General features: G+C 32.3%; 12 protein-coding genes, 3 long non-coding RNA genes and 1 pseudogene across 20 annotated transcripts; 5 read left to right on the top strand and 11 right to left on the bottom strand.

The window, feature by feature from the left end:
* Positions 1-5,914: 5,914 nt before the first annotated feature.
* LOC100779844 (exocyst complex component SEC3A) lies at positions 5,915-20,622 on the bottom strand. The gene is made up of 25 exons (XM_006601244.3): positions 20,248-20,622; positions 19,841-19,941; positions 19,633-19,713; positions 19,391-19,458; positions 19,179-19,281; positions 18,473-18,630; positions 17,955-18,072; positions 16,968-17,072; positions 13,671-13,772; positions 13,457-13,594; positions 12,998-13,126; positions 12,825-12,905; positions 12,421-12,495; positions 11,317-11,490; positions 11,089-11,230; positions 10,901-10,965; positions 10,396-10,566; positions 10,225-10,304; positions 9,144-9,225; positions 8,352-8,449; positions 8,142-8,250; positions 7,980-8,048; positions 6,943-7,008; positions 6,769-6,858; positions 5,915-6,208 (listed from the first exon to the last, which is right to left on the bottom strand). Exons 1-25 carry the CDS (start codon positions 20,420-20,422, stop codon positions 6,098-6,100), a joined length of 2,691 nt encoding a protein of 896 aa, XP_006601307.1. The 5' UTR covers positions 20,423-20,622; the 3' UTR covers positions 5,915-6,097.
* Positions 20,623-21,530: 908 nt separating this feature from the next.
* Positions 21,531-30,994, bottom strand: LOC106796720 (uncharacterized). Of its 2 annotated transcripts, XR_005889439.1 has the most exons (3): positions 23,078-30,708; positions 22,281-22,594; positions 21,531-22,026 (listed from the first exon to the last, which is right to left on the bottom strand). It is a non-coding gene; the product is annotated as an uncharacterized lncRNA (long non-coding RNA). The 2 variants fall into 2 exon arrangements; XR_003265236.2 differs by lacking the exon at positions 21,531-22,026 and having other exon boundaries at positions 22,146-22,594; positions 23,078-30,994.
* Positions 30,995-32,205: 1,211 nt separating this feature from the next.
* On the bottom strand, positions 32,206-35,848 carry LOC100780738 (probable hexosyltransferase MUCI70). Its single transcript, XM_003550310.5, has 6 exons — positions 35,218-35,848; positions 34,004-34,224; positions 33,715-33,891; positions 33,474-33,629; positions 32,724-33,000; positions 32,206-32,462 (listed from the first exon to the last, which is right to left on the bottom strand). The coding sequence occupies exons 1-6, from the start codon at positions 35,579-35,581 to the stop codon at positions 32,230-32,232; spliced, it is 1,428 nt and encodes a 475-aa protein (XP_003550358.1). The 5' UTR covers positions 35,582-35,848; the 3' UTR covers positions 32,206-32,229.
* A 2,029-nt stretch (positions 35,849-37,877) lies between these two features.
* Positions 37,878-40,916, bottom strand: LOC100305975 (uncharacterized). Of its 3 annotated transcripts, none has more exons than XM_006600058.4 (3): positions 40,488-40,916; positions 38,191-38,494; positions 37,878-38,111 (listed from the first exon to the last, which is right to left on the bottom strand). In XM_006600058.4, exons 1-2 carry the CDS (start codon positions 40,821-40,823, stop codon positions 38,207-38,209), a joined length of 624 nt encoding a protein of 207 aa, XP_006600121.1. In that variant the 5' UTR covers positions 40,824-40,916; the 3' UTR covers positions 37,878-38,111; positions 38,191-38,206.
* LOC121173892 (uncharacterized) lies at positions 38,850-40,479 on the bottom strand. The gene is made up of 2 exons (XR_005889441.1): positions 39,610-40,479; positions 38,850-39,502 (listed from the first exon to the last, which is right to left on the bottom strand). It is a non-coding gene; the product is annotated as an uncharacterized lncRNA (long non-coding RNA).
* Positions 40,917-44,208: 3,292 nt separating the features above from the next.
* LOC100781278 (protein DETOXIFICATION 33) lies at positions 44,209-51,208 on the bottom strand. The gene is made up of 9 exons (XM_003550311.5): positions 50,815-51,208; positions 49,825-50,020; positions 47,260-47,605; positions 47,071-47,157; positions 46,439-46,495; positions 45,785-46,023; positions 45,037-45,155; positions 44,717-44,803; positions 44,209-44,532 (listed from the first exon to the last, which is right to left on the bottom strand). The coding sequence occupies exons 1-9, from the start codon at positions 51,073-51,075 to the stop codon at positions 44,473-44,475; spliced, it is 1,452 nt and encodes a 483-aa protein (XP_003550359.1). The 5' UTR covers positions 51,076-51,208; the 3' UTR covers positions 44,209-44,472.
* Positions 51,209-54,032: 2,824 nt separating this feature from the next.
* LOC100782183 (F-box/FBD/LRR-repeat protein At1g13570) lies at positions 54,033-57,091 on the bottom strand. Its single transcript, XM_003550313.5, has 5 exons — positions 56,713-57,091; positions 56,533-56,589; positions 55,082-55,924; positions 54,700-54,855; positions 54,033-54,520 (listed from the first exon to the last, which is right to left on the bottom strand). Exons 2-5 carry the CDS (start codon positions 56,533-56,535, stop codon positions 54,239-54,241), a joined length of 1,284 nt encoding a protein of 427 aa, XP_003550361.1. The 5' UTR covers positions 56,536-56,589; positions 56,713-57,091; the 3' UTR covers positions 54,033-54,238.
* A 4,548-nt stretch (positions 57,092-61,639) lies between these two features.
* Positions 61,640-65,552, top strand: LOC100805690 (uncharacterized). The gene is made up of 7 exons (XR_005889440.1): positions 61,640-61,736; positions 61,845-61,993; positions 62,128-62,257; positions 63,408-63,450; positions 63,563-63,666; positions 64,372-64,559; positions 64,682-65,552. It is a non-coding gene; the product is annotated as an uncharacterized lncRNA (long non-coding RNA).
* Positions 65,553-68,436: 2,884 nt separating this feature from the next.
* On the top strand, positions 68,437-75,071 carry LOC100783253 (protein DA1). Of its 2 annotated transcripts, XM_003550315.5 has the most exons (12): positions 68,437-68,895; positions 69,053-69,189; positions 69,281-69,386; positions 70,112-70,247; positions 71,035-71,155; positions 71,253-71,336; positions 72,219-72,338; positions 72,460-72,672; positions 73,107-73,163; positions 73,290-73,399; positions 74,384-74,442; positions 74,568-75,071. In XM_003550315.5, exons 2-12 carry the CDS (start codon positions 69,076-69,078, stop codon positions 74,882-74,884), a joined length of 1,437 nt encoding a protein of 478 aa, XP_003550363.1. In that variant the 5' UTR covers positions 68,437-68,895; positions 69,053-69,075; the 3' UTR covers positions 74,885-75,071. The 2 variants fall into 2 exon arrangements, with proteins under 2 accessions (XP_003550363.1, XP_006601308.1); XM_006601245.4 differs by lacking the exon at positions 68,437-68,895 and having other exon boundaries at positions 69,003-69,189.
* A 126-nt stretch (positions 75,072-75,197) lies between these two features.
* LOC100806221 (lysM domain receptor-like kinase 4) lies at positions 75,198-77,439 on the bottom strand. The gene has a single exon (XM_003549371.5). The coding sequence runs from the start codon at positions 77,389-77,391 to the stop codon at positions 75,439-75,441; it is 1,953 nt and encodes a 650-aa protein (XP_003549419.4). The 5' UTR covers positions 77,392-77,439; the 3' UTR covers positions 75,198-75,438.
* Positions 77,440-92,505: 15,066 nt separating this feature from the next.
* On the bottom strand, positions 92,506-94,630 carry LOC100806754 (probable galacturonosyltransferase-like 1). The gene has a single exon (XM_003549372.5). The coding sequence runs from the start codon at positions 94,028-94,030 to the stop codon at positions 92,972-92,974; it is 1,059 nt and encodes a 352-aa protein (XP_003549420.1). The 5' UTR covers positions 94,031-94,630; the 3' UTR covers positions 92,506-92,971.
* A 10,383-nt stretch (positions 94,631-105,013) lies between these two features.
* On the bottom strand, positions 105,014-105,940 carry LOC102664569 (uncharacterized; annotated as a pseudogene).
* Positions 105,941-107,238: 1,298 nt separating this feature from the next.
* Positions 107,239-108,043, top strand: LOC100807281 (universal stress protein PHOS32). Its single transcript, XM_006601246.4, has one exon. The coding sequence runs from the start codon at positions 107,379-107,381 to the stop codon at positions 107,799-107,801; it is 423 nt and encodes a 140-aa protein (XP_006601309.1). The 5' UTR covers positions 107,239-107,378; the 3' UTR covers positions 107,802-108,043.
* A 1,754-nt stretch (positions 108,044-109,797) lies between these two features.
* LOC100784146 (probable 1-acyl-sn-glycerol-3-phosphate acyltransferase 4) lies at positions 109,798-113,961 on the top strand. Of its 2 annotated transcripts, none has more exons than XM_006601247.4 (4): positions 109,798-110,173; positions 112,159-112,762; positions 113,015-113,145; positions 113,497-113,961. In XM_006601247.4, exons 2-4 carry the CDS (start codon positions 112,191-112,193, stop codon positions 113,943-113,945), a joined length of 1,152 nt encoding a protein of 383 aa, XP_006601310.1. In that variant the 5' UTR covers positions 109,798-110,173; positions 112,159-112,190; the 3' UTR covers positions 113,946-113,961. The 2 variants fall into 2 exon arrangements, with proteins under 2 accessions (XP_006601310.1, XP_040867459.1); XM_041011525.1 differs by having other exon boundaries at positions 109,812-110,173; positions 112,482-112,762.
* Positions 113,962-117,193: 3,232 nt separating this feature from the next.
* LOC100807814 (pathogenesis-related thaumatin-like protein 3.5) lies at positions 117,194-118,931 on the top strand. The gene is made up of 2 exons (XM_003549374.5): positions 117,194-117,333; positions 118,124-118,931. Exons 1-2 carry the CDS (start codon positions 117,273-117,275, stop codon positions 118,807-118,809), a joined length of 747 nt encoding a protein of 248 aa, XP_003549422.2. The 5' UTR covers positions 117,194-117,272; the 3' UTR covers positions 118,810-118,931.
* Positions 118,932-123,945: 5,014 nt separating this feature from the next.
* On the bottom strand, positions 123,946-131,989 carry LOC100808350 (uncharacterized). The gene is made up of 17 exons (XM_003549375.5): positions 131,461-131,989; positions 130,327-130,680; positions 130,079-130,219; positions 129,526-129,658; positions 129,303-129,416; positions 129,134-129,207; positions 128,968-129,042; positions 128,430-128,522; positions 128,253-128,313; positions 127,344-127,676; positions 126,561-126,687; positions 126,365-126,464; positions 126,087-126,156; positions 125,843-125,995; positions 125,600-125,695; positions 124,954-125,273; positions 123,946-124,530 (listed from the first exon to the last, which is right to left on the bottom strand). Exons 1-17 carry the CDS (start codon positions 131,542-131,544, stop codon positions 124,273-124,275), a joined length of 2,586 nt encoding a protein of 861 aa, XP_003549423.1. The 5' UTR covers positions 131,545-131,989; the 3' UTR covers positions 123,946-124,272.
* Positions 131,990-141,038: the final 9,049 nt, after the last annotated feature.

Here is a 141,038-nt window from a genome sequence, read left to right on the forward strand (position 1 = left end):
TTTTTTTTTTGAAACTGAATACTTGTATTACTCAATCAAAAGAGAGTTGAGATACATCAACAACAACAAGAGTTAATTTGGTGGGGAGATTCCTCCAACCCGTATTTCTCATCAAAAACTACATCACAATCTCTAGTAGCACGAATAAGATCAAAATAAGAAAACTTGTAGCTAGAAGTTTACAGTGCTTTACCAAGCCCACAAAATAGCTCAAATCCAAACCATCTTGTTGATCCCAAGAAATCTTAATCCTCATGCAGTCAGTCTCGAAGATCACCCTTCTAAATAATATAATAGAGACATGTTCAATAGCCCATCTAAAGCATAATGCTTTCACTTCTACCATGTTATGATTTCCTGGTATAGACTTCTCACCCGCCTCCAACACAGTGCTAGAACAGTCTCTTACAACAAACCCTTACCCATTCCTTTGTCAATGAGGAAGAAGGCATCAAAATTGTACTTTATGGTGTGAGGGGAGGGAGCTGACTATACACGCCTTGTGGGGGCTTCCCTATACGAAGCGGTTGGAGGGGGACCATAAGGGAGACAACCCTAGATACAACCTGCAACACTTGCGACCTTTTACCTTCAAACAACATCAAGTTCCTTACTTGCCAGATTGACCACAACAGGTTAAAGATAAAACCTATTGCTTCCTTATCACCACACGACAACTAGGTTTCAAGTCAATCTGGTAAGGAGAAATCTTCGTGGGAGATCCTGATGCACAAATGGGAAGCAAACCAAATAGACTGAGCAAAAAAGAGCATCATAGAAAGGCATGACTTGTAGATTTAGGTTGGAGTTCACACAAGGGACACAATGGGCGCACGTCCATCCCCCTCATTTGAAGCAAAGATCTAACAGGGAGAGCCTCACTACACGCTCTCCAAACCATATTCTTGGCTTTTGGGGTAGGCATTGTCTTCCAGAGACGTTTCCAAAAACAATTTGCATCACCACTTGAGGATGGTTGTTGCAAACCCTTTTGCAGAAGAGCCACGTGGTACCCCAATTTGATTAAATAGACATTGTCCCTAGAGTGTTTCCATGAGATAACATAACCAAAAATCAAAATAGTGAAATTCGATATTCGTGATGTGTGTTGCAATCTCTATCGAGAACATGCAATTGATTCTCTATAAATTCCATCTATTTGGGGATTCCTCAATCAGCTGATTCCCCCAAAGGCTAATGTTGGGTTGGTGGACCCAATAGTTTGAATAAATTGGTCTTCCAAGTCAGGCAACCATTTGTCACCAAAAGCTTTGATCCTTCTCCCATTTCCAATCCGCCACAAGGAGCCCCTTTCTACTAGAGATTGAGTTGCCATAATGTTGGACCGAGTAAAACTTTGGTTATGTTTTGGTTTAGCAAGTTAGGGTGGTTCCCGAGGAAAATATTTGGCTTTTAGAATTTTTGCCAGCAAATAGTTCTTATCCTTCAAAATCCTCCACCATTGCCTCAAAATAAAGGTTATATTGAAAGCCCTTAAACTGAAGCACAAACCCCTTATCACCTTGTGCTTAGTTAGATTTCCCCAATGCATCCAATGCATCCTTTTCTTCTCAACATCCCCTCCCAGAAAAGTGAGCCAACATAGCTTCCAGCTCCTTGCAAAGTGATACAGGGAGAAGGAAGCATCCCATCACATATGATGGTATTGCTTAAACAATAGCCTTAATGAGGACTTCCCGACCAGCTCTAGAAAGTGCTTTCTCCTTCCATCCTTTAACCTTCTTCCACACTTGGGTCTTGATATATTGGAAAATCTCCTACTTTGATCTACCCACAAACGTGGGGAGACCTAGATAGGATTGGTGTCTCTCGGCTGCCTTCACACCAAGTATCCCTTTGAGGGCATCAATTTTGGTAGTAGGAACATTGCGTTGCATGAGAATTCGGTCTTGTCAAGGTTGATAACCTACCCAGATGCCATCTCATAGGTTTTGAGGATGTGAGAAAGTTTGGATGCTTCTTCCAACATAGCCCCTGGAGAAAATAATGTTGTCATCATCAAACAAGTGGGAGACTTGTGGATCTCGAGGGCAAATTTTGATCCCATGGATCGCTTGGTCGCACTCTGCCTTCAAAATAAAGGTTGATAACGCCTCTGCACACATAATAAACAGATAGGGGGATAAGGGATCTCCCTATCTGAGACCACTTTGGAGAACAAGAGTCTTCAATGGTTCACCATTCAACATTATTGCGATAGAAGCCATGGTGACACCCTTTATAATCAACAACACCGATTTCACCGGGAATAGGCATGGCAACGGGGACTGAACCCGTGGGGCCCGCCCCGGACCCGCTCCGATTTTGACGAGGAAAATCCGAGTTGACCGGGGTCGGGATCGGGGTCGGGTTTTCCCCGATAGCCAAATTCGGGTTCGGGGTCGGGGATGAGATTCTCAATACCCGCCCCGAACCCGTACCTGAACCCGTACCCGAACCCGCCCCACTAATTATTAATATATATAACACATTGAAATATGAAATTATTAGATTAAATTTTATGTTAATGTTGAATTGAATTTTATGTTTTATTTAAAATTATATTTTTTAATAAAATTTTATAAAAATGTCGGAGGCGGGGCAGGACGGGATAAACCCGACCCCGGTCGAGGACGGGGATGGGGTGTAAATACACACCCCCGTCGGTTTCGGGGGCGGGGGTGGGGTAAACAAAACCCGATCCCGACCCGCCCCGTTGCCATGCCTAACCGGGAAGTCTATCACTCGCAGTACCCCTTCTAAAAAAGTCCAATCCACTTTGTCGTATGCTTTTGACTTGTCTAGCTTGAGCACCATGAACCCTTTCATTCTCAACCTTATGTTTTTCATTCTCAAGGATGTTAAGTGAAGTGTCATCGTATGAAGTGTGATCGTATAAAGTGCCACCGTGTGAAGTATCATAAGAGCCGCCGAGAAGTAAAAAATTAAGAATGTTACAACTATCACCCAAGGCAAGCCAATCAACTCTTGATCTCTGAGCCTAAGAGGTCTCTTCGAAAAAGAGCAAAGAGTCCAACTTTTGTTCCTTTTGTCCCAATTACTTGATGTTTTTTTTTTCTTGTTAAATTTTTGAGTGGGTCATATCTAAGACTACGTGAGAATGAGTTAGTGACTTTTTTGCACAAATAATTCATTAACTCCTTAATTTTGTAATTCTTGTCTAATCAATTTTTCATCATCAATGAGATTTGATCGACTTTAGGATAATATATATTTATGTATATTCTAAATACCTTTAGGTATCATAGTACCTTTGCATGTATCCTTACCTTTTTTGCTAGCACCTTTTCAAAACCCTTTAAGCTTTGTATAACCTAGGTCATCTTAGAAGCATCAACTCATTAATTAGGACAATCCACAAAATGAAGATTGCTCGAAACTTATGCATATTTTGAACCAAACATAGTTATACATTTTGCCTTGAATTTTAGAGATTTTAAGTATATTTTTATATAAATAGAACCATTTTTTAGCCTTATCGTTTATGGGGTGCATTTTTTTTTATTTTTTTTATAGAATTTCTTCTTCTTTTTACAGATTTTTTTATATAGTATTTTTATATATAAGCTTTAGGCCTTAAATATTGGAGTCATGTGAAAGATGATTAAAGAGTTTATTTTTTTATCTACAAAAAAGAAGTGTATATTAATAATAAGGTACTAGAAGTACCAAGGTAACAGAACATATTAAAGAAGATTGAAGAGTGAGTTAACAAACTTTTAATTTGAGTAGTTTATCAGTGCAAAAATGTCTCAAGTCTTTAAATTCACAACTCTCTTTCTTACATATCCTTTTATTTATTTATAATCTTGCAACCTAAGACTTGTTCTCCAACATATTATAAATTGTGTTTTTTATTCTCTTTTCAAATTAATTTAAGATCTTCATGCAACTTAATTTGATAATATCTTCTAGCAACCAGTAAAAATTTTCTTCTAACAGAGCCATATGTTGTTGTTGGTCAATTTTTGGTTGTACGTATTTTGTTACTCTATAGGTCACTTCTATGGATATGTTTGGATTCTAGAAGAAGAAAATAAGAAGAAAAAAAAAATAAGTTTCTCCATAAGCTAAAATTAGTTCTTAATTTGTAGATGCTCTCTCATATTTTAGAAAAATTATATGAGAAAATTTTTACAAATTAGTTAATGATTAGTTAATGAAAAACTAATTTTGACTTATAATGCACCAAAGTGCTTAAATCCATCACCCATTGATGATGAGAGTTTTGGGTCCATTATTGAAAAACGTAAATGCAAAAAAGACAAAAGCCAACCCTAGCGATCAAGTTGAAGGTTTACCCATGGTGGTTAGGACTATCGTTTCCTACCTGGAAAAGTGTTATTGCATATCACTACCATCTCTAAAAGATCTTGACAACCTTCTAAATAAGAGCCTTGTGATTATTATCATGAATGGAGTTCCTCTTCTAAGAAATACAAAAGGCTTCACAATGAAGCAAACACTTTTACCAGCATCGCTGGGTCCATAATTCATGCAAGGTTTTAAATTGTAATTGTAGTTACATCACAAAATGTTGTAATTTGTTTTAAAAAATGCGGTTAATGTGTTTGCATTTGTGATCTTCTAAAAAAACATTTTGCAAAATAAGACAGATGGGTGAGGAGTAACAAGTGGATTCCTAAACTATTGTGGTTCCTAAGTAGGTGCAATCTTGCAACAACTAGGTTAATTAAAAAAGAAGACCTAACACAATTCTATTTCTCTCTGTCTGAATCATTTAAAAGTCAGACAATTTTGAATTCTCCTAAAAATTTAGGAATGAAAAATTAATGTATATATCTTTTAATTTTTCAAACAAAAACTTAACACCATTACAATGGAGAGTGCTAATGTAATGATTTTAAAAGAAAAAAATGTGTAAATAAAACAAACCTCAAGAGAGGTATATGTAATTTGCTCAATGATTTACAGTGACAAATTTCAAACAAATTCTATTCAATACTCATTGACATATTTAGGAGATTAAGAACAAAGAGTTTCCTACGCCATTAGTCACTTATCCTCACCATACTCATAGGGACACATAACGTGCATGAAAATAAGAAAATCTTTTTTTTTTATTGTTTTCACTAAAAAACAATGTTTTTATCTTTTAAACCAAAACATAGGCCTAATACATACATATCATGTACATTAGTAACCAATTTTTTAAAACAGAAATGTACTCACAAGTATCCAACGTAGAACAGATACGAGTATATACTTTGATGTGTTCAACATGACTTTAGATGTACCATGTTCGACATTGAAGCAAATCAACGAGTTCTGATTGACTACTCATACTCCCTTCTCTTCAAGTTCAAAAATTGAGATGACTATATATGAAATTATCATACAACTTGTTAGGAACTTAGAAACAGAGGCAACACCAGCAGAACCAGAGGTCAGAATAGCAAATCAGGGGTGCGAGTAAAAGCAAAACCCAAAAAAAAGATTGTTAAACCATCTTATCTCAGTGACTACATCTGAGGAAGATTGGTGAATCAGCAAAGACACCACGAATTAAGAATATCCTTGTTTGGTGTTGTCTGCCTTACGGAGACAACACTAACAAACTCTATTATTTCAAAACATTCTAGAATCATTTGCAGTTACAGGAAGCCTATATATATGTAAATAACAAGCAAGGAAATCAATGAGAAATATACCATTACTCCTCTTGTGTCTTCCCTTCTCTGTGCCTTTCCCCTCTTTATCTGGAGGTTCTGGTTCCTCTAAAACCAGTAGCTCAGGTGCTAACACAACTCATGTGGAATAATTTTCTGATAAATTAATAAAACGATTTATTTTTTCAAAATAAGCTAAAATGAATATACAGTGTTAAGCTGATACGTTATTGCCACTCGTAAATCTAGAAAATGCTTACAAATAAGCAAGATACTCGTTCATCCCATTCATTCGAAGACACGTTAAAATGCTCGTTTCAAACAAATAAAACAACAAAGAAGATACACTTCATTGAATAAATAAAATTAAATAGAGCAGAAGAAAGATTATACCTTACATGAGATGGGAAAAAAAGAAAAAGAAAAATATATACATACATAAACCTCTACATGGAAGCTAAAAGGTCTCTCATCTCTGCTACAGACGGGATCGTCTCAGTAGGGTAAATCTTAGACACGAGTTGGGCAAAACTTTCGTACTTATCAAGAAATTCCTTCTGCAAAAGTTTTAAAAAACCATTAATTTGCATGCATTTTCTACTTAGTTTAAACCCGCATTCTAATAGATGGTATGTGAATGAAAGATTGTGGAGGTACCATTATTTTATTTTCTGATAAAATAAATTTTCCTTTTAAACTAAGACCACTTAGCATTGAGATTTATGCTGCTTCTATTTTCCCCCATACAAATAGATCTCTTTCAAGTTTCAATGACTTTAATTTTTATATACATTAGTACAAAACTTCTATAAACTGTCATCCAATGTGTTGTCATTTTATTAAGAGTTTGACCTCAAACAGTTATGGCAAATACTTCATTGCATGACAGTGGAGAAAATGGTAACACACAACATATCAAAATTAAATCCAATTTAATTTCCGTTCACATGTATCTTAAATTTTGCAAAATTGCACTAGCTATCAACCAAACTGGCGAAACACTTGTGAGACACTTTCACTGACTTGGCCTTGGAAATATTTAGTGCAAAAGCCTCGATTCTTTCTTTCTTACTTAGGAGGTATCTTTGTTGGCCAATAGAGATTAAGTACAGCTTACCTTGCATTTGTCCCATAAGGAGGGTAACAATTCCTCCGAAGTCAAATTCTTTTGCAGTTTCTTATACATCGCAGCAATGGACTTGTCAACCTAAGTAGAAGAGCAAAGACATAAGTTCAAAGGCAGGCATACAACAGTGAGAAGGATCTTTAAAGAAGATCAGAATCACCATACCCCAGATAAACTGGATTTTAACATCTTCCGAAGATCCATTTTTGACAGTCCAAGCTGAAAAGGAATCTGAAATGGATGCAAAACATGGAATTTTGTGAATGTTCAAAGTCAAATTCAATGTGAAATTTGTCAAACTATTTAATTCACAGTTTCATGCATCCAGGAAAATATGGAGAAGAAAAGACAATTTAAGAGATGAATCAGCAAACATAATTCTTTAAGCCCATATAATGGCAGGCACTCAATCTGATACTACTTTTGGAAAAGAATAATAAGAGCTTAGCTCTTACGCAAAGTTATATCAGATTGTTAAAAAGATCAACCAGACAATAAAGACCACAGAAACAAAATAATTCTTTATTGAAGAGGCACACATTGAAGTATAATGCCTATACAGTGATATACACAATAATGCCTATATAGTGGGTACATTCTCCACAAGCAAACTGTATATTGAAGTAATATACACAAACCAAATAATTCTCCCAAGAGTAATATCCAATCTCCTTTGGTATTCATCTGCTGGTGTCATCTTATTGAAGAGGCATTGTATTACACCTCTTTAGTTGAACCTAGAGTTATCTATGAGGTTTTACCTATTACCTATTTTTGCCATCTTTACCCCCTTGTGGGGACATTCTCCCGTTCCAATAGCCTCATTTGAGGTTACGTCACCCAAATCCACATTACTGACCCCTAATCAGCAATCAGCATTAACCACAAGCTATCATTCCTAAGCTTGAGTTGAGGTAGAGGAGAATTCTAATGAATTGTGTCCTACTTGATCAACCGACTTGACCTTCTATGGACCTGTCCAAGTCCGTTCATGAACCTCGTAATACATCTCAATTAATATCAATTCACTGTTTCATTCCCTTTTATCTCTCTTCCCCCATCTATATCTAAAACCTCGTGATTTCAACCAGAGAAACTAATAAACATTGCAACCAGATTGTTTCATAAATAGAATTCTAGACATGACTAGATGCTGCATAGCAGGAAACTATGGAGGATTAAAAAGCATTATACACACAAACCTCTTCAGGTGCAACAGTGAACATCAAGTCTTCAATCCTTCGAGCAAACTGGAAAAGGCGTTCAAATTGCTTTCCAAGTCAAAAAAAAAAAGGATTAGTGGGGTCCTAAGGATATCAATTCATGAGTGTTGACAAATGGAAAATAGAAAATAAATTACTCACATAGTAGATAATCATGCTAATATGGCGTGTACAAGCTTGTTCATAGGCTTCACTGGCCTGATGATAAAACTTGGCCAAAGTAGGCACAATGTTGGCGAGGTCATACAAACTGAGTAAAACGATCAAAATAATTGAAAAATGGGAAATATCTTTCTTGAAAATCCAACTTAATAAATGAGAATTGAAACACCTTTTTGGCAGAGAAATTACCTATTCTGAAAAGCAGCATAGTTCTCAAAAAGGAAAATATCTGCATACTTTGGATCTGTTTGTGCAATTTTTTCTAAAGTTGCAAACATTATGCTAACCTGTAAAGCGACATTCCCGCCAGTAATATTACGGTAAAAACTACGTAGTAAATTGAAAGAAACAATTAAGGACTTATTTCCTCTTATGTGGGTTACAGACAAAAAGGGTAATCAGTAAACCATTGAAATTGCTCAAAGTAACTATCAACACAGTGCATAAGATTTATAAGTATTCTTCACCAAGGATTCAACATCATTTATAGAAAATGAAGAACAAAGACATTGTTTGTTGTTGACCCAGGGAGTATAAGTAAATATAAACATGCAGGCAAAAATAATAAATAAGCTTAAAACATTTGACTGAAAGATGAACAGCATTTATCAATCAAATGAATAATTCATTCTACAGAAAACTTAGGAAGAACTCATTATTGAATATCTCCTTCCTACAAGATGGCATCGAGGCATGCTGCATCATATCTTCAAAAAAAAAAAAATTGTTGCTTGTATGATTCCACTGAATTTCATCTATAGTATATTCATTGAACTTATTTCTAATTTCTGATATTCCTTTCAAACTGTAATTAGAAATGGAGATATGGTCTATTTGATCCAAGCACCAGACAATTAAAATCTATAAAGCCTAATCCTTCCTCTTATTTTAATCTCATTATATTTTGGAAAGCATGTGCTTGAGTTGTCAGCAAAATCATGACACCCTAAAACTAGATAGAGTTCTTAAAGAATCACTCACAAATTTTGTATATGCTTGGTCAACCAAATCCCTAGACTGACCCTGGATGTACTGCTCCATCCGAGTTGCAAGGGTTGCAAATCTATGCAAAACAATTAACAAAGTATTTAACATCGATCAGAAAGAGACTTGAAAGTTGAAATAAATACATGCTAGCAAGAAACAGTTGCAGCTGTAACTTCTAATTGCTTGCTAAACAAAAAACCATTATTTCATATATATCAGGATCCATTGAAAAGATGATTTTAACCAATCTGACTAAAGAACTGTAACTAATTTTTATGTTATATTACACTAACTTTCATAAAATTTAAACAACTATAAATATGTGATCAAGCAGCAGTTATTTTTATTTACTTGAAAATCATATTGCATACATTTATTTTAATTGAAGTTGAAAATCCATGGTAATCCAAGATTGTTTTCTACTCCATCCATTTATATTAGTTGATTACATACTTGTAGTTGTTTAAACATCATGAAATTTGGTGTAAAAAGAACATCACGATTAGGTATAATTCACTCCACGGATTTGTTAAAATAACTTTATATATAGATATAAGTATCAATCTTTACTATTGGAAAAAAATTATTCCCACATTGACTAGAGATAGTGTTTGATAAGAGCTTATAAAACCTAGGCATCCCTCAACTTACATGCCGATTTTGTAGGATTGAATTAGACCCAAAATCCCACATAATATCAAAGCTTGTCCTTAAATCCATTACTGAACCACCTACCATACTATTCATGCGCCAAGCCCATTCACTATAGATAGTGCCTGATGAGCTTATAAAGCAAAGGCACATCTCACCCAAAATGAACTTGGTGTAGTTTGCAAAAAGCTGGGTATCAGAATAGAACAATTTTTACTGTAACGTCGTTAATAGAGATAAAAATATGGTGTTTGGAGCCTTTCATGCAATAAGAGATACTATTCTACTTCTCTCTGTCTCTCTCTATGTTCCAAACTTTGAATAACTGGTTGAAAAGGTAGCAGACAACTGTACTATCATTATCAAAAAGAACTTCATATTTCTTTGGAGAAGGGGACAAGTAGAAAACAAGGATTCATTTCACCTGGGAATGTAGGATAGGACACCCATTTGGCGAACATTGCGTTCATTTCTTTCAATTTGATGGCAAGCTTCGTCAACAAACTGCAAAAAGATTTCCAATTATATGAATCAGGTTAGCAATTCAATTTTCCAAACGCATTAAGGAGTCTTCTTCATGGTGCTAGTCACCTACTCGGTTGAACTGCATAGATATCCGAGACTCCAGGTCACGAAGCAAATCACGTACAAATCCTGCTGCATCAGCTTTCTGACCAGAGAGATAGCGTTCTGTTATTCCGTGCATTGATATACAGCGTAAAGGGTCAATCTTGTAAGCCCAATCCACAACAGCATAGAAGTCTTCCTGAAATCATATAAAGCAGATTTGTAGATGTAAATGCTGAAAAATCTTATGGATTTTTATGCAGGGAGATTACCATGCCTTTCTACATGACTCAATCTATGAGTTTCTAATTTTTTTCTTCTTTAAGTTTCTTGTTAGGATGCCTTATCCTCTACTTTTGTTCTCTCCATTTCTTAAATAGATTTCTTTTTCAATCACAAAAAACCAATAAGCCTAAATCTTATCTTGTCTCTTGCCACTATGCTTATGATGAGAAGATCCAGATCCCTTCATCTCACAAATATCAGAAGCAAACAAGTAGATTAAAAGTGATAAAGAGCATTGTTATGCATACTTGTATTCCATCAAGTAAATCCTTAAGTGATTTATTCAAAGCTTCAAGCTCCACAGAATTTTTACCTACAGAATGGAAGAAATGGTAAAATTCCTGAAAAAATTATACAAAGGGAACTAAACTATAATAGATTAAATATAAACCTGACAGTACAGAAAAACTATTTGCTGAAAGTCAGGTATGAGTACCAGATTTGCTGTCATTCTCATCAATGTCCATAATTCCCAAATCATCATCATCATCATATCCAGCTTTGTTGCCATTAACAACACCTCCAGGAGGAACAAGTGTAGGAACTTCAAAGCACATGAAGTGTGCAAAAAAAGAACTCTGCAACGTTTGCCATGATGAATTATATACATTTGAAATATTAAAGACAAATTTGTGTAGAAAATGAATGAATATCAAACGATCACCTCATCCACTAGAAGCGGGATGAAAATCGTAAGCATCTTTGCATAAGCATCAGAGACTGTGGAAGTGTCAGTAGCATTTACATTCTGACCAGAACCTGTGGAACCTTCAAGCCAAACAGTTGGATTTCTAGATGCTTTAGTACTAGCACGAAGTTCATTTGCAAACTCACGGGCCTGTAAAAGGATGTATGATTTAAATTCCATATGCATAATGTCTTGATATTGACTTGATATGACATGATGTCTTGCAACATGATGAAAAAACAAAAATCATCCACCCTCATTTATAATAATACTAGATTATAATTCTAATTAAATAAGGAAATAAATCGTGAGATAATACGGAAATATGAAAACATAGGAAATAAGGAAACTAATAATAAGAGATAATTAAACTCTAAAATATCCTGATATAATATAGATATTATGAGATTCTCATATATTCTAACAAAAAACATTTGATAATTTTCTTTGTAATGCATTAGACGATTATTTTCTGACAGGGAACAAAAAAAATTACAAGAAGTTCCTTTTGCCCACTCCTGGTTATGTCAGCATAAGAGCAAACAGTCCAGGTAACCCAGTTTCTTCAAATACCAACAAGGTAAGAACAAAATCTTGAAGTTTAACAGGGCCTGGGTTGAAGAAGGCTTGGGTGCTGAGTCTGAGAGGGTCAAAAAGTTACATGCACATGAAGGCTTAATAAGCACTCTAGCTGAATCCAGAAATAGCCCACCTAAACTTATGCCAGGTTAGACAGATCTTAAAAATAAATGGGCTACAAAATTAAACATGCCAGCGGGCACAAAAACATAATCTGGAATGAGTTACACTTCAATGTTCTATCACTCAGAAAATACTCAGTGAGGAAAAAGATTTAAAATTTGGGAATTTATTCACTCTAGGAAATTTGTAATCCTCCCTGCCAATAATTGACTTTTTTTTCAATATTTTTTATATTTTGATTAGGTAAGTATCACATTAATTAAAAAAATTCACATGTATAATGATTACTGCTCAGTTCATACAAAGACAAAGGAGTGCATCATAATAAGAAAACCAGACAATTAAGAAACAAATAAAACCAACATGAAGTGAACACACCTCTCTGCGAAGAAGCAAGTTTAGAGAACTGCAATAAGCTTTCCTCAATGGACCCAAACAATTCTTGTCAAGACTCTACAAGTGCCCAGGAAGATAATTTAGGTAGAAAAACAATGAACAAAGATATGTATCCAAAACAAAATTCATGCAGGAATTGTAAGGACTGTTTGATTTGAGAAAATGTTTTCTAATTTCATTCTTTTTTTACTTTTACAACAATGCCACAATATTTTAATTTGGTTTATACTTTCAAATTTTCAAGTATTTGTATAAGAAACAGGGAAATCAACTTTTCTCAAAGCTTTGAAAATAGGAAAAAAAGTGAAAACAAGGTGACATTTTTGTACTTAAAAGTAACACAACATTTTCTCAAAGTAAACAGGTCCTCAGTCCCAAATTTTAACCTTCAAATGTTGCAGAAGACGTGCATATGTCCTGCACTTGTACCGCAGGTCAGCATGATCAGGCCTCTTTAACTGTCCCCGCTGTTCAGAGCAAGAAGACAAAGTGATACCAATAAATTTGTTCAAAATGCAGAAGACTTCAAAAGTTTCTAAAACAAATTTACAGAAAATACCTGAGAAAAGTAACTTTTATCACTTATCATGAAGTCCACCAAACTAGCAAAATAATTTCTCAAGAATTCAGAGGCTCTCCTGACAAAAGTAGATTTTAATTTTTCAAGTTCTGCACGCTTCTCTTTAACCTGTAACGGGTAGCAGGAACCACCATCGGAACAGATCATTTTAGGTCCAACACATTTTTGACATATCAACCAAAGCCAGAATACTTTCACTTGGCTTTGTGATTCCAAATGCATAGTACTAAAAATTCTCTCCAACCAATCAAAATGTAAGAAACTAATGAATGAAAAATCATATCTATCACCTTAAAATGATTTCCATTAATATTTTTCTAAAACAAATACAACAAGCACTCTATGTCTCATGGATAATTTTGTTTCATAAACAGCTAAATCATGATTGATTTATTTCACCAGATGATTTTTAAGAGAGAAGTAAAGAAGGAAGCATACAGCTCTCATGTTTGCATAACTAGGGTCTAGATTAGGCATTTCAAGACCACGCAAGGCACTGGTCAACCATTCACATGCTTCTACATTTTGAAGCATTCGGGCTTCATCAAATGAACCTCCTGTCAAACTTGTGGCATACTACACCCAACAAAACATCATTCAGATAAATACAAGCTACGAAGTTATCTGGCTTAAATTAGGATATAATGCATACCTCAGAAGGGACACGCAATCGCTCAAGAAGCTTATCAAGCTCTTCAATGAGAGATTTGTTATTTACTGATTGCATTTCCAGGTTGTTATTGCGAGTTTCTATCTGGACATAAGAAAAGTTATTAAGACAAAATAAAGTAAGAGGTCATTGCTTTTCAAGAACTCCTACATCTGAAATAATATCTGTAAAATGAGAGAAAATATAGAGGGATAATAGACTGAAACTGTGTATCAGAGTACACAGCGGATGCTCTATTATATAGTGGTCATTACAATAAATACTGATTATGAGAGGATATTCAGTTTCCTCTAAATCAGATATGTTTCCTATAAATCAAAACTATACATTAAATATTTTTTATTCTCAACACTCCACCTCAAGCTGAAGCTTACTATGCTTAGCTTGTTACAAGGAAATTTGTTCGCAACAAAAAACATAAAACTTGAGCTCCTCTAAAAAGGACAACAGTTTGAATGGCAGGTCAGGGATGTTGGTGAAGACGGGGAATATTGCTAGAAAGAGAGAGCTGGAATATTCATCAGCCTAAGAAAAGCAAGTTCCAACTTTCTTAAAACCATCATTTGGAAGCTTCAAACCAAAATTTTGAAGATGACTCAGAGATCTTGGCGAAATCGGGGAATATTGCTAGGAAGAGAGAGAAGGAATATCCATCAGTCTAAGAAAATCCAAAGCATGTTCCGATCTTAAAACCAAGATTTAGAAGCTTCAAACGAACAGTGGAGACCAAAAATTATTCAAACTTGAAAAAGAGGAAATAGTGGCAGAAACGCACAGCCAGTGAAGCACAAAAGTCACTGAGAAATAAACTGGAAAAGTACAGTGACAGAGAGGCAACCAGAAAGTTTCTCGCCGGAAAACATGCTGAAAAGAGACGGCAGTAGGATAGGCGACTGAAAAGTTCTTCGCAACAACACAAAACACGTAAAAAAAATGGACTGCACAGTGCCCAAAATCGAAAACCAAGCAGTACCTAAAAAGGCACAAAACAATGATGCAAAAAAGGAGTTTTTGCCCAAAACAAGTCCGACTGAGATGAAACTTAAGGGACAGAGTCGCGTTGGGTAGGCAACCTTGTCATTAAAACTGTGGCTGAAAAAGGTGCCAGACATGCCATCACGCCCCGGCGGGCAAAGCTATTTGGCTGGCATAGAAAACGCACATGAGAGCACGTCTAATGTCAGATGGGGACGTTGTTGGGTATATCGGCACCGGGCGCTCCTGATGGTATGTTTGTCGTCCGGAAAGTTTGCCAGAAAGTTTGCCAGAGAGTCGACGGCCGCCAGAATAGTGGCAGTGGCTGGCCGGAAAATGAAGCAGAGTTCGCCGGAAAAGTGAGGCAAGTAGACGGGCTCACCGGAAGAAGGGCAATGAGCAAAACGGCTCACCTGGGGACAGTGGGTTGCCAGAAAAGTGACAGAAAAAGGAGAAAATCGCTGAAAACTGAGAGAAAAGCAGATGCAAGTCGCAGGAAAAGGTGAGGCGACTATAAAGGTCCACCAGGGACAGTGGCTCCCCGTTGGTGGATAATGAGAGTATAAAAGTCCACCAGGCGAGTATAAAGCGGATGCTCTATTATATATTGGTCTTTACAATAAATATTGATAATGAGAGGATCTTCAGTTTCCTCTAAATCAGATATGTTTCCTATAAATCAAAATCTACATTAAATATTTTTTATTCTCAACAATATCACCTAGAAAAGCAAACAAAACTGAAATAGTGAAATCTCATAAAGTGGAAAGCAACTTCCACAGCACCACAAAAATGGTTGCTGTAGAAATAATTGCGACCATAATCCAACTTTACAAAGGTAAAATCCAATTTATATTAATATCATTTTAAACTCAATGAAAATATTTGCCATGAACCAACTGTCCCAAAACCTGTTTTATATGTTTATTTTTAGAGAAAATAAGAAAACTGGAAAGAGAAGATAGTGAGTATATAAAATGAGAGGAGGATAAACTATCCTCCATGATAAATTCACTCGAGAGAAAGGAGGGGAGAAGGAGAAAGAACTTGAAGTTTAGTAGTACATAACCACTTGTTAGTGTATTTAAGAAGGAAAGAAGGAAATGGAGAGGATGAAACCATTTTCTCTATGGTTTGGATGGGTGGAAATTAAAGGGGAGAATTAAATTTGTGGAAGCCACTACAACAATAATTCCCCATCATAAGCCATGAAATGGAGGGGAACAAACAGTCTCTCTTTTTTCTGAGTTATAAATATTTTAAAAATAAAATTATTTTATATACCATAAAAAATGGAAAAACAATTAAGAAAAACTAATATAATAAAAATTTCATATATTATTAAGTTAAATTTAATTTTTAATTAATATAAAAAATTATAATATTTATTTATTTACGCTCTCTTTTTCACTCATCCAATTAAGCAAGAGACAAATTCCCCTACTTCTTTCCTTCCTATTTATATTCAATCAAACAAAACATAATTTCCACTATATTAGTACATTTCTCTTCTATTTCTATCCTTATTTATTTCCTCTCTGTTTAACTCCTAATTCAAACAAAGCATAAAGCACAAAGCATAAGGAGAGAGGATATAGCTCCATCCCTCTCTATTGAAAAACCCCCTGATGGAAGCTATGCAACAAACACAAAAGAGATTCATATATACACTTCTATGCCCACTGATAGATCAAGAGGTAGCATAATATCTTTAAATCAAAAGGAATTTTACTCTTACAGAACCTTAATAAATAACATAATTTCATTTTACATAAAGTTTTCCCCTTCTTACTCCAGCCTAACCCTTTGAAGCAAACCTCCAAAATAAAATATAAAAACTGCTCCAAATTAAGACCCAAGATTCACCAAAGCTTCAAATTATTCTATTTCTGATCAAACTAAAAAATGAGTATTGCAGGGCAACTATTTCCAAGCTAACACAAATATCAGGATATACATGTTTTATTTTCACTGGTTTACCTTCTATATACCTATGTTATTTACCATTGTTATTAATAATGACTTTGGGAAGTGAATTTTAAGATGCAAATAAATATGGGCTATTATATAACAGAGAAAACAAAAGAAGTAACACAAAAAGTCATGGAGAACTTTGCTTCATAACTAGAGGAAAGAGAATTGAGGTTGCACCACGTAAACTAAATACAACATTACAATGTACTAGACTAATGCATAAATTGCCTTGCCTTAACAAAGGAGCAAAGAAAACCAAGCAAATGTACAACCAGAGTAAATTGTATCTGGAAATTTATATTCTTAAATTGAAGGGTACAGGGTCCTTACTGATGCAATATCCTCCCTCATGTGCCGGAGTTTTACATTGAATATGCTTAACCATTCATCCATATCTTCCACAACACTGGTTGCGGCATCAAGTCCTTGCAACACCTGCAAGGCACAAAGCAGTATGAGCCACTCTATGAAAACAAACTAATTTATTATAAATAACTAAAAAGAAAAATGGAGATTTGTGAAATTGATTTGCATTATAATAGGAACTCTATCACTCTAATGAATGAAATGACAATAATGAGATACTCTTACAACTTAAAGTATCAGCACAACTTATAGTTTCAAAAAGATGTTTAAATAATTAAATTATAGCTTAGACAACACGAAAACCTAATTCAGTCTATCATTTAAAACATATAAAGGTAGAAAATTAAGCTTCCATAAAACATCTGAACCAAGGGGCCTGTTTACAAGAACATATAGCAAGCAAGAAGGCAATACCCAACAAAGAAAGATCTTAGAATTGGGGCTCAAGACCTAACTCAACCTCAGAAAACCAGCTTGTAAAGTGAGAATAGACCAAGCTTTATAAACTCTATTTAAACCACATCTCTTGTCAATTTGGGACTATACACACCACCCTCTCTAGGTTGCAATTCAGGCAACCCAAAGAGGCACCAATTAAGACGGGCAATGGGTGATTGCAACTAAGGCAGCTTTCCAACACACCCCATCATGCCTAGGTCTATGGGCCTGAAGCATGGCAATGCAGGTGGCCCAACAATAGATATAGAGAAAGCTCCAATAACATCTTAAAATTTGGGATCAAGGCCTAACTCAACCTCACAAAACCAACTTCTAAGGTGAGGATTCCACAAGCTTTATAAACTCTATTTAAGTAATATTTCTAGTCAATGTGGGACTAAACACACCTCCTCTAGGTTGCAACTAAGGCAACCCAAATTGGCTGCAATCAAGGCAGAGCAGGGGAAACCAAAACTTCCAATAAAAGGTCATCAACTGAGAGAATGGTAATACCTCATCCATCAAAGGTTCACTTTCTAAAAGAGCATGCACATTTGCAGCTTCCAGAGCCTGGAGCTCTCTCTTCAACCTTTCAGAAAATTCCTCTGCTTCACCAATACCCATGACATAACTGCACAATTAAAAAAAAAAAAAATCTGAAATTGACATAACATACCATTTTTTTGTTCAAATTGATACTGAAATAAGTTATAAGATATGACTTAGCAAACCTGAATTATATATGTATCTAACCAGCATAATATTTTCATTTGAACTTTGACAAATAAGTTACAATAATTATGACATGTACAACACTTTCCAATCATTTATGAATTCCCTATATCAATGTGAATCATAAAATGTGGCCAGAAATTTTGTAAGAGAAGACAGAGGGACTCCATGTAACCCTAGGATTTAAAGAACTCAATTCAGCAATTTACCAAAACAGAGGCCATTACTTCAAAAACATGCTTACTTATCATAAATATCTAACCTCAATACCATTTAAGACAAAGAAGAATAGCACCTACGTTCCCAAAAGAGCCTCCATGTCCTCTTCCTCTGCCTGCGAAACAAGTTCCTTTTCAACATTGACTTTCAATTCTGTGATTTCTGTTTCAGTCACAACAGATGCAACAGGACCACCATCTCGCACTTTATTCTGAGCAGAAACAGGTGGTGTATTTTCCTATTTCACAGTTTGTGAAAACAAATAATTAGAGAAGACAACTTACATACAATAATTAACTGCATTTCATCACTTCAATAAGAAGTTTGGACAGAGACAATCCAACTTGCACAGTCCTACACTATGTTGGGATGGAAACTTAGAAGGGAAATGGATAGAAAAGGAAAAGGAAAATTTGACTTTAATCCTTGTCTAGGAGATTTTTAAGGAGAGGAAGGAGTGAGATGTATTCCCCTTCACCAGGCCCCATCCCCCTCGAATTGGCACGAAAACAGGGAAAATTATTAATTTCAAATTAAATAAGGAGAAGTAACTCGCATCTTCTCTGCTTAACTTTGAAGAGAAAGGAAATTCCCCTCCTTTCTTACTCCTACTCAAAGTCCGAACATAGAGTTTAACATGTCCAGCTTGAAGCCATAGGACTTGATACCCACATGCGTTCCATACAGAGAAATAAATAAGGAAAAAATATTCACTAGAACAGAATGATGGCTACTTGATTGTAAAGAAGCACTACAATTAAGAGACTAGAAGGTTGTCATATGCACCTTAGCCCAAAGAGCCATCTCCACAACATCTATACCAACAACCTTAGGAAGGCGGCCCAAAACATCTTTACAGATGTTCAAGATGCAAAGAAGGAGGCGATTCCTACAAGAAAAGTGATGGACATGATGAGAAAACTTTCATCCCCTCACATAGAACTCAACCACTAACTAACTCTCCATGAACAGATTAATATTTCTCTCAACAATATTACCTGTCATCGATATTGCGCATGGTCCATTGAGGAGGAGCCACACTCTGGCTTCTAAGGTTATCAAATCCCTGCAAGATACACATGCATCAGCCCAACAAGCAAATGATTGGGAAGACATCAAAAAACAAACTCCAAAAAATGGAATGGTAGGGTGCTTCTCATATTGCTTCTATGCCAAAAACTGAGAAAATGTCTTCTAGAACTAGAAGAAAATAAAGATCTCTTCCATCATGGAACTTTACCAGAGTAAATGTACATCCACTGGGATCATTTGCTACAACTTCCACTTTTGACAGGTGCTTTAGCTTGTATAGTTTTGCAGGCTGCAAGCACAAACAAAGTTGGAAATACTAAACAGGACGACAAAGAAATGCCACGCAAAAAAAAAAAAAAAACATACAAACAACAATCCCAAATAATAGAAGGAAAAAAAAAAAAAAAACAAATTACTTCAAGAACTCCTCCCGTAGAATACTTCAAAACTCGAAGAAAAGCCGTTGTCCTCTGCCCCTTGGATTTCGCTGCAGGAAACACCACGTCGTCACCAACAACTGCACAAATGTAGAGTTCAACAAACAATTAAAACAGCAACACACGCTGAAGAAACAACACACAAACACTTCAGCCTTTAGATCAGTTGAAGATAGATCCAACTAATCCTAACACGAAATTCGTGCGGAAGCTTCAAAGTGTAGTTACAAAAGCCAATGTTCACATCAGAGTAGTTAATTTAATTTCTTGAAAGCTAAAACATGGATGGAATCTCGTGCAAGCAAAATCGAAGTAGCAGCGAGTATAGGTAATAGATATAGTTGAATTGCGAATGGAAGAGAGAGATTTAGGAAGAGGAAGGTAACTGGAGAGAGCGAGAACCCTAGGCTTGGCCATGCGACCGAGCTTGGAGGAAGGTTTTCCTAAGATGCCGTGACTCTTGGCGACGCGCAGCGCCATCACGATCTTCTGCTTCGGGTCCTCAATTGCGGCGTCGCAAGCTCGCCGGAGCTCACCGTCGTCGGCGCTCGATTTCGCCATTTCTCGTTCGTCGCCGATCTCGAAGCTCCGAAAGAGAGAGAAAGAAGGAGAAGCAAAGCAAAGCAAAGTGAAAATGGTGTAGTTGTCACATAGTTAAAAAAAATGAAAAAGAAAAAAAAAAACTTTTTCTCTGTGCTGGCCTTGTTTATGTTGAGACTTGACCGCGTCCTTCAATGGCTTACTTTTCTTTTACTTGCGGTGAAAACCTGATTACCTGCAGTCAATTTTGATGCAGTTCACCCTTCCGCCTGCGATCATAATAATCCAAAGGTTATAAGTTCTTTTTAGGAGGGTTGAAAGGAAAATGAAGGGTGGAGATTTGTTTTCCTTCTCTTCAACTGCGAGTAATACGATGTTTACTTACTTTTACTGTTTTACTAGGAACCTACTAGGAACCATTTTTCCTCAGTTCATGTCTGAATTGGATCTATCATTCTAAGGACTAAAAAAAATCCATTGGAATTTGTTAGTTTTCGTTATTATTATAATTATTATAATTTGGGTCGACATGCTAAGAAATTGGTTAAGAACCTAATAAGAGATTTATTGTGGAGAGTGCCAAAATAATGAAAAACGTGATTTTACATTAAAAATCCATTTGGATACACTACTTAGTATTGATTTTATAATTTTCTAGAAATATTAATAGGATATTCTTTTGAACGCACTTTTTCTTAATGATAAAAATTGTTGAAAATAATAGATTTTTGTGGTTTCACATCATATTTAATATTTCTTTCTTATGTAGTTTTCATTTAACTAATTAGAAAAAATATTTAAAAAATATGTATTAAAGAATATGTTAATAAACACATTTTATATATCAAACAAGCTAAAAAATCACTAAAATTAACTTGGTTACTACACATATCACTCATCATGTCTTTTATTAAGATCACTTTTCTTGTAATAATAAATAGACTCTTCTTAGATTCATTGGGATGAATGTGTATGTAGGAGACTATAAATTAAAAATAACTTAAATAAATTAGTTAATATTACTTATATAAAAAAGATGCATCTATCTTTCACCTCAATTTAATGCCTTCATGCTAATGAAATCGTCATGTCAGAGGAACGCATTGAAAAGACACGAGAATGACTGCTTCTCTACTTAGACTCCACTTTCATAATTGCTTTGTTGAGGTGAATTAACATTACATTTGTCATAGCAAGGCCTACACGAAGACAATAATAATAAACAAAATTCTTTACCTAAAACCATTAAGACAATTCTATGGTCTCACAAATGTATCATATGCAGTCCTCAAAAGGATCAATACACATTGCAAAATATAAAAATCCAATCCCTTTTACTTCAAGCATTAAAAAGTTAAGCCTCCGTATCCCTTTGTCTTGAAGGCTAAATCAATTTCAAGCATTACATTTTTTTTCATCTTCATATGACATAAAATTTATCTGCATTCAGGTTTCATCAAGACGTGACTACATTGAAAAAGCATCATGGGACCAACTTCCATGCCAGGCAACTTACTAAGCTCTTTCATGACTGTTCTAAGTGCATAAGGTGAGATTCAACTGCTTCAACGGCCTTTTTGTGAGACTCAATGGCTTTTGTATGAGACTCTGCTGCTTGAATTAGCCTTTCAATGTAATGTTAGTTTGGACTTAAATTATGAAATCAAATTAAGGTGGTTCTAATTTTTCTCACCCAGTTTCTCTGTACCACCTGACTTAGTCAAATTTAGTAACAACATTTTAATTTTAATCACAAAACAGTTGAAAGTATATATAAAAGTATTCTTTACAATTAAAATTAGAGTGTATGGCAAATTCATATGCTGAATTTTCTTCTAGAGTTATGATAGGAGGTTAGTAACTTGTTGTGTTTGTTTACCTCGTGCGTGAGCTTGATTCTTCATAATATTCTTTTCTTCTCACTTAAAGAAGTGTCTCCAGCCATTGAAGTGATGTATGCAAATGTAAGATTACCAATCAGTGCCGCTGCCACTAACTCCACCAATAGTGCCGCCACTTGCTCCCCCAACCGTTCCACTGACACTTCGATCTTCATTCTCCTGGCCCTTCAATTGCGTCCAAACTTGCACCCGAACCTTCAGTTGAGTCCAACTTGATTGTGTCAGGAGAAAATACAAGAGTATGAATAAAGTTAGAACCATTGTCTCTGAAACGCGTTGCATCAGGTACTTCCTGCAGTTTCAAAAAGACACATTAATCAAAGACAACACAAACAAGAAAAATATAATAAACACGCTTTCTTCAATGTTGGTTTTCTTTTTATTCCAAACAATTTCATCAGTTTCCTCTCTAAATATTGTATTCCAACGTTGCCAATTTTGTTTGAGAGAAGTCAACTTATTATGGAGTTGAGCAACACTCCAACCATCTGATTTTCCTAAACTTTGCCTTAGCACTCTTCCACTCGTTTACACTTAAGTCATTATCGGTTATTTTCCCCAATTTTACTTGTTTCTGTTTCTATTCTGGATACCAATTAGTGTTCCAGAATAGGTATTATGTATTAGTGCAATAGACTTATGGATTACCTATTTGGAAATATATTTAAAAAAATTGAAAAAATTAAAAAGGGACTTATAATTTCAGAGACAGATATTCATTCAAACAAAACAACTTAAAAAAAATGACCCACAATACTCATTACAGAAAGTATACAAATGTGTTGTGTTGCAGATTGAGTTTTCCAGATTGCAAGATGTCATGATTCTCAGCCTCATGATCACAATTAGGATGTTGTTGCCTTATTCAATCTCATAGAGGGTTCTGATCCGAAATAAAAATTATTGGTTGGGAGGAAGACCATGGAAGGGACTATTGTGGCAGCACAACAAACAAAGGGCACGATGGCAAAGATGTTGACGTCGTCTTCCACACCTCGCTATTGGAGAGCGGCCACATTAACTTTGGTACATGTCATCCTTGCTTCAAAGAGCACGACTGTTGCTAAAAAGGGACGTACAGGAAGTAAAAACCTTTCTTCTTTTAGCTTGTCAAGTCAGGCCTTAACATTTTTTGAGTCGAATTTGCTTTTTTATGTTTTAAGTCCAATTTACCTTATGTTTTTAAGTAACCATAGCCAAACTAATTATTATTATTATTTTTAAATAATATTCATTTAAATAATGTTAATTTTGTTTGTTGTTCATTCCTCCACGCAACCGATAATGTTATTTTTTAAACTTCATGACTTGTTATGAATCGTTATAAAAGTTATAAAAGCATTTCGTATTCATCAAGAAAGATTCACTTATTGTAAGTTCTTGCTTCCTCTTGAAAATTACAGCATCTTGTTAGCCATTTATGTATAATTTTCATACTAAATGAATAAAAATACAATTGCACAACAAATTTCAAAATAATTTTTAAAAAAATACATAAATGGTAGCTTAGCTTGTTTGTTGTTTAATATTATTTAACATTTTAATACTAACCATATTTGTATGGAAATATTCACTCAAAAGTCTCCAATATAAATATAAGAAGCAATAAAAACAGACATCATAATTACATGATTCGATCATATAGACCTATATCCACGGACATAGTAACGAACAAATTTCACTATAACAAAAATTTGAGTACAATCTACTTGCAATTTAAAAAATATAACCCCAAAAAAAGAAAATAATAAGCTAAATGACAACAAGTAAAGCAAAAAGGGATCTTTGATACATGACAATGTTGTTCCTTTAGGATCGGCATTTGGACACAACATGATGAATGATGATCTTTCGGCGTAAAATTGTCATGCTGCTTATAGAACTCATGTTTGCAATACATTGTACAACAATACATTTCACACTTAAAAAATTGACTAATCTGATCTTTGTCTTAATGACTCACTTACCTGTACATTTAAATTATATAATCTAATAAAATTAACTCTACTTGCAACTAAATTATAATATTATTCCTCAACTCATTAGCCAATAAGAGATTTTTAATAAATAGAAGTCTTTTTTAGCAGTTTGTTAGTTTTTTTAAAATTATTTTCATCTACAAATTACCAAAAAATTAATTATCTTTACGCTCAGGTTTAAATTTCAATACCAATACAAAATTACAAGAAATGCTTAGTTAGATTAAAGACCAATTAATTTCAACACATTACCCAAAAATTTCTAAAAAACCAACGAATAATATCTTACCAGCATGACTTACCAGCATGACTTAAATGAAGTTTCAACGTTATTACCAATTACAAATTACATTATCAGCGTTCTAATAAATGTCACCCAAAAATATAATTTCTACGATAATAATTATAAAAATCAATAACTTATAGACATGACTTGAATCTAAGTATCAACAATTCAGCATTGTTATCAATCATTTTAACATTATCAGCGTTCTGATGAAAAGGTAGTAAACATTTCAATGTCAAACATTTTTAAGAAATTTACTAAAAAGACACTATCATGAAATATCCATTAATATAGTAAAAGATCCTTCAAATAAAAGCTATATTCCTAGGACCAGACTCAAATAGATGTCAATTCACATTTGGTTCAAAGTTCTACATGTCTTTATCCACATAATGAGGAATTTTACTAAAAAGACACATTTGGTTCAAACTTCTATCATGAAATATCTATTATTTTAGTACAAGTAGGAAATATATGATAAACTCAAATAGATGTCAATTCACATTTGGTTCAAACTTCTACATGTCTTTATCCACATAATGAGGTCGTTGGAGCAACACCTAGATCAACAATCTGAAACCTGCTTCTAAATTTTCACTGTTTCTCAATGTACCGAACTGACGAATGACATCCAATTTTAAGGGCATATACTTAAAAGATCATATAAAAGAGCAGCATAGTTCTTCATTCCACCAAAGATGTAGATACCAAAAATTGACCTGACACAAAGCCTGTTCAATATACTCTTTCCAATATACTAGTAGTCCATTGAGAAGACAAAGTGACAAAGATAAATTCTTCAAAAACATGTGAACAGCTCCCAATACCCATGACATAGACACAAGCACACAAACACAATATAAATTCATTGCTCATCTATAAAATTTCTGATTAAACCTCACACACACTTGAAGAACTACCCTTCAAGTTGCACGACAGAAACAGCGAGAAGGAATTTGACATTACCAACTTACCCAATACCGTTGTTAGAAACAACAACCAATCAAGAACCCCATAGAAGTAGATAACTTAGTCAAGAATGAAGTCAACCCCCCACAACATCCACAGCCTCCACATATTCATTATTCATAAAATCACTGAGAAGTATATAACTATCCACTTTGAAATCCCACAATTCAAAATCTAGTGAAAGATCACCAAAACATAAGAGGCCATGCTATAAAAGAACCAGTTAACCTCCCCCTCTTACATTCCCCAAAAGAAAAATCAAGTCTAACACTAACAGAACACCACACTGTCAAAAACAAGTCCAAAACCCACAAAGGTCAGTCCATAATGAACATAAAACAATGATTGTATCAAGGGTAATAAAACCGGAACCTAAATAGTGTGCTCTTCCACCGCTGCAGAAGAAACAGGTTCACAGTTCAATCCATATTTCCTGTGATCAAATCCAGAAAATTAAAAGTATAAACAAAGTCATACAAGACATTTAGGTTTATCTGCGGCCAAATCTAATTCACTATTGCCAGAAAGGCATAATATTTTATTGATTCAATCTTCAATCAGCAACACCATGGAAATAAAACTCATCTGGAATCCAGAAAGGCATAACTATTTATTGATTCAATCTTCAATCAGCAACACCGCGGAAATAAAACTCATATGGAACCTAGCATGTGGCAAATGAATAAATACAAGTAGATGATTAAATCAAGTGGTTATAATAACCAACAATAAGATAGCCCACTTCAACAGCCAACCCACACCATGTGAGACCCAACGCAAAAAAGGGATAAGTAATTTGAGATATGAAGCAAAAGACAAATTCCAAGAATTCTAAATCCAGGGTAGTGATCACCAAATCATGTAATAAGATAGCCACTGCTTTCACAACACCACATTTCCACCACTACTTGACTTCCCTGTGAGACCAAAAGCAGAAATCAAAGAGGAAGTAAGTCGAGAAATACCCATAGTAGACCCAAGAAAATTGCAAAGTTGAAGACAAATTTGAGAGTTTGATCTGGGGTAGACATCACCAAATCATGCGGAGACTGGATGCTATGCAGAATGCAACACAAAACCATACATTGCAAGAGGTTTAAAACTCAATCCATATGCCTCATGATCAAATTCAGAAACTAACAATACTGAAGATCCCATTGAAGAAAAATCAAATTCATCTAGACTTGTTAGCCATTCTAATATGCTGCACGGATGAACATAAATCAGCAAATGCTGCAAACGAAAAGCCAATATCCACGATCAACACAACATAACATTTAAATGATATTCATATAATTGAATAGAAATAGAAAATCATAAAATTCTCCTATGCCTTGAAAATTCTTACTATTATTTTTTAATGGGTGAAATTGTTGAATACTCTTATAGTTCCTGTTAGAACCACACAATAACTCTGACACTGACACTACCAGGTTACCGTACAGCATCAAAACACAGAACAAACACATAAGAAAATAAAGAATGTGAGAGTAGTAAAACCTAAGGCTTCACAGGAAGTCCATCAATAATCTTCAACCCACTGCCTTCCACAGCCAGCAAATATCCATTTGCTTATCTTCCCAGTAATCCCCACGGGAAAGTCACACAGAATATAAAAAACGCTCATGATAAACATCAAAAGATATAAAAATGAAAAGAAAATATAAGGATTCAAAAACCAAGAGAGGCATCGCCAAACCGTGCATGAGCCTCAATGTGACACAAGACCTTACACAAAACCATTCCAAACATTACACTACAAAAAACAAAGGTATTCATTGCTTATGTTTTGCAATCATAGGATTATGAACACTTGTTCCAAGGGGTGAGAATGAAGAGAGAGAGAGAAACAGGGAGAGAGTGGGGGGGGGGGGTGAGAGAGATAGAGAGTGGATGAGAGTAGGATCCCGGCAGAACCATGCCGGAAATGGATATGGCCAGCAGGTGGAAAGGCGAAAAACAAATTGGAGGGATGCATCTGATATTCATTCCTTCTTTTTCACAAGATTTCCTGAGGAGATGAATGAATCAGACTTATGGTATGAGTTTAAAAAATGGGGGGATGTCCGAGAGGTTTTTTATTGCAAGAAACAATAAAAGGTGGGGTAAGAGATACGGCTTCGTGAGATTCAAGGGGGTGAAAGATGTAACAAGGTTGGAGAGAAAACCGGATAGCCTGGTAGTACGGGGATTAAAAATGCATGTCAATACACCAAAGCATGGAAGAGAGAGGGTGACACTGGAAGAAGTCAGTCGGGGAAGACGACAGAAAAAGGGACATGAAGAAGCCAACGGGAAAGACAAGCACAAGATGGAAGGCAACCATGTGGATACGAAGATGAAACAATTCCAACAGAAGAAAGAGGCAACCTCATATGTGAAGATCTTGATGATCGAAGGAAGAAACACGGCACCAAGAAGATTTCTCAAAACCCGAGCCTAACTGGTGTTGTATCTCACTCGTCGGTGCAGCTGAACATAAATGTGGAAGAAAAGACATGGTTAAGAAACACACGGGTAAGAAGACTGAAGAACCTTACGCTGTTTGATAGAATGGAAGACGATTTCATGTGGAATGGAGGTGAAGACATCACGCCAAAATATATTGGCGATGACATGATATTGCTAATGGGACTTAGAGAGACCAGAGCTACACCAATGGCTAAGGAAGCAAATGAGCAAGGCTCATCCTCACTAGAAAAATGGACCCCTCAGCTGAGAATTGGCTATCGCCTAGTCTAGTTGTTGTGTTGGGGTATACCTCTGCATGCCTGGGATTTGGAGCATATTAAACAGATTATGACGGCAGTAGGAGAAGTGGTGGAGGTGGGTGACGAAATGGATGAACTCCATAGGATGGACAAGGCGCGGATATTAGTGAAGACACCATGGTAGCCATTAATTCAGCACAAGGTCTCCCCATGGATTAATGGGGTTGAATACACTGTGCATATAGTTGAAGAAACATGTTACAATCTGGATAGATGCAAATGTCGGGAAAAAAGCTTTATAGGCTCGATGGAGGAAATAAGTTCTGACGATAGTGAGAGTGAAATAGGGACGCAAATGGTGATCGAAGGTATAACGCTAGAAACAGACCCGTCGGAGGAGGACATTCCTTCGAGCACAGACGGTGATGAGCAAAGTTGACGACACACGGAGGAGCGACGGACTGAAGGTCAAAATCGCCACAAAGAACCACAGGTTAATAACAGGGAGTCACCGACATGAGCTCAGGAATGGGTCACATCCGATACCTGCAGCGAACAAAAACAAGTTGACCAAAGCAACCAAAGGCATGATAAAAGTGAACAAACACAGGCACAAAGGACAACAACTGAGCCTAACCACAACCTCATCTACCGAAAAGAAAAGGAGGACAAAAGCAACAAAAAGAGGTCAGAAGAGGAGTCAATAAAGGAGATACACCTAAGAACACCAAAGTGCACAAAAACATAAGTTACCTATCAACAAAGCTTCATCTAAGAAACAAGGAAACAAACTAATTTAAAAAAAAATATACAAATTCTGATCTCTTGCTGATATAATATGTTAGATCAACAGTTCCAGGCAACTCAGTGTCTCTTAAGTTTGAGAGAAATCAACAACTTTGGTGGCATCTCAAGACTTGCTATAGTTTATAACAACAGCTATCAACCTTGCCACATACATATATTGATTGGTGAATACAATATATAGTCATATTAATGGGTCAATACAAGTTATATAATCAGAAACTCGTATGTTAGAAGACTAAAAAGATCAAAAGTTCAATGCATTTGACATGATCAATCAAATAAACAAGACAAAATAAACTCATCTGCTAAAATGATATATCCCCCCATCGAGTAATATAACTTGTATTGACACATCTAAAAAATTAAATTAAATAAACCAAAAAAAAAACTATCTGAATCAAAAGATTAGTTGCGGCAATAAGAAGTTACCTAGAGCCAACAATCGCCCAAACCATGCTTCATTGCTAGAAAAACTTAGTAGATTTAACAACAACATTTTTTAAGAACCATTGAACACCATTCAATATTAGCTAAAGTTTATCACAATAACACTATTGAACCAGTATTTCCATGCCTCAGTAACGGAAAAAATGACTCCTATAGCAAATGGGAGGTTTCGTGTCACTGTGACGAGGAGGATATTCAATTAGAAGATGAGATACTATAGACTACTAAAAAATTATCAAGAAAACAGTAAAAAGGAATAGTAGAATTTCTCCAAACCAAGAACGTCATCAAATCAAGGAGTCAAACACCCAATCACGCTGTCCTAAATTCCTCCTGTGACATTTTAACAATCCCAAATGCATAATACTTTGATTGATCCGATCCTGTTATAAACCCACACAAGAACTCCCACACTACTAGATAGAAAGCAATAGCCAGTCCAAAACGAACAAACAATAAAATGATGAATGTAAGGGACTAAGTGTAGTAAAACCTAAGGCTTCACCATAGAATGTGTGTCGAACTGTCAATAATCTCCCGCCACAGCTTTTCCACAGCCTGCCTACCACACATCCGTTGCTTATCTTCCCTGTAAGATCCAAGCGGAAGTCACGGAGAATTAAATCAAGAAAACTAAGCGAAGCAAAGAAACAAAAAAAAGACAAAGCCAAGAATATTCAAAACCCCAGTAGACACCACCAAATCATGGACGAGGATTGATGCTCTACACAGAACGTTATTACGCGAAACTATTCCGAACACTACGCTGTAGAAAAATAGGTTCACAATTAAATCCGTATGTTTCGTGATCAAGTCCAGGGAAATTAAAATAATAGAGGAAACTCAAAGTAGAAATTAGTTATATCTTATGCAGTTAGCCGTTTAAATCCACCGTTTAATCTTTCAATCGGACACGGAAATCTCATCGTGCTGCAAACCAATGAAACACAATCAATTTCTTCAGATCTTCAATCCAGTAAAACAGCATATCATCAACCGGCAAAACCCTATACAAAGTCGATTAAGATCGGAACCAGCAAGAAGAAGCATAACAATCCACAAAGCAAAACCAACACCACAACTCGATTACGGGAACAGATCGAAATAATCAGAACAAGAGAACATGGAAAAGATGAAGAACAGACAACAAAAGCATGAAAGCTAGAAGAAGAAACCCAAACCTACTTTGGCTCGAGGAAAAGAAGTTGGGCCATGGGGGATTTATACAGAAAGGGAGGGTCAGGATTGACGGCTGAGATTACACAGTAGGTGGAAAATCCAACGGTGATGATGCAATTTAAATAAAGACGTTGGAGCGGCTTTGCTGAATAGGAATCCGTTGGGCGCCCTTATCTTTTGCGGACCTATTGATCTTTTCATTAGGTAATTATATTTATTATTGATATAAGAAAATCACAAGCCTATTGATCTTTTCCTATTTCGGTCACCAGAATTGTGCACAAACAAGTTTAACCAATTTCTAATAATGGAAATTTTTTTCTCTTGTAAAAAGAAAAAACACGTTAATATAATTAATAAATATTTATATATAATAAATAATAATATAGGTTTATATAATTAATTTTAATTACATATAATCGTGTTGATTAATAATAAATAAATATTATACTTTATTTAATAATAACTATATTATTATATATTATATTTTAAAATATTTTTTTCAGAATGGATTTACATTAAGAAAATGTTTTGTGAGTACTCTTTTAAATGTGTTATTGCTTTGCTCTAGAAACTAAAATAGTGAATTTAGGTTAAGAAAATTTTCATTTGTGTTATGCTCATTTCATCATCGATTTTAGCATCTACCACAAACAAGACATGCATTGTCTTTTTTTTTTTCATTTTTTTCCAATATGATACAAAATCTCCTCACCAATAAAATTGATATTTTAGTTATTTATTTGTTTAGTAAATTAATTTTAAGTTTTAGTTTTTAGTTTTTTTCATCTGTGTAAGAAAGATGAGCATGACCCTTTTGTTACAATCTGTCACAACATTTCCTATATGTTATAATCTTACTTCCCTCGTGTTGCGAACTTTATGTTTGAAGTTGTAAACATTGGATTTCTGTGCCCATTGGTGGACTGCGACCATTTTGGTATATGCTGTAATGTTACTTCACTCACCTTACGTACATTAGGTCCAAAGGATTTGCATATTCTATTGAAGATGACATGAAGGAAGGAAACCAAGGATATGGCTATGGTTTAGAAGCAAAAGTTGATTGTAAAGATTACTTGTAACTATTCATTGTGTGTTTCACATGACCATTTTCCTTGCCATCATTTGCTGCCCCTGGAGTAATTGCTACATGTCTGACAGGAGAGATCTATTCCAACAACTACATATGGCAGCATTTATTTATTTTCACTAAATAAAATGGGTAAAGCAATATCACAATTTATGAAAACGTTGTTGTTATTATAGAAATTTGTATAGGGAAACAGGTCCAAAGCAAAATCTCTTTTTTGTTTGATTTGCCTTTCTATATCCTTTCTGAAATAACCTAATCAAAGAACTCACAGTAAACAGTAAATACTAAATACAAATTATAATCATTCACTGGCTATGAGAGAAAAGGGGGTGAGATAGAAAAAAAAAAAACACATATACCTGATTCAGATTGGCTAAAGAAACTAATGAAGTAAGGAATGAGTTAGATGAAAATGCAGGTAGGCATTCATTGCTTTGAACAAATTTTATTAAATCAGCTTTGCAAAGGTTTGGCCTTGCGGACATGGCCCATACTATTGACAAGATCCTTGCGGGTACAGACAGGAAACATATTGATATTTTTGAATGCTTTCAGCCGCCACAGGACATACGGGAAGCTGAGCTGATCCCTGGAAGTGAAGCGAGCCACCTCATTAAACCAGACGCACATCAATAGATTAGTTACTGGTGTATGCTTCCTGACGATAACAGAGGCTTCACATAGAGCTGCACAGCACAAGTATGATCAAACATTTTACAAAATATTGGTGCAAAGGTGAAAGGTGGGAATACAATCTAATGCAAGTCAAAGTTTGGCAACAGACTCAACGAGAGGATTGGAATCGATTGACATGATGAAGTAGAACATGAATTCTTCTTTTACAAAGAAAAGAAGAAAAAGGTTAAAATTACTCTAAGCCAGTGTTGTTAAACAGCGGCCAAGGTGCCACCATGGCAGAATGGCATAAAAATATGATCTCTGCATACCTTTTTTCCCATTAAATCTCTTGTCTTCAGGCAAGCCATCTTTTCTGTATTGATTCAGTTGCACTTCAACTTCCTCTGGCTTGGCTTTGTTCTTCTTGACAACAGCCTTAGCCTCATCATAGACACTACTGCGAGCTCCATGTTCTGATATAGCAAGTAAAGAATTTGAGCGCCAAAGGAGTGCTTCCAACACACCTAGTGGGTCTCTCCGGAATTGGGACTTGGAGTCTACCCAAATTGAGTATTTTGCTTGAGGAAAAAGACGATGGCTTAACATCTGAAAGATATCCAAGTGCACACGTAGTTTAAAAAGGGAACAAAGGAAAATTTTATCAGAGGATAATACACCCCCAAAAAAAGAACAAGTAGAGAATAACAGAGCATTCTAGCCATATACAACAATAACAAAAGCCTCATGTCATTAAGCGAGGTTGGCTACATGCACACAACACCCCTCTGCTTGGTTAAAGACTAATTTTTCAGAGATCTATTAAAGGAATAAATCTTATTTTATCATTGACAAATAAAGCATATGTCAATGTGTATAATTCATGGAGTTAATGTGGATTAAAAAGAGTTAATGAAGGACAACAACAATTTTTTCCATGCATTTCCATGCAGGGTATGGAAAAGAAAAAAAAAAGAATCTTCAGAGAAGGAATGGGTAGGACATGGAACTGTTTTAATACCTATCAAGACATAGTAAATGGCATACAAAAAGAAGACACCAGGCTTCAAAAGATTTAATACCTTGGGAATTTTACCATTCAACCTTTGGTCCGCAAAAGGAAGATCCCGAACAACAACAACACGCCATTTTCCAATAAATCCATTTTCCCCAATTCTGCGCTCCACTAATTCCTGCGCTTTCAGGGTGATTTCATCCCAGAATGCTACATAGCAAACCTGCATACCACTAAAAAGATTTGACAAATAAGATCAGCGACTTCTAACATATATTAACAATAAACTATTATACTGTTTATATAACCTTCTTAAGCGAAGCCTCAGACACTCCGATCGGTTGATAGAGATCATCTCCACCGCCAAATGCACAAGTAGATACAACAACTTTGCAACCTTGCATGTAACTTTTATCTTCATCAGATATCTTAAACCCCCCATTCACACTGTAGAACCCACAATGTATCGCCATTGTTTCTTTCTTCTGCATGAAGATGAAGAAGCAAAGGGTAGGGTAGGGTAGGGTATACACATAAACAAAAGGCCAAGCAGTGAAAGCAAGTAGCTAAAAGTGTGAACCAAACCCAGCTCATTACCTCAAAACTTTGATCTCTCTGCTTAAATGTTTGATTTCCAGTAAACAAATTAAACCTCGTGTCCTCTGTACGCAATTGAGACAACGTAACACTCCCTCCTACAAAAGACCGATCACTCTCTGACATGTATAAAACTTCACCAACAGGAACACTAGAAGATTCTTCTTCCACAGGGATATCCAGTTGCTCAAGCTTCTCGGGTGGTAGGAGCTTCAAGCAACCTGATTGGGATTAAAACCACACATCATATTGAACACCCCTATCTTATGAATCTTGAAAGGAAAAATTAAAATCGTCCCGCCGAGAATTGTCAACCCAGCATCCACCCAGACAATTAACAACTTTTAAGTCACAACAATAGATATTTCAATAACCTTAGACACTATTAACTATTAGTGCCACAAGTACAGATTAAAATTCTATACACATATTCATTTACTCTTAACTACTTCTGAGGCAAAGTTAATCCCCAGTAAACATTCCAATAACCTCACAACACTATTCACTACTTCCGAGACATACTTATCCATTAGTAAAACAAGCACATAAGACATTTCAACACACTATTAACCACTTGTTAGACATATTTAACTATTAGTATCACAAGTACAAAATGATAGCAGTTGTATACAAATATTCACTTAGCTTTAACCACTCGTCATTGGAGATATAAGGTTGGTTGGGTAGTTAAGAAAAAAGTAAAGACGGAAAAGGTCTTAGGTTCAATTCCTCTTGTTTACAAAAACTAACAAACTAACAATTAACATTTGTCAATAAAAAAACAATCATTAGACATTTCAATAACAACATGACAATATTAACCACTTGTGACTTGTGAGACGTATTTAATCATTAATGCACTATTTTTTTAATTTTTTTTGCTGACCATGTTATTGGTACGAAGAAGTCCTCACCGAAAAATAGTAACTAAATAGTAACTAATCTTTGTTGGGGACTATAAGCACATGGATATTTCTCTTCCAACACTTATTTCATACCCAAAGGCTAGTGAGGATTCAAACCTTAAACCATTTAGTAAAGAGATACAAATTGCTACCACTTGTGTCAATCTCGCTACCACTTGTGTCGATCACAATTGATTAATGCAGCAATTATAACTTATACTACAATGACATTTATTTACTCTTAGAAACTCCTAAATGGTACATTAATAATTCTACTAATATATTGAAATAGAGAGGAAAGGGACTTACGTTCTCTGACACCAGCGACAACATGGGTGGTGGGATCGAGGCGATTCAAGTTTGCGGGGGGTTCCTTGCGAAATGTGGGACTAGATCTATCAGCTTTATTAATGGGTATTTCTATGTTTAAACTAGGACTTCGGGCAATTCGGGTGGCCTCGAATATGAGCAAACCCACAGTGGGAACAATGATGAGAAGCATCCAGTATCTGAGAAGCAGCTTCCTCAGCAATCGTCTGTTCCCGAGTTTCTTGCGCTTCCGTCGCGCGCGGATCCGCATCCGACCCAGCTCGTCGGGTTCGTCATCCGAGACGGAGATCGACAAACCGTTGTTGTTGTTGTTGTTGTTGTTGCTGCTGCTGCTGTGGAACATTGTGGAAGGAAGATTTGGCCTAAGACGATAAGAGTGGAAGAGGGGAACTGAAACAGCAAATGATATATGATTTGAGGTTATCACTGTCTGTCGAACTCAGAATGTTGCAGGCAGAGATTTAACTGCCTATGATTTGATTTACTTTCATCGTGCTTGTGCGTGTGCCAGCAGCGTTTTATGTATCATGGTCCTCCTATGGTGCTTTAAATAATAATGGTTAGTCCATGTAAAAAAAAAAAAAAAATCTGTTTCATTATTATATACAAGGTTCACTTATCTAATTCATGAAAGATTAAAAAAGATAATTAATTTACTTTCTTTTTAATTTTTGTTCGTATTAAGTTTTATTTATTTATTGTATTCCCCAAAGTGATAGTGTGAACAACATACCCTTACTTTTAAATTAGTTAAATTTAAGACATGTTTTATTTAAATTACTATAATACTAAATATACCCTTACTTTTTTATTTTACATTTTTACTCCCTTTAACAAAATAATATCATTTATTGAATATTCCTTTTCGCTGTCATCCAAAATCAAATTTTTCCTTCATAAAATACATTTCAACGTAGAAAGCTTATAACTGAAACTAATTTAGAATCAAGTTTTAATTAAATTTGTTATGCGAATCATAATATTTTTTTCTTATTTATCCTGAACTTGAAGTACTTGAATAAACCTAATAGAGATAAATCGTTCTAACAAATATTAAGATTTAAGACTAATATTTAAATCTGACATTAGTATTTAACTCAGATTCATCGAAATAAGAATAATATCTTCTCTTAATTAATTAAATTGGATTTAATAACATGACTTCACATGTGAGCTGTGACTTTTAACAAACTCAACGACCTTTTCCGTCAAATGTGTCTATGAGTTTTCCTCAAGAATGATAACTTCATTCAATCACTACTCTTGTATATATTCTGACTTGATCATCGAAGTATGTGTCGTGCCACTACCGAAGTTGTTCACCGTGGACCACCACAAAGCATTGTACATCCAACTTGAATCACGTCTCATTTACACATCACAACATAATTCAATGATTACAAATTAATTCAATCATACTAATTTTATTCAACTTTAAAAGATACATAATCAAATAAGTTTTTAAAGGCATGATTCTCCTACTTAGGTGTCTTTTTTAACAATAGTCGTGTGTGTGATGTGTGTTTCAATTGAAACTAAATTTGAATTGTGGATGGAAAAAAATAAGAGAAAAGACCCATTGAAAATAATCAGTCAAGTTTTATGATAAAAATAAGCATAAAAAAAATTGATACATTTCATATCAAATAATGTAGTTAAAATAAAAATAGTTATCTTTAATGGAAAAGTAAGTGAAGAATGATAACTAACTTATTTCTAGATGATAAATTTGAAAGTTTATCTAGTCAAACTTCGGATTTTTAATTCGTTGGATTGAATGAATAAAAAAGTAGTAGCAAAGTAACAAAAAATGCTCAAATTCATTGCCTTTCCAGTTTGTTATTGGTATGAGTCATAAGTTGGTTATTTAAAAGTAATGATATATCCTCCTATAAATTATTTTACAAAATTTTCTAATACTTTATAAAAAAATATTAAATAAAAGGTAAATATATTTAATATCTTGAAAACAAAAAAATATATTTATTTATCATACAAAACAGGTAAAAAAAGATTAGTAGAAGAATGTAGCATGAAGATTTAGAATTATTTGTTATTTGATAGAAAACTAATATTATATCAAATCCTCGTATAAATTTTCCTACTTTTTTATAAAAATTAAATATATTTAATATATTAGAAATATAAAACGAATTCAATATTTAATACTACTTAAAGAGTAGAAAGGAATTTAGCCTCCCCTTTACGATGGATAAAGATAGACTTGACATAGATAACAGGAATACTGGAAGCAGTTGGCATGGGAACCAAAATGCTGCACATCCAATTTTTTATTGGTGTTGTTTTTGTATCCGTATTGTTCCCCTGCATAGCCCCACACAATAGAGGGCATTCTAAGGACGCGTGGGAATCTCAACATTGAGATCAAGTCATGTAAAAGAGTTGTTCTTGTGAGAGCACAATAAAGGGCATTCTAAGGACACGTGGGAATCTCAACATTGAGATCAAGTCATGTAAAAGAGTTGTTCTTGTGAGAGCACGATGTCTAGGGGCACCACCAATCAATAGTTTATGTCTATGTTTCACAACCGATCAAAATTGAGATAGTAAGAAATTTCACATGTCATTGTTTCAAATATTTCAATATGCCAAATGAAGGTACAAACAGGCACAAGAAATGAAGAGTAAAAGACCACAAAATTTAGGTCTTGAAAAGAAACCTGCAATATAGTAAAACATGTGATTTTGGTTGGGGGTAAAAGGGAGAGACAAATATTACATACCTAAAATTCCCAATTCCATACAGATCAAGGAAACAAGAGATGGGAAAACAGGGAGCAGGATTCTGAATACATACGCCTTCGGATATTTTTCAATTTCTCTTTACTTTTCCTAACCCGAAAAACCTACAACTACAAATGAAAACAATCAATAGTTCCAAATGTAACTCATTTCCAGAGACACCAGGAGGAAAGAAAAGACAGACCATACATGTAACATCCCAACCTCAACGCTTGGAATATTGAGGGGCTTTACGAGCTTTCTTGAGACCAACTTTCTTCCTCTCAACCACTCTGGAATCTCTTGTAAGAAGTCCTTCCTGTCTCAAAGGTACTCTATGATCTTCGCTCACCTTCAGCAAGGCACGAGCAATGCCAAGAGAGATTGCCTGAGCCTGACCAGACAGGCCACCACCCTCAGCTTTGACAAAAACATCATAATTACTTTCATATCCCAAAGTTATTAAGGGGACCTTAATGTATTGAAGCCACAATGGATTTCCTTGAAGATATTCCTGCACAACATTGAAATAAATCACACAAAAGAAGATTAAATGGGGACAACACTTATCACACTCACACACACACACACACACATAGAGAGAGAGAGAGAGAGATCTAAGGCGTAAAAATCCAATAAAAAATGAAAAACTCCTGAAAGACAAAGTCACATCTGTAAAGAGGCTGTACTCAGGTTACAAATACTTGAACATTGTCTGATTTCAATTTAAACATGTTTCTCATTAATCCTCAATCCAAGATGACAATATGAGAAATTTCTTCATGTGATTATTAATAGGAAATAGCAATTCATTCATAATATGAAATACAAATTACATTTAAAATTAAACAGTAAAAGACACACACATAGAATATGTCATAACTCATAATACTAACTATTCTTTCATTAAAGAAAATGAAGAACTTAGTAAAAAAATCCAACACCAGACAGATGTTCAAATTAAATCAAGTTAGAGCCATCATATCAAATGACACACTTCAAGGGATGCTTGGTAGAGGTGGTGGAAAATAAAAGGTGAGAGAAAATCATCCTATTTCCACATCAACACAACCATGCAAAGCCAAAGTGATAGTGAACAAGACAGAGTTCAGTGTAGGAGAACCCGTTCTAGCAAAAGAACGAGTTGGAGTCCCCCCACCCCCCACCTAACAAAAGATCCCACAATGAGCACATCCTTTTTGTGTTTTTGTTTTCAACAGTAGAAGTTTGTCATGATTTGTGAAGCAGAAGTTGGCATAGCACATGCAATTGGTGATTCAGATTGAGCAGTCAAGGAACCAAGTTCCATTTGTTTTCTTCCTGAATAATCAGGGAGGAAATCTTGTTATAGAAGGTATTGAATCCATCAGTAGAATCTGACCTCTGACTTGGGAGAAAGCATTATTAACGCCCATGAGGAAGTACATGACACATTCCATGCGGATGTAATCAAGAAGAGGTTTCACACCTTCACAAGATACCCACCCAGCTCTTCCCAGATACTCTTCAATTTGGTACAGTACTGATTCACATTAAGTGACCCTTGAGAGCAGTTAATCAACTCGTTTGACTGAAAAAAACAGATCAATTATGTTGCTGAACATGTGCTTCAAGGTCCAGTTCACTCACATTTGTTTCCTTGGAGATGGAATTAAGGGGCCAAACGGAAATGATACTTTAGTGACTCTGCCATTCCAGAAGCATTGGCGCTCCAGAAGCATCTGCTCTGTTGACCAGGCCATTCACAAAACCATCTGCTTTCGCAACTGAGACCATTTTCATGGAATGGAGCAATGTACTGTAATCGTCACTGGTGAGGGGCCAAGAAACCAGGTTCAGGCCTGGGTTATCCAAAGGACGAAGAAAGAATGAATTGGAGATGTCATCCGTGGCAGAAGAGGAAGCCATTGATGAGCAAGAAGAGAAATCGCAGGAAGCCAAGTAGCCAGCGAACTTATAATACCAACAAGTTAGTGAATCAGAAGATTCTGAATTCATTGAATTTCACATAGCAGTGGCACAATACATAAATATATCAGCAGCTCCAACTCATTAACTCAAGACAATACTGTTTGAGCAACTATCAGAATCTATGACAAACAAAACTAACTAACTAACTAATTAAGATCATGTTTGACTAAATTTTTTCCATAAGTGCTTATAGGAGAAAAAAAAACTAAAAAGGTAAAATGAATTGAGTTTCTCTTAAGTTAAAATTAACTTCGAGAAGCTCTAAGACCTTTTATATTGATCTTAACTTATCAGGTAAGCTCCATTTTCATTTTACCTTTATTTTTTATTTTTCTTCTGCTATAAGTGCTTACGAGAAGTTTATCCAAACAAGACCTAACTTAATAACCTGAAAAAATCAATTCCAGTAACTAAATAGTAATAGACTTAAAATGTAATTCTCATTTCGGCAAATTGAAGAACACGGCTAGATTTTCGGAATAATAATAATAAAATCAACGAAACCGAGAATTTGAAACAAGCACAGAAAGAAAGACCTTAGCGTCACGGTAATTGATGATGAATTTGCCGGTTCCTTCCTGAAGAACGACGCGAGCGATGGCGCTCTTACGGCGACCGGTGCCTATGATAGTTTGCGCGGCGAATCCACCTGGGAGCCTCGACTTGACGTAGTTCTTGAGGTCTTCGGTTTCCGGTTCCGCGAGTGCGGTGGCGGAAACGACGAGGGAGGAGGGGGTTTTGGGGAAGCGCGAGACGGAGACGGAGAGGGATTCGGTTCTGGCGAAGGAGAGAGTGTTTGGTCTCTGGGAAATGTGGGAAGAGAAGGAAAGTGAAGAGAGGGAGGTTGTGAGCGCCGATAGAGAAACCGCCATTGTCTTCCTTCCACTGCCTCGGTGCCTTGGCAAATTCAAGCTCCACTGGATAGTGTACACTACGTAAGGATGTAGCCAGAGAAAGGGGATAACGATTTAGAGGTTTTTTTTATTTAACCAAAGAACGGGAAAAAAAAAACACATGGATTTTTCAAAAAAAATTTAACCTCATTTACCATACGCCTATATTAATAATATCTAGAAACATTAAATTCTATTTGAGGGATTATATTTTCATTAATTTTTTTAGAGCAATACTTTGTTTGATATACATAACTTTTGCAATCAGACTTTTTTTTTTCTTAATTGTGTTTTTATTCTAATTTTTTTTATTTTTTTCAAATTTTATTCCCATCTTTTTATTTAACATATTTTACCTTTAAGAAATTTGTGAATTTAACTCTAATCATTTATCCATTACTAACCATAAAAATTGGGAATAAAATGTGTCAAAAAAAATAGGGATAAAATATGCCAGAAATATAAAATTGTGCATATCATTTACCAAAAATTTATAAAAAAGTGTAATTATATTGGGAGAAAAATGAGAGAGGATACAATTAACAAGTTTCTTAAGAATTGGGATAAAATGCACTAAATTAATTTGTTGAGATAAAATTTTCAAAATTAAAAAATAGAGGTAAAAAGTATATTTAAATCATTTTTTAGACCATAGTTATCTTTTACGAGAGACATGATAATCATGTTTGAATTCTGTATCATCATTATAGATGATAAAGATTCTAATTAAGTTAGAATAATTTCATGTCAGTTGATTCACACAATGATAATTAAACTTTTAATTTTATAATATTATTTATCAATTATACTACATTGTCGTAATAATAATTTATATTCAATTTATTTTGTTGTTATAATCTTTCATTATTCTTCTTACATTCAAAAGACATTGTTTAGTTTTGTGATTTTGGGGTAGAATGAAAGAGGGAAAGGAATTCTTACATTTTATATGTATTATTCTGTAATAACAATTATCTATAACAATTTCATAGAAACTTTTAAAAATAATTAAAATAAAAAAAAAAAACAAGTTTTACCTAAATATGCATCAAGTATCTTTATTTTACAATGTGAAGAAAAATAGATTTTACCCTCAACTACATATATTTTTTTCTTTACCTTTTACCAAATTTTGTGGTGGTCATTATTTGTCTTTTAAGAATATGTTTGTTCACGAATTAAAAATGTATTCTTGATAATGTAATATTTTCATGTTTGTTTTGAGTTTTTTAAAATTTATTCCTAAATATTCTTCGTTAACAAGAAAGTGGTAAAAACATTATTTTGACTTCTACTCCCATGATAATGGGTGGAAAAGTTTTTTTTTTCCACCAGAACACTAAGACTTTGTTTAAACTTAAAATAAAGTATTTTTTTAGAAGAAAAAAAAAGATTTACTTATTAAAAAACACAAAATTGCCTTTTAAAAAAAAATTGGGACAAATAACTCCCGTATTCATATATAAAGACACAATTACCTAATTGATTAAGATTAAAAAAATAATTAAATTAGTTGACAATAATCAATTTATCTTAAATTAATAATTATTTTCAAAATTATCTTTATAATTAATATTTCTCTTTCTTCTAATTAGTTGTCATGTATTCTCTCTTCATTAAATTATAAGTATTTATAGTTTAAAAATAATTAATAAAATAACATTATAAATTGAATCTTATAAAAAGATAAAAGTATAATTTTAAATTTGAGTCTTATAAATAGAAAGAAAGAGAGTAGATGAAAAAATAAACTTAAAGAAACAAGTCACATGAAAAGTTATTTTCTAACTCAATCATAACTTTTGTTTTTTCTAATTCTTTTAAATTTTAAAAATATTCTTAAAAATATTAATATCTAACCAAACATATTTTTAAATAGTTCCAATAATAATATTTATGGTATGATATTCTTGAGAATGTGATTCCTTATAATACAATATCATTTTGTGAAACAAATATTTTTTTGAAAGATTAATTTTGGTTCTTTATCATTTAATTTTAGGTCAATACTACCCTTTTTGTCAAACCTTCATCTTCTTTCCCCTTACTCCCTCCCTCACCCACTTTATTCTTTTGGCTTAATTACATATTTTTCCTCCAAATTTTTATAATTTCACAAATTTTATCATTGAAATTTTAATTTTGTGAATTTTATCATCATATTAGTTATTTTTCTCAAATTTTACCATTAAGGCTTGTCTTCTTCCTTGTCCAATTTTGCTTTCTTCTCCATTTTTTTTTCTTGCCGTTAGTGAAGTTCTTTCCCCTTTGTTGTAAAACATCATATTCTTCTCTATTATTATTAGTGTTCGTCGTCCCCGTCAAAGACATTGGTTTTAAATCCAAAAATCATTTTTTTCTCTCATAGAACATGTTTTAAAAAAAATATTTTTACAGATTTTTTAATTATAAAATATTATTGCCTCAATAAAATTTTACAGATTCTAACATAATTTTTCAGAAATTGAATTCATTGTAACATCAAACATGAACAAAAGATAAGGTGACGGACAATTTTCATATAGCTGCGGCAACAAAAATTTGTAATTATCATCTAAAATTTATAAAATTGACTCAACATTTCTACCGAATAAACGAGTCTGCAATCATTTCATGATTTAGCACTTAATTACCTTCAATTTTGGACAAAAACTTAACGTGATGGTAAAATTCGAAAAAATTGAATAATACAGTAGTAAAGTTCACAAAATTGAAACTTTGGTGATAAAATTTGTAAAATTATAAAGTTGAATGATAAAATATGTATTTAAACCTATTATTTTCCAATCTTTCTCATACACTAGAGAAACAAAACATGAATCTATAGAAGAAAAAGATGAAAAACAAGGAGGCTTTTGCCATTGATTTATTATTGTTTTTAACTTGTAGAGATTTTGGTGCAATTGATATTTAAAATTGTTCATTGATTTCTGATTTGATATTTTTTCGTGTGGACAGGAGGCTTTGATATTTTGATAAGCCTTGAGGTGGGACTTTTTGCATAGTGGCAGATAAAATTGCCAAATGAAACATTTTCCTTACCCAGATGTAGAAAAATGGAATTTTTTAACCATGAATCTTGACCCAATCCGTTATCTTTTCTTCATGATTGGAATAAAATATATTTTTTAATATGTTACTTGCATTGGAGAGACTACTTATATTGATTGAACCACATAAGATAACAAAACACATCAATCGTTTTGATAAATGATGAATCAAGAAAAAGTTCAAACATAAACACTCATGTATAAACTTTGCTTAACTTTTTTTTTTCTCAATAGATAATTTGTTTATATTTTTATATTTGAAAAATATTAGCATCGTTGTAATTAGAGGTGTGAAAAGATATAACAAACATAGATTTAAGGTGGTGTGATTTATAGATAAGATTGAGATTCTTTTGTTTAAATACTACTAACTTAGTTAAACACTTGTAATTAGTGCTCAACCAAATGGTGCTCAATCATGTGAAATATCCATGTAGAAATCATAACAAGCTGGCCTATAATCTAAAATTAAATTTCCAAGTCCTCACTCAAATACATGTCGAAAAATTTAAAGTTCTTCATTTATTGGTGCCACTCAATAGAGTCTCTGTCTAATTCTCTACTATGATAAAAAAAAATCATTGATCATATGAAATTGCTCCTCCCCACTTTCTCACGCGGCTTTCTGCTTCTTCAGCCTGTGAAAACCATTGGCAACAAATTAAATTTGAACAAATAACATGTTACTTATTTGTAGAAAAAGAAGATTGCTAATTCCCATCACCTTAACTCTAAATTGGAACATTTACTTTTGGAACTTCCTTAAACTCTAGCAGAATTAAATTAAATAGAGAGAAATTAATAAATGTGTAAAGTACCAACCTCTTTTTTCCAGTTTCGTATTGAAGTGACGATTATAAGGATTGTAGTCTGCAAAACTATGCCTGCAATCATCCCTGACCAAATACCCTGAATTACACAGGCATAAAGATTAAAGAGCTGTAAGAATAAAAAGTACACTACTAATACAATAATAAATAAAATTGCAAACAATTAAGATTGATAATGTTTTATTGGTTACAGTTAAGATTGATAATGTTATTGATTATGAATTATGAATCCCTTCTTATAATTGTTGCACTTTATTCCAAATCTGTTGGTGTATAATTTCAAGACGAGAGAAAGTAGTGATGGTACATCACCTCTGCTCCAAGACCAAGTTTAAATCCCAATATTATCCCTGCCGGTAATCCAACTAGATAGTAGCACACAATGTTGATGTATGCTACTAGAGATTGCCAGCCAGCCCCAACAGCAACACCTAAAACCAGTCACCACAAAGGCATAAAATAGTATTAAAAAAGCAGAACTTAAATGCATTTCTTTAAACATTTTTAGTGTTATTTTGTAATTAAAATTTAAGTTTCAACTTGTTAATTTACGTGATAAAAGTTTGTATTAAAGATCTACATAAGTTATTGAGAGAAAACTCTAATTCAAATTAAAAATAAGACAAACTTAGATATAATTCTATAAGTATTGTTAGTGTTGTTCTTCAATCCTATTTGAAGTTTTCTTTTGATAATCTACAATAACAGTACAAAAAAATAGTTAGATGAAACCTGCATTCTATTATTTTTTTAATGGGTCCCTCCATTCTAATATAAGAACAATATCAACAACATATATAGAACAACTTTTTTTATGGATCCATGTTAATTGTCAGTTATTAATTAGTAGAAATATTCAAACTCATAATCTTTCTAAATTTTTTTTCATTCACCATCAAATCCAACTTAGAACCCCTAAAATTACATGTAAGTTTTCTCCTTAAAGCCAACACTAACTCACTAAGAGTACTTAAAAAGTTGCATTTAACTTGTAAAAAAGAAAATGTAATCCTTGAATGGATAATGTAATTTGCCTGAGTTCATTGTTTGTGGGACTAACCTGATAGGACTGGTTGAAGGCTGTTTAGAAGCACTGTGACAGCTAGCAAAGCAGAAAGCCTAGTTGTTTCATTGGCAACTGGAACACTGGTGGTAAACAAGTAGGGAAAGTAATCCTTTGTTAATAGCACTCCGATCATGACAACAACACCTATGGACACTGATGTGATGGAAACCACCCACACTGAAAACTTTGCAGCCTTGAAATCACCAGCTCCAAGTTCATTTGATACTCTCACACTGTCCATAAATTAAATCAAGTACTACTTCAGAATAATATTCATTAGTCACCCCTATATAATGTCCCCACATGATTAATGAGGAATTAGATGAGTTTGTTTAAATTTAAAATAAATAATTTTAAAATATGTGTTTTTTAAAAAGTATTTTTAAGTAGATAAAATTTGTTTTTTAAAAATAAAAAAATTGTTTAATTTAAATAAAAATAATTTTGACAAACACATCAGAAAAATAAAAAATTATTTATTTTATTAAAAAAAGTTATTTTGAAAAAATAAGTTTAAACAATGTGATTCATGGAAAATCAATCCAAATTTCAAAACCAACTATTCATTAGGTTATGGGAACATAGAGGTTTTCTATATATGGAGTGACTAGAACTGTATTATGAAAAAGAAGAGAGAGAGATGATCACCTTATAGCAGCATTGAACCCAATCGCAATCATGGCATCCCAACCATTTATGTTCATACTGCAAACATGGAAACAAGTATTAGTTATCAGTAATGATCTTAGATTTTGATATGTTGACACATTGTAAAATAAGAGCACATTGTAATTCGCTCTTATTCTAGTCCTTCGATTTCATCAAATTCCTAAATTTAATAATCCCTTAAGTCACACATTGTATGTAATTTGAGATTAAAGTGGGTGACAAGGAGACTTTTTTTTATATATAATTTCGTTATTTCTAGAAACTAAAGTGACAATGAATCCAGTAAAAAAAGAAAGAAAGTGGCAATGAGTTCAGAAACTAAATTAACTTTATAGTTTTGCAATATGAATACATGTCATTTTCTTCAGCTGTTTTATTTAAATTTTAATGTTACCAGTCTTCATATTTAATAAAAAAAATACAATGCATTTGTAATCTTTGAACAAGGATTACAAAGTACAAACACAATTTTTTGTAATTTTTAAAGACTTAAAACAAACAAAATTTAAATAGAAACTAATTAAAAATAAAAGGGTCAGAAACCATTTTTAAGCCATTATAAGAGAATTAAAAGGGACTGAGGGGGAGGGAGGGTAGAGAATTTTTTTTACCAGATAGATATGGCATCAACAGGTATCAGAGGATTTTCCAAACGCCCTGTTATCACCACCAGTATCATCAAATACCAAAACTCCAAGCTGCAAGAGTTCACATTTAATTAACACCATATTTATTTTCAGCAAATATGAATATATACACTCAAGGTCCAATGCAAAATGAAGTTAGCTTGAGAAAAATACCATAACATAACAGCTGAAGCCAAAGAAAGCTTTACAAAACCAAACAAGTCCGAAAATGCTAGCCATGTAAATCCACTCCATGCTCCATCTGACTTAGTGATGAAAATGTACAACAATTGTGCAATCACAATCACCCACCATGATGTATTGAGAGTAACTGCTGCTCCAATTAGGCCCCATCCAAGCTTAAATATAACAAGCCAACTAAAAAATGTGTGCAGCACCAAAACAACTACTGATATCCATAACATCACCAGCACTTTCCTCTGTGCCTGTAGGAACTTTACTATTGGAAAGTTTATAGCGTATGCAAACAACTGAGGTATCATCCACACAGCAAACTTTCCTACAAAAATTAAGTACAAGTAAATAATAATAATAATAATTTTTAATGTGTAAGCATTTCAATAAAATTTTGGTGGATCTCAATCTAAACTAGGAGAGCTAATCATTAAATGAGATGTAATATCCACTAAATTTATGATTTTCAATAAATTTCCACCAATTAATATTAAAAAGAAAAGAGAATATCAAACAATTTTCTAACACATATATATATATATATATATATATATATATGTTTTTTATAATTATTTATCTACTTATTTTTTTATTATATGGAATAATGTAAAACTCTTAAAAAATTATTACAGACCAAAATAATCAGATTATCTATTGATGTTTAAAAAAAAAATCACATCGACTATTAATTACAAGTAAACCAGTAAATACTCAACTATTTTCAGCTTACACCAGGGAAAATTAATTACTATTCTGTAAAAGGAAAGTGCAAGAGGTGATGCTCACTGGTCACCAGTAATTGACCCATTTTCCAATCCAGACTCTTTTTTCTGGATAGACAAGAGCCAATGGATGGATGGAGGGAACTGAGTACTGACCACTGACCACTCAGCAGAAATAATATTGAAGCTTAATGGTCCGTTTGATTGGAAGAAAAGAAAAATTTGAAAGTTGATTTGGAAAGGAAATAAAAGAAAAAATTCAAATTTTTGTTTTTTTAGTCAACTTTTTTCTCTTTTTTTTTCTACTTTCTATCCAACCAAATAAAAAAAGAATTTATGCACTTACTTAACTTAAATATGTTTCTAACTCTTATATTACATATTCATTTTTTTTATTCCTATAATTTTTTTTATTGTTTTGATCTCTGGAGGATATTTTTTAATTTATAAGTATTTATATAAAAAATAAGAAATTTTAAAAAATGAATTAATTGTAAATCATATATATATGTGAGATACATTTTAAAAAAGTTTAGAAAAATATCATATTTCAAACTTTTACACTTTCATACACATAGACAAAGAGATACATGTCTGAACACACATACATACACATGCATATAAACACACATATATATATATAATAATAATAAATTCATTAGTATTATTAAACATTTATTTATTATTTATTTTATGATTTGTTTTTTTCTACAGTTATTTTATTTTTAAAGTAATAAGTTATGTTCACATATACATTTTCTATTTAAAAATCGTTATTCATAATGACTAGCTCTATTTTAAAAATTTATTTAAATTATGCAATATTTAAGTAGTTTTGAATTAAAGTTATCCTAAAATATATTTAAATTATGCAATATTTAAGTAGTTTTGAATTAAAGTTATCCTAAAATATATGAAAAGGTCTCATTCTCATTTAGTAGGATTAGTATATACAATTATCGTTCTACTTATACCTGCTGCATAGTACACATGCGCGGTTGCCTATTTTCCTAACATTAATTTATGACAACTTGTTCCGGTAGTCCCCACTGTTGAAATTTAGGAGGAAATAATTGTCAAGTTCCAAGAGGACTGTGGTCCACCGATAGAATAATGTGTACCTTGGATTCTATTTTTCACGAGTAATTTAATACTATATGACTTAAAATATGATTTTAGTTGTCATAAATCTGTATACTTTTCTTTTAAAGTCTGAAACTATTGAATTTGGTCTATTTATAAGAGTTTGATTTTTTTGGGTGTAATAATTGAAAAATTGACATATAAGTCACCTTTATTGTCATTTTATTATATATGATATTTTTATTTCATATGACTTCTCTTTTAATTTTTTTAAGTCATTAGATCTATTTTTTTACTTCGGTTCAAAAATCTCTTCCCAACCCATATAATCAAATTGCAAAAAAACTTATCATATAGACTGAGGATCTCCATTTTCAAATTTTAGTTTTAGTCATTTAAAAACAAAAAGTCTCTGGATTTTATCCCTTCAAAATAAAAACAATTTTTTGAATCCTCAATAGTTATTTAAAGTAAATAAATAACATTATTTCAGGGATTTAGAATTCTTTTGAAAAGGTGATCACACACTAAATGACACTACACAAACTAGCTGTATTATATTCTGGTATTTGAGCTCATTTTTTATAAATAAAGAAAAAATATATTGCTAGTATTTTGTCTCCTAAATTAAGTTTAGAATGATTTGAAGTTTTATTGAATGTTTTTTTGTATGGTCGGTGTAAATGTAAGAGAATTATTATAAGATATAGAATGATTTGAAGTGAAGTATAGAACTGACCAGCAGCATCTGAGATCTCAGCCGTCTGTCCAGCGAGCCTCAAGATGGGAGGTGACCAAATATAAAGAGGTAACAAAATAAGGGCAGTGATGAACAAGATGACCCATGATCTCTGCATGTACACACCCAACATCCTGATCTGTCCCGCACCGTATGCTTGCCCACACAGAGTCTCCAAGGCACTTCCCATTCCCAACTGATCTCAACAAAAACATAATCCATCAATTTCACATCTTAATCAACTCTTCCAAATTATTACTTTTTTTTCACTTTTCTGTATAATTAATATTTAAAACGATATAAAATAAACTCAGAATAGCTTTTACACTTATTAATAAATAAAAAAAATAGTATTTTCTTAATTTATAATTAAACCAGTTTTATGAAGACCACTTGTGCTAAAACCTTTCTTGTACTTAAAATCTAACCTTGGTGCTAAAACCAATTTTAACTTTGGAAATACAATTTAGCATTGCAGAATGAAAAATATAACTTTGCTTCTCACTAGCAATGCAGATCCTCTGCACTTAAAATATGAACTGCAGGGATCCCATTCCTTCCCACTATGTTCTGCCCATTTATTTTTACCTCTTCAACAAAAACATGCCATAGACATCAATGCATCAACTTTACATATATATGCCATGGACATGAATGAGTACATTATCCAACAACAGTCCAACAGTTTGTTTAAGCTATCAAATAAAAATGTGAATGATTTCATGTTGATTTCTCAAAACCTCTGCCTCTTTTGCATGGGTAATATCAAAGTTTTTACATTATCATTCAACTACAAAGCATTATGTATGATACGGCTATTGAATTTTACAATGACAATCTTAGTAGTCATGTCAGTGATGATTTCTGAATGATTAACCGTTTATACTGACAATGCATAAAAATTAAAGTGATGAATTGAATCAAAGCATCAAATTTCTTCATGACATGATTTCAAACAATTGAGTTAAAGAAAGCAAATTGTTTGAGTACCATGACTCCAAAGGCGAGGCCAGCAATAACAGAATTTTCAACAGAAACTGCTGCAAGATCAAGGTCACCAACAAGGCCAGCAAATGTTTGAGTGAGTGCACCAAGTGAGTACTGACATATAGAGGTAACGATAGCAGGGCCAGCTATTTTCCATAGCTTCTTCGACTCAAACCCAAATCTCTTAACAACAGTGTTCGGTGTCTTCTCCTCCTCAACATTAGAACAAGAGTTGTCAATGTTTTCTAGTAAGGGAGAATCCATTGGCTTGGTTAGTAGGTTACTTGGCACTGAATGAGACACCTACTTACTTGTGCTACTAATATCAATTTCAAATACCCTTTTCTTTTTTTTTTTTTAAGAAACGAGAATTTCAAGTGGCCTTTGAATATCAGACAGATTCCTTTATCTTATTATATACTCGGAAACCATTATCTACCCGGGGGTTGCCACGGGATAAGCTGGTTGGTGGCTACGCCACACGTTCCATCATGTAAAGTTTGTTGGACTTGGATTTGATGCAATTTTTCTCAATAAATATCATTTGTACTATTGTCATAAGTGCAACTATTATGAAATAATTTTTCAACCAAACACATCTTATGAAACATTTTTTTTTGGTTAAAAGAACAAAAGAAAATACATTTAAAATAAAATAAAATTACATGAGTATAACTTATTTTAAACTTTAAATGAAATTATGTTTCCACCCTCCCTCTCTCAAATGTTATATATCTCCGGAAGTTTTACATTTACATTTAATAAATAATCTTTTGATTCTTACAAATAAAAAATCATCCTATCTACTGAAAATCATCTAAGTGTCTTTATTTTCCTGCTTAAGTATTTGTTTATCGTCAATATAATATTTTCTCTCTTTAACCTACCGTAGGTTAAAACACATTACTTTTTTAATCGGCGTAAATAAGTCATTGGCATGATACTAGGTACAATTCTTAAAGGTCTACTCCTCTATCTTGTGCTCTTAGTTGGGACCATGAGAAAAAGGAATCACATCAAAACCAAAGTAGAAACGCATGAAATACATAATCCCCTTATCAACGTTGCATCATGAACACCTAATAATTTTCAATTCCACAATTAATCTGCAACTCCCAACATCAAAGGTTGGTCCCCATCAAAAATAAAATAAAATAGAGACAAATAGAAGTCACGCCTATAATGATCAAATATCATTTTTTTTTGTCTGTGATCAATATAACAAATCAATTAATGCTATCACTGTCTCTTAAGGCTATTTTTGTTTTTTCTAAAAAAAAGTCTAATTTTTTCTTTGGTATAGTTATATTTTTTTTGGGTATAGCTCTTAAGTCTAGTTTAAATTATCATTACCACGTTTTGCTAAATTTAATTTAGAGAATAATGTAGAACTTTAAATAACACTATAAAAATATAATAAAACTTTAAGTATGAGATGGTCATGGTAGAAATTGTAAGCTGGTCTTAGACAACCACATACATGTCTATAATTTCGACCAAGTAATATATATTTTTGTTTTTTAATTTACAAGAAATAAATAACAACATTGTGTCATATATTAAGATCAAGGGAACAAATAATCTGTTAAGTTTATATATCATGCATCATAACCATAAATTTTCCATCACGAACAATTAAATAATATTATCGTTAATCAACAAATTGTTAATTCAAATGGAATTAGGCTTAGTTCTTAAATCTTGTAAATGAGAAAAATATGATTAAAAGAAAAAAAAAATTACTAAAAAGTTATCAATAGAATATTTTGACAGAAATTAATTATCAACAAAATAAGAAAATACTTAGCCCTAATAACATAATAAATACAAAAAATCAAATTATCGATACCTGAATTAGCTATATATGCGCCAACTTAAGGGAAGTATTGGCATGCATGGAGCTACAATGGAGAATTTCATGGAGATATGACAGATACTACATTATGTTTTGACTTGTTACTTTCCCTGTTATGTTGCCTATTTCTTTGTATCGTAGTTATTAGTTTTAACATATAGTTCTCTAGACATATTGTACAAATAATTAACCCCTTGTATTCAATAATAATACATGAGAAATACAATTTTTACAAAAACAAATTGTATTATAAACCATTAAGGGAGATTCATAGTTCATCTTATATTCTTTATAATCACCTTAATTAGGATTTTTTATTTTATTTTCTAAGAGAACCCTAGCTAAGGTATATTTATAAGCTTTGATCTTCCAAATTACGAGACCAATCTTCAATTTAGGAAATAATCACGGGATAAGATTCTATTTTTTTTATTGATATAGTTTTGAGAAAATAAATGAAATGAGATGTGTAGCATATAATGAATATCATTTATTTTTCCAAAAACATGATAATGGAAGAAATATAGAGCCGTATAGAGTATCATTTTCCCATTTTTGTGTGTGGAAATATTGAGGAGAACCCCAACAACAAACTAGAAACCGAGAAAGTGCGATAGAAATTACATACTCCAAAACAACGTCAGATCTTGATAGACAAATGTATTTATTGATGTTATCTTTTTCCCATTAAAAGTTAGTCATTCTTTCCCAAAATGTGTATAGATAATCTTATATTAACAAAGAAACGTTGTAATTATACACTTAATTAATAGTAATATATTTTGGTAGACTACACTTGGTAAAAAAAATTAATCTTGGGAAAGTTTTTTGTTAAAATTTTCGTAATTATTTTTTTACCCTAACACTAATTTTATTTTTATTTAATTTCCTATTTTGAATTGACTGAAGAGAAAATTTGGTTTGTTAATTAAAAACATACGTTGAAGAAACCTCTGATTCTCATGTAGGTTCTTGATCTGTGGGAAGATGATGCTACAACGGGGTGAAGTTGTCGTTGCCAAAGATTTGCAGGAACAATGCAGCAAGAAAGCGATTCAGAGAAATATTCAAGCCAACGGATTTTGTCGCCTTGTTTTTTGTTGTTGTTGTTATTAATAATTTAGCATACTATCATTTCACAAATGTATATAACTCTGCTTGCACACCTTTACCAATTTTACATATTCGGGCTTATTTGCAAAAAATAATATCTTTTCAACTGTAATGAGAGCTTAATTAGACTTCATAGCTGCAAGTTTTCTTTCAACCATATAGACTGCCAGGGTTAATATTTACTTAGTTAAGATGAGTATAAAATAACAGAAGTCAGGATGGCATGCATTCACCACAGTGAAAAGGACAAAAGGGTTAAACATACATATATATATATATATATATGTATGTATATATATACATTTAAAAATTCATTAAAAAAAAAGGCATTAAAGTGCATGTTTGGAAATTACAGATGTGATTTTTCACATTAAAGTGAACGCTATTAGTTTTAGCTTTTACATTTTTCAAGTCATGAACCTGATTTTTTCGGGAGTAAAAAGTGTTTCCAAACACGCTTTAAGAAGGTTCCAGGTAAATAATTTCAGCTTGTCCTGAGGCTCTCCTAAACCGCAACAGTTCTTTCATCAGTTCTAATCCAACGTTTGCAACAGGCTTCACAGTCATCCTTTCTAGCACAGGAGAGTGTAGAAGTAGAAAGTTGATAAAATCTAACTCGGGTTTGATACCAGATATGCCATCTATCTTCACATATCGCAGTTGCATGACCGGACAAGAAAAGTAGACATCTTCCCAACAATAGGTGTGTGTTAACAGAACCGTCTGCTCCTCGGGTCGAGCCTACATGCAATCACAATTCACAATTGCAACAATCTTAAGACTAGATCAAGAGCTTAAAGAAACTACACAAATGCACAATACTAATCTAATTTGGAAATTCTAGAGAGAAAAAAACAGTATATGCAACAGCAAAACAGTAAGCAAAAACAAGTCATACTAAACTTATAATGAGTACTCACCAATATTTCTAGTTCTTGTAGATTAGGTGAGCTTCTTAAGAGGCAAAGAGAAGCTGAAATTTCCTTCAAATCATTGAAGTTAATTCGTATGGAAAGATAACTTAGATCAATGCATGGTCTTGGAAGCTTTATTGGCACAACCCCCACTGCCAAATACTGGAGCAGAACCAAGAAACAGAAAATGGCTCTAATCAGCATATAATCTATTTAAAACATGAATACGAATAAAAGCATGCACATAAGTGTGGTTTGTTTGTGGGACAAAACACCAGTATTAGGGCATTCCTAGTTTAATTCAACATTCGAATGATCAAGAAATTGACATATTATTCACAGAAACTAGAAGAATTACTTAGGCAAAGTGAAGCTATGGGCATCATACCTTTAAAAAATAGCTTTGAACCTCTAGCCTTTGCACGTGTGGCAGATGAACAAAAAATTTGAGCAAATTGCTAGAGCCTCCATGCAATCTACTTTGATTGATTTCAAAGTTCAAATACAAACCAATGGATACCACAGCTAATTGGAAAGTGTTCTCAAAGCTAATATCCTCAAATTTACCTCCAATGTCAAAAAACAGGAGATTCGGTGCATCAATATTCAGATTAGTGAAGCCATCAAAGTTCATCAATGTCAACCGTTCAAGCAAAGGGCAGCTGGATATCAAGTTTTCAAAAACATCCTGAGCCAAGGTAACATGTTGCAGATCAAGACTCTTCAAGTTCTTGAAGCCTTGAAATGTTGACGGAGGTTTAAGCCAACAATTAAATAATTCTAAATGAGTCAAACTTTGACAAGAAAATAAACAAGAGTGGATCTTATAACGTTGCCCTTTCCAGATTTCCAGCACAAACTCTTTGATAGACTTTCTGCATAGATGAAGAGTCCAACGATCGATATCAGTCACACCAATGAGATCACGATGGGAGAGCTTGAACTTGTTGATTGGCCCAGAATGGAGTAGCAGTACGTGATCTATAATCCTCAAAAGCTTGTTCTTGATAATCATATGGTCCTGAGAAGCCACCGAGACGCAATGGGTATCGAACACAAGAATCGGTAGTGTGGCCCATTTGTACCTCCATTTGCTAGATAAAACACTTGTTCTCACTGCTTCCCTAATTGACAAATGTGACAGAACTTGGTCTATCACGTGCCCCGGTAAGCAACTGATTCTGTCTGGCTCCACATCAGTTAGGCAAGGAGACCGGGGTTGCTCTCTCCGCTATATTCAAATTCAAACACAGAACACATGAATCAGACTAAAAACTAGGTTCCCACTTACCATATATGTATATATTCAGGTCCACCGACAACCTTAAAACAAAAGCTAAAATTTGGCACCAGTTATATGCTAATGTAACTAAATTAAACAAAATAGAGCATGATAATTGTTCACTTGTTCTCAATTTTGTTCACCTTAGAGAACATACTCAAGAACTCGAGAAACCCTAGTAGGCTCTCCTACGTGTGACATGGCATGACCAAAGGCGGTCACGCCTATTTATCGAATGTGCATTCTATAAACTACTGTATCCGGCCCAGGGTCCACCCGTCCTCAATCAGACGATCCATAATCTAATTTGGGTCTAGTTATATTCTAATGTAACTACATTAAACAAAAACCGCATGACAATTATTAACACTTTTCAAATTCAAATAACAAAACGACCCAATTACAAGCAGGAAGCATATTTTCTTGAAGAATGCCTAAAGAAGCAAAGTAATCACACTCAAAACACATCTAAGTCAGCCAAATGGCTGAGAAAGATTCAATTACATATTTACGCGCAATGAGGATTAGAAATTCAGAAGACACTCAGAAGAAGTTACCATGTCAAGCTATCAAGTAATTCCAGGCAAACGCAAATAATCTCCAGAAAGTGATTGCTACAACAAAACAACAACAAAAAGAAAACTTGAATTTAATAATCAGAGTACCAATTAATAACCAAATGGTGAAAAAGAGGATTGAGAAATGTGGCAGAATTGGACTGATTGAGAAGTACTCACAGTGAAACCTAAGTGAACAAGATTCCCAACAACGTCGTCACGCAAAAAACTGGGATCGTATAGACTATAGAGACAAGGGTTAGATCCGATGGTATCTTCGAGTGAGTGAGTGAGTGAATTGAATTTGAGATTATTAAGGATATGCTGCAACAGGATTCAAACTTTTTGAGACCTAATTGGAGTTGGTGGAGATGAAGAGTTTTCAAAAGTCCAGGCCCATTTTAACTTTTTCTTTTTTGTTGTTGATACATAGGCCCAGTGGGACTATTGAGTCATTTGATCGCTTTTATCTGTTTGTTTTTTATGTGTAAATTGTAGTTCTTAACCTTTTGTTCAGCATCGGCTTAAAAGCACTTTTTATTCGGCATAAAAAGGACTAATTTGTTTAACTTTATTTTTTAAATAAAGAAAATGGTTTTATTATTTTTTTTTATGTTTGTCTAAATTTTTTTATTTAAAATAAGTATTTTTTATTTTTCTTAAGAAATTAATCATATTTATTTTTTAACATAGCGCTTATATAAAAAATTATTTTTTAATTACATTTTTTAAGTTTAAATAAATTGAAGTAATATGATTATTTATAACTATTATAAAAATTAATAACACTATTTTTTGCATTTTTTATAGATATTTTTATCCTCAATTATTATAATTATTATAACATTTTATTTAAACTTTTATATCTTTCAAAATAAATTACACCTAATTATATATATAGATAGATATAGAGTGCTTTTTTGGACTAGTTGATTAATAGTGCCAAAATGATAGACTAAATTTTATATCTTTCAAAATAAATTACACCTAATTTTATTTTTCTTTCTCTAAATTTCGACCAACTAATGAAAAAACTCTCACCTGATTTGAAGGATGTCTTTTCTTTAAGTTGAAATTTCTCAATTTATGTTGTTTTATAGAAAGAATATATATGAAAATAATCAGTGTATTTAGGAAATAAATATTATACACATATTTATTTTAATTATTGTCATCTTCTTTCTCTCTCTAATCAGTATTTTAATATTTGTAAATTACGAAATATATATTATACATATAGTTATTTAATTGCATCAATTAAAATTACGGTGATTAAAAGAATGAAAATTTTCCATAAAAAAATAATTAATATTATTTTATTATATTTTATAAAATAAATGATAAATTTGGTTTAATATAAAAATATTTTATTTCACTGTCGATTGTCGATACATGTATCATGTTTTCTAATTTCAATCACATTCTTATGGGGAACATGGAAAACATTAGTAGTTCTGTAAAAAAAAAAAAAAACGGAAAACATTAGTAATAAGTAAAAAAAAAAAAAAAGATTTGCTGGTAGTGAATTTTTTTTGCCGATGATTTTTGTCAAAGTTTCTCTCAATTGTATATTTTTTTCATTCATAAATACTTAAAATCAATGACATGTTGGGTTTTAGTAGTAGTAGTAGTAGTTTTTTTTTGTTTTTTTACAGAAGTAGTTGTATTAGTTTTGAATATAGCCTTTGAAATTTTTCATTTCAAGCCTAAATACTAAATACTATACAAAATCCCATCGAACTTTGATATTTTATACCTCGTTTTCTACACTCATTTAATATTTCTTTGTCTCGTTACATTTAATTATTATTTTCTCTTTTAAAGTATTCTTAAGGGTACCAATTTCCTATAAAAAAAAAATCGATAGTTGGTAAATGCAGTAGATTATCATGAATTAATCTGCTGATTGCTTTTTATATTGACTTTTGCTGGTTCATGCATAGGATATGAGTTTATCTTAAAATTAAAAGAATAGAGTAGAGAAAATACACGTGTTAGTTAAGCAGAGTTACTTGACGTGAATTGCATGGCTTTCGTGGATAGTGTTTGGCTAGTCCAATGGTTTTTTTCAACTTTGTTTTAACTTCCCTCTATCCTTTGTCAATTGTCATTTCTCAAAGAGACCCGACCTAACTCGTGAGAAAAATATGACGGAACATACCTTTTACGTGTGGTCCAAATAATAACAAGTCAATAATTTTAAAATCCTTTCATCTCCCTCTATCTCTTAAAAAGTGACTGTCATACCCCATTTTTGACCCGTTTCTAATTCTTTTTTTCTTTTTTTTCTCGTCTTTTAAGCCAGAAGTTTTCGTCGTTTCAGACGAAATTTCAGCAGGGAGATATTTTAAAATACCTCATCTTTGTTTCGAAGACGACCGTTTTTATTTATTTATTTATTTATTTTTTATTTTTTATTTTTTTATTTTATTTTATTTTATTATTATTATTACTATTATTTATCATTTTCTTCCTTTTTTCCTTTTATTAAGTGTTTTTATTATTTTCGTTTTCATTAATATCATTATTAGTATCTTCTTTTTATTACTTTTATTTTATTTTATTTTTATTTTTATTTTGCTGTTTTATATTTTGTTTTTTTCCTTTCCTTTTTTCTTTTTTCTTTTCGGTTTTTTTTTTGGTCCAGGCCCAGAGGGGCGCCTCGTTTTTTCACCCTAATTCTGCCCTTTAAATACTGCATTAATTACTGTGCGTGTCAGAGGAGTGAATACGGACAGTCAGAGTGCCGGAACAGCCAAGCCACCACTAGCCACCACTCAGCGCCACCCTCCTCCTCCGTGAACCACCAACACAAAAAAAAAAACCAAAATCATCTTGCTCATACTGTTCACTTCCTTCTCTAGAAATCAAAACATTAGAACAGAAACCCCCGCAAACACGGTAACCCACTCACTCACGCGGCCTAAAGCATACTCAATCACACACCCACCGACCACCACCATCGGCCAAGCCTACATCAGATCCGCCACCCAACACCACCAACCACAAGCACTGCGTCAAACACCCAACACCACCAACCACAAGCACTGCGTCAAACACCCAACACCACCAACCACAAGCACTGCGTCAAACACCCACACCCACACAACCCAAGCCGTAACCGATTTTACTCTGAAGCTTAAACGATAACATAAGGACAAAGGTAGTTCACTTTTTTTTCTAAGATTCAAGGCTAGATCTAGGCTTTATCGGTATTGGTTTTTTTCAAAAAAAATAACTGTGGATTTGAGAACTAGGGAAAAAAGGAATTCAAAACATGTAGTTTTTTTTAAAAAAAAAAAAAAAAGAGGAGGAGATTCTTTTTCCGACGCGGCGGCGCCGCCACCCATGGCCAGCCAGCCACTGCGCCGGTAAACAACTTCCGGCGGTGTGTTTTAGAGAGAGAAGAGAGCTCTTGAGTGTTTTTTTTCAGAGAGAGAAAGAGGTTAGATTTATGTTATTTTTGTGTTTATTTTCTAATTTATACTGCTGCCATGACCAAGACTATGGTGCACGCGGATCTCTGTGTCCCCATGGACCATCAGGGTTGAACCGTTAGATCCTAGATCTAACGGCCAATGTTATCCCCTGTTTTGATCAGATGCGTCTCACCTCTTGGTTTTTACTTTGTTCTTCTTCTCTTGTGACGTTTGATTAAGATCTAATGGCTAAGACTGTATCTCCCCATGATCAAATCTGGACGCTTCGATCAATCTGACGATTCAGATTTGATCCGTTAAGCCCACATTTTTATTTTGAGCCCATTTCTTTTTTTTCTGTTTCTTCTAGTATTTTACTTTCTGCACTTCCCTGTTACTTCTGCACCCCCCTCTTCTTCTCTATTCTTTTTTTTTTATTGCACTTTTTTTTATGCATCATATTTACTTTATGCCCTTGCATTTTTTATTTTCTTTATTCATTTTCCAGCACCATATCTATTTTACGTCTTGCATTTTATTTTCCAGTATCATATTTATTTTTTTGTCTTGCATTTTTTTATTTTATTTTGTTTATTTTTATTTTATGCATCATATTTACTTTATGTCTTGCATTTTTTTTATTATTTATTTTTAGCATCATGTTTATTTTATGTCTTGCATTTTTATTTTCTTTTTTTATTTCCAGCATTATATTTATTTTTATGTCTTGCATTTTATTTTCTTATTTTATGCACCATATGTATTTATTGTTTTGTATTTCATGCATTTTTTATTATTTCTTCTAGCATATTTATTTTAATGCATTTGCAATTTTTTTTATTGCCAATTAGAATGTATCTAGGTCCAATGTAAATAAAAATAAAAATGAGAATCTGCACCGACACTCACATTTATTTTTTATGTTTTCTGCCGAGGACGATAATGTAATTTGAGTCGTATCCGAGGAAAAGGACCCTCACTTGATCCAACGTCATTTTAAGGGATCCGGCGCGTTTAGACTTATCTCCGCATAACTAAAAAAAAAAAAGAAAAAAAAAAAAAAGAAAGTCAAAAACCAAAAACTTTCCATAATCAAAATTTCAAAAAAAAAAAGGGGTCAATCTTTATCCTTTCTTTCTTAATCAAATCTTTAATCAATCTTTAATCAATCAAACTTTTTTTTCAATTTAAAATCAATCGAACTCACTTCTTTTATTTCTTCTATGCCTTTTCGGCCTCTTATCTTTCTTAAACTCTTCCTTTTTCGAACTTTAAAATCAATCAAAACCAATCACTCGACTTTCTACCCCGAACTACATGATTTTGATCCCATTCGGGTATGTAGGCAAAAGACTTTGTCTTTCCAAATCAATAAAAATAACAAAAACATTTCTTCTCCTTTCTTTCAAACCTATCTCTTTAATCTTTTCACACTTGAGCATTTATTTCCAAGCAAATAATTAATTTAGCATAAAGATAAAATAAGCAAGAGGTTCCTATAGAGTACTATAGACGTTTAGGGTGCTAGTACCTTCCCTTTGCATAACCAACCCCCGGACCTTTGATCTCTTAAAAACTAGGGTTTTTCGAGCTTTCTCCTTTTCTTCGGAAAAATAAAAGATCGGTGGTGATCTTAAAATTGCGAGTCAGCGCTAATCAATAGCTTGATATCCAAAAATCACCGCGACAGTGACTCTTCATTCAAAATCGCTTTTGTGTCTGAAAATTCCTGTTTTCCATTTTTGCCAATCAGTAACTCAATATGGGAAACCAACTTAGCAAAAGGTATGTTCCATCATATTTATGAATGAAATTAGTTTGATTAATATTACCTTTTCTCTTTCTTTTATCAATATTCTCACCATGTCCATTTTTTTCTTCTACAATTTGCAGAAGAAAGTCAAGGTCGAAGACAAGGCCAATGGGTTTCATTCATAACCAAGCTCACATAGGGATAAGAACTGTGGGCGTAGAAAAAGCTTGTAACTTCTCCACTAATTCAGATCTTTGCATTCCTAGTTACTTGGAATATGAATGGCCAGGTACACCCAATGACTTAAAAACACATAATGGTTTCATTTAATTAATTCCTCTTTGTGAGAACTAAGAAACTCTCACTTTAATTTTGCCATGTTCATATATATCTATGTAAGTTCTTTGCTGTGAATTATATTAGAATACGTGTGAAGATTTAGCTGAAATGGTTGGTAGTTCGATCTTCTAGCTGTTGGCTTGCAAGAGGCTCCTCCATGTCCACGAAACAAAGTTGCAACTCTGCTTTCAGCAGCTCTTGATGAAAGTCATACGTAAGAAATCGGCCACACCTTTTGTTTTCATTCTTTCTGTTTCGGTTTGTTTTGCTTTAATCCTAAGATTGAAAATACAGTAAAATGCATAAGTTTCAAACTTTATCCAGTTTCGGTACCTATATCTGTTGTCAAGAGATCATATACTATATTGTAATTAAGTACAGCCACTCTTATTTTATGTAGTGACGATAATATTATTGATAATGTATAGGCCAGGCCTGACAGTAGTAGAATCATAAAATATAAGCAGCTCATGCCTCAACCTTAATTAGCTACAGACTTCAATCAAGCATTACTCAATATCTTTATCTCATGACAATATCTTGAAAAATAAATACGTGTTATTAACCGAGTGCCTTAAAATTATCAAAAAGTTTTTTAAAAAAAGTTATTTAATGAAAAATACTATAACATAAATTATTGATTATGGGTCAACACACCTTTCTTTTGGCTTCCAAGATCAATAGAATTGAATATACAGAACAAATAGTCATGCTTGGGTAAGTCCCGAGAAAAAAAATTAGGTCATGGCTTATGTATATTTTGGCCATATCACTATTCATGAAATCTCCAACAAAACATATATACCAAAATTGAACATGGTCTTTTTTATTCATTTGTTATTAAGTTGACAGCAACGAGTTTCCACCAAAAAAAAGAAAGTTGAGTTTAAATATGACATTAATTTTCAACAATTAAATTATACTGTGGACATATAATTGGATCATGTGCTTATTACTAGATCAAAAGACACTATACATAAGTGGGGATAAGCTTTTTTTTTTTTAATTCTAAGTTGAGTTAAATATAAATATGAATGTCTAAGATGTTATATATATAGATTAGAGCTTTTCTTGGTGATCTTTATTAGGAATATCAAGCAATTTATTATTGGACCATTATTGAATCATCTATAGATTTTAAGTATTGTAAACCTCGTGTTTGAAACGCCAAGTTCTTGTCATGAAAAGGATGGGTTAACTTTTGGAGTTAAATTATATTCAAACTTCAGTATTGTTTAAACTATTTAATTATAAAACATTTTTTTCCTGTTGTGTCTGTGAACTTATTGGAAATTTTCTCTATTTTTCCTTCATTCTTTCTGAAATGAAGCCTGATAGGTAAAGTTATCATGCAATCTTTGCAGGTGAATCTGTTTGGGCCAAAGGATGCAGGACCGTTCATTAATGGTGAGATCAATTTACATCAAAGTTTTTCTTGTGTGGTTAATAGTATTAGTTGCAATTGCAATCCCCCCACTAAATAATGTGATGATTTTCATTTCAATTGTCAAAATTGAAGATAGACAAATAATTGGAAGAAAGAAAGGAACTGTAGCAATCCGCATTAACTACAAGGGCTTTCGAATGGTGTTCATCTCGTGCCACCTCTCTGGAACTAATTATGTACGTTAAGATTCTCTTTGTTACGTACATAGGTAATATAATAAATTAATTAAGGATCTTGTTATGACTTCTCTGGCCGAATGGGCTCAAGGAATTTTAATAGTAGACAAGTGTTAAGATTACTCGTTAAAGAATTAAGAATATTTTTTTTAGATATAAAAAAAGCATTTTTTTAAATGTATTTTTTAATGAGTTACACGTTAAAATAATTTTCTTTCTTAACTATTAGAGGACTGGTGAGCAACATTTTAATAATATATTCTTTTTAATTACTTAAACAACGGCTAAATGTTTTCTCTTTCATTAAATAAACCATTTTACTTTTTTCTTTTATACTTCATTAACAAGTGTTAAATAGCGTAGTAGCAGGACGTGCCATCAATTACGTTAACTAATTTTCAGTGTATAATATAGTAAGTTCAGTTGAAAATCATTGTACTTCATTATTTGACTCTATATTTTTAGCATTTCAAATTTTTACTTAGGCTTCATACGTTTTCTGAGATAAAAAACGAGAAAAATAAATAATAAAATATAAGATTCACATTTTTATCCTTTATTTTATTTTATTTTTTTTATTTTCATTCTATCCAACGAAACTTTAATCAATAGACTTTTTTTTGTTACTATAAATTAATGAGATAGCTATAATTAAGTCTTCCTTATAGTAATTATGTAATTAACTAGTTTTCTTTTAATTTGCAGCTCATGCTCGCAAAGTGGAAGAGAGAAATTCACAATGCAAGCATATATCACACTTCTTCTTTTCTAAGTTCTGGAACCCATATTTTAGACCATCCCATATTACTATTTGGTTAGGAGATCTTAACTACAGGCTTCAAGGGATTGATACATATCCTGCTAGAAGTTTGATAGAGCAAGACCTTCACCCGGTTAGTTCACCAATATCATCCTCTCTCCATTCAATTCAACCCTTCATATATAGTTTTCAACTTAATTTGAATATTCTCACACGTAATTAATTCCTTATTTGGCTATTTCTGCGGTTGCATAGCAAAGGCCAACTCTTACAAGAAGCAGGTCGAGGACAAATTTTCAACGGTTTTTGTGAGGGAACATTGACTTTCAAGCCAACTTATAAGTACAACAAAGGAAGTAGCAACTATGATACAAGTCACAAGGTGAGTAACACTTTTCAATTCCACATCAATACGCCATGCATGGTTAGATTTTGTGTGATTTATTATCCGGACAATATATATTTTAATCATATATACTATAGCTTATATGCTACGTAATTATACAATATTAATATGTAGCATTATGATTCAGAAGAAGAAAAAACATATAGCATTACACGAAGTAACGTTAGTTACAGATAAAATGAAGTAAAGTAAAAATTGACAAAAAAGGGGAAACATATTCATAAAGCACTGATTGTTCTAATTAAGTATATACTTTCGTGTGACATTAACAAATATGATTTTCTTTTTTTTATAAGTTGATTGCGTATACATGCATGATGTATAAGTTTCTTTTTTTTAATACATTGTATGTATTTATACGTACGTTCTACATACATGTGTAATTCAAAACAATGTTGTGTGTAATCCCTTGCGGTACCTGTATTTTGTTTTGTTGCATGTACGAGTGCCAGCACCGACAGACCGTATATTGTTCAGAACTGAAGACGAAAATAACATGGAAGCAACCCTACATTCGTATGAGTCGATGGATGAAATCTACGGTTCTGATCATAAACCAGTGAACAAATATAGCTAATTATTCTTTTTTTTAATCTACAAGAAATTAATGTATTAGTGACAAATATTGTTTTTCTGTCACTGATATTATTAATCTTACAAAAAATTTTAGTGACGAGTGTAAAGTGTTTCGTGATTAATAATGTTATTTTTTTTGTGTAATACGGGTGTCTATTATTTTAACATTCATTTGTAAATTAGATTAATTAACTAATATATAATTAGTCGACAACAAAATACATATATATATAATAATAATAATAAAGAAGAAGAAAAAACTCGAAAAGTGAGAATTTGTAAGTTTCTGGATTTTGTTTTGAAATTGGCCGTATATGGACACATAAGTCTTCTGGTGGGTTTATTGTGCATTGACTGCTTCGCAATTGTTCTGATTGGTTGAGCGATTTACCTTGGATTAGTTCCAACTAAAGCCACCAATGTTGAAAGCTGACCTATAATAGCCGACAATTTTTTTTATTTGATTTTTTTTCTTTTGGAAATTTTAAACATATGAGAATTAACCTTTTTATGCCCTTAATGTTTTAGTCTTAAAGGATCTCTAGTGTGTTCTTCAAATAAATGTACCATTACTAATTTTCGTTAAAAAAAAAAGTGAGAAATTTAGTTTCTTTTGTCCAATTCAATTTGAGTGTTATAAATAAATAAAAAAATATTAAGAAAATTTATTTTCTTTAAGTTCACCTAACTTATATTGGATGATTGGTGTCTCAATGTGGGTAGTGAATACCAAGGGTCCAACAGAATCATCCTTAACTGTGGGGATAAAAATAAGTCTTATCTATACTCTCCTCTCCACCCAATAATAATATATTACATAATTAAAAGTTATCGAACCGATCTTTTAAAAATGTAGACTATCAATTAAAAGATAATTTTTTTCCTACAAATATTATTCTATTCACATAATTAAAAATTGAACTTTCAGCATATACTTAAACGACTCAAGTTATTGATAACGTGTGTCATACCTTATTTGTTCTTATTTATACATTACAACTAAGGTTTTTTTTATTTTTATAAATAGGTTTTGATGAATACTTTTTTTAAAGTCTATTAAATTAAAAAACTTTTGTAACAATACATATTATCATGTTAATTCTCCTACTTTTTTCCTAAAATAAGTATTGAATACATTTTATATTTCAAAATATTAAATGTATTTTTTTACTACTTGGGGTTCTATATATAATATATATAAAAAACAATTATCTAATTTATAAGTAATTAATATAAGTGTTTTCGATGCATAATACATTTATATTTTTATAGTGTCAATGCATGACATTAAATTCTCACTCTCTCTCTATATAGCTTAGGTCAGATTGATATATGCTCTTTAATTTGTATCATTGTTTCGCTTAATCAAGTTTTATTTTTGTTTAAGTGACCTTGACAGCATTAGTAACTCTGTTTTGTAATTTTTTTTTCGAATTCAAATGTAACAAGGTTTCTAATTGGGCTTAAGGGTGTTTATTGAAGGCCCAAATGTGATAAACTCAATTTTGGACTTAATTAGGCTCAAGGAACTAGAAATAGCTTGTGTCTTGTTGTTTGTAATCAGTTTTGACATAATTAAAATTGAGCTTTAGAATTTTCTCATCATTATGAATTTGAATCTTTTGATTCTTATAATTTTTTTTAAGCGAATCATCTTTAACTTATGAAACGATCTTCGTTTATGCCATCATCTTTCATTTCTATCCTTTCCATTTATATCTTCTTCTTTTTTTTTTATCTTTTTGGTTCCATTTATTTGAATTTTGATGTTGAAATTGAAATCCTAGAAGAAGTATGTATTAGATAAAGAAATGACTTATTTTACAACGTTCAAGATAGTGAAAAAGACAAAATATTAGATGCAAAGAGAGTGTTCAAAATATGGTGTGGGCTAATCCATAAATGCTCCAACCCTATCCCCTTAAAATAATTTAATGAGTGGGTTAGGGCTAAAAAATGTCCTATAATTTTAATGGGTTGAGTAAAAAAATATGAATGAATTGTGTATGGAAAACACCTATATTAATTAAATGCATTGCATATATTGAGTTGGGACATTTGGTATTTTCTTTTGTTTTAGACCCATGTTAGGATCAACAAATACTTAATTTTGTTCCATTTTTTAAAAGTTGTTGTCAAAATTTAATGATGTTGGTCAGATTGATCTAATATGATAAACCTGACAAAATGAAACGTAAAGACAAAAAAAAATCTTATAAAATGACTAAAATTCATAATTTTTTAGGCATAAGGACTAAAGTGTAAAACTTTTAGATAGATGATTAGATTGTAAAATTGATGCATGTAAAGATCATTTTTGTGTGTTATAAGTATGAAATATTCATCAATTTTGAGTTTTGTCTATGATTAGTATATTTGTTCATGAATATTGATTGGATTAATAATGAGGTGGAAAATGAATTTAAGTATGGGCTGATTATTGATTAAATAAGTATTGTCATTAAGAACAATTCATTATTTTTTGTCAAAATGTGTTAAAAGACGGGTTAATAATGCGGCCCATAATTTAGCTAGAATATCAATTTATTTTCTTCATGCTTTCACCTTTGCTGAAATACTTCCTTGTGTTCATCATGTAATTGAAATAGAAATGATTTGATTTTCTTGTTAAACAAAATATTTAATAGTGAATCAAATTAGCCATCTTTAATTTAGTAACATTGGATTTCACATAATAACTTAAATCAGAGATCTTATTAAAAAATCTAAGCTGAATTTTACTCAAACCAACCTAACATTTATGTAGCAAATAATTAATTAAATCAATTGATTTGAAATAGTAGTAAACTTTGTTGGTTTTATAGTTTCTAGATGCTTGTCCCCGCCCCCATGGTTCCATCACATGACAAGTAATCCCCGCATTGGCATATATCCCGTCTTACAGCAAAAGTATGTCAACCATATGTGTTTAATATAAAATTAATTAATTAATTAACTAATTAAAGGCAAGAAAATAAAACTCTTTTCCCTCTTCTCCTCGCTTTCTTTCTTTGTTTCGTAATAATAAAGAAACTTTTGTGTTTGTTTGGCTTTGTGCTTTTTTTCACCTTTGGGGTCTCCTTGAGAAGAAGCAGAAGAAGCAGGAGGAGGAGGAGGAGGAGGAGGAGGAGGAGGAGAAGGAGGAACCCACCAACCCACCTCGTAATTCTTTCCATTTTCCTTGATCCTTCCTTCCTCCTCGTAATTTCTCTTCACTTCCCTCTCTCTAAAACCTCTGCAATTTGTCAATGATCTTGAGTCCTCGCTTTCCCATTCGTTTTTGAATTATTCCTCTTTTCCGTACTCTCCTCTTTGGTCTTTACCTTAACACGCGCACACACACACACACACGAAAAAAAAAAATACAAAACAAAATTGTTGTAGTAGTTTTGTACCTTGTGAATTACTATTAGATCACGCACTTCGCACCAAAAACCACACCTATTTCCTTCAATTTAGCCTCGATTCTTCCGCCCTTTGTTCAAAGGTGAGCCCAAACTCGTCATTCAAGGTTCTGCAGCATCCAATTGATATATATATGTAGCTTTGGTTTTATTTTATTTCTAATTTACTCTTGTTTTGCAATAAGTGCAGGAGAATATTCTATTTATTTATTTATTTATTTTCTTCTTCTGAGTATGAAGTTATAGCGAATTTGAGTGAGTGAATGGGTTGGCTCAGCAGAATTTTTAAAGGCTCAGACCATAATAAGCTTTCGGAAGGGCATTACTATAAAGAGGATGCGGGTTATTACTTGCCATCCACTTCGGGGGTAACAAATGTCAGCACTCACTCTCCTTAAACAAACCAATGTTTTTGGAAGTTATTACTGTTTTGTCCTCAACTGTTTTTAACTTGTTTTTGAATTGCAGGATGCTTGGAACCAGAACCAGAACCAGAACGAGAATGAAGATATTGATCGTGCTATTGCGTTGTCTCTGGTGGAAGAGAGTCGGAGAGCAAACAACAATGTAAATGGTGAGAGAATTTTATCTCTTCAAACATTGTTGGGTATTGTTTATACTGAAAAAATTGCGAATTGCATGTGTGCCAATGCATTTGTTTGAAGCTTTATTTAACTGTCAAAGGGACAGCTTGCTATGGACTAATGCTATTTGCAAAGTTATAAATTTGTAATACTTGTGTTGCTGTTTTTCTAGTTATTGATGGTGTTTTTCCATTGCCCCCCTCCCCCGTCTTCATTTCTGTAATTATGAGATTTTGATATGAAATCTGTGGCCAAATCATTTGGTAAATGAAACAACCAATTGATTTCTATTAATGTCTTGCATAAATTTGATTGTAAATGTGGTTGCCAAACTTTTCTCTGTTCATATTGTATGGCAGTTAGATATTTTGCATTATTGGCTTAGTTAGTTAATTGGTAGGTTGACCTTCATTTATATGCTCATCTCTCTTTTTACCATTTACTACTGTGTTTGGAAGTATTAAAAATTAGAGTTATTTTGCATTATGTCCAAGGTAGTAACCATTTTGCTCTTTATTTGCCACGGGAGTTTGTGCTTATGTTTTCTAGAGGTGCTGAAGATTGACTAATTTGCACATTTTTTTGCATCTATCCTTTTTAAATATCTATTACCCCTCCCAAAAGTAATCTTGTCTTGTCTAAATTGAATTTACCTTAGTATCAAATATATTACTGTTTTACATTTTTTTGCTTACATTTTTTGTCTGTTTTATAGACTACAGATCACAATTAGAAGAAGATGAACAACTTGCTAGAGCTATAGAACAAAGTCTAAATTTGGAGTCTCCTCCCAGATATGGAAACGAAAATATGTATCAACCACCAATTCAGTATTTCCCCTTGGGGTCCAGGTATGAGTTGTTGGATGATAACAATGTATGAATTTGGCATCATAATTCAACATTTTTTTTGTTTGACCACTTCAATGGATATGTTAAAAGAATCATCTAAAGTTGTTTATTCACCATTTACCATAGGGTCATAATTCCTGGTTCTATCAATTCTCACCTTGATTTATGTCATATACTGCCACTGCTTGATTGTCTGGAATTATCTATTTTAATCTGTGTTATATCTCTTAGTTGGTGATCAACAGATTTTCCTGGTAATTCCCACTTATTTGTGTTGGTCCTATTGAATTACTTATTAACTGATATTGCTATGACTCAATACAAATAGTTCTGGTAGGAAAGAGTTGATGTAACTGGGTTTGGTAGTAGTCCTATACACATTGATCTTCATCCTTTTTCTCCTCTTCAAATACCTTGTACCAAACATATCATAAAGATACAGTAGTAGAGTGAAGACTGCTGCATTTGAACTGATATAGAGCCAAGTATTAATATATATGCCTAGACTCCAAATTATTATTGTTGGATGAATTAGTAAACAGATACCCATGAGTCCCTATGAATTAAGTTCCACTTGCAAAGAAGAGATATGATTATTTCTGGTTGTATCATATGTCTAGCCATCATGCTCAATGCTCATAAAGGGAGAAAACTAAAATCCAATATTTTCCTATTTGTTTTCGATTGTTGGAGATATTATTCTCTTCTTTCAATTTGCTATACCTTTATATTATCAATAATACATGTGATGCACATAATTAAAGTTGTCTAGTTATTTACATAATAGGATTTGTGCTGGCTGCTATACTGAGATTGGTTTTGGACGATATCTAAATTGCTTGAATGCATTCTGGCATCCTGAATGCTTCCGCTGCCGTGCTTGCAACCTACCAATCTCTGATTACGAGGTGCTAACATTACTGGCAACATTGCTTGTTTTCCTGTTTTCATAAATGGTTTTTATTCTGTACTTACACTTTTGTTTTATACATATTATTATTGCAGTTCTCCACATCTGGGAATTACCCTTACCATAAATCATGCTATAAGGAAAGCTACCATCCAAAATGTGATGTCTGCAAGCACTTCGTAAGTATTAACTAGTTTTCGGGAAAATTGCACTTGGTACCCCTTAGATTTTCTTATATGACATGCACACCCATGCTATTTATTACTTGTTACTTGTTACCCTAAAAACAGCCCTTAACTAACATCCCCATCATCTTGTTAACTTATCCACACCATCGCAAAAACCACAACCATGTCCAGCTTCTGCTACTGTGAACCATACCCTGTACCATGACCATCCATCTGCTATATCTGCCAAACGTCGCCTACACACCCTGCAGCAACCACCTCCCTGTGCCCATCACCACCACAAAGCCACCTTCAATCTCAACTAAACAACACCTCTCCTTTCACAGTGAGCACCACCACCTCAATGGCTCATTCCCAACACCTCAGCCACACATTCCACGCTTTGAACCAAAATAGCTGCACAACATTCTCTGAGACAATTTTTCACCATCCTCAACCGTTGTGGCATTGACATTCCTGCCACTAAACTAACCTCACTGGAATTGACCATTCTTTAGTCGATCACCCTCTAGAGTTGCATGAACCACTATCAATGGAACTTTCCACTTCTGAGAAAAATAAGAGAGATGTGACAAACCTTTGCTGTTGGGGTGGAGGAGAATCAGAGAAGAACAAGGGAAAGGGTCTAGGGCTTATATTACTGAAATTTATAGTTCATGTTCTTGGTGACACTTTTGTTCTTACCACAAATGGTCTTGGAAGTAGTATAAAGTGCTACTGGAATCACCTTTTTTTCTCCAAACTTGTGGACATTGTCTGAGTCATTCATGATTTTAATTGTTTTTAACTCTCATGTTAGATTTTAAAAAGACATGCTTGTAAGTTTTCACCTTAACCTGTTGTTGGTTTTTGGTAATATATATTTTTTCACAGATTCCAACAAATCCTGCTGGTCTTATTGAATATAGGGCACATCCATTCTGGATCCAGAAATATTGCCCTACTCATGAACATGATGGTACTCCACGCTGTTGCAGCTGTGAGCGAATGGAGGTCAGTATGGATGGAGTATATTTATCTGATCAAATATTATTTATAGTCTTGCCTAGGGAAAGGTGTATGAACTTGTACAGTGCAAAGTGAATACAATGTAAAATTTTCTCTCCACATGCAGTCACAAGAGGCAGGATATATTGCTCTTAAGGATGGCCGGAAGCTCTGCTTAGAGTGTCTAGATTCTTCTATCATGGATACTAATGAATGCCAACCCCTTCATGCCGATATACAAAGATTTTATGATAGCCTAAATATGAAACTGGACCAGCAAATTCCACTTCTATTGGTTGAAAGACAAGCACTGAATGAAGCAAGAGAGGGAGAGAAGAATGTAAGAGAAAATGCATTTCCATCTGTTTGCAATCAATATAATAACTGATAATTTGATTGTAATGACATTCAGCTGTCTAACGTACTAGGAACTATTTTTTGGTGTTTGGCATTATCTGCACAACTAACATTAAAAGTAAAATAATGCCTTTTGCTATTGATAGCTTAGAGAATGCTATCTCCGATGAAGGTTTTTCTATTCATGATATGTTAACTACATGCGATGTCAAATAATTCAATAAGACATGTACGATATAGAAAATTTAAGAGCAAAGAGGAAACCAAAAAAGCATATTCATATTTGGAGGTCTAATGCTTGCAATAAATAATACCGTCCAAGTCAACATGCTTTCACCTATGGAGCTTCAATTCATTATTAGTTCAAGATTAAATAGTGTTTTCCCATTTTCATATTTGAGTCTTTATCTTGGGCAGGGCCACTATCACATGCCGGAAACCAGAGGACTCTGCCTCTCAGAGGAGCTCAGCACTGTAAGATTTCCTGTTTTATGTTCAGTTTTGATGACACTCCAACATATTTTTTTTTGGTTAGATGATAGCATTTCTTTAGAACCAATAATTAGCAATTTTTGGTACATTGCATTTAAACTTGATCAGTTCTCGAGACGACCTAGACTTGGGACAGCAATGGACATGAGAGCGCAGCCGTACAGACCGACTACACGCTGCGATGTGACCGCAATTCTCGTTTTATATGGTCTTCCAAGGTAACAATTTAGTGATTTTTCTTTTGCAACTTGTGTAACTTGGAGACAAACTCAATGCTTATGAGCAGATAAATAATTTCAAAGACAAGAAAATTTTCCAAGTATGAAAACTACTGTTAACAAAAGATCCATGAAACCAGAAAACGTAATATGCATTTAGTTGGAGAGATCTAGATAATATTATATGTTAGCATAATTTCACTTTTGGTCCCCTTACTATTGCCATTTTGCGAATTTGGTCCACCCCCCCCCCACCCCCCCCAAAAAAAATTCACTAATTTGATCCCCTTACTATTTTAATTGTATAATTTTGGTAAGTTTGTTAACATGACCTCCGATATTTAACAAAAATACTGATATAGCAGTGCAGTAGAGTGTCACATAAGTATGGATGTATTGATGTGACTGGCAAAGTGCAATAAAATATTACGTCAACATTTTGTTATATTGGATGTCAAGTTAACAGATGGACCAAAATTAAACAATAAAAATAATGGGAGGACCAAATTCTCAAAATGAATATAGTAAGGAGACTAAAAGTGCAATTAAGCTGTGTATGTTAGACAAAAGCAGTGTATTTTACACGGGGCTTTTGCTAACACGACTTAATAAAAATGAAAGAGGCTAAAAGCTGCAAATTGTAACATTCTCCCTCCTTGGTTTTCGTAGATTTAGCTTTTGTGAATTCTCTCTCCTACTTAATGTAAAAACCTGTGTGTTCTTTTGGAATTAAAAGAGGGGGTTGATTTAAAAAGTAATATCTGCAGCCGCTAGTGTTGCCTTGTTTATGTTGAATTATATAATAATTTTCTTATGCATGCAAGATTCTCTTTTTTGCATGTTTGCTCAAGTGTCCTGACTTTCAGAATATATCTTCTGAGAGAGAATCCTCCCTCCCCCCATCCCCCACCCCGTTCCTTTCACAACAACTTTGTTTTCATATGTTGATTTCATTTACCCATGAATGTTTTTTTCTTTTCTCAGGTTGCTTACTGGATCAATCCTAGCTCATGAGATGATGCATGCATGGCTGCGGCTTAAAGGTACTATTTTATCATAGGAAATTTATTTCGTTAGAATTCATTTTAGCAGTTGATATTTATGACCTACTGTTAAACCAATGTTAGTTCGTTGGGATTGTCTCTCAAATTTATGCTAACTTGTGAAGGTTATCGGACTCTAAGTCAAGATGTTGAAGAAGGTATCTGTCAGGTTTTGGCTCATATGTGGTTGGAATCTGAACTTTCTTCTGCATCAGGCAGCAACTTTGTATCAGCCTCATCCTCATCTGCATCACATACATCTAGAAAAGGTAAAAGACCTCAGTTTGAGAGGAAGCTTGGGGAGTTCTTCAAGCACCAGATTGAATCAGACATTTCCCCTGTTTATGGAGATGGGTTTAGGGCAGGTCAAAAAGCAGTGCGTAAATATGGTCTACAAAGGACCCTTCACCATATCAGGATGACAGGGACTTTTCCATATTAAGTACAGAGATTCCCCATTTAACAGATTGTTTCTCATTCTTTCTAGATATAAAGCCTGGCCTGTTACTATTAGAGAAACCGAGGCCAAGGTGCTTAGGCATTATAGCTTCGACGAATTGGTGATTTTTTGTACTTGTAATTATTGATACCGTTGCGGATATATTGATTACATTCACATTTTTTTTTAATGTATCACACTGCTACTTTTTGGCATTACCAACTCCCAACCTCTGCTATCTCCAAAAAATAAGAAGGAAAAAAAAAAACATTCCTCACCATATCCAGAGAAGTATTTTTTATTTTTTATTTTTTCATCCCCCCCTCCAGTCAGTTTCTTGTTGACAGGGAACCATTAAGCCTTATTCAGTAAATAAGGAATCAGGTGCCCCCCTTGAAAAATGAATAATGATTGGTAAAAACAGATGCAATACAAGTAACTTCTGTATTAAAGAACCAAACTAAAATTCTAAGTGAAATACGTATAATATATACAAATTAATTGCTAAGGCAATACAAGTGTACATTCCATATCAGTTTAGCCAAAATCGTATCATTTCACCTCTCCATGCTAGGACTGTTGCTGATGCTAGGTGGTATTATTTGCTCCATATAACTTGTATATGTTTTCAATAAGCTAGAGACTACCTCTACCATGGTTGGTCTCTCTGCTGATTCCTGGATCAAGCAGGCTAGACCAAGTTTAACTAGCTGGAGAGCCCATACTTTCTCAATGTTTCCATTGAGGCTCGGATCAATGAACAAACTCTCCTTCTCTTCTTCATCCTCTTTACCAATGAGATTTACTATGAATGCACGAAGCATTACTTCTCTCCCATCTTGTAGGGTAACAGCATCTTTACCCGTGATCAATTCCAACAGCACCACTCCGAAGGCAAAAACATCCATTTTGGTAGTGACCTTCCCTGCCTCCAGATACTCCGGAGCCATATAGCCCCTTGATTTCGCGATGTGTGATGAGGCACAACCGGAAGTTATTTTACTTTCTGATTCTTCAGCAAGAGCAAAGTCTGCTATCTTGGCCCTTAGATCTTTGTTTAGCAGAATGCTTCCACTGTTTATGTTCCTGTGCACATAGCAAGGTTCTGTGAAGTTGTGAAGATACTGAAGACCATTGGCAACATCCAGAGCAATCAGGATCCTCCTTGCCAAACTCTGGTGCTCCGTTGACCCGTTTCTGCTTAGCCATTCTCTCAAAGAGCCATTTTCCATATACTCATAAACAAGATAGGGGCAACCATCGTTTTCACAGTAACCTTGCAGCTTTATCAGGTTGAAATGATTGATCTTTTCCAGCAAATTCACTTCCTTGGATGCATCCCCTCTCATTTTCTTGACAGCCAATATGTTCTTCTCTTTACCGAATACCCCACGATACACAGAACCTTTGATTCTATTCTTTGAACTAAAGTTTTCAGTGGCCTTCTCTATTTCCTCAAACTTGTACACCTTGGAGTGATGTTCAATGATTGCTATCTCACCACGGATATCTTCTGAAGACAACTTCTTTGATTTCTCACCTTGTTCACCTCGCTTAATGAACATTGCTGATCTCTTTCTGAACAGAAAAACCCCATATAAGACGACACAAAGAACCAGCATGGAACCCCCAGTGGTGGCAATAACAGTGTAAAGTTTCCTCTTTGAGTTGCACTTTTTGGAGCTGCAAACAAGAGGTGACACATCTGGTGGATCACTAACAATTCTTGTCATTGAACTCACAGGTTCACTTGGCAAAGGAATCAGAACAGTTGTGAATGGAAAAATAGTTTGTGTTTGTGTGGAAAAACCATTGGCATCAACCACATTACCTGCTGCTACATTGAACCTTGCAGCAATATTTGTAATATTATCACCCCAATTCACTGAGTATGTCAGCAAATACTTGGTGCCGTTTGTGATCTGATGCCATGTTGGACAAGCACATCTGAGTGGCACGTGCAATTCCATGCCGGGATGCAAATCAAGTTCCCCGTATGGATTAGCACGCATAAGCGAATCGCAAGTGGTCAAACCCTGTAAAGTATCATTTGCCACTGTCAAATATGTTGGGGATTGCCCCAATACATAGTTGGTTTCAGCTTGGTAATAGTCCCTTGTTAAGCAAGAACAGTTCAAAGGGACAAGCACTTCTTTCCCAGTTGGGAACACTTTGAGCACATTGACATCATTGATTCTTGCAAGCTCTTCTGGGTTTGATGATGTGAGGTTGGAGATTGTGGCTATGGAATTGAAAGGAGGTTTTGATTTGAAGATGAGGAAGGCCAGGCAGGATTTGTTGAGGCCATTGCAAGTGTAAAGGAAGGAAGGTGAAGCCCCCATTTTGTCATCATTCTTGCAGCTGAATATTGAATTTCCTGTGTAATTCTGCTGTGCTTTGGCATCAAAAGAAACAAGAAACAAGGTTAGTGTGAAGAGAAACACAACATGATGATTCATGGTGAGATTGTGCTCTTGACTAAACAAGACTGAAAAACAAAGTGTGAACATTTGAGTGTTGATGTTTTAAGATGTTTCAGTTTGAGGCATTTGCTAATGTTATTATAAGTAGAATAACGCGTGAAAATTTTGCTTACTAATTCAGTATATTACAGAAAACAATAGGCAATTAATTGCCAATTGCTGCGTGGGACCACAGTTTTGCGTACCTTGATTGCTTTTAGAGATGGATTACATAAACTATGATCATATTTAATTGACCCGGTTTAGGGGTTGCTTCATATTATATTATAATTTATATCATGCGATGATGTAAACTCAGAGATATGAAGAAGAATCTGGAATTTTATTTAATTTAGAGAATGAGAGAATGCATAAAAACATATGGCCACTTGAATGAAGTTTTCAATTGTGTCCTTATATTTTCGTTCTCAACGGTCTAGCCAGGCCAGGGCTGGCACGGTTTATCTTACTAATTAGACCGTGGTGTGTACATCTTCTAGAGCTTATGATTAATTATTACTAATTTGGACAGCACAATATTATGCAAACAAAAGGGGAATTGTTCAAATAATTAATGACTAATGAGAGAATCAAATATAAAGATAATTTTTAGAGAATTAAATTAAAAATGAAAAAAAATTGGTCAGATTTTAACAAATACTACAAGAAAAGAGCATTTTATTAAAAAGTAAGACTACAAAATAATTATATATATGAAAAATAATTTATTTGATATTTTATCTTATTTTTTGGTTTAATATGTTTTTTTTATCTTTTAAAAAGTTTATTTTAGTTTTTTTTTATCTTTTAAAATTGATTCAAAAGATCATTTCGTCCATCTAAAGTTAATGTTAATGAAATAAAAATATTGATGACTAAAAATCATTACTATGCAAACCCCAAATTTTATAGTATTTGTTGTTTCTTTTAAATCTCAAAGCTTTATGACCCACCACGTGTCTTGTATTGTAAACTCAAAATTAGATCATTTTTCATTTCCAAAACACATCGAACTTAATGACAACTACAACAACTCAAGTCTAACATTTGAAATTACCTAAAAACTATAAGAGGTGCACATATATACCCTTTAACAAACCCACAAAAAATTGATAGTTCAAAATGAAAAGTTAAAAAAAATCTCAAAATCTGATCCACACATTCAAAGCTCCGAGATCGCAAAATAAAATTATTAAACCTAACAAATGAACCTCAAACAATGAAACAAGAACAGATGAGCAAAATTGAGGGGAATGGTGTGCTTCTAGCCTTTGTTGAAGGCAGATTAAAGAAATTGAGGTTGGGGAGGAGAGGGTCGATGGTGGTGGTGGTGATCACAACATTATATGCTAAGACTCATCGCCCCTAACGGTGCTGACAGAGGAAGGAACAACCCTGTTAGGAACAATATCTCGAACCTGCCATGAAGTGTGACCACCGTGTTCGCCAACACTAGCTTTCTCATACTCACATTTGTGACCGTTCTGCTTCTGTTGAGGGTACAAATACCACGCTAGTGGGCGTAGAAGGCAACATTTTCAAAGATGTCGTAGTTGGTGTCGACTTCGAGGATATGGGCACATAGTGTGTTGACCATCGCGCTCGCCGATGCTAGCTATCACATGATCACATTTGTGACCGTTCCATTGTCACTGAGGATACATATACCACCCTAGGTGGCGTAGATGACAACATTTTCGAAGACGTCACAGTCGCTGCCGACTTCAAGGATATGGGCACAAAGCATGTTGGCGCTCTCCCTGATTGCCAGCTTCAACTTCTTAGACCCTTTCGTAGGCTGTTGCGGGTGCTGCCCCACCACGTGGAGGTATAATACTAATACTTGGAAGAAGTTAGGGTTTTGATATTAGAAATTTGAGGAAAGATGTTGAGTTTTGGGTCTACGCAGGTAGAAGAAGAAGAAGGAAAGCTAAAACATTTTTAGCAGTCTTAACTGATAATATTTGTAATTATTAACAACGTTAATTTTTCATGGACAAAATGATTATTTTGAACCTATTTAAAAATATAAAGGATTAAAACAAATTTTTAAAAAATAAAAGATCAAATTGAACCAAATAAATAAGATAAAAGACTAAATAGGTCATTTGATCTAATATATAATATGACAAAATTTTGATGTAGCCAACACTACCCAGTAGCCTGTTGTTTTAAAAGAGAAACAAAAATAAGAATGTGGTAGAGAAGCCAAAAAAAGGGGGGGAAAGTACAATAATAAGAAAATGGTAGGAGCAGATATAACTATTAGGACAAATTGATGAAATAATAATGATAAATATGATGTTGTAAGATTGATAGATAATTATGTGATCAAATATTTGATTCCTAAGTTTGTATGTATGAAAGAGTATATGTTAAAAGAGATTAGTTGTTAAATAAATATCAGTATATTGTGAGATTAATATGTAAGTTTCAGTTATCCTAAGTTTTAACATAATAAATTGTAAGCTATAAAAAAACAAAATAAATTATGAATTAATGAGTTAAAATTAAGAACTTAGTTTATATACCTAAATAATTGTATTAATTGTAACAATTTTTTATTATCATTGTATGCCTTTGTTGCTCTTATTGATTGTCAACATTAAGAATTGTTTAGTTTTTTATGTTTATTGATGTTTTTGGTACATTATAAGAATTGTTAGTTTATTACTAATTAAGGATAGACTTTTCTTGATTAAATGGGTATGAATACCAAAAAGAAATTGCAAGTAATAGGAGTACTATAATATTAATTAAGAATTAGATTATCTCGAAGTTTTTTCAGTTGTTATATATTATTCTTTTAGTTAATGTTTTTTTATTAAATTTTTGTCAATAATATTCATGTTTTACTCATTTGGCAAGCAAACACATAATAAAAGCTTATTTAAGTTAATTAAAATAGGGATAATATATAAGTTTGATATGCATGCGTATATAAGCATTTCATGTGTGAATAAGTTTATTCATTGGTTCAGTTTGACGATCACACAAACTAAACTAAGTTTCACAAAAAAAAAAAAGTAAAACACAAAAGAAACTAATTAAGTTGATTTAGTTTTTTTCTTTTTGATCAAACTTGACGTGAACCAAACTAGCAGGTTTGATATGCGCAATTGCGTATTTAATCCATGAATTCTTTAAGATGTCAATGATATAATATGCTACTCAAAAGTCAAGCTTAAGTTGTTACGTGCCATTCTTACTTACCGTACACGCAATCTACAAAGTTACGAAAATTAATAACGTTATTATTCTTTGTAAAGTAATGAAATATGTGAAAAATAATAACATTATTTTAACACATTTGATTTACATGATAACACCCAAATTTTAATTGCTCGGCACTAATAATCAATTTGGAGATGTAAATCACCTCATATTATATGTAAAGATGACATATTATTATGAATTTAATTAGAATTAATGCATTAATAATATAAAAGATTATACTATAATCTAATTACGTACTGGTATTATAAATTATTAAATATGGTAAAATTATAAATTTTTGTTATAATTATTTTACAAGTCATATCTAAAATAATTATTTATTAGTTGATAATGTAAAATTTAAATCTATTATTAATTATATCTAGTAACCCCCAAAGCTTGATAATATATAATGAAAAGTGCTGACAACATATTCTTTAACACATTTTATTATTGATTGAAATTTATTAAAAATTACAAAATTATAAGAAAAAATCATTTAATAATATATAAGATTCATAATTTTTTTTAATTTCTAATAAATTTCAATTAAGAGAAAATGTATTCAAAACAACATATGATGAATATGTTACTTGTATTTCTCATATATAATTGGTTATAATGTTTTGAAGATCCAATATGTGTAAATTAAGAATCGTCTTTACAGAAGATAACTAGTTTAAAATTTGATGATAGATAGGGCTTCCATTTGAGACAACGAGTAATACCATTGCATGATACATAAAACAAAAATTGTTTATCGTATCGTATGATACATTAAAAATAAATGTGATCAAAGATAAATGTACTGTTTGTTTATTTTTTATAAGAAAAAAAAAAAACTAGCCATGTGAAAAGAATCCAAATGATAAAAGATAAATTGAATGTTCTTAATCACAGTCAAATTAAGGATAATGACATATTAGCCTGTAATTAATCATCCATTTCAACTTGATTAGCTAATACACTAGCCGGCCGGCATCTCTTGGTTAAAGAAGAAACTGGATACATATGCCACGAAAAACCAACAGCCTGAGACAGACTATAATTTATTGATCAGTTTTAGAATAAATATAAAACAACTTAACTTTTGGAGAAACAAATAAGAAGATTTTTTTAAAAGAAAAATTAACTTATACACCTCAATTTTTAAGAAGTTAAATACAAAAAGTTTCTATAAATTTAAATGCATAAATTAATTTTAACTTGTAAAAAACTTACTTCAGTTATCTCCTTATTTATTTTCCTATAAGTGTGTATAGAAAAGTTTACACAAACATGAACCGTATATATTAAAATAAAAATATTGATTACTAAATGAGTTTTATATATTATATATGAATAAATATTATTTTTTTCGGTACAATTACATATTGACTACCGCTAATAATAAAAAATTGAATTCAAATCCAACAAAGTTAACAATATATAATTATTAATAGAAACATACAAAAAGTAAGAAACAATAATTTTTGTCAAACATTCCAAATTAATATATTTCTTTCTCTCTCTCTCTCATACTCATATATATATATATATATATATATATATATATATATATATATATATATATATATATTGTAAAAACTAAAAGGTCACCGGTACCCTATCAAACAATATTGTTCTTAAAAAGACATTATACTTACTCTTTATATTTTAAGTATTTCTGAATTTTAATTATAAGAATATTCCATGAGTAACACTTTATTAAAAATATATATGATAATCAAAAGGCTAACGCAATAACAAACAATTGGAGAAGCCCCTAGTATTCGACAATAACGGATAACCTGTATCATTTCATTATTTTGTGTGTTGCAATACATAGCCTAATTGGAGAAAAAGAAAAATGAGAGAAAATCTATGTTGTTGTGGATATATTTATATTTATATTTATATTTATATGCTTAAATTCATGAAAATGAATAAATCCACAGCCATAAAGATTTTCCGCTGCACATATATAACCTTTGGGCATGCGCATGATTCTAAATATTTCTAACCTCAAACACTCCGAAGCCACATGGAAGAACATCGTCTAATTCATAATTGATTTTGCTTCACGAGCTAGACTATTAGATGAAGTCCCAGAAATCTAGAAAATCTTGACCATCGGAGTCAAATTGTTGGCAATGTGAATGATCTAAGCTTCAAGATGAAGGAATGAAAATAGTGTGAACTGTAATTCATATATCATACTCCTACATGAGTAAATGGTTATTAGTGAAAGATGATGTGAGTTTAAAATTACTATTATCAAAATTAATATCTGCCTCTGTACATATAGACGTACACTAAATACTAGTACTATTTCGTGGATGTGAAGTAAATTTAAATATATCTGTAAAAAAAAATATTTAAATATTGTTACTTAATTCACTTTATCAAGTTTGATAAATGCAAAATGGCTGATGATTGAATATTATTACACGTCGGAAGTTATTATTATTTGATGCATTAGTTTCAAAGTAAATTTCCTATAGCTTTTTAACAGGAACGATCTAAATGAAACTTGAAGAATTCAAGTATCATTTAAATTTGCTTAATTTCTACCAAAATTATTTAGTCCGCGTGCGTTCTTTTTTATGTACTATAATCAATTTTAAATTATTAATCAATAAGGATGCATATTGAAATTGTTTTATAATTCTGTTCAATTCATATAAAATTATAATTATAGATAAAATAAATACCTGCTGCCACATGCAGGTCTCCAATAAATTATCAAGGAAGCTCAGATATCCGTAGTGTTGCAAATAAAATTAATTAACAGTCTGATATTTTGCAAATCAAATGGCTACTAACAAAGCTTGCTCCAGCAAAATCACACACACACATGCAGATCGATGCTAACTATCATTCTGAGTCAAATGCACTCGGTGATATGATGCATATATAATATAGTTGCTTAAGGATGCAGATGCATATATAATACTTCTACTAGTGTGAGTATATATAGCTAGGTTGATTATTTTTTATTTCATAGTTATGATGGAATAGAATCTTGATGAACAATGCTTTCTTGGTAAAAGTTATCCACCGAATTTGCTATCATGGAGTTAATTAAGTTGCATTGCATAATCTAGTGGAAGTGTTTCCATTAGTAATTTTTTAGTAGAGTAAATTTAAAGTGTCTGTTAGTGTTCAGAGAGATTAATTGAAGACTTTTTTTTACCTTTGGAACACTATTAATTTATCCTATAGTTTTCTTTACCCACAAAAGAAAGCTATTGAAGTTACTGTATGTAAATAACTCTAACTAAACATGATATGGAAGTGTCTATTTATCACTTCAGTGTGTATGTTACTCTTTCTATTTAATTAACTTTTATATAATGTACTTTAAAGTATTAATTAGATTTTTTTTGTTACAAATTTTTTAATTGGATTAACAAAAAGGAAAACAATATTTCAAATAAAAAAGTTACATAGCATAAGAGTGGTTACAAACAGAAAAAAAAAGTGGTTATATTTAATTAATACTCCTCCCCGTATATGAAAATTCTTTTGAGCGAAAGATATGAAGTATTCTTTTAATAGAAACATAATAACATAATCAAGTACCGTTATGCATACATTTATTCGTTTGGGATTTTTTTTTATTACTTGTTTGGAAATTTTGTTAATATTCGTATAGATGATCAAGACATAAAATAATGAATCCTGCCACATAATTAGTTCTATGATTTCGATTTCTGTACGAGTAAAGAGCGTAATGAATGTGAGATCGTGAGGTTAATTAATTGACACCAATGTTTAAATATATTGTTTGCGGTATGCACTATGTTTCTGACATGTACAAGAAATATCACAATCAAATTGTGACATTGTTTCTAACTTTGATACTCTTTGAAGCAAAATAACGATGATTAAGACAAAACTATCGGCCTTAAGTCCAAAGAACTCTGTAATAGACCCTTTATCTTCGATGAGAAATTTATGCTTTTCATGTCTTTTTTTTTTTGAAAAATGTAAATTATATTAAACCTAAAATAATACAATAATAAACGAGCATACCTTAATACAAAAAGGTCTATATCAAGACGTTAAAACAAATACAATTTTACAAGCCAGGAACGCGTGCATTAATTTATTTTAAAGCGGAAGGCTTTGGCTTTAAACAAAGCTTTACTCCATTTTTATAAAGGTTGAGCTTGGTAATTTTGTTTGAAGCAGTTTTCTATTTTCTATGATGATTATGAAATCATTTTCTATAGTATTAGGACGAATTGCATTCGCCAAATAATATAGCCACTGAGAAATACGATTCCAGAAGTAAAGCAAAGGTTGCCTTTTATTCCGAAGTGGATGTCAATGTTCTTTGTTCGGCTAAAGCCAAGACCTTAGTTGCTAGCTATTTTATTGTTGTTTTCACCAAAAAAAAAAAAAGTAGAGAACAAAAGCCATTTTAATGTGGTCCTATTCGAAACTTCGGGAAATTTGGCATTGTGTATGTTTCGAAAAGTGGTTCTCCATATATTACCAAGGACAAGGAAGATGCTTATAAGCAATTGATAGTATGCAAATAATGTTGAAAAAAACTTCAGAAGGCCCATTCTAAATTTTGGGCTTCAGGAATACCCAATTTATTTTAGCAAGGCCTACACCCAAAAACTAGAATTTCATTTATGTGTTTAAACTTATTTGTTAAAATAAATACGTATTTTAATAAAAATAAGTAGTTTTATTTTTATTTTAGGTATATTTTTCTAAAATATTTTTGCTTAAAAAAAGAAATAAATCTTATCTTCTTTGTATAAAAATATTTATCTCAAAAGTACTTATTTTAAAAAAAATTAAAGTTTAAACAAATTTACCATTATTCTATAAACGTAAATGTAGACTTAAAAATTATTAAAGTTATAAATACAAATATGATAATTTTTAAGATTGTAAGTGATCAAGATTGGACTGAATTTTATGTATTTTTTAACCTAATCCAATTAAACTTAATTGGATTGAATTCATCTTTTATTTTTTGTCAATCCAAACCAACTCAATTCAACTTCAATTGGATTGAATTGGAGTAGTTATTGGATTGGACTATTAAAAAGTTGTCACCTCTATAGGTTTTGAAAAAAATTTTAAAAAAATCATCAAACTCAAAATAGTAAGGATATTTCCTTTTTGATAGAATAGTAAATATATTTTTTAAAGTTAGTATTCATAAAACATTATATTAATTATATGACAAAAAAAAAAGTCATAAATATATACTCACAAGTATTATTTGTAAAATAATGTATTACCCTAAAAAAAACCCAAAACAGTGCTTTACCTTGAGAATAATGTGAGCTTAGTTTATGATTTTTATTTTAATAATTGAATTGTATGAGGGTTAATTGGGCTTTGGTGACATCCAAAACTTCAAATTTATCACCCAATTCAATTTTAATTGAGTTTATTAAACAAAAATCAATCTAATCCAATGACCTAATCCAACCCACAAAAATCTTATTGGGTTGAGTTAGATAAAGAGAATTCATAAATTTTGCATCCCTAATAATTTCATTAGGGTTGTGTTTTCTTATATAATTTTACAAAGGAAAGCCTTTTTGTTGGTGCATGCTTGATAATATCCTAGTTTGTTTATAAATTTAAGTAACACCGATAATGCCTAAAGGAGGTAAATTCACACAATAAAATTTTTGATAAGGTTTTTCGATAAATATTATTTATTAATGAATAGAATTGATATTTTATACCAACAACATAATAATGAAAAATAATTATATCATAAGACTTAGAATTTGATATTTAAATAGAGTATGGATTAAATTTGGATTTTTTTAACTCAAAATAATGATGACTGAATTCAAACTTATCCTATAATGACTCCAAAAAAAACAGGTCTTTATTGAACTTAGAACTTATTTTAAAAGACCCATTTGAATCTAGACTTTTTTAACCTAATATATGCTATAGTTTGCATAATAATTTGCTTTGTCATCTCTATTAATGCACCCAATTTTTTTTTATCACATAATATTTGTTCTAAGGAAATTTTTTGGATAGGAACAAAAAGTTTTAATAATGACTATATTAGCTTGAAATTTTTATTTTTGATTTTTTTTCTTCTTTCTTGAAATTGCTTATAAATATTAAAGGATGAGCATGACAAATTTATGCTAGGTAATTACCAAAAAGAGAAAAAGTTAGACTAGGAAAATACTAAATAAATATAATTCTTACTATTATACGACTTTCAACTTCTCCCATCTGAAATTAGAGTTCCTTTTAAATCCAAAGGGAGTTTTTTTTTCGAAAAAAAAAAGTAGGAGCCCTTTCTTTCGATGAACAATAGAAGAGATCTCTCAAAGCTTTGCGAGGATTGAAAGGATCCGGGAGGAGCAGGTAGAAACATGACAACAGTCGGAATATTTAATTATCTTATCAGTGAATGATTCTAACTTAAATTTTCGTTACAGTAACCATAACATCTGTACGCTTTCTTCCTTTTTTTGTAAAATGTCTTACGCAATATTAATCTACTAGTACAACCAATTGGATCGAGTTTTGTCCCATTTTATATCGTAATGCAGTTAATCAAAATTATTAATTAGAGAAGAGGTCAATTTAGCCACGATAGTAACAATTTGTTTCTCTTTGACAGAAGATCTTCCATGGCTGTCACTTTAATTCTATATTAATTCATCTTACAAGGATCGTTGTTATAAAATGTTGTCATTATCTTCAATCAACATTGCGTACGCAATGAATAATGTCCTTGTAGTGTACTGGAAAAATTCATGGAAGTTTGGAATTAAAAGGACATTATCATTACTTAATTTAAAACGACTTGATGACGGCTTGGTATTAAAAGTGAAAATTACTGTCGCTTAATTAAAACCACTTTAGTCGGATCATTAAATTAAACCGATTGATTAATTTGTGGGATAGACGCAAGCAAATGAGTATTGGATCTCAACCATAAAAAATTATCAATTATATTTAAAATGACAAATGATAATTAATATCCTTGGAATATTGTTTAAAAAATTTAAGTTTTTTTTATTGGGATACTTAAAATTATACTGTTGATATCTACTTTTACATTTTTCTATAATTTTTATAATAAATATTTTTTTTCTTAACTAATATCCTAAAGACATATATTAGTAAGATCTTTTAGGAAAATATTCACGATGCTATCAATAATATAATTGTGTATCATTGTTAGTGAGTCATGTCCTAATTCGGGGAAATGCTATTAAGATCAGATTGGGTTAACCAATTTGATCGATTTAATTAAAAATTAGTTCAGTTAGGTTTATTTATTGAACTGGTCTGGAATCATTTTAATTTAATTAATAATTTTGAATTTACAGTTGCATTAAATGCTCAAAAAGAAATAAGATTATTTCAACAATGAATGAAACCTAAACCTAAAGTAAATTTGGATTTTTTTTTTTTACTTTAAAAGATAGAGCTATATATTGGACGATTATGCTAACATATGCAACATTTTTTTGTGTATAAAAAAGTGAAAGTAAATTATTATTTTTTTGCTGGTGAGCTTAAAGTTTAAACTTTAATAGTCTTATCCTTGGATTGACTCTAAAGATAAAATTTTATCATCCATAATAAGTATATTCAATTAGAGCGAAATTATTTACCTCATAAATGAATTTAATTCAAAGTGAAAAGTAAACAACTTAATATAAATTTATTTTTCATATATTATAAAAAAACACTTTTATAAGAAATTCATAGTATGTAAATAAATAAAATATACTTTGACGAGTTCATTCTAAAATTTTAGTCTTGAGAATAATCCAAGTTAAACTCTGACCCTTATAAACACTAAGGGGTGAGATTTTGTTATAGCATATATTCCTTTATAAGTAATATTTATGCATAACAAAAGACTATAATTAATAGATTTTACTAAATTACTTCGGGAAACTGTAACCATTTCTAACAGTTATTCCATTTTTATCCTCAAGCTAATTTATTTCCTTCCTCTACCTAGACATTAAATTTGGCTTATAATATGATCATATTCAAATTAAATATATAGATGTTTTAGACCTCATTTAGATCCAACAGATCCAATAAGTCCTAAGAAGAACTAAAAATACAACAAGCCTAGCAAGACCCTAATTGAGCTAAGTACACACTGCTTGAGACCTTGACTCCTGAGCATCCTGGGGTGATCGACATGCAAATTGCTTACCTAGATGTCAAAATTAGACTTCATTTTCGTTTGCACAGAAAGAAAACGAAAAATAAAATAAATAAACAGTAAAATTAGGCGAAAATTTACACTTTTATACTCTATTTTAATTCAAAAATTTTATCTCATTTTATTTTCTTTTCACTCTACTAAATGATACGTCAAATATCAAACCTTGATATTGGTATTGTCCTTACCCTACACTCACAATTCACCTACTCCCAACATGGACACTTTTATCCCAAGTCTTGCATTTAGTATGATTTTTTTTTTACAAATATTAATTGTTAATATTATTAATTTTTGTTAACGCGAGAATTCAAACTCATAATTTCTTCTCCCTTTGCGCTAACCAAACCTACCTATTTCTTCTCCATTTGTTAACGCGAGAATTCAAACTCATAATCTTCTATAAATACTATTATTCTTCTATCAAATAATCACTTGGATGTCAAAATATTTGTAGGTGATCACTACCACCATCAACCACCAACTATTATCCTTGTTAAACTCTACAAAGCTACGAGTTGGCTTTCGTATACCAACCTGCATCATTCTAATCAAACAATAAATTTTTCATAATACCACTTTACCTGAAAATAGTAAACTTAGTAGTTTTTCCATAGTTTTTAAAAAACAATAATTTAAGGTATAACTTACTGATCAATATCTTTAAACTTTGAGATGTGTTTGGTAAAGACAAAGAAAATAGAAGAAGAGAAAGGTGAAAAAAGAAAAGATGGAAAATAGATTAAAAAATAGGATGGAAATATAAGTTGATTGGTTTAGGAGAAGTAGAAGAGAAATAAACTAAAAGTTAACTTTTTGAGATTATTTGATTTTAAAAAAGAAAAATTATTATTATTATTAAGAAATGGGAGAATAGTTAAGGGGATTAGGTTAATCAATTTTGTTGTGCGGCGACCGCGCACTTCTTGGTGTTTCTTCTAAGATCAGCGAAGAAATTCACTGATGAGTTCCACACTCTGTTAATATTTTCAGATTGTTTCATTTCAATCAAATGATAAAAGTGTACCAATATTTACTTATTTTCCTCTTTCTTTTTAGGATTATTTCTAGCCTATCAAACTTACCGTGAGTGAAATTTTTATATCAAAGATTCAATGTATCCGCAAGATCACTTTTTTATTTCTATTACTAATAAAAGAAAAAGCTTCCCAATGCCTGGATAGGCATCCCACTACTCACTAGTACTATGTGATGCAAGGTGCAAGTGTGCAACATCTAGATCTGGAAAATCTTTATAGAATAACTATAAATCAACGTCTATAAAAAAAATAAAAAAATATATCTAATTAATAGAAACAAAACTGTCATAAAATTTTCAATATTTGATAGACTCAACCTAGCGCTAATGCAAGGGATGTAACTAAAATGTAATAGGAGACAAAGATTCGTGCAAGGATGGTAGGTAGTAGAGATTGTCATTGTGATTGAAAGGGCCCTATGAAAAACACTATACACTATATAACTAATTGTACGCTAGAGTACTACTTATGTACTTAGTATTAATTTATTATTATTACTACTACATACTTGAATAAAGGCATTAAGATAGTTTTTACATTGGTTATTACCAAAATTTTGTCATATTTTGTTGTGTTAGATTTCAATTTCCCTTGATAAGAACAAAGACAGGGAGTGCGAGTGAGTGTGGAGAAGCACCAAAAAATTGGGACTCAACAACTGTCCATATTATGCCGTACAAATCATGTTACCCACTTAATACTTTCCACTTGACGCGTCTCTCTTTCAATTTTTGGATTTCATATTTGATATTTGACGTTCTCATGTGTAGTTTTTTTCTTCCTCTACCGACACCGTCTCTGTCTTTTGTTCCTTCTTTTTCTTCTTCTTTTTTTTTTTTTTGCTGATTTTTTTATTTTATAAAATCTTTTGTTCCTTTTTCAATTAAATAAATATTGTGCCCACTTTATTTTATTTCGTAATAAAGAATATCTAATAATTGTCTATGCATGGTTTGAACTTTGAAAACAGGTTAATTAAGGAATAAAATAAAAAAAGTGAATCACATGGATATCGTACAGGTTGTCAAGTGAATCACTATGATTTAATTAGCAAGACTTTTATATGGTTATATAATGACAATGTGTTTTTCAATTTTTTAACCAAAATTTTATGAAAAATGCTGAAGCGGAGACAAAAATATACTATGAAATTTAATTTGAATTTTTGTTTAGGGAGAAACTTTTTGTAATTGACTAATTGTTATGCATATTTAGTTTAATTTATTTTGAAAATAATTTTTTTTACATATTTTTACTGAATTTAACAAAAAAGTATTATCTTAAAAGGAGCTTAACATTCATGTAGTGTTCTTGGAAATAAAATTGTTTTCTTACCAAGCCTTTCCGATGCCAAGGTTTTTCTTTTTAATCTTGAATAAAAAAAAATACATTGCAAACCATTGGGTATATTGTAAATTATATTAACATAGCGTAGTATCATTTTTCAAAGATTATGATTTTACAAAACATTTTTAATTTAATTGTCTGATGCTGATAATAGTTGGTTTACTGTACCCACGAAAAATAAATTACCTGCTCAAATTTTTGTAATTTTGGGTGAATTATTTGTTAATCCTTTGCAAGCATAGACAAACAACACCTCACCTAAGATTTTATAGCAAAAAAAATTGCCATTGTCATATTATTTAATTTAATTATCTTATTTAACAAATTTCTTTTCATTTTTCCTTTTTTTGTTTTTGATTTGTAGGGGAAGGAGGGTAGAGTACATTCCCACGTCCACATCTGAATTTATATTTTAGTATTAAATTTCGAAATTCAATCATAGTTTCTTCGCCCCCAATCATCAGTTTCTCCTTTCTTTTCACTGTCAATTATTTATTATTGCACATGACATTGTTTCTCTAGTTAAAGTTAATCAGCTGGCATACATAACACCTTTTTGACCTCATATTATTCCTGTCAAGACAAACGCTGAAAAAGAAATTTAAGGGAAACAGAAATGATCGAAGAAACGATCACATTTTTTTTTAAACAGCCTAAAGGTTAATTAATTGTATTTTTAATTTCTCTGAGTTTTTTTTTTGGACGAATTCAGTCCCCTTATTATTTTAATTATATAATTGTAATCTATCTATTAATTTAATGTCTAATATCTAACAAAAATGTTAACATGATAACATAGGAGAGTGTCATATCATCATAAATATACTAATTAACGTGGCAGCGTATCAACATTTATAAAAAAATATTCTTTAAAAAAGATAAAAAAAATAAAAAAAACGAAAATCAAATATTGATTATAATATATAAAAGAGAAATAGAAATATAATATATTATATAACTAAATTAATTCAATATATGGATCATAAACATTCAGTACTATATTTTTACATAAACTTTTATAACACCTTTTTTATACATTTTCTTGTACCTCTTATCATCACATTATTTAAGTTGGTATATTTTATTCATGTTTAGGAACTAATTTAATGAATTTTGTCAAAAAATGGAGGATTACTTATTATGATTTATAATACTTAGGAGATTTACTTATATTATTTTATTTTATTTTTACTTTAGGATCACGTTTAGAAGAGAGTAATAATTTAAGGATGAAATTGAAGTTTATTCACGGTTATTCTTTTCTTTTAATTTTTTGGCGTTATTAGTTTTAAGATTTGGCTCTCAGTGACCTCTTCCACATTTTTCTCTCCACCCAGAAAATCTGGAAATTGATAACGAATAAATCTCTTCGTCTTGGTTGGAAGTCAGTTCTCTAGACCCATTATCAAAGGAACAAAGTAACAGGTCAGCAATACTAGTAAAGCAGAAAACAGAGAAAAATACAAGGTAAAAAGAAAAGGATCTGAACACGGAAAATGAGTTTGCCTATACAAAAACCCTCACTATGTTCACATTATCAGGACCAAAAAAAGAAATCTGAATATGCGCATCCAAAACTTATTACGTAGCTCGATCTTCGCTATATACAAACTCAATCGTACAATCCCAATCACGAACCCCACTCACCTCCTTCACATCTTAATGTACACTTTGAACATGTATCCTTGGTCCGATGAGTAGCTAGCTCTTCGTACGTGTATAATTGGACCCATGTTATGTTGTTGTCTCTTCAATTCAATCTTCCCAAGCAGCATATAGATCGAGAAATTAAGCCTGATTTGTATGTAGCTATGTTACAGGAATATCCCAAATTCAAATTTCAAGAGTCGAAAGAAAAGGGGGTACGTAATAGATCATAAGGTGCCCAAAGCGCATCCAAAGGACAAGGCCTGTTAGCGTCCAATCTCACCCATGGTTTCCCCTTCCCACTCCAATGCAACAAACTCACCGGACCTGGGTGCAGATCCCGACACAGACCTCGAAAATTGTCCCCTCCTAAACCATGTTGGTTCCACCTATGATCCACCGAAACAATGTTCCCCGCAAACACAAGCAAAAACGGCGGCAACGAACCAAGTTCGTAGATTCTCATCCTCTTCTGAAGCTCCATCCACTCCTCGATTTTTCTCGTGTAATCCCCTTCGCGCCACCGTTCCAAATCAATCACCATCACCCCCGTGTTAAAGTAACACGCTTTCTGTTTTCTGTCCGCGAACGTTAGCGACAGAGAAGGGTTCGACCAGAACGTGGGAGTGAAGTACGAGGTGAAGTTCGCGTTGCAATATTCCGGCGCCGCCAAAACGTTGTTGTTTTCTCCCAACGAGGTTGTCGCGAGCTTGGCGATGTCGTCGACGAGTACGAGGTCGGAGTCGAGGTACACCACGCGCTTCACGCAGGGCGGGATGAGGTTGGCCAAGTAGCTGCGCGCGTAGTTGAGGGGGCAATCGAGTGCGGCGCGGATGGAGGTGGAGATGAGGCCCGAAACGACGGCGTCGTGGAAGGGGTAGAGTTGGAAATTCAGGTAGGGGAATGTGTTGGAGATTGTGGCGCGTAGGAGGGACGCGTTGGTGTTGTCATTGGAGGAGCACACGAAGTGGAAGAAGGTGTTTTGGGGGCACGAAGAGTGTTGGAGGACGGAAAGGATCGCCGCCATGGATCCTCGGATGTATGTCGTGTCGAGTGTCATTGCCACGTGGACGGCTTCCTCGGAGCATATGTTGTGTTCAATTGAGGGGCAGTTTGGGGAGTTGTAGAATTGAGGGGCTTCTTTGAATTGTTGGGTAGAGGATACACACGGGAAGAAGAACAGTAAGGAGAGGATTATTAGAAGGTAGTATAATAAGTGGGGTGGTGTTTTTGATTTTGGATTGGACTTCATGGCGTGTGTGTGTGTTTAGCATGAAAAGAGATCTATATGGGGTGGCTTATAATTGGAGTTTGAGGTTTGAAACACGCTTTTGAGTTAGCTAGCAAAGTTAAACTTATAGAGAGAGAGAGAGAGAAGCAAGGATGGGCTAGCCAGAGTGTTTAGTCAGAGAGGGGAAGTCAAGAATATATATGAATAAAGGGGGAAGTTGGTGGAGTTCACATTGGTTTTAATTTGAAATTATTATCAATTATCAATATCATGAATCATGATGGTTTTGTTTTTTTAGCATTTTTTCGGGTATGGAATGGGGACCCTCGCCCTTCACTTCTCCTAAGGTTTTGAACTTGAACTCCCTTTGTGTCTTGATAACTTATGCTTTGTAGGTTGTCATTTATGGGCTATGCACTCAGTATTAATACCTGGATTGAACCATGGATGGGTTGTCATATTTAGATATGCATTTCCTCATTCATGGTACATACTAAATACACAAGATACGTTCTCCTTGTATGTGTAAGTGGATGCACTCAGTAGATCTCACATTCATGATTCACCCTTCCTTGTATTTTCATTGCGATTTCTTAAATGGAAACAGTATCACACACTTACTATATGAATTACCACGGTTTTTATTGGAATTTATGTCTGTGATTTACTGCTTTGTTTGCTCTTTCTTTTATTCAATTGTGTGATAGACATTGTTTCATAAAACTTGTGTCACCAAATGTGTACTTTTTTGCTGTTTGTGTTTGATAGCATCTAAAACCAAACGTGTTCATATTCTGTTTAAAATTAGAGGAGGCAACTTTACAGTAGTAACAATTTGACAGAGGAGGTCATCTATTTTTCATTAAATAGATTAATGGCTGGGAGTGTCCTTCCAAATCAAGAGAGCTGCATTTTCTATTCCTTCTTGAATTGGATATTTAGAATGGTAGAGTAGAGACTACTTAATTTATGATAAAGTAACAGTGACACAACACTTGTAAAGAGCATCCCTGAAGGTAAACCGTATTTGCTGTGTATCTTGCATCTAACGGTGTTTTTATGGCTATCTCCAAATACACATTCAATGTCGTTCATGGTTCATGGTCACGACATTTAATTTCATTTTTATTTAGTGGAACTATCACGCATTCTTCCGAAAACTATGTCAGAGCAACTGAATCTTCCACTGGGAGCATTTCCACACGGAAATATTTCTAAAATAAAACAAATCCACCAAAAGGAATAATCAAATTTAGATGAATGATTTACACCACTAGTTTTAACATTTTTTTTTTGTTATAAGATCAAATTTAGGTAAATAGATTATCAAATAGAGTGGGACATGCATAAATTCAGCAAATAAAAAACATTAAAAAGAAAAAGAGCTCATTATACTTATAAATGTAAAAATGTTTGGAATTTGTTTTTGTAAAATTTTTTATATTTTTTTTGTCCTTACAAAATTGAAGTTAAATTATTTTTTTTCTTGAACATAAATTTCAAAAAACATAATTTTTTATATCGATTATAGATGCAATTGATGTAAAAAAAATTATAAACATAAATTTAAATATACAAACCTTGTTTCCGGGAAAAAATGACATAATAATTTTGAGTAAGAAAAAACAGAAGAAAATTTTTTATACTTGATTTATATTAACATCATTTTCATTTAATTGACTCACTTGGTTTCAATAATAATTAACACCTAGTTAGCAACTATTTTTTTTAAATAAGGGCATTCGTAAGATAAAAATTAATCTCTTGAAATACTAAGACAGATTTAAAAGATTAATCTCTCTTTAACATATATTTTTTCAGACGGATGGATCATAAAATTGAACTTATGTCCACATATGAAACAAGATTATCAACCATGACACACATAAAGTTAGCTAGCAGCAGCAGTATTTCCATTCCTCTGGATACAGCTAATAATAAAATTTATCTTTAGACATATCATATTATATATTTAAAAATAAACATGCTTTATAGTTTATAAAGTATTTATATCTACTCGTATCAAAGGCAGATGTCAACGATTTTCTAACCTGGTCTACAGGAATACAAGTGCAATTAAAAAGAAAATCCCGTTGATTGCATGAATCTATATTTTAGTTAAAGTTTTTTTTTTGGTGAATTCATTTTAATTACAGTTAATCAACCTAGGTATTATAAATTAATTATGCTTACATGTTTTGGTAGCCAATATGTCAACTGTAGGATGGTTTGCTTATAGATTCAAACTCCGTGAGCGCATAGGCCAATAAAATAAGGACATGATCTTGATCTTGAGTTCTTATAGTCATTATTACTATGGGAATGGAAACCAATCCTGCATTCAATTAAAATCTTCCAAGTCTTAAGTTATCCCCCACTCACACCATCAAGATTATTCTATTTTACTATAAAAAAAAAAAGTGAGAAACATGAGATCCATAAACTAGTATTGCTCTTAATTGTGTTGTCCCACTATAGCAGCACATCGTAGTCCTTCTTAGATACCTTAAAAATACAATAAAAATTGAGTAAAAAAAAAAGTGAAAGGAAACACGTAGTTTGCAAGCAATTTGACGTTTTAGCTTTGGGGGATTAAGAAAGCATCCGAACTTTTTGACCACATTTGACACATTGCAGCTTCTTCATTACTTGTTTAAACTTCAAAATATTAATTATATATGAAGATCCTTCATTTTTATGCGAAAGCAAATTTATATGAAGCTTCAACACACCGTACCCCTCCCACCCTCACATGACAAATATATATATATATATATATATAAAACACGAAATGCCGCCAATGACATATATTTCGATTAGAAGAAGAATGTATGTGCCTTTGCCTGTGTCAGAAAAAAAAATTACATTATAAATAACAACAAAGGCTTGAATATAATTTAACTATCAAGCAAAATTACGTTGTCTGACTATAGTAATTACAGTCCACTGCATTTGGCTGTCTAGGAATAAGTTGATTTTTGAAGATTATCAATTTTCTGTAATAGAGATTATTAATAAAATTAAATTTTTTATATAACATTTGTTTTAACATCTTCATACAAATCTTCTTGTATTAGAGAGACTTTTGATTTATTCTAACTATGAAGTATGTCCTGTCAGTAAAACCGCGTAAAAGCACGTGGGCGCATATAAAGGAAGACAAGTTTTCAGTTTTGGCCCCCTTCACTCGAATTATTTTTTCCATTTATATTTTTGTATGTTTCCCAAAAGAAAATGCAATGATTTCACTATTCACTAAAGTTCAAAAATATAGGAGCACCGGCATTTGAATCACCACGCAAAAATTAAAACGCGCTTGACCTCACAATGGTCCCAAAAGTCAGTCTGTTCATATGAGTTAACTCATCAGGCTTTCTTTTCTACATACACAGCCTATCCCACACCTACAAATTATGAAATTGTTCTTTGAATAAATTTCTCTATAAAAAAGGTAAGAATATAAAATCAATATTTTTTTAACAAACTAAAATTAACTTATAAACTGCAATGTTGGGAAAATTAGATGCGAGGATCTTTGATGAAAATTAAGTACATAAGTTGATTTTAATTAACTTAATGGAAAAGTTCAATTTATTTTATCCTCCTATTTTTTCTCTCTTAAATTCCTTATGAAGTGTATCTAAGTAGTGTCATACTATATACTTTTCATTCGGTTTTAACCTTACCTTAGTTCAATGTAAGTAATGTCGGTGCTCTGCTAAATAGTCAAGCCCATGACACAGCGCTTATAATTCCTTTTCAAATTAATTTCAGGGTACAAATTTGATTTTCATGCAACAAGCTATTTCTACTTTCATCATGCAAAATGAAAATGTTACGAAAATTTCTAGAGCAAAGGATGGGTCAAAGTTTTGTTATATGGATTACAGTTGTCCAAGTTCTTCAAACCATTCAAGAGTCTAAATAAATTGATGACGTTGTGTTCTGTTTCTAGTGAATAAGTACGCGCAAGTACTACTCATAATTTTGGTACCATATAGAAAATATACAAAAATCCACCATTCCCAGTACGAGTAGGAGCTAGTGGGTCACATTATTCACCTTGCAGACATCCTGTGGACATGTTTTGTTACCTTACTTTGCAGTTTACATTATTTCATTATATATATTTATATAAATATATAAAGCGTGGTACCGAGGTACATATTTATTTATTAAAACCCTTAGACTCAAAATTTTGAATCTAGATAGTTCAGTCCTACGAGAGTCTGTTTCGATCCTCCATTGAAACTTCGAAACATAATTGAACAAAAGCTTATATATATCTTTAGCCCAAACCATATTAGCTTATTGTAGGTTTTCATAGGGGACTCCGAAGAGAATGGACCAACTCTCAAGTCTCGACTCCCATCTATTAATAATAATAGTTAATTAAACAAATTACAAATATTGTTAATAACATTTTAAAGAAATGTATAAAAAACTGTTGGAGCCGGAACCCACGTTAACAAATGGCCAATTAAGTGGGTATAAATGGGATATAACTCATGTTATAAGGCAATTTTATAGAATTGAGTCGAGTACATAATTCATTTTTTAAGATGATATAAGAATTTATCTTAATAATTTTTGTTGAATGAATGAGGTCATCGACTTTAAGTAATTGTTGAATGACTTGCAAATGTTTAATCCCATGACTAAAATATATATAAATAGAGGATAACTTTCATTATATAAATTAATTTTGTAAGATTAAATCATGTGTTTCTAGGAAAAACTTCTATGCATAAAAGTTAGTAAGTTACTATTTTTTCATTTTTTATTTAAAGTTATAAACTTATCAAAGTTTTATTTTTCCTGAATTAGTATCCAGACGTCAAAAGATTGTAGCCTTCTAACAAATATTTTGACTTTTGAGTAACGTATTGGTGCACTTTCTTTTAACACATTATGTGTGTTTGTATAAATTAGCCTATTATCTGTTTAAAATAATTTACAATCCAAATCTTGTTATAAGAACTTTTATAAAAAAAAATATTACATCCTAAAAACTAGTCAATCCAAACATGCAATTAGATTATTTTTCTTCAAGCCTACATTTATTCATTTTTATCACATAAGTAGCACTTGATTCTATTTAGATGCAAATATTCATACTTGAATGTAAGCAAAAACAATTCTGATTGTTTATCCAATGCATACTTGAAATAAAAGAGAAGGGAGAGGAAAGGGAGTATTTTGCACTGGCAAAAGTGGCGATGTAATAATAGTTGTGTTTGCATGGGGAAATCTAGGGTGAACCACCACCAATCAAGTGGTGTGCCGGTGGAGAAGTTTGTAAATATGCTGCTGAAGTTTGTTGAAAGTGGTATATGGGTGGGTAAGCTTGTTATCAGTCGTTGGATATATAATATTTAAATATGGACGGTAGTTAGATTAAATTGTGAATTAATGGTGACATAATTTTAATGTTTATTTTTTAACCTTTTTTACTTTGTGATTAATAAGTGTTTAAAATCGTACTAAAAATGATAGATCTGGCTACAAATTAACAGATCTGACCACACCCTCGTATACGAAATCGCCGCCCCCAATGCTTCTTAAACCGACACAAATACAACTCCAAAAGAAAAACATGAAGACAACTTCTTAATTTTTTGTATTTTTTTAATTTTGATCTTCCTTTCATAGTAAACCAATGTGGACACTTTTGCGGGAGCACAAACAACATTTTACTTATATTTACAATGGGCCAAATGGTAACTTCAATTTCCAAAATTAAAATTAATAAAACAAAATATTTTTTAATATAAACAAAACACTTTTTCAACTTTTTTTCTACTTCACCATGGTGGACCATTTAAATGCTTCTTAACCGTAGAAGCGCCCGTGTTTGCATATCACATAATGTTTTTTCTTTTTTCTTTTTCCCCAACAACATTGCTGAATGTTGAAAACAATACGATGCAATATTAGAGGGATATTCGACAAGGCCCACGAACAAAAATATCACATAGTCTTTACACACTTAGGCCCACGTTAACATGCAACAAATATTATACTTCTTTTATCTTATATATGTTTTTCTGAGTTTTTTAGTTTATATCAAAATATTTGTTATTTTAGAAAATTAAGTAAATACTAATCCCTTTAAAAAATTAAACATTAATTAGTTTTCAATAATACATTTATTTATTAGTTTCTCACTTAAAAACTTAAATGAATTTATAATTATATTTTAACTCTTTTATTAAGGATATTTTTGTCAAAAAAAATTAGTTATATATCATAAATTGTGCAATTAATAATTTTATTAAAAATATAAATGGAAAAAGGTATAAATAATAGATCATATTATTCTCATACAATAAAGTTGAAAGCAAATGATGCAATTAAATTTAATGTCCTGGGCCAAAATAAAAGAGAAAAAGAAAATCCAATGTCCTTGGTTACCAAGGTTGTCATTGAATTGACTTTTGAACTTTATTGACAGAGAAAAGAAAAGATTACAATTCTATTAAATAAGAACTATTCCATTTATACTTTCAACATAAATATTGAAACACAAACAATGGAGCACTTTAATAATAATAATAATAATAATTAACTAAACATCAATAACTTTACTAAGAAAGAAAAACGCGATTACAACATCATTACATTATCAAACACCGTTACAGAATAGCGTTTGGTGAACAACCAGAGATAAAAAAAAAACACGTTTTAGCCTGATTTGTTCTCTTTAGTTCTATCCATTTTAGTTCCAGCGATTATTTCTTTTATGGCGAGTTCTGAGTCATAAATCATAATGTTTTATGTAAAAATTGTTAACCAAATACCAAACCATGATATTAGATACAGTCATACAGAGACTTTCTGTCTTCAGACATGTCATAAAAACAAGGTAGGTCACAATATATAAGCTGACAAACAAATGGCTCTGAGGATTATAAGGTAAGAAAATTTTGATACGGAGCACGTGTCCACTGTCCACTTGAGGTAAACCATTCTGGAAAAGTTAAAATAATATATATAGGCAACTAATGACAACTATATCATATAAATGTTTAATGATCCTAATGTCATATGTGAGTAAGGTTCGAATAATTCTGGAAAAGTTGCTGATGTTTTCTTCCATTGCCAACTCTACAATAACTTTCTCAAAAATTTTCCTATGATATCAAATTACTTGACCAGATATAGCTGGGTCTGTACCCCATTATGGTTTGAAAATATTTGACTTTGGAAAATAACAATTCTTAACAACCTTATCCATGAAGGATTTCCCGTTTCTGTTGAGTTGCCACCATTGTTTGGCTAATAGTACTTCTTTAAAAGCCTTGAAAAATTTGAAGCCTATTCTCCATATTCTTTTTGGCATAACTAGCTAGCTTTTCCCACTTCATCCAATGCAATTTCCGTTTTTTTCGCATCACCGCTCCAATAAAATTTAATGATCATTCCTACAATTTTGGAACAAATATGATTTGGAATAAGAAACAAACATTGCTAAAATTGAAAAAGATTTGAATGAATTGAATAAAAAGGGATGAGTAGAGATGTCAAAATGGGCCTAAACTCTATAATCAATTCGGCCTAGGCTCAAAAAGAGAAAAATTTTGTCTTTAGTTTTAAGACTTGATCTGATCCATTCGAATTGAACTCGTGATGGGTCAGATTAATCCACTTAACCCACCTAAAAAATAACTTATTAGTATTTTGTAATATTTTTTGAAGACTTTAAAGTATTTTATTTATTTAATTAGGAATAGAGTAAAACTGACCTAAAATACATTTTTAGTATTTTGTAATATTATTCAACAATATTTTATTTAGTGTTTTATTCAAGATTATTTTTAAAATTTTTGTTATTATAGTTCTAGAGTTCTAATGTGTGATAATATGTCTTGTTGTGGTATGTGGATAGTGAAAAATATAATTTAACTAATATTTTTTAATTTATTCAAATTTATTTTTCTAAAAAATTGATTTTTTCTTGAATTTTCTTTTTTCAAAAAAATAAATATTTTTATTTTATTTTAGGTGGATGGTGGGCCAACCCATTTAATCCACAAACAGTGGTGGATAGGCTGGGCCACTTTTTTTTGGAATCAACTTCAATTGGATTGAGTTGGATTGACTTGTTTAAGAGGTAGGTTGAGTTGGATCAGGTCCAACGAGTCGAGCTAACCCATTTTGACAACTCTAGAGATGAGGGGGGAATGTCTTTGGAAGATGTGGAAGTAAGGAAAGGGCTACAAGAAGATTTTTGGAGGAATGTTATGCTCAATGAATCTTTGCTCAAACAAAAATCAAGATTCAAGTGGCTCAAGGATGGTGATTGTCACTCAAAGTTCCATCACATTGTGGTGAATTGGAGGAGGAGAAGAAACATCATTAAAGGGGTATAGGTGAATGGCTCATGGAAGGAAGAACCTTTAGAGGTTAAGAAGGATGCGTGAAAATTTTTCAAAGATAGATTTGGAGAGGAGGATTGGGAGAGACCTCCTTTGGATGAAGTCAACTTTAAGAAGATTTCTAGTGAGGACAATGGCATGCTAATAAGTAGGTTTGGGGATGAGGAAATTAAAGAGGCCATTTGGGATTGCGGAAACTCAAAAAGTCTGGGATCGGATGACGTTAATTTTAAATTTATTAAGGAATTTTGGCACATCTTAAAGGGTGACATTATTAAATTCCTTGATGATTTTCATGGTTCCAGTAATTTTACTACAGGTACAAATGCTACTTTTGTTTGGATGGAGTCAACTTTAAGAAGATTTCTAGTAAGGACAATGGCATGCTAATAAGTAGGTTTGAGGAAGAGGAAATTAATGATGTCATTTGGGATTATGGGAGCTCAAAAAGTTCGGGACTAGACGACTTTAATTTTAAATTTATTAAGGAATTCTGGCACATCTTAAAGGGTGACATTATTAAATTCCTTGATGACTTTCATGTTTCTAGTAATTTTACTAGAGGTACAAATGCTTCTTCCATTACTCTTATTTCCAAAATAAATGAGCCACAAGGGTGGGGGGATTATAGACCTATTTCTTTGGTAGGTTGTATGTATAAGGTGGTGACTAAAGTTTTGGCAAAAAGGCTACAAAAGGTATTACATGGGATGATTGATGAGAGACAATGTGTATTCTTAGGGGGAGAAATATTTTACAGTGTCTTGTTGCTAATCAGGTGGTGGATGAAACTAGAAGGAAAAAGAAAAAGTGCATGATTCTTAAAGTTGACTATGAAAAGATGTATGATTCAATATGTTGGAAATTCCTTTTCTACATGATGAGAAGATTATGCTTTGATAAGATTTGGATTGGTTGAATGTATGGTTGCCTTTCCACTTCCTCAGTCTTTATTCTTGTTAATGGAAGTCCCTTAAGAGAATTCAAGCTCCAAAGAGACCTAAGACAAGATAACCCACTAGCACCTTTTCTTTTCACTATGGTGGTAGAGGGGTTGAGTGGAATGACGAGGGAGGCATGTCATAAAAATCTTTTATGAATGGTAAAGGGTGGGAGTTGGAGTAGAGGTGAGCTTGTTGCAATATACTAATGACACCTTTTTGTTGGTAAGATGACTTCACAAAACATGGTGGTCATGAAGAGCATTTTAAGAAGTTTTGAACTTGTATTTAGGTTGAAGGTGGATTTTCATAAAAGTAGATTTGGAGGGTTTGGGGTGGAGAGAGAAGTGGTGGAGAGATTCGTAAAATACTTAAATTGTAGAGTATTATCTTTTTCCTTTGTGTATTTGGAAATTCCCATTGGAGTGAATCCTACAAGGTTGGAGACATGGGAATCTATAATTGCTAAATTCAAGAAGAATCTCACCTCTTGGAAGCAAAAACATTTCTCCTTTGCCGAAAGAATTTGCCTAATCAATTCGGTACTTTACATTTCATGTAGGTTGGTGAGAAAGGGAGAGAGAAAATTTCTTGGATAAATTGGAAGAAAATATGTTCACTAAAGAATCATGGAGGGTTAGGAGTTATAGATATATCCATGTTTAATGTTGCATTGCTTGCAAAGTGGAGATGGCATCTTTTCCATAATAGGGGGGAGTTGTGAGAAAGGGTTCTTGAATCAAAGTATTCGGGGTGGAGAGGTATAGGGGAGAGGGTGAGCAAACCTAATGAATTTTATTCTCTACTAGAATTGCCTACCATTAATTCAGCCGGGGAGGACCACTGGTTATGGTTGGAAGATGAGTCAACTTTATTTACGGTCAAATCAGTGTATTTGGCCATGTATAATTTGAGAATTGGTTCTTGTGAGATGGATGTTTTCAAAAAGTTTGGCAAATCCATATATTCCACCAAAGGTGTTATTCTTGTTGTGGAGAATATTTTTAGATAGAATCCCAACAAATGTGAATTTACTAAAAAGGAAAATACAACTACAAGACCATGTGTAGCTATGCATTTTCTGTGTGTAGTGACAACAATAATAATGAAGATGTCAGCAGCAACAATGGTAATAGAGATATCAATACTGGTTATGGTGGCGGTGGTAGTGACAATGGTGGTGATAATGACGGTGGTAACAATAGTGATAATTAGGAATGACAATGGGTGGGGTTGGGCATGGATAAGAGCTACCTGATAGTTGGAGAAAACTCGTGTCCAGTTATCCGCCCATTATCCATTTGGTATTCGTTTGAAAAATATCTGTAGATTTTTTTCTATACTTGTGGGTATCCATGGATACTTCAAATTTTTAAAAAATAAATATTTTAAAAAAAGGTGATTTTCAACTTCAAGTAAAACTAGTGAATTAAAAATCAAGAGTAACAAAGAAACATCAATATAACAAAATTGAACATAAAATAAGTATTTCTTAAGCATAAATAAACATAAATTCAAAGTACAAATAAAATTACAATATCTCAACCATAAGTTCAAATTAATTGAAAATACATAATATATATATATATATATATATATATATATATATATATAGTGGCGGAGCCAGAAAAATTATAAAGCCTGGGCAAAAATTTAAAGATAGCAAATTCACATTGTATATAATATGTAAATAGTAATCAATCAAAATAAAAGAGACTCGTCATTTTGTCAACAAAAATATAGTTTAAAATAAAAGAGATAAACATAATCTTACAATAGCGGGTTAAATAAAATTACGAGGCAAGTGTCCTTTCCGAGACTTCTTTGCGGTAAATGTTCGAATAATATCAATATCATAAGTGACTTGAATATCTCCCGCTCGGTGTAACATACCATCAAGTCATTGAACCACACATCGTTGATCTTATTGCGCAATTTAGACTTGATAATCTTCATTGCTGAAAAAGCTCTTTCAACGGATGCTGTCGACACCGGCAATATCAAAGCTAGCTCAATAAGTTTATAAACCAATGGAAATACCAAATGTTTCTCAGTTTGAACCATCTTCATAGCCAAACTTTGAACATCTTCACAAGTGGAAAAAGAAGCATTTCTTCTCACTTGAAGCACATAAGTTTCAAGTTGATCCCTAATTGTTCCTCGGTCATCATCAGAAAAGTCTGCATGATAAATATCAGCAAGACGAGCAAGCTTATCAACATCAAACTTGGAGAAAGAGTTCTTGGGGTCAAGACATGAGAAGCAATCAAGTATAATGTTACTTCCTTCACTAAAGCGGTGATCCATCTCCACACATATTTTATCAATAGCAACATAAAAAATCTCTGCACGGTAATGATGAAGATTAGTGATAGTCCTCCCTTCTGCTCTTGAACGACCCCGAACTGGTATTTCGTCATCCATATTTGGTACCAGAATACTTTTAGCAACACAAAATCCTTGGACATCGGCAAAAAAATTATTCCAGCCACTCTCTCTCATTGTGCCCAACCGAGCTTTGACAACATCAACTAATTCCATGGCATTCACAATATTAAGATCTTTTCTTTGCAATATATTTGAAAGCTCGTTTGTTTCCTATGACCTGGATCACGCACAATCTCATTTGGGTTAAACTCATTAACCACATTAGGTGGCGGTTCTAATTCGACTTCTTGTTGTACAACATTCACATTCTCAATACTTGCTCTATCAACCAAAAATCTGCTCATCTCTGAAATTAAATGATCTTAAGTTAATACTCAATTAACAATTAAAATCATAAGAATCAAAATTTAAATAAGAATAGTTTTTCAAAATAAAAGTAATCTCTTATGATTTATAAAGAGTAGGAACAAGCATTATATTATATTCAATTAAACACCATTATAGAAACTAATAAAATTAGATAACCAAAAGAAACCTTTATTGTAGATAATTTATCTATCAATAAACAAATTTACAAGTGGTATGATTCCACTGTAAAAGATCTTTTTACTGCTATTATAAATAATACTATATGCTTATAATATTACTAGATACACACTTTAGTTTGACTTATCAATAAAACTTTTATAGCCAATGAATCTTGCTGTGTAGTAGCTTAATCTGACACTTAGCAGCACACAAAATGACAAAATATATTATAAAGTAAATATTTTTTATAATGAAATTTATTGAGGTTATCAGTATGATACAATATTATAATTTCACCATATGAGATTTTAGATAAACTTGAAAAATATGGGACCCATTTTCACAATGTTAGTACTTCTATATAACATAAAATATTTAACCTTTCAAAGACAAACCCAAATTTTTCTTCTTCTCTGTGTCTGCTACTACTAGGCGGTGCAAATAAACCCAAATTTTTCTTCTTCTTCTTCTCTGCTACCTTTGTGTTAATTGTTTCAATTTAAAACCACAATCAATTGAAAGGTTAAATATTTGGGTTTGTCTTTGAAAGACAAACCCAAATCAGTTTAGATCGTCCTTTTCATGTGGCAAAATTTTGCATTTAATTCAGACATTCATTCATTTTTCCGTGTGCTCCGAATCTTTTGTTTCCCCATCACAATCACCTGCATTCCCCACATTTGTTAATATTTCAATTTCAATTAGGGTGCATAAGATATAGGTTATAGATCCTAATAAAACTAGAATAATAAAAATTGTGTTTTTGTCTTTAAATTAACATCACATTCTATGATTCTAGTATTTACCTTCCTTCTGACTTCTGAGTTTCTGACCTTCTCTCCAATGGCATCACCGATACCAACTTGGGCCACTAACAAGATCAAAAGTAACCTTACAGTGGGCCCATTAGGTAGGCCCAACCCATACACCACAGCCCAACTCGTTCGTAATTCCCCTCTCCACTCCCAATTTTATTTATTGACGTACGAATGCCTCAATCTCAATCTCAATCTCATCAGTTAACTTTTCCTAATACACAAACCCCGTTCCTCCGTTCACGCACTACCTCAGTCTTCTCTTCTCTTTTACTAAAAGAACCAACAATCTCTAGAACCCTCTCAGCCAAAAAAAACAATGCAGACCCACCAGAACCCTCCCACACTGGATTCCGACCCGCAGCTCCCGCAGATCAAAATCCACCACCCCTCCTCCCCGCGCCATCACCACCCCTCCTCCGCCGCCACCCCCACCCCCACCGCCGGCGCACGCCGCAAAATCGGCGTGGCCGTCGACCTCTCCGACGAGAGCGCCTACGCGGTCCGCTGGGCCGTGCAGCACTACATCCGCCCCGGGGACGCCATGATCCTGCTCCACCGCCTCCACGTCAGCCCTACCAACGTCCTCTTCGGCGCCGACTGGGGCTCGATCGACCTCTCCATCAACACTGACCCCAACTCCGACGAAGACGCCGTCAGCGCCGTCAACAGTAACGACCACAGTCACTCTTACATAAAATTAAAAGGGTTATGCCAGAGCCTGGGCAATTGCCCAGGGTAGCCGGGCCTTGAAACCGCCAATGTATATATATATATATATATATATATATATATATATATATATATGTATGTATATAAATAAAATGATACTTTTATAGCATCACAGGTAGCGGGTATCCATGGATACAAATACTATGATACTCGTACCTTACCCATTAACGAGTGAGTAAAAAAATACATGTACCCATGGATAACGAATACCCATTTAAAGTATCTATCGATATCCATGACCGATTTTATCTGCGCGAATATCTGGGGGTATCAATTTTTTGCCATCCCTAATGGTGGTGGCACTAATGGTGTTAATATCGATAACAATGATAATAGTGGTAGTGGTGCTCATAGTTGTGGTGGTGGCAATCAGTTATTGCGATGACAACGATAGTAATAATGATAGTAATGGTAGCGATGACAATGACAATGAAAGAAGTGGTTGCGGTGACAATGAAGGAAGTGGTACTAGTAGTGGTGACAATGATAAGGATAATAAGTAATAACAGTTAAAAATATCATTGTCAAATATGAAAAATATATGTTTTTTTAAACTAAATTTCCTAAACTTTTTTTCTTGATTTTGAAGAGTGTAAAAATATTTTAAAAATAATTTAAAAATCATTTCAACTTTATTTTTGTCAAAGATATTTGTTTTTATAAATTGCATTTGAAATTCAAGAACTCGTAACCACTCCAAATGAATCCTTAATAAGTATAAATTACTAGTTCATCTATTTTTATTTTCATCTTCTAGCTGACTTTTCAGGTAATTTTTTTTAAATATAACTTTCATTTCATCTCTATTATGTATTAAAAATATTTTCATTATTAATTACTAAATTAATTAATTTTTTAATAAATAGAAATTAGTCAATTATATGTTATAATTAAGAGAAATAGTATAGCTGCAGTTAACTTAGGTAGAGAAATTGTTCTTTACGTCATGGGAAACATGAATAAAAACTACTACAATCAAGGGTGTTTATTACCAATGACATGCTCTGTTTTCAGGTTTTGGGGGAGTTCCGCGAACGATTCGCCAACAACAGCAGCATTGCACCATAATAATGATGAGTGTTCTTCTTCTACAAGCAAGAGCAATGCGGTTGGTGGATCGATCAAAGGGTGTCATTTTCTTGTCAAGACTTTTGTACTGCACTTTACTTCATTGAAATAAACAAATATTTTTTAATTAATTAATAAATAAATTTAAATATTAACAGTAGTATTTTTTTGAGCAACTAATTATTTTGACTCTTTAATTTCTTAGTATTAAGATTCAACAAGACATTTGTGAATCAATATTCTTAAAATATTCTTTTAAGTAATTAAAAGATGTTTGTCGGATTGTGATATCAATTATTATGTATTGAAGGTTCACATGAGTTAAGTTATATTTTAGTGATTAGCGTTTGATCTAACAATTAAGATCAGAGTATAACTTTTGGTGATAAGTGTTTGATCAGACAAATTTTTTTTTTATTAAAAATCTCATGAAAATCAATTGAAAATCACAGGACAACATATATTTATGTATTTCAATAAAAAAAACATTATTTTTTTACTTTCTAAACCAATGACTTTTTTTAGAACAATGGTTAATATTTATTATATTTAGAATAACAAAATATTTTCATAGTATGTTTAGAGAGAGAAAAGATTAAAAAAAATGAACACCACAAATGATGTAATATGAAAATAAACAAATAATTATAAATTTAAATAATTTTTAATTACAAGAAAATCAATAATAAAATTATAATATAAATATTTATACTACGAAATAATTTCAATTTATTACACTTTAGTCATTTTTGTTATTTTTATAAATTTAGATTTCTATTGTTTTTTTTTTTTTCAAATTCAGCTGCTCATTATATTTAATTGTATAATTCTCATTTATTTATTATTTTGACACACAACATTTAATAGAAATGTTGATATGTAAATGTGATAAAGTATGACATGAATATAAATATATTAATGTGGCAACACAAAAGAATGTGAGTCAGAATTTTAAAGTGTATGAAAAAGAGTAATGCAAGGGAAGCGCTGGTAGAACAGGATGGGGATCTGGAAGTAGGCAATTTGGCTCTGTCTCTCTGATTTTTTCATATATAAAATAAAACTACTCTTCACTATGTATTGAGTATTGACCAATGACACTGCACATCTTCCCTGTGCTGCGCCGCTTCTGATTTCTCCCCCAATTTCAGATTCATTCGTTATTACTATTCCTGTTCCATTCATTCATTTCAATAACACATACCTTCCAATTCCCCAACCCACTCACAACAACAACAACACAGAACCAAAAAATAAAAAAGAAATAACTTTTCCGATTCAAATATCCGAACCCTGACAATCTCCCTCTGCAAGGTCAGTTTTTTTTTTTTTTTTTTTAAAGTCCACCAAACTATTCATATTCATATTCTTATCTATCTATGCATACGTGTGTTCTGTTCTCTTGCGTGTTTATTATGGCTATGTCTATGTCTTCTTAGTCGAATCTAAATTCCGTGTTTCGTTCTTTCTTTCTTTCTTTCTTTCTTTCTTTCTTTGAGGATTTTAAACCGTGCTTGCTTTGTATTGAATTCAACGACGAGGGCGTTGGAATTTTCGGTATTAGCGGAGCGTTTTTAGAATTTTCGAATTTTCGAATATTCGACATGATATGCTTTCTTTATCACGTTATAACTTTTCATATATATACTCTCTGCATACAAGGTTTTAGATTCCAAACGTACTTATTCATTCGCCAATAACTTCTGGTTGATACATGGGAGGTTATTATTCTTTAATAGGAAATGGGGTTGTTGTGGTCTTAATCCAAAGAATTCGCTATGCTAAGATAGGTTTCAATTTGCCATCTCTGGTTGAACATTAGATTGGATGTAAGACAAGATTGAAAGATGGTTTTGGAGAATTTTATATGGAGTGCACAGTGTTAGAGGCATGACTATAATTCTATAAAGGGGCATCTTATGTTGCTAGCAGAAATGTCTTGAAAGTTTCAACTATCCCCTGTTATTTCAGAGGTGTTTCTCTTACCTCGACAATTTCTGCATTATTTTTGCCGTTTTATTTTTTTCTGCTCTCAACCAATGTATCCATGGTTCATCCAAGTGGTGATTTTGTTGTAGTCCCTAATACTTCGGGAAATTACGGACGAATGCGGCTTGTGTGGCCACAATTACCGTTGCAAATTGTCTAAAAACTTAGATGTTGCGGCTGAAATTGTGATCCAGACCTTTTTTAAAACCTTGGTAATACCATTTAGTTATAAAAAAATGTTTTCTGTCTTTGCCTTATTTTCCTTTTTGGTTTTAAAAATTGTATAAAAGATAAAAATCAGTGAAAACCGAAAATAAAACAGAACATAATAAAACGTTATTTTTATTATTTTCTTATAGAAACTTTTAAAATATAAACAAATTGGTATTTTTGTAATTATAAGTGAACAAAAAAATGAAAACAAATATTTGGCAGAAATATATACCTCTCCTTCTTAATCATTAATCAAAGTTGCCATCTAGTCACTTGATGCATTACGGTGTGCTTGGAGATTTTACTGTGTCCATGGTTGATGAATTGGCATTTCATCTTCGATGGCAAGGTACTAGGCTAGTAAATTGGAATTTATTATTTTCAAGTTTTTAGGCAACTGTACAGTCCATTATTTAGCAATTAAAAGGAATAGGTACTTGCTGTCTTTCTCCTCTGCTACTTTGGAGTGTCTGCTGAATGGAATACTGAACTTACATCTTTGGAAAATCATTTTTCTCAACCCATGTGTAACTTTAATACAGCAATTGAAATTTGAAACTTCTCACACTGTTATAAATCTATGCCTACTAAATATAACAGAAATATGCTGCTAGTTTGAGAGTAACCAAGGCTGCAAGAGCATGTTAGCCAATTTGAAGGTCACTTTAAAAATAGGAACCAACTTGAAACCTTTCCCCCTTTCTTCCAGACATCAAAAACCATGTAATTGGGTTCACTGAGTTTTAAAATTGGATTTCCTCTTTTCTTTTTGCTATTTCAGTGAATATAGGATTGCCCAATTCGTATAGCTGAGAATTTATAACCAAGTGACTGTTCTTATATTTCTGTTTTCTGGATCTGGGTGGAACTTGTTGCAAATACTAAATGCTTTACTTCCCAATTAGCTTATTCACAGTTGGTTCTATTAAAAGACATAGGTAAGAGAACATTTAGTATACCCAATGAAAAATTTAGTTACTTGAAAAATAAGTATTAAATGTTTTTTTGTATTAATATATATGGATTCTTGACATTGTTATCAATATACTTGTCCAGAAATGGGGATTATCAAATAACACTTAAGTACATTATTGCAGAATAGAGGTTTTTGAACAGGTTCTTGAAGAAGATGGAAGTTTGTGAGCCAGTCAAATCTGAAAATAGATTAAAGCACCGCCCCTTGACCCCTATTAGGTTCTTAAGGGGTCTGATAGGTTTAGTGGTGTTTCTTTCTACAGCTCTTATGTGTTTAGTCTATTTTGTGCCAGTAGCAGTTGTAGGATTGCGGCTTTTCAGCATACGTTGTAGTAGGAAGACAGTGTCATTCATCTTTGGACTTTGGCTGTCTCTGTGGCCCTCTCTATTTGAAAAGATTAACAAAACTAAAGTTGTGTTTTCTGGGGATGGTGTTCCTATGAAGGAACGTGTTTTACTTATTGCTAATCACAGAACTGAGGTTGATTGGATGTACTTGTGGGATCTCGCACTTCGAAAGGGGAGACTGGGATGCATAAAATACATCCTTAAGAGCAGCTTGATGAAACTACCTATCTTTGGTTGGGGATTCCACATTCTGGAGTTCATTGCAGTTGAAAGGAAGTGGGAGATAGATGAGCAAATATTGCAACAAAAGCTTTCAACCTTAAAGGACCCTCAAGATCCCTTATGGCTAGCTCTTTTTCCCGAAGGAACCGATTATACGTACTACCTGATATCCCTCTTACCTTGGATCTAGTCTTTTATTTTCCAACTTCTTTTATCATCATTTGATAGCAACATTAACTCATTTTAGTTCCACAAATTTTTTATTTGACTTTTTGTCCGTGTGCATTTGATGTTGTGTTTTTGTCTAGCATGCTGAAATTTGGGGATCATATTATTATAGCATACAAGCACAAATGTATAATTCAATTGAGAAGTACATTTAACATATTGTTTGCTTTTATTATGTAGTGATCAGAAGAGTAAAAATAGTCAAAAATTTGCTGCTGAAGCTGGGCTCCCTGTGCTGACAAATGTATTACTACCAAAAACAAAGGGGTTTCATGCTTGCTTGGAAGCTCTGCGAGCCTCATTAGATGCAGGTTTCTATTACAATTTCTGCTCCTTTTTTTTTTATAATATACGATAGTCAATTCATAAAGACTGTGTTACCAAATGTTTATTTTTATCGGCAAATGTTAGTTTGATATTTTTAGCATTTTCTCCATCCTATGACTCTATCACTCTTCATTATGTTCATGTTTCAATTGTTCCATATCTCTAATGCTATTTCACAGATCCAAGCTGGCTTGTACTATGTGCTCAATGATTTTCTAATATGACAATTGCGGTCTATTTGCTCTTTGCACAATATTCTAACTATATGTGTGACATTTTCTATTCAATTCTTCTCTGCTAAAGTATGGTGAACATTGTCATTCAATCACATGCAGTATACGATGTGACAATTGCATACAAGAATCAGTGTCCTTCCTTTCTGGACAATGTTTTTGGTGTTGACCCTCCAGAAGTGCACCTGCACGTGCGGCGTATTCCTGTGGAGGAGATTCCAGCTTCCGAAACCAAAGCTGCTTCTTGGTTAATCGACACATTCCAGATAAAGGACCAATTGCTTTCAGATTTCAAGATTCAAGGCCATTTCCCTAACCAACTAAATGAAAATGAAATTTCTACATTTAAGAGCCTAGTCTCTTTTATGGTGATAGTTTCTTTTACTGCCATGTTTACTTATTTTACTTTTTTTTCTGTCATTTGGTTCAAACTGTATGTAGGTCTATCTTGTGCATATCTTTCTCTTGCAACCCGCTTCAATTTTCAATTGATGCCTTTAACTTACTATGTTCATGCACTCCATAAAAGCAAGAATCAAAAGAGTGAATAGTGTTCTCAATTTTAAATGTCAATGTATGATCTTGGTCTTGAACTTGATATTGAAGTGTGAATTATTTGTTGTTTTTTTCCCATAATTTTGTTCAGACAACACCAGGAAATCAAAGATGCCATTTACAACTGGTATTTTGTAGGAAAATCAGTATTTCAAATAATTATTTCCCAAAGACAATTTTTATTAACGACTAGTGACACAACAAATATGGCCAAGTAAAGGTACATCTACAGTCGTGGTATATATGGGTAAACCAACCTGCTTCTCTGAAGAAAAATAATTGAAAGATAAAAGATATGCTAGTCGTTTTTTAGTTTGTTTGGCGTATTTAGATATACAACTGTTAATTCAGTAAGTTTTTTATTCTCCTAATATATAGATATTTAATGGGCTTCTACCCAATACCTTATGGCCATTTTCACAAGACAATTATCATTGAAACCAAGGATCCGGTATTATTCAATAAGTTTAATATATAAAAACTTACATCATACATTTAATTATGAAACTTAAATACATTAAAAAGAACTTATAAAACTTTCTTAAATTCTAAAAGGAAAGTGTTTAATTTGGAACAAAGACCACCTTGCTAACCTTCTTTCCATGGCCATCATTTGTTTGTTCCCTTTCTTTGCCGACTTCAATTCTCAACTCCTTTTACGTCTTGTCTTTTTTGTAACAGTTCAGCTTGTTGAATATGTTACTATTAGAATGCCCGATAGTTATATTTCTATCTATTAAATAAATAATTATCCTACTTATGAATAATTTTCCGAGTCTTCATTAAATCCATATCCACCGTCATCCTTAACAAATAACATTTAAATTTTGTATCATCATACTTTTGATGTAAATGATAAAGTATTTATCTATTAATGACTATTATTCTCCGAAAAAAAATTGCAATGCCAATAACTATAAAATTAATAATATTATACTTTATTTTGTCAAAAATACATTTGAATTTTATTATTTATACTATTTTAAAATTTTATAAAATATAAAAATTTAAATGTACATTAATATAATAAAAAATGATAAATATATAAAGTAATTTAAAATTCAATTTGTGGTGTGTTCTTTGTTTAATTAAAATAATGTGTAATTTAACTTTATGTCCATTGTCTCTTATTAATTTTTATATGTAATTATATGTATTCACCTATTGTCAAGAGTTACATTATTTAAAAGGTTATGATATTTATTATTGTTTAAATGAGATATATAAAATTTACATTAAAAATTTAGTGAACAATGAAATGCTTAATACTCCAATTAACTATAATATTTAATATATTTCATTTTTCAATATCAATTTCAGTAAAAATAATTGATAATTGATGTTATTAATCTTAAGAAAAAAATACACACAATTTCTTAAAATATTATTTACAATGAACCATTTATAACAAACTATAACTTAGTAAAAGTTTCATTTTTCACTTATTTAAATCAAATTTTTTGCATATTCAGTTATACAAGTGGGTATAACATCTAGTAAGTTGTTCGAAAGCTAAAATAATGTCCACCATTATGCTACGAAAACTAGCATTAGGGAGCTGAAGACTGAGATATTTCTCCGTTGCCTCCATAACCAATGAGTAGGGATGTGCAAAAACTGAATAGGCAATATGCAAATTGCTCTGTGAACTGATTCAGAATTAAGCTGGTTTGAAAAAATTGGTTATAAGCTAAATTGGTTTTTAATCAGTTTTAAAATGATTCTAAGAGTCAGACTAATTTTAAACAAGCTTTCAAATTATTTTTTCAAATAAAAAAAATATCCAACTGAAAATCAGTTTGGTGAATTGAATCGATTTTATAGAAAAAATTTGATTCATAAAATTGATTTTATAAAATAATGTATTTCTTTTTTCTTGAAAGTTAAAATCAATTCAATTCAATTTAAGTTTGATTTAATCTCAACCCTATTTTTGCACACCTCGTGAAGAATATAATTATATAACCCAATTGGTGTCGATTGTTGAATAATGACTCTATAAATGTCATCATTTGTTTATAACTTTGAATTAATAAAAAAAACTAAATAATAGTAAAATGTAAAATAATATCCTAAGCATAATCTATATATATATATATATATATATATATATATATATATTTTATTATTTTTTTACTGTATAATCTTTCCATTTATGATTTTTGGTTTTCTTAATTCGATTTTTATGGTCTACACGCTACTTTTATGACTTTTTATTTTACTGATACACATTTTATGGTTTGCATTAGATCGAATCGATGCAGAAATATTTCTGGTGTGCTACCATATGAACTTCATCGTTATATTAATATTTATATCTTTTTTCTTGATGTGAAATTTAATACGATATTATTATGAATAAAAAGTATATCACTCTAATTAATATTAAATTGGTTAATAAATGATAATTATTAATTACCATCAAGTTCGTCTTTTGATGATTGATTGATGTCATTCAATAAACCTTTTTGATAGAAAAAAATGGAATTACTAACAAATGATTAAATGTGATAGCTAATAACACGTGAAGCAATCATAAGCTACTCAGTCACTCCATATAATTCAATTTGAATGTCATTAGAAGCACTTATTGGACGAAGCCACAACATTGAAATTTGAGGATTAATCTCAACTGAATTATGCAAAGCGAAAGCGACCTCGCGGGAGACAAAATAATCTGAAGGAAATAAAAATAAAATAAGATAAAATTATATATTTAATACTTTAACTTACAAAAACCCGCAAATAATTTATTTAAATGATACAAGTTTAATTCTCATAAACTAAGATTTGAGATTTGATCTTTCAGTATGAAAAAAGTCTGTGCTATGAGAGCTAACCTCGCCAGTTTTGAAGATGTTGTAACTTGAGCAGTATTATTTTTTATTATTGAAAATATTAAACATGCACTCTAGTATTAAACTTCTCTTCCATCTCACTTCTACCTTATTTTTCTACTTATTTTATATTATATCATTTGTTACATTTATCAATTTCTTCTTCCTATTCATACTATCAAAACTAGTTTTTTTTTTTTCAGTACCATTGCTCACAACTATTATATGTGTCATTTACCAAGGGTGGTAAATGCAAAGAACAAAGAGTAGTCTTGGTGAGTGGAGTAATGGAGTTGGCACGTCCCATATCAAGATGACCCACAATCTTAAATTTTGTCACGAAAAGATAGGGCCCAATTCTTAAATAACAATTACGTTCAATTACAAAACGGTTCCAATATAAATTCACTTGGCCACGTTTTTCATTCTCACACACTACTTCAACTCTACCTTCTCATTCGTCTTTCTTTCTTCTCTATCAAAATCATGGCTCTAATCCCAAACTCAAAAACCTCTGCACTCTTCCACCTGCTCCTCTTCTTATTAGGTAAACAAACGATCTCCTTGCTTCACATTCAAATCCCCCACTAACACACCCACTTGCATGTTAATACTTAATACCTTATATATGTATGGAGGATATGTGCTAATGTCTTCAATTATTGCTTGTGATTGCAATTGTGACTGCAATATTAAAGATTTACTTATGTGTTAGATTGTCTAGAATTGTATCAAATTGCATGTAGCCGTGTGAACTCAAGGTTTTTGTGACTATAATTGTGATTGTATCAACTATCAACCTACATTTATTTGTAATTTTCTGCTGCCATATCAAGAATCATGACAAAATAGTTACTGCAATGTATATGAAAAAAAAAATCTATTACACAAATTTTGAAACACTATTTTAAGATATTAATGCATGTTTAAAAAATATTTTTGAGACGAAAATAATTTTATCAAAAAATTATGACATTTATTTTTGCGTTCATTTTATTTTTACTCGTTAGATTTATATTAAAATATGTGCATAATATTTTTAACTTCAATCCAAACATCTACTTAATCTTTTGTTCCCATCCTAAAACTAGTATATGTTAGCTAGGGAGGTAAGTTTTTGGTTCTCCACCCAAATTAACGTTAATTTGTTAGGAGATTGAAGTCAATCTCAGATGGATTTTGATATCTCAAAAATAACATACCAAATAAAAAAAATCACAATTTAAAACCTTAATTTTAATTATAATCAGTAAAATTTTATTATGTGCTAATTGTGAAAGAATTTTTGGATTGCCTTTTCTATTTATTTTTTAATTTATGCATGAAAACATTTGCAGGCAATGTAGCATATGCCACAGTGTTTACCCTGGAGAATCATTGCAGTTACACAGTTTGGCCCGGCACACTTTCCGGCAACGGCGCTGCCCTTCTCGGCGAAGGCGGTTTCGCCCTGGCACCCGGTTCGGCGGTCCAGCTCACCGCGCCGGCTGGCTGGTCCGGCCGCTTCTGGGCCCGGACCGGGTGCAGCTTCGACGCCTCCGGAAGCGGAAAATGTGTCACCGGAGACTGCGGCAGCGGACTGAAGTGCAGCGGCGGAGGCGTTCCGCCGGCGACTCTGGCGGAATTCACCCTCGGAAGCGCCAGCAACGGCAACAAGGACTTCTACGACGTGAGCCTGGTGGACGGTTACAATGTGGGCATGGGTGTGCGGGCTACCGGCGGAACCGGTGACTGCCAGTACGCGGGGTGCGTGGCGGACGTGAACGGTGTTTGCCCGGCGGAGCTGCAGGTGAGAGACGGCAGCGGCGCGGTGGTGGCGTGCAAGAGTGCGTGCTTGGCGTTGAATACGGCGGAGTATTGCTGCACCGGCGACCACAACACGCCGCAGACATGTCCGCCGACGCATTATTCGGAGATATTCAAGAATGCGTGTCCCACAGCGTACAGTTACGCATACGATGATGCGTCGAGCACTTGCACGTGTTCTGGATCAGATTACCGTATCACATTTTGCTCCACGTGATCGTACTCTTAGTCATTGGAGATTTTCATACATTATACACTCCATTATGAATAAAAATCTTTGTTTTGTTTTTATTCTTTTCAATTTATAACACTGAAGAATTGAAAAATAGTTGATTTTTCTTCGATGGTACCATTGATTTTGCAAGTTCTGTGATGATTCAATATCTTTATTTCAAATCTGTTTAATTTGGTGTCGTTCATTTTAATTTAGTTAACTTTTCTAGTACTTTTGTTTTCAAGTTTAACGTGGAGAATTAAATTAAATTAATTGGAGCTGTAGAATGCAGATATTGTAGTCCAAACCAAATAAAAATAAAAGAAAAATCTATTATTCCAATTTGCTTGTCTATTCTTGAAAAACAATCCGTTTGAAATCACTTCTCTTAGCCAAGATGATTAAGGGGGACGTTTGTTTTATTTATTAAGTTTGGATATATTTTTTACTTGGAAAATCATAATTTCACTTCCAGTCAATATTTAATCTGGTGAATAAATATACATATCATCTTCTTATTATCACACTATTCTTAATGATCTATTCATGGATATATAACGTATATTTTGTTTGTCATTTATTAGTCTTAAAATAAAACTATTTGTATATATTATAAAAAAAATAACATCTTTAACGCAATAAAACAATATTTTAATAATTATAATATATATTCTAAGGAAAACATAACTTAAAGGCAAAGACAATTTTCACATTCACCATGTTGTTTAGTTCTACTATTAAACTTTAATACTCTTCCGTGAGATATAAATATTATCAATATTCTAAAGATATGGCCCAAAAGCCAAAGTACGGTTATTTATATATTTGTTTCATTGAATTATAGTGTTTGAATATCTAATGATATATCGTATTGGTTAAATTATTTACTATCTAATTCTAATGGTCTTAGTCTAACATTTTTTTATTTGATACCACACAATTAGATCATAATTTTATTAAATTAACTGAAATAAATCCCTTGACATCCAATCTAATAGTTGTTTTGCACGCAATTAATAATTGTTTTGCACGCAATTAGTTATTCATTAAATTTTCTTACTGTTGATATTTTTGGATAAAATTGAACAGGGCCTAAAGACAATCACAAAAAGAATCGCATACCAATATAAACAAAACACAAAAAATTAAAATGGTGAATTAAAGGACAAGACAGACATCAATATCACGTAATTATAAATTATATATACAGAAAAAAAAAATGAAGCTTACTTTTTTTCTTTCCCAGTTTTCTCAACAAGAGGCTCTCTTTGAAATCCAAATCTGAAATCTCCTCATCCCAATTTTCCTAGATAGTTTTGTATAAGAAAGCCCTAAATCTAAGATGTTATGCATGCCACCATTTTTTCCTTACAATAGACACCCCTGTAAAAAATTACAATCCAAGTCCAGTGACAGTGAATCTTCACATATGCTAGATTATAATCCTAACATACAGAATGCATGACATATTCTTTGTCTATTGTCTCCATCCTTTCTCATACTTCTTGGTTAAGATCTGGGAGTGTCAAGATATTTAGCCAAATAAGCAAATTAACTTCTAAAGCTTCATTTTTAGCACAAGTTTCGTTTAAAAATATTGAATTTTGACTTCATAAATCTCATCATATGTTGAGCTTCAGATTTGCTAACTATATCTAATATTGGTGAGCATTTTCAGAGATATCTTTTTTTTTTTTTTTTGCCAAGTCTTTGGGAAGACCAAGCTTAAATATGAAAAGTAGCCATTGATTTTAAGCTTTTGTTTGATAGGTTTTTAGCTAAAAAATAATTTTATTTGGCTGGTACATTTGTGTTAATATTTGTTACTAGATGTTGCACCTTCGAATGTTTTTGGAAATGAGCATGTTTGATATTGTACTCTTATTTTCTTTATTTTTTGATTGATCAATATTAATTATTATTAGTGTGAGGTATTTATTCAAAAAAAAATGAAAGGAATTTGAACTCATACTTCTCCCTTTCCTCTTCAACTATCAACTTTTGCTCTGTTTTCTTTGTAAAACTTTCATTTTGAAAAATTGGGATTTGGGAACTAAGCATATAAACTATACACGTAGGACGTATAATTAATAAAACGAAGCATTTTTCTACCGTCTGTTTATAAAACAAAGTCATCATTTTATTATAAAGAACACGCGTTGCTTATTCTACCTTGAGAAACTTCTTGATAATTTGTTTGTTAAATCAAAACAATTGAGTGTACTTTCATCCATTCTTTACTCTGTCGATTCATCCCTAGGATGGACCCAAGAGGTTAGACTTGCGTTGGATGATGTACTTGAGCTTGATAATGCAAATTTAATTGTAACCAGGGGTGTTACATATATCATAAGATAAGTCAAAATACTTTATAAATAAGTTATTCCGAACATACCATTAATTTGTGCATATCAACAGGAGATGAGATACTTTTTTAAATGAAAATTTGTAAAAGAAACTATTTAAAGTATTAATAAAGGGATATACTAACTTGCATTCATTTATTTCTTTAGAGTTTTACCAAAAAAACAAAATATTTTTTTAGAGTAGTATTTTAACAAATTATAAATCTTGGGTAGATTAAAATATTCCTTCTAAAAAAAACAAGTGACTACACGTACGTTAACAAATCTTTGTAAGTTTTATTAACATATTGTTTCTAAAAAAATAGGTGAGTGTAGCTTAGTAAATTTCATTAATAAAAGAAGAAAAAAAAAGAATACATCACCGTACTGGTTGACATCATGGAAGAGAGAAAAAAATGGAAGTATATATAGATAAGGTATAATGTATTAATTTGATAGGAAAGAAAAAAATTAAAATAATGAAATCCTCTGAATTCTTCCACCTGCTCCTCTTTATATTAGGTAAACAAGGATCCCCTTGCTTCTCATTCAAATTGTTAATCATGATTAATTTCTGAGTAATTGACAGTACATTAAAGCTAATTTAAACTCTTATAATTATAATTTAAAAGTTTTATTATCTGCTATAATTGCATTTTGGATTTTAATTTTGAATCCCGCGCTATTTAGTGTGAAAAGATCGCACGAATACGGTATGAATACATGTGCACATTTTTAATTGATTCATCAGAAGTTAAAAAAGGAAAAAATAGATTAGTGTGTTCGATGCAAAAACATGATTAGTGTTTCGTATATCTTTCGTCTATTATTTTTCTTCGTACTAAAAAGTATTACGTACCCTTTATTATTGTTTTGGGGATTAGATTCTCATCTAATCACAGATTCTGTTTGTCATGTGAGGTAAATAAATAAATACATTAAAAATTAAGTGTAAATTACAATTTATTATTCCTATTATACTCTTTATATATATATATATATACACTATACACACTTGCAGGTAACGTAGCATCTGCAACAGTGTTTACCCTCGAAAACCATTGCAGCTACGCAGCTTGGCCCGGGACACTTTCCGGCAACGGTGGTTTTCCCTTGGCGCCGGATTCATCGGTTCAGCTCACCGCACCGGCCGGCTCTGGGCCCGGAGCGGGTGCATCTTCGACGACTCTGACAACGGGAAATGCTTAACCGGAGACTGTGCCGGAGGACTGAGGTGCACCGGAGCCGGTGTTCACGGTCGGATCCGCCGGTAACGGCGGCAGCAATGACTTCTACGACGTGAGCCTGGTGGACGGTTGCAACGTGGGCGTGGGAGTGCGGGGGGTGCTCGGAGGACTTGAACGCGGCGTATATAGTTACGCTTACGATGATGCTTCAAGCATTTGCACTTGTTCTGGATCTGATTACGTTATCACTTTTTGCCCTGCTCATTAATATCGCCAAGGAAAAGGAAAAATATTAGTGATCATGAACACCGAATTATCCTGTAGTACTATTCAACACCTATAGACCAAAATAGCAAAAGTATGAGTATGATTAGATATTAGATAACATGATGTAATAAGCAAAGAGAGAATTGCAAATGAAATAATAAGTGTCCGTCATCAAGTGTTTGATATTAAAAATAGTTTATTTTTTGTGTGATACATAGGTTTTTTTATGGTAAATTTTAATTTTCTTAGAAATGACATTGGGAGGATTTGAATGGTGATCTTTCTCTCCTTTTCTTTTACCCTTAAATTATTCTTTAATCATCGGATGAATCTTATATCTCGCTCTCTGCTCTATGATACTAGTACATTTTACAAATTTCTGTGATGATTCAATAGGAATCCGTCTAATTTGGTGCCCTTCATTTTAATTTAGTTAACTTTCCTAATTGTAGTTTCAAGTTTAATGTGGAACGAAGAAAGGCAACATGTTCAAGTCACGGAAAATCAAAGAGCAAATGAAATGATGAACTTCTAACGATGAAATAATGACATTGAGTATGTTTGCATGCACTTTATGAGCATGTACCATCTTATACATATTATTTTTACAAGTCTTGGTGATTTGGAGCCTGTGGTTGGACAATGGTGCCGGGATTTGTAAGGTAAAAAAAAATAACTATTTAGAGACTTCATCAAAGTTGTATTTGTCTTTTCCTTCAAAGCTTTCCTGGGTATGAGAGCAGTGAACATTTTGTGATGGTTGTGGATTTGGATAAGAGATAAATATTATCACTGTAAAGATATAGTCCAACAGCCTAAGGACTATTATGTATCTATTCACCTATTTGTTTGATTTTGCTATCTCTTGTCAATAGGGTAAATTTCCTCTATTGGTGTACCATGTTATTTTCAAATTTTAATTCTAATCATTTAGTTAATCAACTTTTTTTTATATCATGAATATTCGATACTTTACCTGGTGCTTTTAAAAGTGGTCAATATTGAGTTAAGGATTATTAGTGCAAATTGTCTTAAAATATACTATAATTAACAGGTACTAATTTCTTTAACTTCATATTTTAGGAAATAAGGATATGTTATATTATCTAGTGGAATAGTTATATAATTCGTTTATTTACATCTAATACTACTATTCTCAGTCTATGGGTAGCTCTTTTCAGAGCACTCGTTATTTAGAATAAAAAAACAGCACCTAGTTATTCTTAAAATTTTCTTACTGTTGATAGTTTTGGGATAAAATTGAACAGGGCATAACAAAAGAACAAGTTAAAAAGGGTTAATTAAAGAACAATATTTAACTAAACATACAGATGAAGAAATGAAGCATAATTTTTTTTCTTTACCCTTTGATGGCCTTCGGCCAAAAGTCAGTTAACCTTAACCATGTGAGGTTCTTCCCTTTTTTTTTCCTTTTTCTTTTTTTCCCCTCATTACCTATATCCAATTCCAAAGACTTTCAATTTTCTCTACAAGAGGCTCTCTTCGAAAGCCAAATCAGTAACCTTCTCATCCCCCATTTTTCTAGACAATTTTGGATGAGCAAGGCCCTAAATCTACGACGTTACGTGCCACCAATTACTAACTCCTACAATAATAACCCTGTAAAAATTACAATCCACTTCCCCAAAAGTGAAAAACAATTGAAGCTAAAACTGCCTATATCTTACAGATATTCCTTTGGAGAAACTGTTTCTCAAAGAAAAACTATTTCTCAGTCGATTAAACCATGACAATTTCATTTCACCAGAGCCAGTGCACAGACCCTCATCCCCCCCCTCGCTGCTGAAAAGGGTTTGGTCACCACAGTCCAGTGAAGCTCCACATGCTAGGTTATAAGCCTGACAAGCGGAATGACATACTCGTAGCCTGTTGTCTCCATCCTTCTCACACTTTTGTATTGAGATCTGGAAATGAAGTACCAAGATCTTCAGCCAAATAAGAAACATTACCAACTAATGCTCAAAGTTCTAGAAACAGGATCACCAAACATTATACGATTTAGAAAAGAATTATAGTTTATGTTTCAACCATCCTCAAAATGCACATGTTAGGATCAGCATCTTGGTTAGTCAGAAAACAGGTTTACCTTGTGACTAACGGAATAGCCATTGTCAATATATCATATCAAAACCAACTAAATTGGTATGTGCTAGTTTTATCAGATGGAAAGTCGCACGCAATGCATCAAAATGTGTGAAATAAGTAGTAAAGGGAAAATTAAAATAATCACTTTGAAAAGAAAAATTTCAAAGCTGAGCATTACTAAATAAAATACATTACTAAAGGAAAAGGAAGGATCTAAAGAAGGCATGAAAGATAGAATTTACCCAGCATGCAAGCCTTTTAGCTGCCTCATCACAGTAGGAGCTTCCAAATATATTAAATAGTTTCCTAGCACCACCAGGAAATAATCTATGGTAGTTGGGCATGACAACCACTTCTTCTAGCTGCTGTAGTATGCTAGATTCACTGGGAGCACAATGCTGCCCGGAGATATCATTTCCCAGCACATTTCTGCAAACTGAAAGACTGGAGAAGAGCATGGAGCTGTTGTGGCAAGTGTATCCCGCATAGTCAGAACAGCGAAATTCGCAAACTCCATTATCACAAACCCCGCCATGAAGGCTGCATTGCTCGTCACAAACAGCTGCGCGTAGTAATATCACAGACAATGAAGAAATTCAGGGGGGAGGGAGTACACAAACTAGGAGCCTTCATGAATTACATAAAACAAGTTAATTATCCTAAATACAGTACATATGTTCAAGTACTCTAATATCCTTCATATTGGCTAACAATGTAAAATATTATTCAAACGGTCATCCCTGATTATCTAACTAATGCTACAAGGTTGGCGTTATTTATTTATTATAATTTAAGCAAGAAATTACAAGGTATGTTTTAGAATATAAAGAAACTAATGGTATTTTAGAGTATAAAAAACATGAGAAACTAACAAAACTTGGAGTTTACCAGTAGAACAGTCAATGCCAGTATAGCCAGATTTACATTCACAAATTCCACTGGAGAGGCACATGCCATTGCCGGTGCAATTGCTGGGGCAGGAACCTGGAATAAGGGAAGAGAGCAACAATTAATAAAAGGAAAAGTAAACTATATTGTGCCACTAGACAGAAGGTAATTTTTTAGCAGTTGAAGCAAAAAAAGAATACTAAAGTTATGACATAATGTGGGAAATGATTCATGAGAACTCACGTCTACTGCAATCATGACCATGAAACCCAAGCAAGCAGTGGCACCTTCCATCAACACAGTCTCCATTGGAATTACATGCACTGGGACATTGCCCAGACACAACCACTGGATTTGTGTTACAGAGCTCATGATATGCAGGGCAGATTAATTTACCTATTGAAAAATATAATCAAAAGCAAGCCTTCAACTTATTGGGGATCTAACATTAATGTGTAAACAAACAAAACAACAGTAAAATATTGACCATTAAAGCCAGGAAACTGAAGGGGTCCACCAGCCTGAGGACACACTTTCCAGATACCATCCACAGCAACCTGTATGGAACAAGGAGCTTCAGTGGTTTCACAAGAAAGGAAAGAGAATGAAGGTGTAAGAAACCAAGAATCAATTCAAATAGAGGCCAGAGAAAACACAAGCAGCAGTTGCAGTCTGTCCAAAATAATAATGAAGTGTGCTCTACTAAAATATGGACAGATTTAAGAAAAACAGCATTTTCCTAATTATTAACACTCTAAACTATACCTCTAAAGAATTGTTGATACACCTGTGCTGATAACAACCATTTCCCTGGGTCAGAGAACCTCGTACAAATCCTGTGCGCACTAATGATGAGGCCATACACCTGCATTGAAAAGGAACAACAGTTAGAAATCCTACACCTGTTTATATTAGATTGCATGTAAAAACATACCACATTATAAATTTGAAGAAATCTGACCTAGAGTTACTTCCTCGAACTTCACCTAGCATTCTATCAGGCGCCCTTGCACTGCTAGTGTCTGTACATGACCCATCAGAGTATGCAACAAAATAAGTGCAATAATCAGCCAATGAGGATTGTCCTCCTGCACCATGAGTGAATAATGAGATTTCAATTTCAAAACAGCCAACTCATCATTTAGTATTTAAAACCATTTACAACAACCAATGACAAAAAATAAAAATAAATGAGCAATAAAGACAATAAAAGAAGTAGCTCCAAATAAATCAGAATATAACATCCTTGAAACTACAGCAATTGCTTGACAGTCTGCAAGAACGGCACCAGAAATAAGAAATGAATATGATTATGAAAAGAAGGCAAGAGACACAAGACTTTTATCATTCCTCCTCAAGTCTGTCCAGAGAAGATAGATATAAATGAGAATAGGGTGTATACAGGATAAGTAGCTTCAGAGAATCCTTTCCCTTACGCACCTCCAAGAGGACATTTGAGAGTCCTTGGCTCTCCCTTCCCATCCACTTCTAACTAAATTCGCCCCTGCCTCTACAACTCCCCCACTCCTATATTTATATGAACTAATTCTGCTAAATCATTAACTGTCCACCTTTACCCACTCTGACCTTTCCCTTATCTATCCTACTATAATGTTTCCAATTGGAAGTGTAACACAGTCTAGCATTAATAAACAAATAATCTGGTCCAAGTAATGGTTGTCAATAGATGAAAGGCATCAACAGATCATGAAAATATTAGAAATGAATACATGAAAATACATACCTTTATTAGCTTGAGGAAAATACTGAGCCCACTGAGGAAGGTCTCCGCTGTAGGTTAGAATTGGGCAGTAACCCTCTGCCTCTCTGTTATACGTACAACCAGAGAACTGTGTTGTGTTGCAATGATAGGCCCCTTTCCAGAGATTGCAAGGGGAGGTAACAAACTCAGTTCCCTGGTTACGACCCCAATCAAGTCGGTCTGCCATGCTATAATTGGCTTTGTACCATCCACTATCTTCTAAGAGAGCTAGTGTCATTTTTGAAACTACAGATCTTGTATCCACAGAACCAGTCATGATCTCATTCATCAGAAGTCTCTTTTCCCAGTGAGACCCTGTAAGCCAATCACCAAACTTGGATTGATGAAATTGATGGTAGGTAGAAAAAGCCCTTAAACATCATGCATGGTATGTTCTAAGAAACAGTTTTTTTCCATATTTTTGTTTGATTATTTTAAGTGTCTTTTGGGCAAATGCAAATTCAGAATTGAAAGCTAATGCTTGGTTTATAATCTTACCAAGAAGGCAAAAATATTTCAATATTTCATTTTTGCATATAATAATTCAGTTTTAAACCATAAAACTCATGTCACTTGAGCATATTTTATAAACGTGATACCGCAACATTTAGGATTCACCAGTCTTACTACTAATATTCGTTGGACTTAAGCACAGGGATAGTATTATTCTTACAAACAAAAAAGGTGGATAGGAAGGATGATGGATTGGAAATTTAAATAAACAGATAAATTGTTCTAAATGAAATTCAAGATTTGCCTGCTTTCATGAATTGCAAAAACAGTTAACCAAGGTAAAAAAAAAAAAATTATAGAATTCCAGTGGAAAGAACAAAAACAAAAGGAACAGGATGACAATTATAATAAGAAAGAAAAAATGATGAAATTAAAAACCTGATGTGCCACGTCCTCCACCATCTTCCAGCTCTAAGCCAGTAAAATTTCCAGAAAATGCCTGCCAATAAATCATTCACCAATCACTAGTTGAATCTTCTAATGAATATCACATTGAATATATTAAAAGCAAAAAATGACATTGAAATTTTAAAGAATATGTTCCCCAGCAAATACCGCATAATGATGTCGAGAATGCATGACAACACGTGGAAGCACCACACGTGTTACCATTCGCCCAATCTTTTCATCCATTACTTGTTCGGTAACCTGTAAAGACAAGTAATGATGAGCTGCCAAATCGTGACCTAGTAAATGCCTGAAATGGAAAAGGAGTGCTTAAAAAGAAAAAGGTTTGTAGAATTCTCCTAAAAAGTCTTGCATTCATTGAAGTTCCTCAACTTATGTTAAAGACAAAACAAAGATACTGTATAGTGTATACCAACTCCAGTACTATAAAAATTTGTCTCCACCAATACATACTCAACTATCACGTGTTTCAAACATCACGTCTAACGTAAAAGATATAATTATAATAAGGAGAACACAAACAACTTCTATATCCAAAGAAGGGAAAAGTTGTCATGATTTAGTTATGTAAAACTCAAATCACCAAACATGGAGTAAAGTATGCTCAAAAACCAATGGTTTATATATGTAGAATATACCATTCTATAGTAAGAAAAAAGGAATCAACAACACGAACAGCAAATACCTTATTACGGCGTCTTTTTCTTTCATCTCTAAAATGAGCAAAGGCATGAGGATCGAAACCAAGAACATGCATAACCTGAAAAGTATCAAATACAATCAACAGAGCCACAAAATTGTCAGCCATGCTTCAAATCTAATCTCTTCTATACACAAAAAAATAAACAAACCTCATGTATCAGAGTCGCTGAAAGCAAAGTCTCTGCCTCAGCTGTCAAATGACGAGGAGCAACATTAACATGTCCTGCACACAAACAAAAAGGCACTTTCAGTTACAAAGCATCCCAAATGCAAGATAAAGACCACCATTTAAACCAACACAATTATAGGATAATCTACCAGCTATAGCACGGCCCCATTGGTCCCGTTCACATGCCACAGCCCAAGCAAGTGTATTTCCAGTTGTAGGTCTTGTAGTCACCAAGAGAACTAAGTCGGCATCAGAGACTCCCTCTGGGAAGGTGAACAAAGAGGTCATCTTCATAAATTCACAAGTACAGCTAACTACAAGCTTTATAAGAACTACATTTTCAACAACAGGGATGCAACAAATGAATCATACCTTCAACATATTCATGAGGAAGCTGCACACCTCCATCTTGTCCACATGCAGAGTACCCACTTAATCTCAAGTTACCCTTGACAGGCTCAACAAACAATGCTCTCCTAAACCAGTCAGCTGTCTGACCTAATGCCTGCAATAAGTTACTACATTTGACAAATATCTCTTTCCAATCTTTATGTAAATAGTAGTACTGCAACTATTATTATAGCTTTAGCAACACCAATCACCATGCCCAACGATAAATAGAAAACTGCCAAAGATGACACAGAATCACATATATCATTGGTCTAATGAAAGGGAGCCATAGCATACTGATTGGAGTTGTTGCCATGTGACTTAGAAGTTATAGGTTCAAGTCGTGTAGCCATCCTCTTGCAAATGCAAGGTAAAGCTTCCTATTATAGACCCACAAAGTGGATCTGACCATTCTCTGGACTCCACACATAGCCAGATCTTTAATTCTTTATGGCACCAGGTAGCACTTTTTCATTATCAACCTAGAGAAACAAATCATAGTTGAAAGGAGAGAGATGTGGGATGTGAAACAAACCTTACGAAGGCGATGCTTTTTGTCCTCTCCTGAAATGTCTTCAGAAGTGCAGTTATACCAACAATCACCAAAGACTGGAGGATCAGCAAGAGGATTACAAGAAAGCAAACCAGGAAGAGAAGTCATGGGAGGCTCCCCAAGCTGTTCATAGAAAATTAATGATTAACTGTACTGAGAGTATATGTGAAAGAGAATACCAATGTTAACACTAAATTCTTTTCTTTTTCTCATTCAATTTAAACACTCACCTTGACAACGTCACCAATTTTTTGGCAATCCCTATCAGGGGAGTGGCCAACAGCATCATAATTTAGATATATCCTAATAGGTTGTTTTTCATTCCCTTGCAACTCCAATGATGTTGATACACCAAGTAATGTCCTACCTTTATGCTGGAGTGGTTTCGAGAGACCAGGCTCATATACCTGTGGGGTAACTGAATAAACCTTGTGACCAGGTCGCTTTCTCTGTTCAAGTATCTGGTCATGTATGCAAGAGTGTGAGGCAATGTTCTCAATCCTCCCTTCCAAACCTCCCCATTGAAATTGGTGTTCTTGGAGCTTTGCATTGTTGGCTTCCAACCATGCCAATATCAATACAATCTGAAGCAGGATTTAACAATAGATATCCATCATTAGCAACTGTATTGTCTACACTCTACACCCTTAAAAACAATATATTAAACAAACATTATGAAACAAAACTTATTAATTTAATAATTTGTTTCTTTCAAGCAATGACCATATCAGAAAACACCAATGAAACACTAGCTACAAAGATATCATCAACATAGAAACTTCAAAATTTTAACCCATAAGCTCAATGTTACTTACTCTGAAGCTATTAAGGACATGTTTGATTTTCTTCTCACTTTTCTTATTATAAAATTGCTTTCTAAAACAATTTCGCTCCACTCAGCAATCAATTTCTCATCCAAAATCTAACAAGTTTTGAAAATAATTTCCAAAACAAGTGTTGTATTTTGAAAACATTTAGGCAGTAAATGACATATTTCAAAAATAGAAATCAAACACCCTAAATCTTCATCTTCTCTCTCTCTCTCTCTCATTAATGTTCGTCCAAATCATGTAAATATACGTTACAGAGAAAAAAATCTTCAAACAAAAAAACCAAAAACATTTAGGCAGTAAATGACATATTTCAGGTCCGAAAATATAATGGCCAAGCATCAATTATCCTCTAAATCTCCCCTCACATTCTTGAGCGTCAAATTAGATCCTAAGCATAGTTCAGCATGCTAATCAGAAAAGCCTATGCCATATACGCTAGAACAACATTGAACTAAAAGGAATCTACGAAAAATAAACAAATAAACGAACGAACAAAAAAAAATCATAAACTCATGAAGTAGCAGAGTCCACCTCGAAAACAACGACGGCGAATCGAAGGCTAAAACGAAATCTGGATAGCGCGCACGAACTACAACACCGAACCATGAACTCCATGGAATGGCGAACACCGAAGCGCAAACGTCGCCGTTTCCATCAAACCGCCGGCGATTCCTCGATAGGAGCACACGACGAGAACCGCTCGCTCCGATGCATTTTTCAGAAACGCTTCGCGCAGAACAGAGAGAGAGAGAGTAACCTAACCTTTTTGCCTCTGACCGTAACAGTGGCTTCGATTTGTAGCAAAGAACAAGGTTTTAAGATATACAAGTGATAGCGGAGCCTCGGTTTCTGAAGAGAGAGCGTAGAATGATTCAACGAGCTTTGAATTCGCAGAACGACATCGTTGCAAACGATTTGAGCTTCTCTCTCTCTCTCTCTCTGAAACGAGGGAAATTTGAAGACACTGACAGTGAAAGGAATGGAAAGATGTTAGATAGAGAGAAGAAGCTGAGAAGAAGAAGAAGAAGAAGAAGAAGAAAATACTGGGTGGAGTTGTTGGATTTTAATATGTTTTTAATGTTTTCTTGATATTTTTATTTATTACTTTATGTTTCCACTTTTTGTAACAAAATATTCAGACTTTAATAAAACTAAATTTCCTAATCACGCCTATTATTTATTAAACATTCTGGAGTATTTGACAATTATTAACTAACGCGTGCAATTAGTTCTTAATGGTTAAGTTTTTTTTTATTAATACATTATTTGTATGAAATATTTAATTATATTTTCTTATTCTCAAAGTTGAGATTTTGTTTGAAAAATCGAGTATTATTAGAATCAATAATTTATTGCTTCTTAATGGTTAAGTTTACTGTTGAGGCATATATAATTCCTTGCTTGCTTTATACCCAAGAATAAAAATTACTAATTTTGAGCTGAAATAATAATTGTTTGTTAAGACATCTTTGAAATTAATAATGTTCTTCAAATCGTGATTTGAGTTTGTTCTCCTTATAACCAGTATTTAGATTTATTTTTTTCAGAACTAGTATTTAGTTTTTGAATTATATCAGATATTTTTTATGTAATTGAAAATTATAATGAATGAATATTTTTCAGTCTATAAATAAATAGCTTTAAATATAGAGATTATATTTTAAATTTTGATATTAATAACCAAAAAAATTAACAAATATTGTTGAAATTCAATTTAAAATAAAGATAAAAGATGTGGTTAATAATATCAAGTATTTAGATCAAGATAAAAGAAACATCTTTTTTTCTTGAAAGAGATTTGGCCAATTGTAAATTAGTATATTATTTTATCTATAGTAATTAAATACAATATCAAAAAATTTATCATACACATATATTTTATTCAATCAATTAAATTAGATCTCTTTAATAAATTAATATATATATATATATATATATAAAAGATAAAAGAAACAATTCTATATTAAAATATTCATATACATAAGATGACATTTAAGAAGTGTTTGATAGAGAATTATTTTTTAATTAGTATATCAAACATACATATAAAAAATCCTAATATTTCCTCTACCAAACATTTCTTATAAATATCATCAATAAAGTTGCTATATCCTATGCACCTGTAATTTAATAATAAAAAAATTTTACTTAAAGAATTTTAAGTTTATTTTCATTTGAACCAACTTAACATTGGTGAAATATTATGTGGTATGCTTGTTTGGATTTGTTATAAAAAAAAATATTTTAACGCTCTCAATAAAATTTTAGTTATAGATTTTAGATATCAAATAAATTGATCTAAATAGGACTTATTTTATTTTTTGTGATTTCATATTTAGTTGAGCATTGTGCAATAGCAAGGTTTCTTTTGATACCGTATGAATCTTTGAGGTGAAAGACGGTCATATTTCTATTTTAAAATTGATATTTGAATATGAAAAAACATAGACAAATATATTGCATAAAACACGTTTGATATTGGTCCTGAGTATATCTTTAATCAAAAACAAAATAAATAAATAATGTGTCTGGAAATAGATGCCGGCGAGAAATGGGTTTCGTTCTCTGTTTTGCCAAATATGGAGTAGGGGTCCAGATCATAAATAAAGGTTAGTGTTCTATTTTATAATTTATTTATAATAGAATTAATTTTGGATCTACTTTTATAAGTGCTTTTTCACATTTTAATTATAATTAGAGTTTTTATTTTAATAATTTGTATAATAATATTTTAAATTAAACATCAACCTAAATTTTTGAAGGAAATTTTTTAAATCTATTGAGTGGTGTAACATTTCATTGCTTTCATGCGAAAAAAAATTATTTAACAGAAAAAATTCGTATCAATTTTCACCATGTAAACAGTAAAAATATTTACAAAACTATCTAAATTTTAATTCTGTAATTTATAGTACTATTTTGATCCCATATTTTGAGCATCATAATTACCCATCATGCATGTTACCACGCTGAAATGTCTCACGCACCAACTGACAGAATTGTACCTTTGCCATTTCATATGGTATTCATATCTCTCAGTCTGACTGATTAAAACCACGTTAAAATGTTTCAGGCCTCTTACAATAACGTTTATCAATAGATTAAACACACACATTATTTGATTCCTTATCAATAAGTTCTGAGGACATAATCATCAACAGTTAGAAAACGATAATTTAACCAATAAAAAACATGAGTGGGGAAATAACGAAGTGTTTTTTTTAAGCAGTGAAGTGTTTTAATCTTTAGCGCATATAAGAAACCGTAAATTAAGATATACTAATTGAAAATTTTCAGACCCTTGTTCAAAAATTAGTATTAGTCCTTTCTTTGAATCAAAATTGACATTCCTCCTCATTCCTTTATTCTTTCCTTTTTCGCTTTTGGTTTTGTTTTCACTCTTAATAAAGCCACTTTTCTTCCATTCCATATATTCTCAAATTTGTTGGAGTAACGTGAACTGTGGTTCTCTTCTCGTTCCGCATAAAGCCGCAACAAATACTGGCCCAGTTACCAAAACCTAGCTGCAAGTTGAAAATTTAATTTTCACTCATTCTCATAAAATCAGACGGTTGAAGGAGAACCAATGGGTTATTTTAATTATCAATACATGATGAGTTTGTGAAGAAGAATTTTGGATTTGATTCTAATAGAATATATTCTTTTGAGAAGGATAAAAAGTTTTAAATATAATTAAATTTTGATCCAGAATTAATCTCATAATTAATTAAAAAATTAAAATTTTTAAGAATATCTTTGACTAACACTAGGAAGTGTAGGATCCTAATTACAGTGATAAAAAAATTGTTGAAGGAGAAAAATAATACAATTGGTTCTTTCTCATAAGTGTACAGTGCATTTCTAGTTTCTAGGCATATAGTAGGAAAATAAAAGGTATAAAAAATATATACTATAAATATATTAATTTATTAAAATTAAATAAATCTATACTACTATTAACAATATTAATTATTATCTTCATTTTTTGATAAAAAAAACATTTTACTTATTCTGTAATTTATTAACCTAATAAAAAATATGAAATTAACTTGGCAACCAAGCCAAATGGATGCTAAGGATAACATCAAAACAATTCTTATTTGAACCCAGCAAATTAAGCCAATGGATATAACTCACTTACAAGCAAAAGACCAAAATCATGGTTATCTTGTAATGGGGATGTGTACAACCAAAGATGGGTTATTGGGCTGATTAGGTTTGGTATTTTGCTAACCTACAATCTAAGCTTTCAAGATATTTTAATATGCTTTGACCTTCCAACCTTTTTGTATTCATAATCACCAAATTGGATTGGATAAAGTAAACATACACGCGTAATTAAATATAGTATTGATTTTGAATTAATAACTGTTGAAAGATCTAATAAGGTACTGTAGTACTATTAGCTCAACAACGACGTTGATCCGGAAATTGGGTACAACTCATCCACCTCTTGGTGACCAACCAGCACAAGATATTTTAATCACAATTGATGAATTGAACTTGTGGATATAAATAAACTGGTGGATAATTTATAAACACGTGGATTCAATTTCAATTATCAATATGAATATTTATTGGTGAATATTTATTGGTGAATAATTTATAAGTTTCTATATAAATATTCACTGATTTTTGAGATAAGTGTTAATCCCGATGAACTTCCGAAACTTAATTCACTTAAATTTTTTCTTATTTTTTTTAATAAGACTAGACTCATTTATGAAAAGTCTTACTTATCCCATCTAGGTTGGCACCAGCAATACAAAACAACAAAGAGTCCCCAATTTATTTCATTAAAAGGAAGAAAGCATGGGGTAGTACCAAATCCATGGTTAAATATTTTTTTCTTATTAAAAAAATTTAATTATACAATTGGTCTCTTAATTGTATTTTAAGGTTTAATTTGGTTCCTCAATTATTAAAAAATTTAATTTAATCAGCCAATTGTTTTAAATGTAACAATCATGTACTTTCTGTCAATTTTACTACATTGACCATCATCACCCTCATACCCTCTTTTCTAAGCCTCATCAATCAAAAGCCATGCCACCACCATCACGCTACCATCGCACCATTGTTGTTTCATGGTGAATCCTAATCTGCACCCATGCACCATGCGAGTAAAGAGAGAACAAAGAATGAGCTCGCTAGAATGGGAAGGAAGAAGGGGTATGTTGAGTTTGACGAAAATTGAAGGTATTTGCCAAAATAAATTGATTTTGGGACATCCTTGGTGTAAATTTGGTAGTTAATGTAAAAAGAGCTTTTTCATCGGTTATATTGACAATCGATGTAAAAATACCAATTTTCATCAATTAAATTAACATATCTAGTGAGAAGAGTATAATTGTTTTATTTTAAATAATTGAAAGACCAAATTAAATCTTAAATTATAATTAAAGGACAATTATACATTGAAGTTATTTTTAAATAATAAAAAAGATGTCGTTTTGAATCCCCTGTCAGCATAGTTTTATATAGATCTGTCACAGGAGAGGTGTTTGTGTTCCGTGGTGTGGTCATGAATCATACTCCCGAAATCATTCTCTGAAAGCTAGTGGGGCCACCCACACTATATATGGTTTTTCTTTTTTAAGACACTTCAGTCTTTAGATTTAGTTTATCTAATTATCCTAACGTGGTTAAGTAGGGAATTGCACGCTTGTTTGATCAAGTTTGACTTTTAAAAAAATGTTTTAAAACGATAATATATATGTCTAGAATTTATGGTAAAAATTGGATAAGATTGTTATAAAAGATCAAGAAAATATTTTTTTGTGCTTTTCTTAGAACATACATATATATATAAAATTATACCCCCACCTATGTATGCAAATTAGGTATCTATCTTCTTTCTATTGTCACTGGATAATGTCAACCATTCGGTAGTAGTTGTTTTTCTTTCCCCCAATGTTTATACTACATTGTATAAGGAAAATGCGTAATATATAAACTATTAAGATCAGATTCTTTTTTCATATAAAAAAAATATTCCAATTAATCCATCATTTTGTCAAACTTGGGTTTGCATATGTTTTAAGTGCTCTCAATGACTGTGGTAAATCAATATTTGTTTTAGCCGAAAATTACCTTTTTTTTTAAACTTTGTCTTATTAATTTATTTATATACGTGTAATAAATTAAAATTTCGAACCCATAACATAAATTTTTTAAATGGATGTAAAAACTATGAGAAACAAAAAAGAATATATTAATTTCACTATTTTATACTTTTAACTTTTGATAATACTAACAATATGAAAAAATCATAAAATATTTTAAAAGTATAAAAATGCATAGATAAAAATTGTAATATGTAGAAATTCTAATATTTTAGATTTTTTATAACATTAAATATTTGGTAAAAGTTTGTGATACTTTTATTTTACTAAAATATTATAAATTATCGAGTTAATTATATTTTTGGTCCTTACATTTTTTGTAAATTTTACTTGTAGTCTTTAATTAGACAAATTTTTTCATTTTTGGTCCATGTAATTTTCTTTTATTAATAGTTTTAGTTTATGTTGTTGAGTAATTATAATAATTGATGATATAATCAATTTTGTTAACAATCTGTAACTTGTCAATTCTTAAGAAATTTGATGCGAATAATCACATGTAATTTTTCAGTAAGTTGTGTTCTTAATTCAGCAAACTGTGTTATAAAATACTTCATATACTTAGATCAATTGATGATGTGAAACAAATTTACATAATATTAAAAATATATTTTATTAAAATAAAATTACACATATTTATCCAACAAATTTTCTGATGTGACAAGTTACTATACTACTAATATGAATATTTATTATTAATTAACATTGTTACTTGATATAATAAAGACTAAAACAGATAACAGTAAAAAAGTATAGAAACCAAAAATACCAAAAAAATTGTTTAGAAACTAAAAGTGAAATTTGTAAAAATTTAGCAAACAAAAACATAATTAACCTTATCCTATTTTTTGTCTCCACCAAGAATATTTTTTGGATCCGCCACTTTAGTCACGTTTATTTCTATCACTCCTTTTTATAAATCAATTAATTTAGAAAAACTAAAAATCAAATAATATAATAAATTTGTTTTGAGAAGATTTTGGTCACGTTTATTTTTTAAAATACATATCAATTAGTTTTAAAAAGCTAAAAATCAAATAATATAATTTCAATTAAGATTTGATCATGTTTATTACCATTATTAGTTTGAAAGTTATTATAAATATATCAATTTTAATAATTAAGACTAATCAACAGATATATGTTGTATTGAAAGTATAATCTTGTTTCACAAAAGTTTATATTATTTTTTAAAAAAATATTAAATTATCATGGATTTGAAACTTTTTAAAAGTATAATATTTGCTTGATTTTTAAATTATTTTATGAGACAATAGAATAAAAGTAAAGAAAGGAAAGACAGTTATTTTTTTTAGATAAAGTATTTTATTAGAGGAATAGAAGAGTGTTTCATAATGTACGAGAATGAGATAACATATCATCAGTAATATAAGAAAATTTTAAATAAAATAGAAAAAAGGAATGTAAAAATCGTTTCCGGTTATAAATAAATTATTTAGATAAAGAAATCTGGTATAGTTGTTCCTCAATTAAGGTAAGATATGATCTTTTATTTTTTATAATAATCTAAGTATATTAGTTTTAGAAATTTTAGATAAAGATATTATTTCCATTACCAAGAGATTACTAAAGGTCATTTAATGTTTACCAATTAGGTCAACAATGAGCAACTCAGTACTCTTGTCCCACAACCTCGTGTGGGAGATACACAGCCTAAGAAGTAACTCTTGGAGGAAATTTGAAGTTAATACTATGCCTTATCGTTCTTAGTTCGGAAAAAAAAAATATTAGGCCTTTTTATTACGGACATTGTGACTGTAACAATTTCCCAGTATACCTAGATAAAATGTGTCAATGGTACTGTTTGGGATGAAGAAGAATGTTTGACGCCAATTCACTTGAGCAATGAGGTGTTTTTTTACCACACTGTTAGCCTCAGACATGGGTGATATTCATCCTATTTTTCAAAGACACTTGTTGTTGCTAAAGGGATTCATTGTTTTGTCTTCAAGAAAACGATACACACGTGTATTTATTCACATATCAATTTTAGGGGAAGTTGATGTGAAAGAATCATGGATTAAACTCTTCAGGGTTAATCCGTTTGGTCCGTTACACTTACCATGCATTCGAGATCTTATGGGAGCAGGGAAGAGATGTGAGATATTCTTCAGAAAAATACACTTTGAATTAGGCTGGTTTGATTTAAGTACTCAGAAAATTGAAATGCTTGATTTTAACAAACGACAGATAGTAACTTAACAGGAAAATCTTCTTTCAATGGGAGGATTAAAATGCTGGTTTGGGTTAATTTAGGTTTATGATGGTTGTAATTGTTAGATTTCATCTTAAAATCAATTGGCATGTGAAGTTGTCCAACAGATATATAAGTTGCACTTCAAGGATTGACACAGTTGATGTAGAATTTGGATATTTTTCAATACATTCCCTTCATGTCTAACACTTATTGGACTTAGTACGTGAACATCATTAGTGTGTCTCAACTATAAGTCACTTTTATATAAAATTGGAGTTCATTCGATCATCATTCTTACAAATTAAATGTTAAACATAAACCTTCAAAACAAAACTGATAAAGCAATATTCATACCCTCAAATGGTTTCTTAATTTGTCCTAGGCTTATGTATATAAAGATTAAAAATGAGTAATTTTAAACAATGAAGAGAGATATCTTTTTGTTAGTAGTGAATATTTATATGTATGTGTGGAAGTTTGTTAAGAGACACACTAATGATGTTCATTCTCTTGCTAGAGATGCTATGTCTTTCGCTGCATACACATCATACCATACCAAATTGTATCTCATACCATGTTATTAATAAAATGAGTTAAGCATATTTCCTTTCAAAAAAATTATACGTGTGGAATGCATTTCCCAAAGAAAGAAACGGGATTGTTGAAAATCTCTGATAAAGAGCGAAGAAAGTGACAAATTCACTAAGTCTAAGTTAAGAAAGTGACAGATTGAACACATTTTATTATTATTCATTGGTTACAATTTATTGAAAATTATAAAATAAATATGAACCCATTAAATAAGAAGTGAAAAAAATATGATTTTTGAAAAAATTCAGTCCCAATAAAAAAAAATCAGTTAATAGTTAAGGTTTTGTTCCAAAGAAGGTGTTGTTGATTATTTAAAAAAAATTATAGTATACAAATAGATTATCAATATATATATATATATATATATATATATATATATAGAGGCTCTATTGCGGAGCCCAATCAAAGCATTTAGTCCAATGCATTGATAAGCTGAATCTGACAGACAGGCCCTAGGCCCAAAGCAAAACATAAGAGTACACTTTCATGCCACCTTTCATTCTCAGATGTTTGTGTCTGTTCTCTGATAGTCTCATGGGTTATTTACACAATCATTTTATATAACATTTTATTATAAATATTTTTTTAATCTTTATTTTATCCCATATTTTTTACACAAATTTAAGTACAAATTTCTCTTCTGTTCTGGCGCACACGAATCACAATCTTTTTTCATGTTGGCACTTCCCTTCCCTACGTGGTACTTGTCTATGATTTACTATATTTCTTCTTACGCTTTTTTTTTTAAGATAAAAAAGGATGGATGTCTTACAAGTCACATTTCATTAGCTAAAATTGTTAGAATATATAATAATACATTCTGATTTTATACTTATATTCTAATTTTGTACAGTTGTCATATTTATTAGGTGTATATTTAGTCATATAATTAACCTTTAACTATAGCTAATCAGCTTGTATTCTTAGCCTAACTTTAGCCTAATCTTGTATATAAGGCTTAATGAATTATTCAAAAGAAATAATTTCTTTCACAAATATTAATCTTATTTGTACTGTGTGTGACTGCCTTTGATTAAAAAAATTACATACCAAAAAAATTAAACATAAGTTCTCCTCCTAAAAAATTATTTTCTCATATGTAAATATATCAAAACCTACACGGCATGAATCATGTATATTACCTTAACACCTTGTTTTCACATGCTGGTCTGATT

This window comes from Glycine max, chromosome 17 (genome assembly GCF_000004515.6).
Source record: "Glycine max cultivar Williams 82 chromosome 17, Glycine_max_v4.0, whole genome shotgun sequence".
NCBI lineage: Eukaryota > Viridiplantae > Streptophyta > Magnoliopsida > Fabales > Fabaceae > Glycine > Glycine max.

Bases quoted from the DNA above. Each gene is read 5' to 3' on its own strand.
- LOC100808350 (XM_003549375.5), bottom strand. From the start codon at position 131,544: ATGGAGTTCATGGTTCGGTGTTGTAGTTCGTGCGCGCTATCCAGATTT. The intron at 128,314-128,429 runs GTATTTGCTGGG...ATTTATTGGCAG, and splicing joins ATTCTCGACATCATTATGCG to GCATTTTCTGGAAATTTTAC. The intron at 125,274-125,599 runs GTAAACTCCAAG...TACTACGCGCAG, and splicing joins TGGCATTGACTGTTCTACTG to CTGTTTGTGACGAGCAATGC.
- LOC100807281 (XM_006601246.4), top strand. From the start codon at position 107,379: ATGCAGACCCACCAGAACCCTCCCACACTGGATTCCGACCCGCAGCTC.
- LOC100807814 (XM_003549374.5), top strand. From the start codon at position 117,273: ATGGCTCTAATCCCAAACTCAAAAACCTCTGCACTCTTCCACCTGCTC. The intron at 117,334-118,123 runs GTAAACAAACGA...AAACATTTGCAG, and splicing joins CCTGCTCCTCTTCTTATTAG to GCAATGTAGCATATGCCACA.
- LOC100784146 (XM_006601247.4), top strand. From the start codon at position 112,191: ATGGAAGTTTGTGAGCCAGTCAAATCTGAAAATAGATTAAAGCACCGC. The intron at 112,763-113,014 runs GTACTACCTGAT...TTTATTATGTAG, and splicing joins CCCGAAGGAACCGATTATAC to TGATCAGAAGAGTAAAAATA. The intron at 113,146-113,496 runs GTTTCTATTACA...AATCACATGCAG, and splicing joins GCGAGCCTCATTAGATGCAG to TATACGATGTGACAATTGCA.
- LOC100781278 (XM_003550311.5), bottom strand. From the start codon at position 51,075: ATGGATTCTCCCTTACTAGAAAACATTGACAACTCTTGTTCTAATGTT. The intron at 46,024-46,438 runs GTGATCATCTCT...ATTTATGGACAG, and splicing joins GGGTTCAATGCTGCTATAAG to TGTGAGAGTATCAAATGAAC. The intron at 45,156-45,784 runs GTTAGTCCCACA...GACTGGTTTTAG, and splicing joins CCTTCAACCAGTCCTATCAG to GTGTTGCTGTTGGGGCTGGC.
- LOC100783253 (XM_003550315.5), top strand. From the start codon at position 69,076: ATGGGTTGGCTCAGCAGAATTTTTAAAGGCTCAGACCATAATAAGCTT. The intron at 69,190-69,280 runs GTCAGCACTCAC...TTTGAATTGCAG, and splicing joins CCACTTCGGGGGTAACAAAT to GATGCTTGGAACCAGAACCA. The intron at 72,339-72,459 runs GTCAGTATGGAT...CTCCACATGCAG, and splicing joins GCAGCTGTGAGCGAATGGAG to TCACAAGAGGCAGGATATAT.
- LOC100779844 (XM_006601244.3), bottom strand. From the start codon at position 20,422: ATGGCGAAATCGAGCGCCGACGACGGTGAGCTCCGGCGAGCTTGCGAC. The intron at 11,491-12,420 runs GTGTGTTCACTT...ATCCTTTTACAG, and splicing joins ACTTGCTTCTTCGCAGAGAG to GCCCGTGAGTTTGCAAATGA. The intron at 11,231-11,316 runs GTGATCGTTTGA...CAAACGTTGCAG, and splicing joins TCCCGCTTCTAGTGGATGAG to AGTTCTTTTTTTGCACACTT.
- LOC100782183 (XM_003550313.5), bottom strand. The intron at 54,856-55,081 runs GTATGATGCCCA...GTTCTGCTCCAG, and splicing joins TTCAAAGCTATTTTTTAAAG to TATTTGGCAGTGGGGGTTGT. The intron at 54,521-54,699 runs GTGAGTACTCAT...GATTGCATGTAG, and splicing joins TACAAGAACTAGAAATATTG to GCTCGACCCGAGGAGCAGAC.
- LOC100780738 (XM_003550310.5), bottom strand. From the start codon at position 35,581: ATGTTCCACAGCAGCAGCAGCAACAACAACAACAACAACAACAACGGT. The intron at 33,630-33,714 runs GTTATATAAACA...AGTGGTATGCAG, and splicing joins CTGAGGCTTCGCTTAAGAAG to GTTTGCTATGTAGCATTCTG. The intron at 33,001-33,473 runs GTATTAAATCTT...GATATCTTTCAG, and splicing joins TGAATGGTAAAATTCCCAAG to ATGTTAAGCCATCGTCTTTT.
- LOC100806221 (XM_003549371.5), bottom strand. From the start codon at position 77,391: ATGTTCACACTTTGTTTTTCAGTCTTGTTTAGTCAAGAGCACAATCTC.
- LOC100806754 (XM_003549372.5), bottom strand. From the start codon at position 94,030: ATGAAGTCCAATCCAAAATCAAAAACACCACCCCACTTATTATACTAC.
- LOC100305975 (XM_006600058.4), bottom strand. From the start codon at position 40,823: ATGGCGGTTTCTCTATCGGCGCTCACAACCTCCCTCTCTTCACTTTCC. The intron at 38,495-40,487 runs GTCTTTCTTTCT...AATGTTGTGCAG, and splicing joins TCAATTACCGTGACGCTAAG to GAATATCTTCAAGGAAATCC.